This window comes from Schistocerca nitens, chromosome 2 (genome assembly GCF_023898315.1).
Source record: "Schistocerca nitens isolate TAMUIC-IGC-003100 chromosome 2, iqSchNite1.1, whole genome shotgun sequence".
Taxonomy (NCBI): Eukaryota; Metazoa; Arthropoda; class Insecta; order Orthoptera; family Acrididae; genus Schistocerca; species Schistocerca nitens.
Window position 1 is genome coordinate 338633253 of NC_064615.1, and position 144179 is coordinate 338777431.

General features: G+C 43.7%; 1 protein-coding gene across 1 annotated transcript; it reads left to right on the forward strand.

Annotated features, from left to right (window-relative positions):
* The first annotated feature begins 16457 nt into the window (after nucleotides 1-16457).
* LOC126235017 (acyl-CoA Delta-9 desaturase-like) lies at nucleotides 16458-89063 on the forward strand. The gene is made up of 5 exons (XM_049943752.1): nucleotides 16458-16671; nucleotides 25381-25511; nucleotides 64154-64359; nucleotides 71012-71197; nucleotides 88730-89063. The coding sequence occupies exons 1-5, from the start codon at nucleotides 16458-16460 to the stop codon at nucleotides 89061-89063; spliced, it is 1071 nt and encodes a 356-aa protein (XP_049799709.1).
* Nucleotides 89064-144179: the final 55116 nt, after the last annotated feature.

Here is a 144179-nt window from a genome sequence, read left to right on the forward strand (position 1 = left end):
AGAACAAGTAATGGTCTCCCTGCAACGTTCTGTGTCATGTCGCACCGTTGATTGGAGACTGGCAGCAGCCGGACTGGGGAATTATCGTCCTATGCGTGGGCCGTCATTAACAACACAACACAAATGACAGCCTTTGAAGCGGTGCCGTGAGCACTGTGTTCAGGGCTGAACTACAATTCTGTACTACGCAGGTGACCACGATCGCCGAGTATGGCGTCGACCTGGGAGAGGTCCGATTCTTCCAATGTTGTGGAGAGCCACAGAGGTGTTACTCTAGACGTCAGTGTGGGGAGCCTTTGGGTACGACATCAGGTCGATAGTGGTTGAGAGGACTCTGACGGCACAAGGGTACGTCACGGATGTCCAGCACCCTCGTGGGTCATCTTTCTTGCGATATCATCGTGGTGCCATTTCTCAACAGGACAATGCTTGTCCACACATACACTATGTGATCAAAAGTATCCGGACACCCTCAAAAACATACGTTTTTCATATTAGGTGCATTGTGCAGGTACTCCGTATCAGTGACCTCAGTAGTCGTTAGACATCGTGAGAGAGCAGAATGGGGAGCTCCGCAGAACTAACGGACTTCGAACGTGGTCAGGTGACTGGGTGTCACTTCTGTCATACGTCTGTAAGCGAAATTTCCACACTCCTAAACATCCCTATCTCCACTGTTTCCGATGTGATGGTGAAGTGGAAACGTTAAGGGACACGTACAGCACAAAAGCGTCCAGGCCGACCTCGTCTGTTGACTGACAGAGACCGCCGACAGTTGAAGAGGGTCGTAATGTGTAATAGGCAGACATCTATCCAGACTATCACACAGGAATGTCAAATTGCATCAGGATCCACTGCAAGTACTATGCCAGTTAGGTGGGAGGTGATAAAAGATGGATTTGACGGTCGAGCGGCTGCTCATAAGCCACACATCACGCCGGCAAATGCAAAATGACGCCTCGATTAGTGTAAGGAGCGTAAAAATTCGACGATTGAACAGAGAAAAATGTTGTGTGGAGTGGCGAATCGCGGTACACAATGTGGCGACACGATAGTAGGGAGTGGGAACGGCGAATGTCCAGTGAACGTCATCTGCCAGTGTGTGTAGTGCCAACATCAAAATTCGGAGGTTGTGGTGTTTGGCGTGGTCGTGCTTTTCGTGGAGAGGGGTGGCAATTCTTGTTGTTTTGCGTGGCACTATCACAGCACAGATCTACATTGACGTTTCAAGCACCTTTCTGCTTCTCACTGTAGAAAATCAATTCGGGAATGGCGATTGCATCTTTCAACACGATCGACCACCTGGTCATAACACCCGGACTGTGGCTGAATGGTTACACGACAATAACGTCCCTGTAATGAACTGGCCTCCACAGAGTCCTGACCTGAATCCTACACAACACCTTTGGGATGTTTTGGAACGCCGACTTCGTGCCAGGACTCACCGACTGACATCGTTACCTCTCCTTAGTGCAGCACTTCGTGAAGAATGGGCTGCCATTCCTCAAGAAACCTTCCAGCACCAGATTGAACGCATGCCTGCGAGAGTAGAGGCTGTCATCAAGGCTAAGGGTGGGCCAACACCATATTGAATTCCAGCATTACAAATATAGGGCGCCACGAACTTGTAAGTCATATTCAGCCAGGTGTCCGGATACTTTTGACTACGTAGTGTATCACGTGTGATATTGAGATACTCCCGTGGACAGCAAGATCCCCAGAACAGCTGTGGGACCAGCTTGGATGTCAACTCCGACATAGTTCCAGTATTCAAGATATCAATGATGAGTTGCAGCTGTAGGCCTTCTTGTTTCAGGGGAGGATGGATCAGCTTTGTGACAGCTGTCTGTGAGAAACATCTTCTAACATAGCCTCGTAGCAGCAGAAGCTATAAAGCACACTCGAGTTTGCGACCAGTGACAGCGGCATAATCTCGCTGATGTCATTTCTCTCTGTTAGTGGTACTACACCATATAAGTGAGTGTATTGCGCGCTGCTGAATCAAGACCAGACGTGGTGCAACGTCATACACATAAGTGAGCCCACACTGCCAATTCCTTTGTTAATTTGACCAAGACAGCAAGGAATTAATGATGTTTAGCTGCAAGTGAGCATTGGCTTAAATCAACGAGGAAAGTTGAAAAGGTGTGCTGGACAGGGATTCGAACCAGAGTCTCCTGCTCACTAGGCTGATGTTGTGACCACCAAGCCATCTGGACACAGTGATCATCGCAAGTGCACGGACTACCCGAGCAAGCCTCCAGTAAGATCAAAATTCTCAGTTTATCCACTTACTATTAATGTAGTGTGCTGAAAATTATCCACATTACTCGCTGTGACTCGCCGATTCCCGTAAGGGTCCGAGCGAGCGATGATTGGCCAGGCTCACTTAATTATATGTGGCGTCTGTTCTTTCGGACATGTCTGAAAGAAGAGACACAACATATAATATGTCAATTTGAATCGAATTTTTAATCAGTGAAGTAACATCACTACACTTTTAACCCGTGAAGCTTCATTTCGTTTCTCCCTCCCCTTCTGAGTTCTTCAATTTCAAGTATGGCGCAGTAGGTCTCAAGAATGATAGCGCCACGGGCTAATCCCTTGAATAGTAAGTATTGGTCCTTGATGCGTCTCTTGGCTCGCGGTCGACATCGGTAAACCCTTTTCGATGTCTCGTCACTGAAGCAACATACAAACAATAGAAGTATGAACATTTAATATAGGACGTCTTCCTATACTGCATGAGCTGCACTTCGAAAGTGTTTATTTGCCAGACCGGTATTCTGCCTTACAGTCCGTCATCAGCGATATCTACTACAGAGGATGAACCACAAACGTATGCATACGTATGTCGATGACACGAGAACGCTTTGCACACGTGGTGCCAAGGTTGGCACGTTCCTTGGTTGGCACTATCATGTCTTTCGTAAGCGCTATGTTAAGCATGAAAGTGGAGTGAGCTGTTGTTGTGCCTCGAGCCGGTATATAACGGCCGGTCGGAAAGCCGGGAGGAGGTGGTTCTTGGCCGTCCGCCGGGACAGACGGCCGTGTTTTCTGTGGTTGTGGCGTGTGAAGTAGTAGCCGTGACGTGTGCTCAGTTATACTGTATAGGTCTAGTGGTCGTCATCCCACCTGTCTGTGACAAACACCTTCCAACGGAGCGTCGCAACAGCAGAAGCTGTAAGCGTATTGGTGTTTGTGGCCACCCGTAGCTGCATAAGACGGTATGTATCATTCTGTCTCTGTTAGTGATACTATACCAGATGAGAGAGTGTAATGTGTACTGCTAAATACTGTATAGCGTACTGACAGATTACTGTGCTCCGACTGAACAAGGATGGTTGTGATAAGCATACGCTTTCTCGACAGGGGATCTCAAGTTGATTCCGTATTTCTAGATTTCCGGAAAGCTTTTGACACCGTTCCTCACAAGCGACTCCTAAGCAAGCTGCGGGCCTATGGGGTATCGTCTCAGTTGTGCGACTGGATTAGTGATTTCCTGTCAGGAAGGTCGCAGTTCGTAGTAATAGACGGCAAATCATCGAGTAACACTGAAGTGATATCAGGTGTTTCCCAGGGAAGCGTCCTAGGACCTCTGCTGTTCCTGATCTATATAAATGACCTGGGTGACAATCTGAGCAGTTCCCTTAGGTTGTTCGCAGATGATGCTGTAATTTACCGTCTAGTAAGGTCATCCGAAGACCAGTATCAGTTGCAAAGCGATTTAGAAAAGATTGCTGTGTGGTGTGGCAGGTGGCAGTTGACGCTAAATAACGAAAAGTGTGAGGTGATCCACATGAGTTCCAAAAGAAATCCGTTGGAATTCGATTACTCGATAAATAGTACAATTCTCAAGGCTGTCAATTCAACTAAGTACCTGGGTGTTAAAATTACGAACAACTTCAGTTGGAAAGACCACATAGATAATATTGTGGGGAAGGCGAGCCAAAGGTTGCGTTTCATTGGCAGGACACTTAGAAGATGCAACAAGTCCACTAAAGAGACAGCTTACACTACACTCGTTCGTCCTCTGTTGGAATATTGCTGCGCGGTGTGGGATCCTTACCAGGTGGGATTGACGGAGGACATCGAGAGGATGCAAAAAAGGGCAGCTCGTTTTGTATTATCACATAATAGGGGAGAGAGTGTGGCAGATATGATACGCGAGTTGGGATGGAAGTCATTAAAGCAAAGACGTTTTTCGTCGCGGCGAGATCTATTTACGAAATTTCAGTCACCAACTTTCTCTTCCGAATGCGAAAATATTTTGTTGAGCCCAGCCTACATAGGTAGGAATGATCATCAAAATAAAATAAGAGAAATCAGAGCTCGAACAGAAAGGTTTAGGTTTTCGTTTTTCCCGCGCGCTGTTCGGGAGTGGAATGGTAGAGAGATAGTATGATTGTGGTTCGATGAACCCTCTGCCATGCACTTAAATGTGAATTGCAGAGTAGTCATGTAGATGTAGATGTCGAGTTAGATAATCGGCGATCGCCGCCATCGGTACGGATGCAGTGTTTTAAGCCGGTCTCTAACTACGCCCGTTTTTGTTTATGTTTATATTCTTGTTGACCTCAGAGTCCTTTCTTATCCCCCTAGTATGTTTTAGTGATTTTTTTTTTCAATTTTATTGTAACTGAACTATAAATATTGTGATAACTGCCTTTTCCGGTGCCTGATTGTAGCCCACCGATAGCCGTTTAGCTTACTTATGGGGAACATTAAGTTGGTATTATCTGTTAGTTACTAGACATTTTGGAACTGGCAAGTATAGTGCATACAAACTGCGCCAATTTAAATACGTTTAAATTAATTTCGATAGGCGTGTGACCAAGAAAGACGAATTCCCGACTTGACACACAAGGTGAGGCTGCTAAGACAGGCCACCCAACAAACATCCAGAATGTATAAGTAGTGGGTGAGTCAGGAGGAAAGGTGATAGTATCAGTGATTTTGAACAAAAAACGTCAGATGAACGTATTTCCTGTTCTTAACAGTTCCCGAAGAAACTGTTGATAACATTGGGATGCAGGAGAAATGCAGGTGATTCTCAATGTAGCAGTGTGCACTAATGTTTTGTTTGATTGTGTAGATTTCCTAGCAAAAGATGTTCAAAGAGTCCATCAATTGCAGTGCGTTTTGCTGTTCTTGTATACAAGCTGCTGTGCTGCAGATCTGATTTCATTCATACGGTCCTCTACTTGAACACATCCATGTAAAATACGAGCCACAAGTTCCCTCTCTCTGTCCACTCTGCGCTTGTAGACTTCGCTCTTAAAAAAACCCCATAGACAGTAATCTAATGGAATAAGATCGGGTGACCTCGGTGGCCAAGAAATGATTTCCAGTGTTAGTTCCATGAGAACTCATAGAACGAAACGTATCCTGGGCGTTGGATCGAACGCCCAGGATACGTTTCGTTCTATGAGTTCTCATGGAACTAACAACTTTCTGTTATACTGGGGAAATCCTGAAGGCGTGTTTCTGCTAGTCGCTTTCGTTATATTCGATGTGAATGCTGGTGAAGAAGGACGTGCTACTGACATTCATGCTTTTCAAACACCTGTATGTCGAATATGGTTAAGGAGAGACCATACGTTCATTTGAATTTTTTTTTGTTGTTGTTCAGAATCACCAACACTGCCATCCTCAAAGCACACACCTTTCCTCCTGACCCAACGTGTATATCGAGGTGTGGTTTTCACCAAGCTATAGCGGACAATATGGCGAATTACCAGATGTTCGCAAGTATTTTTTATAGTTTACGATTGCCGAATTACGACGTCAAGTTTTTTTTTAATCTAATGGAATCACGTGCTTTCTCTGTGGCATTTGAAAGAAGCTTCTAAGAGAATTTCAGAGACATAACTTGTATGGCGCTTAATCAAATAGTATCAGGATAACAGCTCCGCAAGCCACTGTCTCTCCAACAGGAGAACGGATTACACAAACGCCTGCCATATTACACCAGATGTAAGCAAACACGTAACTCAGATGCGGTAGGATGTTTCTTATCACGGCTGTCGTACCAAGTGCTCAAAATGTTGGCCCTGAGCACGTGCACACGGTGTAAAGTGATTCTCGAGAAAAAACGCTGCACGTTGAATCTAAGCCATATATTGGAAGCAGTTGGGCGTCGGAAGTAGTGAATTGGTTCAATCGCTCATATGCGTTACACAAGGTAAGGAAGCATCAATTATATTTGTGGGGAGATACAAATGTTGGGAAAAATACTTTAATAGATTCTCTGTTAGGGAATGTTGAAGTGTGTAAGCCTTTTCCTAGTGAATTTGGCTTTCAAAGTTATCAGCCTGGTAGAGCGAAAGTAACTTTGTTTGAGGAATTCGAATGGAATCAATGGCGACCTTACTGTTATATATTAAAGATAGTTCTGGAAGGTCGCCGTGTGTTTGTGAATGTTAAGGGAAGGCCTCCTATGGAGATAGAGCATTACCGAGATGGAAGACCATCGTGTTCGACGTATTGCTCTGCTGCATCGTACTGCATCTCAGCAGCAATCTGACCAGCATTTGGCACCGCAGTGACACAACGAACCGTTACAGATCGGTTGCTTCAAGGACAGCCCTGTAGCGTGCATTCCACTGAGACCAAACCACCCTCATTTCCGACTTCAGTGGTGTCAAGCGAGAGCTCATTGGAGGGCAGGGTGGAGGTGTGTTGTGTTTTGTGGTGAAAGCTGGCTCTGCCTCTGTGCCAGTGATGGCCGTGTCCTAGTTAGAAGGCCTGCAATCAACCGGTATTCGTGCTAAACCTACACCTGGAGTTACGGTTTAGGGTGCGAATTCATATGACAGCAGGAACACTCTCATGGTCATCCCACGCACCCTGACTGCAGAACTGTACGTCAGTCTGGTGATTTCGAGCTGTCTTCCTGCCATTCATGAACAGCATTCCATGAAATGTTTATCAACACGATAACGCTCGCTCACAAACCACTGTAGTAGCCCAAAATGCTCTACAGAATGTCGACATGTTGCCTTGCGCTGCTCAATCACCAGATCTGTCTCCAAACGAGCACATATGGGACGTCATCGGACGACAACTCCAGCTTCAGCCATAAACAGCATTAACCGTCCCTGTATTGACCGACCAAGTGCAACAGACATGGAACTCCATTCCAAGTATTTGACATTTGCAATGGCTTATCTCGTACTTACGTTAAACTGTGATCTTACAATATTAATTGCTTAAATATGGAACGTAAACAAATTTATTCCCAAAATTTCATTACTCTATATTATTGTTTTCTTTTTTTGGGTTGCGATTTTTTATCCGTCATTGTATCTGATCAAGTACCATACATGTTATGTCGTTGAAGTTCTCATAGGAGCTTCTTTCAGATGCCACAGAAAAAAGATATAGTCCCATTAGGAAAAAAAAAGTATGGAAATTTGCCATACTGTCCGCTATAACGTAGCGAAAACCGGACCTCGATATACTTATCATTATGGATATATTTCGTGTGGTCTGTCTTAGTTGCCACACCCTGCACGAACAGAAGTTGTTGAAAAGCTGCCCTGACAACGACAACAGCGCCAGAGAAGGAAATTTAAGTTGATTGTTCAAAATTGCTAACGTTTACTTTAGTGTTTTAAGCTGTAGGTCCGCCATATAAAGGTTTTGTAACCGGTGTGTTTGAACTGAGCCCTGAACTGGTACAAGTTAACTAGGAAAATAAATGTTCACATACAATATTTTTTCTGTTGACTGGAGAACCGCTTGAAAAGTTTAAGTGTTGTTTGTTCTAATTGAGCCACGAAGCGTCAGACGTTAAATGTCTAACCAATTGTCAAAACATTTCCTTATCGACGAGCTATGTAATGTAACGATGCTAATTTTACATTTCATTCAAAGTCAAACCATAACTACTTTGTCTTCGAATGGGGGTAGTCAAGTCAGTGCGGTTAGACATGTAGGCATTGTATTTCTGACGAATTACATGATGTAACGATGGTCATTTCATATTCCATGATGGACAACAATTTTATCAACCAGAGAATAGAACCATTCTTAATTTTTGTGCCGTTGCATGAAAGTTTCTTCGCTGAGCTTTCATTTCGTACAACTGCAAGAAAATGATTCACAACCAGTTTGTTCACCCTGAGTCCTATAAGAGTGTGGTGTACAGTTTTTTTGTTGTTGCTGTTAGAACCAAATTTCTTATTCATATTGCTGTCTACACAAATGCATGTCACCGCATAATGATTATTAGTGGTATATACAGCTCATGTTCAACTTGCATTTAATATGTGTATTACCTGAAGATGGTTGTTACTTATGACCGAAACTAGATAGCGGTCATACATTAATTTTCTTAAGTAAATGCGACCTAGTCACTAAACGTTTTTGTAAAAAAAATTAAATTTTAACAAATTACATAGCGATCCCTTTCACCAATCTTGATAATGTCAGACATTTCTACTGTTAAATAAGTCTTTTTATTTTTTTTATTTTAATTTTAATTTTTTTAACTAATGGTCAAGTCACACTAAATTATCTCTTTATGCACGTGTTACTGAAGCAGTAGTAGGTCGCAATAAATGTGTCGAACATACCTCTCCTTCATCAGTAAACACTTCCGGGCTAAGTTGCCGTGGTCGATCTGTAGAACTTCTTCTCCCTGACGTTTCGTTCTCAACTACGGAGAACATCTTCCGAGGTGAGTCGACGACTAGCTGCTAGGAGCTGGGGCTGCCGCTTATATTAATCGTAAAGAAGAAGGATTAAAACTGGATAAGATATGGCGGTCGACGTTGCATCAATCACGTGACAATCGATTGCCTGCAATCGAGAGAACAGACGATAGCCAGAGATAGCTGCACATCGACGCCACGTGACGTGCGGTGGCGCCCCCTACGATATCCATATAAGCGGCGGCCCCAGCTCCTAGAAGAGAGTTGTCGACTCACCTCGGAAGATGTTCTCCCTAGTTGAGAACGAAACGTCAGGGAGAAGAAGTTCTACGACCACGGCAACTTAGCCCCGAAGTGTTTACTGATGTAGACGCCGGCCGTGAAAGCCTACATGGAATGATACCTCTCGTTGTTTTGATGACACCAATTTTTCTTCTTTGTCTCTTTTTCACGTTAAGCGAAGTCGAATCTACCACTTAACAGCTACATCATCATGTGAATTCGTAGGCAGAAAACAATCAAGCAGCAGAAGATATATCAGATACCTTTTTGGTAGCTTTAAAGGACCAATGTTGTTATTTATTCTTTTTCATAGCCCAACACAATGCAGTATACCGAAGACCGAGTTCTTGAAATAATATCCCGATTCGGATATTTTTTTAAAAATTTGGGATTCATAGCCAGAACTACCAGTCATTCGAGTTTCAAAGAATGTGGAAGAAATTCACTATTGATTTATTTATTTATTTATTTATTTATTTATTGTTCCGTGGGACCACATTTAGGAGAAGTCTCCATGGTCATGGAACGAGTCAATACATGAAATTATAACACGATTGTAGAAACAGAATGAAATGAAATATAAGAAACATATTCAGGCGACAAGTTGTTAGTTTAAATAAAGAAAATCAAGAATGTAACACTGGAATTTGCTTAATTTTTTAGCTCTTCCAGGAGCTCCTCGACAGAATAGAAGGAGTGAGCCATGAGGAAACTCTTCAGTTTAGACTTAAAAGTGTTAGGGCTACTGCTAAGGTTTTTGAGTTCTTGTGGTAACTTATTGAAAATGGATGCAGCAGAATACTGCACTCCTTTCTGCACAAGAGTCAAGGAAGTGCATTCCACATGCAGATTTGATTTCTGCCTAGTATTAACTGAGTGAAAGCTGCTAACTCTTGGGAATAAGCTAATATTGCTAACAACAAACGACATTAAAGAAAATACATACTGTGAGGGCAATGTCAAAATTCCCAGACTATTGAATAGGGGTCGACAAGAGGTTTTCGAACTTACACCACACATAGCTCGAACAGCCCGTTTTTGAGCCAAAAATACCCTTTTTGAATCAGAAGAATTACCCCAAAAAATAATACCATATGACATTAGCGTATGAAAATATGCGAAGTAGACTACTTTTCGTGTTGAAATGTCACTTATTTCAGATACTGTTCTAATGGTAAATAAAGCGGCATTTAGTTTCTGAACAAGATCCTGAACATGGGCTTTCCACAACAGCTTACTATCTATCCATACGCCTAGGAACTTGAACTGTTCCGTCTCGCTTATAACATGCCCATTCTGTCTGATTAAAATGTCAGTTCTTGTTGAATTGTGAGTTAGAAACTGTAAAAACTGAGTCTTACTGTGATTTAGCATCAAATTATTTTCCACAAGCCACGAACTTATATCATGAACTACATTATTTGATAATGTTTCAATATTACACACAAGATCCTTCACTACCAAGGTGGTGTCATCAGCAAACAGAAATATTTTTGAATCACCTGTAATACTAGAAGGCATATCATTTATATAAATAAGAAACAGCAGTGGCCCCAGCACCGACCCTTGGGGAACGCCCCATTTAACAGTGCCCCATTGGGACTGAACATCATTACCACTCTCAATATTGCGGAGGATTACCTTCTGCTTTCTGTTCTTAAAGTAGGAGGCGAACCAATTGTAAGCTACTCCCCTTACTCCATAATGTTCCAACTTCTGCAGTAATATTTTGTGGTCAACACAGTCAAAAGCCTTCGTTAAATCAAAGAAAACACCTAACGTTCGCAACCTTTTATTTAATCCTTCCAAAACCTCACAGAGAAAAGAGACTATAGCATTTTCAGTTGTTAAGCCATTTCTAAAACCAAACTGTACATCTGACAGCAAATTATGTGAATTTAAATGCTGCAGTAACCTTGTATATACAACCTTCTCGATAACTTTAGCAAACACCGATGGCATAGAAATAGGTCTATAATTGTCAACATTATCCCTGTCTCCCTTTTTATAAAGTGGCTTCACTACCGAGTACTTTAATCGGTCAGGAAACCGACCACTCCTAAAGGAAAAGTTACAGATATGGCTAAGTACTGAGCTAACATACGTGGAACAATACTTCAGTATTCTGCTAGATACCCCGGCATATCCATGAGAGTTCTTGGTCTTTAGTGATTTAATTATTAACTCAATCTCCCTCTTGTCAGTATCATGGAGGAGCATTTCAGGTAACAGTCTCTGAACACTTTTTTCTAAGAGTGCTATATGATTCCCTGTTGGGGCTAGATTTCTATTTAGTTCACCTGCTATATTCAGAAAGTGATTATTAAGTACTGTACATATATGCGACTTATCAGTAACACGGACATCCCCACTACGCACTGATTCTATATTCTCGACCTGTCTCTGCAGACCAGCCACTTCCTTTACGACTGACCATATGGTTTTAATTTTATCCTGAGACTTAGCTATTCTATCTGCATACCACATACTTTTTGCCTTCCTAATAACATTTTTAAGCACCTTACAATACTGTTTGTAATGGGCTGCTGCATTTAGATTGTGACTGTTTCTAACGTTTTGATATAATTGCCACTTTGTTCTACAAGATATTCTTATCCCTTTAGTCAGCCACCCAGGCTGCCTGTTTGTGCTAGTACCCTGTTTTGAACGTTCTAACGGAAAGCAACTTTCAAAGAGCACGAGAAAAGTCTTGAGGAAAGCATTATATTTATCGTCTACTGTATCAGCACTATAAACATCTTGCCACTCTTGTTCCTTGATAAGGTTTAAAAAAGTCTGTACAGCAACTGGATCAGCTTTCCTAAAAAGTTGGTAACTATATTTAGCATGTGTTGCAGCACAAAAATCTTTTAGACTTAAAATTTGTGCATCATGATCTGAAAGGCCATTCACCTTTTTGGTAACAGAATGCCCTTCTAATAATGACGAATGAACAAAAATATTGTCTATGGTTGTTCTACTGTTCCCTTGCACTCTCGTTGGAAAGAATACGGTTTGCATAAGATTATATGAATTAAGGAGGTCTACCAGCATCCTTTTCCTTGCACAATCACTTATACAATTAATATTGAAGTCACCACATATAACTAACTTTTTGTATTTCCTATAAAGTGAACCAAGAACCTCCTCTAGCTTTAGCAAAAATGTTGTGAAATCGGAGTCTGGGGATCTATAAATAACAACAGTAAGAAGTTTAGCTCCACTAAATTTAACCACACCTGCACAACATTCAAACACCTTTTCAGTGCAGTACTTTGAAACATCAATTGACTCAAATGGGATACCGTTTTTCACATACATGGCTACTCCCCCACACCGCAAAGAGCTCCTAGAAAAGCTGCCAGCCAACCTGTATCCTGGTAAAGGAAGCCTCTGAATTATCTCCTTATTTAAGAAGTGTTCAGATATACCAATAATTTCAGAGTCAACATCTATAAGCAGTTCACTAACTTTATCTCTAATACCTTGTATATTTTGATGAAATATACTAATTCCCTCATTAATCGGATACCCAAGCTTTGTAGAAAGTGGTTTCTTTGTTAGAGAGACTTCCCTTAAGCAGGAATACCTATCAGCTGACTTCAGTCTAAAAAAGGTACAGCTCTAACACCCACAACTACCGGAATTTTCCCATGAGTGATCCCACCACCCCCACCTATGCTGTCACCTATAAGTTTTGCCAACCTCCCCTTCCCATACCTGTTGAGGTGTAGGCCATGTCTAGTGAAACCCGTCCTGCCGATAGACTCCACCGACACCACTGAAATGTGACTCATGCCTTCCGTCATCAGCGCACCCCCAAGTCTCATGTTATTACACCTGATGGCTGTATTAAGATGAGGCCGATCGTGACGCTGAAACAGTTCCACGAAATGCACATTCGTGTTGCCAGTCTGAGTGGCTATCTTTTCCAGGTCACCGTCTATGTCATACTCCCCATCCCTATCAATACTATTACCAGCCCCACCCACAATCACTACCTGATCCTCTTTAGTAAAATCCCTACATAACCCCCCTATGTTAAAAGTCACCTGAGCCAATCCTGCATTAGGCTTCACAATGCTGGTGACCTGGTACTCACTCCCCAAAACTTCCTGCAACTGCTGGCCTACACCTCTACCATGAGAACTACCTAACAGCAGAACCTTCTTCTTTCTCTTAGACTTTGCAACTGTCCTAGCCACCGTAACTGCTGAGGTCTGCTGCATACTTCCTACATCTACAGCTACTAGAGATTCCTCTCCACTAGACTCTGACAGTTGGTCATATCTATTACAAACACCAATAGTAAAACTATCTGAAAATCTCCTTCTCCTAGCAGATCTCTTGCCAACAGCCAGCTCCCATTCCCCAACCCCCTTCTCCCTCCTCATCCTATCTAGCTCCTCCTGTGCGTTTTTCAACTGCACCTGAAGGGCACAGATCTTACGCTCCTGCTCCTCTATCAACTTACTCTTGCTACATAACCTGCAGTTCCAGGAGAGGATCTCACCAGAATGCCCACTGGCTTCCCCACTGCATTCCCCCCAGTGAAAATACTTCGAACAAGTCTCACACCGCAATCCACTGCTCACGAACCTACGGCAAAGCCCACACTTCTCACTCATGGTAAAATTTTACAACTATTGAAACAAGAAAACAACTTTATCTAAGTTCCGCTACTACAATAAGAAGATTTTAAAAACTGACTACAATAATCACAAACTTGCTCTAACAAGGGAAATAACTACTATTATTGACAGTATTAATCAACAACAAATGAGAATATAACAAAATACTAACACAGAAAGAAAATCAAACGTCTAATGACAGTAACGAAACTGAAAGTAGTTCGCAAAAATTTCTTCTGAAGTTATTTCTGCTCATTTGGTCTGGAGATCGTTCACAAATTTTTGCACTTGTTATCTGGAAATAAACGTACGGTATCCCTAGAGGACTGGTTTATTACTATTAAGATCACATCTTAATCCGTTGAACACACTCCGTCAGGGCTAAGTTTTATGCAACACCGTTCCCCTCTCCCATCCCCCAGTAATTATCGACTCTATAAGCCATCACAAAAATTATTCTAGAACTGGGCGGTGGGCGAGGTCCAAATAGTTCAAATGGCTCTGAGCACTATGGGGCTTAACATCTGAGGTCATCAGTCCCCTAGAACTTAGAACTACTTAAACCTAATTAACCTAAGGATTTTTCTGACGTTTCGCCAGCACGAGTGGCTGGCATTGTCAAAGCTTCACCCTCCATTGCCGGTGGTGAACTGGAGGCGAGCTCGCGGCCGCAGACTATATGTACCTGGCGCGCCAACGTCCGAGGGCTTCTCCGCGGTCATTTCCGGTGCGGTTCTCCTCTTGCTACCTGCGACGGTCGTTCGCTGCAGTACGGGAAGCCAGGATCCGTTTACCTTAAGGCTTTCCTCTTTCTTGTTGAAACTGTTCGCGTGTTTTTGGATTTCTACAGCTTCTCTGAACAAGCGTGTGTGATAGTGCTTCTCTACAGCCAGAACTTCCGTGTCGGCGAATTTTATTACGCGGTCGGTCTCATTCAGTGCGTGCTCTGCCACGGCCGATTTCTCCACCTGCCCCAACCTGCAATGTCGCTTATGCTCTTTGATCCTGGTGATAATGGATCGTCCAGTCATTCCGACATAAACTTTTCCGCATGTGCAAGGTATACGGTATATTCCCGACATTGCAAGTGGGTCTCTTTTCTCCTTCGCCGATCTAAGACACTCTTTGATCTTCCTTGTCGGTTTGAAAATCGTCTTTACGCCGTGTTTGCGCAATATATGGCCGATTCTGTCCGTCACTCTGGTAATGTATGGCAGAAAGGCCGTACCCGACATTTCTTTTCCTGGTCCCTTACTTCGCCGAGTGTTTGGCTCTGTTACACTTCTAATGTAATTTGTGGAGTACCCATTGCTCCTCAGAACAGTTTCCAGGTGTTGCATTTCTCGTTTGAGGTGTTGAGGCTCACATATTCGTCCTGCTCTCGTTACGAGCGTACTAATCATGCCTCTTTTCTGGCTCGGGTGGTGGTTTGACAGTTTGTGCAGGTATCGGTCCGTGTGTGTCGGTTTTCGATACACGCTGTGTCCCAGGTTTTCGCCGTCCCTTGTGACCAGCACATCTAGAAAGGGCAGTTTCTTGTCCTTTTCTACTTCCATGGTAAATGTTATGTTGGCATGGAGGCTGTTCAAGTGTCTGCTCGCGTTGGTCGAGATCCAATAACTGTTAGAAGAATATGGAGTGGGTTCATGTGGGTAATACGGAACGCCATGCTGGATCCCAACGGCCTCGTATCACTGTCGAGATGACAGGCATATTATCCGGATCGTGCAGCCACGCCCCGATCCCTGAGTCAACATATGGGGACGTTTGCAAGACAACATCCATCTGCACGAACAGTTAGACGACGTTTGCAGCAGCATGGATTATCAACTCGGAGACCATGGCTGCGGTTACCCTTGACGGTGCATCACAGACAGGAGCGCCTGCTATGGTGTACTCAATGACGAACCTGGATGCACGAATGGCAAAACGTCATTTTTTCGGATGAATCCAGGTTCTGTTTACAGCATCATGATGGTCGCATCCGCGTTTGGCGACATTGCGGTGAACGTACATTGGAAGCGTGTATTCGTCATCGCCATACTGGTGTATCACCCGGCGTGATGGTATGAGATGCCATTGGTTACACGTTTCGGTCAGCTCTTGTTCGCATTGACGGCACTTTGAACAGTGCACGTTACATTCCAGATGTGTTACGACCCGTGGCTCTACCCTTCATTCGATCCCTGCGAAACCCTACATTTCAGCAGGATAACGCACGACCGCATGTTGCAGGTCTTGTACGGGCCTTTCTGGATACAGACAATGTTCGACTGCTGCTCTGGCCAGCACATTCTCCAAATCTCTGACCAATTGACAACGTCTGGTCAATGGTGGCCGAGCAACTGGCTCGTCACATTACGCCAATCACTACTCTTTATGAACTGTGGTATCGTGTTAAAGCTGCGTGGGCAGCTGTACCTGTACACGCCATCCAAGCTCTGTTTGACTCAATGCCCAGGCGTATCAAGACCGTTATTACGGCCAGAGGTGGTTGTTCTGGGTACTGATTTCTCAGGATTTATGCACCCAAATTGCGTGAAAATGTAATCACATGTCAGTTCTAGTATAATATATTTGTCCAATGAATACCCGTTTATCATCTGCATTTCTTCTTGGTGTAGCAATTTTAATGTCCAGTAGTGTATAAACACGCGTACCAACTTTCATTTATAGCGCACAACTCCTTCTTGGTGTTGCGACTTTTTCCGTCAGCGTATGTATGGAAGAAGATATGTTGATAGAAGATAGGATATGAAGTCGCTGTCTCTAATAACAATCTTGGAACGTCCTTTAGCCTTTGCCGGTGGATGCTATATTCTTAGACTCACGCAGATGATAACAGGAACTCTTACGCGTTTTGTTGCAGCACGTTGCTGTCCCGAGTATGCCGCCCAACGTGACGTCTCCGGACAGGTCGCCATGTGACGTCGGCTTTCACGACAGCCCTCCACCGCAGAAGGAGGACGCCGACAAGCAGCCCGCGTACGAGTGGCGGATCGTGTGGCGCAACGTGGTCGTGTTCATCTACCTGCACGTGGCCTCCGTCTACGGCCTCTACCTGGCGCTCACCGCCGCCAAGTGGGCCACCGTCTACTGGAGTGAGTAGCCGCCACACTTCTCACATAATCTAATACTAAGCTTCGCACTGAGCTTCATTTCTTGTAATGACGCGTTGCTAGGAAACGACAGCGTAAAATGTTCGCCAGAAAGCGAGAAAATACACAACTGGCCATTAAAACTGTAACAAACGTCAATCTGGCATGAATTGTACAACGTGCTTGGACATGAAATAGATTACACTGGCCAACAACAAAAATATTTCCTTTTTATTTACAGGGGCAACATATACTGAGGTGACAAAGGTCATGGGATAGCGATATGCACTCATACGGATAGCGGTAGTATCGTGTACGCAACGTATAAAACGACAGCTTATTGGTGGGTCTGTCATTTGTACTCAGCTGATTCATGTAAAAGGTTTTTGACGCAGACTCTCAACGCGGAATGGTAGCTCGAGATAGAGGCGTGGGAGGTTCCATTTCGAAAATCGTTAAGGATCTCAACAATCTGAGATCCACAGTTTTAAGAGAGTGTCGAGAATATTAAATTTCAGGTATTACCTCTCACCACAGACAACTCAGTGGCTGACAGCCTTTACTTAACGACCGAGAGCAGCGGCGTTTGCGCAGAGTTTCCACTGCTAATAGACGAGAAACACTGCCCGAAATAACGGTAGAAAAAAATGTGGAATGTACGATGAATGTATCCGTTAGGACAGTGCGGCGAAATATGGCGTTAACGAGCTATGGTAACAGATAACCGACGCGAGTGCCTGTAGGCATCTCCTGGGCTCGTGGCCATATATATTGGACCCTAGACGACTGGAAACAGTGGCCAGTCCCAATTTCACGTGGTAAGAGCTGCCGGTAAGGTTCGAGCGTGGCGCAGATCCAACGAGGCATTGGATCGAAGTTGTTAATAAGGCACTGTGCAAGCTGTAAGTGGTTCCAAAATGATGAGGTCTGTGTTTACATGAGACAGACTGATTCCTTTGGTCCAACTGAATCGAAAAGTAACTGGAAATGGTTATGTTCGGCTGCTTGTGGATCATCTGCAGCCATTCATGGACTTAATGTACCCAAACAATGATCGAACTGTTATGGATGACAATGCACCGTGTCACTGCGTCACAATTGTTTCAAGAACATTTTGGACAATTTGAGTGAATGATTTGGCCACCCATATCGCCCATTATGGGACGTAATCGACAGCTCAGTACGTGCACAAAATCCTGCACCTCCAACTCTTTCGCAATTATGGACGACTATAGAGGCAGCATGGCTCAGTATTTCTCCAGGGGATTCGAACGAGTTGCGGAGTCCATGCCACATTGAGTTGTTGCACTAAGCCGGGCAAAAGGAGATCCTACACGACGTTAGGAGGTACCCCTTGACTTTTGTCACCTCGCTGTACACTGTTTCTGGAAGATAATTCGCCTATGAAATCAGATATAATTTCAAAATTTCTGTACCGGCCTCAGTTTTCATATACTAGTCCGCCTCCGTAGCTGAGTGGTCAGCGCAGCTCAGAGCCATACCAGGGCACTGGTTCGATTCCCGACAGGTTCGGCGATCTTCTCCGCTTGGGGACTGAGTGTTCCGTTGTCCTTATCACTGTTTCATCACCACTGACATGCAAGTTACCGAAGTGGCGTCGAATAAAAAGAGACTTGCACCGTGCTGCTAAACTCCCAGAAAGGGGACTCCCAGCCAATAGCACATTTAATTTCATAATATAATGCTTATTGTAAACTGCTGCAGGTATTATATGAATGTGGCAAAATGATGCCCTCTCGTAATAAGGCTTAACAAGCGCAAGGAGAAAAAAAAAGTCTATCATAACACAAAGGAAACAAAAATAGTATAACAACAAACAAGGATAAATTATCATACTTAATATTTTCTTCCGGATATGCTGCGATAATTTGCCTCAAGAATATCGTTTCGTAAGGACCAGGAGCAGTCCAGAAACATTGCGATACACCATTTATCTTTATACCACTTTCCCATTTGAGAAATGTTCTAGTGGAACAATTCTCCATCTTCGTCACTAACAGAACCAAGGTTACCCAGGTAGAAGTCCAAATGAATATTCAAGAAATATAATTTAAGTAATATGTGGTATGATCACAGTAATTCCTGTACAACAATTCGGTAGTTCTCTGCGCTAAAATTGCGCCGCTGTGTAAAATTTACTTGCAGACACTTGTGAAAAAAAATAATGTGACTCTTTCAACGAAATGTTCATCGGACATAAATTTCCTAATTTGTGGTCCTACAACTATTCCTTTCTTTACTTTTACCCCAACGATCCTTGGAAACTTCTCTCGCAAGAGCATGAATTAACATGAAATTTTGGCCCTGGCTTTTTGATGTGGCGAAAATTAATATGCAGCGGTAGTTTGGGGTCAACGTTTTTCTGTGTAGGCAGCAGATCATTCCGAGCAAGCCATTATATCCTATAATAGCGGTTGTTCTTCTGTCTATTCTGTGCCACTCACATAGGAAACAACATGGTTTTATGTACCCAACCAGCAGACCGAGAAGAATTGGTATTACCTTGAGATCTCCACATGCACGCCATTTGGATAAGTGTGACTAGCAGTTTAAAGTTCTCATTTGTTTCCTTCAAATTAACTGCATGAGCATATTGAAACAGAAAGTAATTTGCTTCCATTCTGGAGGAGTACTGCTTTCACACTAACTTTATTGAGATCTTTGAATACTTGCCTCCCATTTACACTGTAATCATGGCCACTAATCTCCCTAATGGACTCTACATTATTTCAAAAAGCCATGTCGCCTTCCTTGACGAAATATTCAGAAAAAGACAGCTTGCTGATCACGGTAAACACTTTCGTATCGCTAAGAAGTCTTTATTCGCGAAGCTGTAAGTCGAGCATGTTGCTTCAACAAATGTATATTACGATCAAGATCGTTCAGATCCTCTTGACACAAAAAGTATGGCTTATTTGATTCGCATAGGCCTTGAAATGTTGGGTCGGCACGCTCATCTCCTTCACTGCCCTCTGCACGGTCGTCACTGTGTTGGCCTTCACTCGCTGTCACTCTCGTAGGAGTCACTGCTATCGGCTGTGACATACGAGTACAATGAAGCGCCAAGGAAACAGGTCTAGGTACGCGTATTCAAACACAGAGATACATAAATAGGCAGAATGCGGCGCTGCGGTCGGCAAAGCCTATGTAAGACAACAAGTGTCTGGCGCAGGTCTTGGATCGGTTACTGCAGCTACAATGGCAGGTTATCAAGATTTAAGTGATTCTGAACGTGGTGTTATAATCGGCGAGGAGCGGTGGGACACAGCATCTCCGAGGTAGCGATGAAGTGGGAATTTTCCCCTACGACCATTTCACGAATGTACCGTGAATATCAGAAATCCGGTAAAACATCAAATCCCCAACATCGCTGCGGCCGGAAAAAAATCCTGCAAGAACGGGACCGACGACGACTGAAGAGAATCGTTCAACGTGACAGAAGTACACCCTTCCGCAAATTGCTGCAGATTTCATTGCTGGGCCAGCAACAAGAGACAGCATGCGAACCGTCCAACGGAACATCATCGATATGAGCTTTCGGAGCTGAAGGCAAATTCGTGTACCCTTGAAGACCCACTCGTGTACGTTTGATGACTTTACGCTACAAAGCTTTACGCCTCGCCGGGGCCCGTCGACACCGCCATTGGACTGTTGATGACTGGAAACGTGTTGTCTGGTCGGACGAGTCTCGTTTCAAATTGTATCGAGTGGATGGACGTGTACGGGTATGCAGACAACCTCACGAATCCGTGGACCCCGTTTGTCAGAAGGGGACTGTTCAAGCTGTTGGAGGCTCTGTAATGGAGTGGGGCGTGTGCAGTTGGAGTGATATGGGACTCCTGATACGCCTATATACGACTCTGACAAGTGACACGTATGTAAGCGTCCTGTCTGATCACCTGCATCCATTCATGCCCATTGTCCCTTCCGACGGACTTGGACAATTCCAGCAGGACAATGCGACACCCCACACGTCCAGAATTGCTACAGAGTAGCTCCACGGACACTCTTCTGAGCTTAAACACTTCCACTGTAGACCGAACTCCCCAGACATGAACATTAGTAAACGTATCTGGGATGTCTTGAAACGTGCTGTTCAGAAGACATCCTCTCGTACTCTACGCATTTATGGACAGCCCTGCAGGATTCATGGTGTCAGTTCGCTCCACCACTACTTCAAACATTGGTCGAGTCCGTGCTACGTCATGCTGCGGCATATCTGCGTGTTCGCGGGGGGGGGGGATGGAGGGGTCATATTAGGCAGGTGTATCAGTGTGTTGTTGTATGCATGGAAGAAACCTGGAGATACTGACAGGTTTCAGATAGATTATATAATGGTAAGACAGAGATTAGGAACCAGGTTTTAAAATGTAACGCATTTCCAGGGGCGAATCTGGACTCTGACTACAATCTATTGATTATGAACTGTCGATTAAAACTGAAGAAACTGCAAAAATGTGGGAATTTAAGGAGATGGGACCTGGAGAAACTGACTAAAGGAGAGGTTGTACAGAGTTTCAGGGAGAGCATAAGGGAATAATTGACAAGAATGGGGGAAAGAAATACAGTAGAAGAAGAATAGGTAGCTTTGAGGGATGAAGTAGTGAAGGCAGCAGGGGATCAAGTAGGTAAAAAGACGAGGGCTAGTAGAAATACTTGGGTAACAGAAGAAATATTGAATTTAATTGATGAAAGGAGAAAATAGAAAAATGCAGTAAACGAAGCAGGCAAAAAGGAATACAAACGTCTAAAAAATTAGACCGACGGGAAGTGCAAAATGGTTAAGCAGGGATGACTAGAGGACAAATGTAAGGATGTAGAGGCTTATCTTGCTTGGGGTAAGTTACATACTGCCTACAGGAAAATTAAGGAGACCTTTGGAGATAAGAGAACCACTTGTATGAATATCAAGAGCTCAGATGGAAACCCAATTCTAAGCAAAGAAGGGAAAGAAGAGAAGGAGTATATAGAGGGTCTATACAAGGGCGATATAAAGTAGTAAAGGAGTTTTGCTATTTGGGGAGCAAAATAACTGATGATGGTCGAAGTAGAGAGGATATAAAATGTAGACTGGCAATGGCAAGGAAAGCGTTTCTGAAGAAAGGAAATTTGTTAACATCGAGTATAGATTAAAGTGTCAGGAAGTCGTTTCTGAAAGTATTTGTATGGAGTGTAGCCATGTATGGAAGTGATACATGGACGATAAGTAGTTTAGACAAGAAGAGAATAGAAGCTTTCAAAATGTGATGCTACAGAAGAATGCTGAAGATTAGATGTGTAGATCACATAACTAATGAGGAGGTATTGAATAGAATTGGGGAGTAGAGTAGTTTGTGGCACAACTTGACTAGAAGAAGGGATCGGTTGGTAGGACATGTTCTGAGGCATCAAGGGATCACCAATTTAGTACTGGAGGGCAGCGTGGAGGGTAAAAATCGTAGAGGGAGACCAAGAAATGAATACACTAAGCAGATTCAGAAGGATGTAGGCTACAGTACGTATTGGGAGATGAAGCAGCTTGCACAGGATAGCAGGATAGAGTAGCATGGAGAGCTGCATCAAACCAGTCTCAGGACTGAAGACCACAACAACATCAGTTTGTTTGGCTCTTCACTGTATGTCCTTGTACTATATGATAAATTAGGTTATTGCACACTTTTCATTGTTTTCAATAGAAGTACACCTCTTTTTCCAGACAAAAATTACAGTCCGTTGTCTATCCATTAGTTCCATCGAAATCATGCAAACAGTAAAGAACATGTGACGTGATCTTTTTAATTACCTTGTTGGTAGTGTGGCACATGACGATCACCATATTTGGAGGAGGTCTGTCCTTGTCCTGGTCAACAACACTACACCAAAAGTTAAATTCATAGTCCTTTCTTAAAAGAGGGTTAATTCCGTTTATGCAATTTCCGATCTTGCTCTCCACACATATAACAGAAAGAATTTTCGTTGTTTTCCCTAGTGCGAGGAGTTTCTTCCTATGAATAAAATAAAAGATAAACCACAAACCTTCACGAACTTACAGCGAGTTCCACAAGAAGGTCTACGCCGTTATCTGAATGAAATAAAAGACATTATTATAAACATACGTTTACGTGAAAATACATCTTGTTACTAATTGCACAATCACCGCCATTATCGATTATAGATTGGCACCTTAACCCTCTTTCCGGTAAATCATCCACGTTTCCTACTTCTAAATATCGTTTGACCAACTTCGCAGAGAACGTCTTTAACTTTCTAAGAATTTGGCAGCAGCTCCATATGAAAGCTTTGGTCCCTTTGGATGGTTTACAAGGAATGCTGCCTCGTGACGCTTCAGATATTTCGCACTCATTTTAAACTGCAACCGACAAAACAAAACATTCAACTCTCGCACTGTTTATTTATACACTGTGCAACAGCGCAGTGATTATAGATTCGAGAGCATTACCAGAGTTGTCGCTGCGGACGTTACATTTAAAATTATGGTGTACACTTTCTTATGGAACTGACTGTAGAACAACAAGTAGTCAATTCTAGCAATTGCCCGAAATTCATGTTTTTTGTTTTTTGGTCGTTGTGGACGACGTCACATGATCCTTCCACTAACTCCGAGACGGATGGCTACTCGGTGGGTTTCTCACTCAGAAATCTCATTTTGATGTTGGATGGTTGTGAGAAGTTCGTGTTATGCACCGTGCAAGGAGAGAAAACGCCCTTCAGTATGTGTCGGAATTCGACAGCGGCAGAATCATGGTGTTCGAGACTGTCGTTCCGTGATGTATCTGCTCGTTTTGATAAAGATCCCACGGCAGTTCAGCGAAGCATACTGAATGCGATGCACGTTTTCAACGGTCCCGCGCGAATAGAGCCCAGTGAAGCACCAGTTGCACGTCGCAGCTATGATAATGATGAATCCGAGGCTCTGATTGTCTCGTTGACGACTGCGTTCTGTCGTCTCTCTAGGTCGACCGCTTCCTTCTTGACGCTGTGTTTTGCCATGGTTCACCCATTCCTGATCGTCGCATAGTGGCATCGCTCCAATTCAAAGACAAGCGATTCGCCGATTACTCCAGCTGGCGTCTTTGAAGCCAGCTAACGTCCTCTTTCAAATGCTGACATCTGCGTATTATGTTCACGCACCATCTGAGAGGCATAGTTACTGTCCAACTGAGTATACAAAATGAAATTCTCAAACTATTTATACCCTGGTATCGACATGTCCCCTGTTAACTATCTTTGTCAGCTGTACAGTGAAATTGTCATGCAGCGTTCATCGGCCGCCAATATTAACAGTTTTGCATTTTCCACGATACGAGTATGAATATCAGTTTGTGACCAATTTGCATAAGTCCTTCGTGGTGTATCCCTTTTTTCTAGTAGCTGTATCTGTGTGGCCGCGTGGGATTAGCCGAGTGGTCTCAGGTGCTGCAGTCATGGACTGTGCGGCTGGTCTCGGCGGAGGTTTGAGCCCTCCCTCGGGCATGGGTGTGTGAGTTTGTCCTTAGGATAATTTAGCTTAAGAAGTGTGTAAGCTTAGGGACTGATGACCTTAGCAGTTAAGTCCCATAAGATTTACACACATTCAAATTGTATCTGTGTGTGTAACAGTAAAGGCAATGGCTTACTCACATGAACACTGTACCTACCCGCTGCATCATTGTAGCATCAATGAGTGGGTATGTATGTGGCTCTATGACTTCTCTTCCTTATTGACCATTTCATTCCCCTGAGTGGGCAAGAGCCATATTGCTGCTGTGCAGCCAAATTATGACAAAAATACATACGTATTTGCTCAGTTAAAAGCATTAAAATTGTCGCAATGAAAACACAGTGAACTTTTCTTTTGCTGTATTACTATAAAAAAGACAAATGGTGGTGGAGTGGCTGGTGAAATAATGGTGATGATGATTATCTGGCAAATCCGTCGAACTAAACTCCCAATAAGTAGTGTGTGGCGAGGAAGTTTGAAAGTATGAGTAGGATAATTTATATGTAGCTATGTCTGGGGTGAAGCAGGGGGAGGAGGGGAAGAGGTGATGTTGGGCTCGGAAGACGGACGTGTAAGTGGACGGAGGAGCAGGAAGGAGCGAGGATGCGTGAGGTTGTTTGGCAAATCTTTCAAGCTCATCTCACAATTAGTTGGGTATGGCCAAGGCAGATGGACGGACGAGGGGCAGCAGGACAATTCGTATACATGAGTAGCTATGTATGAAAGGGAGAGGAGGGATGGATTATGTTTAGCTGGGAAGTCGGATGTGTAAGGGGACGGAGAAGCAGGAAGGCGCGATGATGAATGGAATCTGGGAGAGGTATTGAAGCATCGACTTGAGGAAAGGATATGAGATTTTTAATTTGTATATCAGGACGGGTCTCGGTGAGGAAGGGGAATCCTTTTCATGTTTTCTTCCGACAGTATATGAAAGGCTTGGCAAAATGGACGGAGGGAGGAGGATTGTGTTGGTACGGCAGCCGTTCATAATTGGGAAGGAGATCTGCTGCCTGTGGTGGCTATCTTTACAAGCGTTGACATTCGGCTGGAGGTGCTGTTTGACGCAAAGTTCATAGTTACGGCGGAGAGCAATTCCACTGGCAGGGTTCACAGCTTCACCACTTCTGGACGTCGATGACCACGTCGATTTCGGCGCTGCCTGTATCGCACTTGGCCACTACAGACGGTATAAAGATGTCTGTTTGTTGCAGCCGTGCTGGTGGGCTGGATGGCGACCACGGGCGTACAGGCGGGTGCGCACCGCCTCTGGGCGCACAGGTCGTACAAGGCCAAGCTGCCGCTGCGGCTCGTGCTCGCCGTGTGGAACACCATCGCCTTCCAGGTGAGTACACACCCCACCAAGTCTTTCCACTCCACTGTATACACATTATAGCATCACGTCTTTCCAGTCTGCTGTGTACACATTTCTGCTGGCCTGGAACAGTGTTTATAAGGGTCGCTCGACCGTTCAGTTGTTTTCATAGCCATATTTAGGGTGGGACGATATTCGACCGACCAGCCGGTCAGTAGAAGACGGCTGAGTACGGCCGACAAAGATAGGCGATGTTGTTGGTAAGTGCTAACTGCTCACGAACATCACGGCCGAATACGACCGACTGACCGAGAGATCGCAGTGAAATGGAGATGGTCGGACGTAGCGGGTCGATGCAGACACCACTCGCTACTTGCGTCTGATTGTGTTTCACATCTGTTACGTCATTCTACAAGAAGAAGCCGCTTATTTCTCCAGATATTGTTGTTCAAGATAATGGAACGAAAGTTACACTCTAAGACAAGAAAATAGGATGTGCCATGAAGGAGTTATCCGTATTGATCACAAATTGATATTCATACAGGTACCGACGGTAAATGCAGTGTTGCTGGCCGACGGACGAATGCGTGATGCTGCAGCACAATTCCATCCCGCAACCGGCAAGGATAACCAACAGGGGACATGTCGATATCACGGCATAAAGACTAAGAATTTCATCCCGTGACCTGAGCTGGACAGTAACTATGTCTTGCAGACAGGTGCTTGAACAATATATACAGATGTCAGCGTTTGTGAGACGACATTTAGTTGGGCTCAAACAATCCAATTGGAGCAATCAGCATATCGCTCGACATTTGAAGAGGAACGATGCCACTATTCGACGATGTTGGCAGCGGTGAGTGAATCCGGAGCGGACACGATGTGAAGAAGGAAGCGGTCGTCCTAGAGAGACGACAGAACGTGCAAGGGAAGCGATCGTCAGAGAGGCACTCAGAGCTCTGGATTGATCATGATGGTAGATGCGACGTGCAACTGGCATTTCAGAGACCACAAGGATTATTAATAAGCGGCTCATAGAAAGGGGGCTGGGCTCACAGCGCCCCTTGTGCCGACTATCACTGACTTCTGTACACCAACGAGTCCGTTTGCCGTATGTTGGGCACATTCGGCCTGCAATCACGTGGACTGGAGTGGAGTTGTCTTCAGTGATGATTCCTGCTCAGAACTGGGCCCCGATGTCCAGCGAAGACGTCTCTGGATATGCTCCATTCAGCAGTGGCATACCAACCCGATAACTAGGAGTGATAATCTGAACCTGCAATGTCACAGCAGGACCCCTTTGGTTGTCATCTGCGGCACCGTTACACCACAGCACTACGTCGACGACATTCTACGTCCCGTTTTGTTGCCCTTGATGGCAAGCCATCCTGGGCTTACATTTCAAGAAGATAATGCCCGGCCGCCTGCGGTGAGAGTTTTTACTGCTCGTCTTTGTGCTTGCCAAACCCTACCGTGGCCAGCAAGGTCACCGGGTGTCTCCCCAATTGGGAACGTGTGGAGCATTATGGGCAGGGCCCTCCAACCAACTCGGAATTTTGACAATGTAAATCGCCAATTGAACATAATTTGGCCCTATATCCCTCAGGAGGGCATCCAACAACTCTGTCAATCAATGCCAGGCTTGGACAAGGGCCAGAGGTGGATCAACGCGTTTACTGACTTTCTCGATTTGTGAAGCTTTTTCTCTTGAATAAATCATCCAATAATTCTGAAACTGTAATCATTTGTTTGTCTGTACATGCACATCACATCTACCGATTTCTGTCATTCAGGCAATTCCTTCGAGGTGCGCCGTTAGCGTATTTTACAACATACATTCATATCTTAGCTCTTTCACTACATAGTCGCCGTTCATAGCGCCCCAGATGTTTTCCGATTCATTGTATATTCTCAGTTGCCGCCAAGTCGTTGAACCAGTCACTAGCGTCCTCGTAGAATTCTTCATTTTTTCCATAGAACTTTTCTCCAAAAAGTCCATCAGTTTGGGAGAAAATATGGTGATCATTGGGGTACAAGGCGTATCTTCAAAAAATTTCAATTCAAACTGCCGAAGCAAATCCTTCTTTAAGCCAGACGGATGTAGGCTAATGTTTGACACCAATCCACGCAGTTTGTTTTGAACTATACCTTTTTGATCCAGAAACTGTGTTCTTGGATCTACGAGATTACTCTGCTATTCACAATAAAGTGCCTGGCAGAGGGTTCAATGAACTACCTTCAAGCTGTCTCTCTACCGTTCCACTCTGTGCGAGCTCTGATTTCTCTTATTTTATCGTGATGATCATTTCTCCCTATGTAGGTGGGTGCCAACAGAATGTTTTCGCAATCGGAGGAGAAAACTGGTGATTGAAATTTCATGAGAAGATCCCGTCGCAATGAAAAACGCGTTTCTTTTAATGATTGCCACTCCAATTCACGTGTCGTGCCTGTGACACTACCTCCCCTATTTCGCGATAATACAAAACGAGCTGTTTGGGGTCGTTGAGGATCGTGAATAATGCCATTCCATTGACTGCCACTTCGTTTGTGACTTTTATGCTCAACCCCCCGTCACGAGTAACAGTAAAACCTTAAACACTTGACTCGCATTCGGGAGGACGACGGTTCAATCCCGCGTCCGGCCATCCTGATCGCTCCAGGCAAATGCCGGGATGGTTCCTCTGAAAGGGCACGGCCGACTTCCTTCCCCATCCTTCCCCACTCCGATGAGACCGATGACCACGCTGTCTGGTCTCCTTCCCCAAACAACCAACCAACCAACCAGTAAAACTCCTCGGCATCCTTGTCACAAGGTGTGAGAAAAATCGATGCAAATGTTTTTTGTGTTCATCTGTCAACAGCCGAAGAACCATTCTGGCACACACTTTTCTAAGGCCCAGATCAGCGCAAATTATTTTTAATAAAGACCTGATCGTGAAATATCGGGAAAGGCAAAGTTCAATCTATCATTAGTGAAACGTCTATCCTGTTGAATTTTTCTCCTCAATCTCACAACTCTATTTCCAAATGATTGTTGGTCATGATGGATATTCGTTCTTCTGCCATTAAACGGGATGCACGATTTTCGAACTGGAGCTTCATTCGTCACATTTCTATGAACTTCGGCCATCTCTCTTTAAATTTTGACAGGGTACACATTTTGTTTTTGGTTTTGAAACCCTGTTACTATATGAAGCACACACCTGGTGCGATCATTAATTCCTTCACACATTTAAAAGTGCACAACTGAGCAGTGAATGACCATTCCTGTTCACTGTTAGCGTCATACTGGCACCATAGATTAAGAAAGCGTGCGACATGGCAGGGGGTTGCGTTGGTGATGGCGCGACTCGTGAGATCAAAACGTTGTTTACATTTAGAATGATCCTTACAGTTACCTATTATGGAGACTGAAAAGCTTATACACATTTTATGGGCCATTTATGACAGTACAAAAGAAGCTGCCGAGATGCTGCAAAGGAAGGCAGTGATTATTGAGTTTTCAAAGTAATTACTACCTCATCTTGCAGAATGTCATTATCTACAAAAACTAGCACTCAGACGTGAACTGCAACGAGTTCCTATTAATGAAGGATATCTGTTTGTAATTACCAGACTGCTATCTCACGAGCAGTTCTGGCTACAAGCAGCCTGGGAACAGTATGTTTCCTGAAGGTGGAAAATCTTCTCGACAGTTCAGTGATACAGATAAAACAGACGTTCACTCCACTGATTGAAGTGAAACAGATCCTATGCAGAATGCGGTCGTCTACAGCGGGTGGACGAAAATACGGAAACACATTATCGTGCGTAATACGGTGTAGGAATTCCATTGGCATTCAAAAGTTTCCAGTCGTCTCAGAATGGATAAATACAGATAATACACAGTTTTCAAGAGAAACTTGTACAATTCTTCCTGCAAATTAGCGACAAGTTCAGATAACAGTGTTCGACTATATTAAGTGTATTCGCAATTGTGAATATGGACAACCAGCAGCTGTAGAATGGAGCGATGACAATGAAAATTTGTGCCGCAACAGGACTCGAACCCGGATTTCCCGCTTATCGCCAGCGGTCACCTTACCTTTGCCTATCCGTGCACTACTCACAGCTAGCCCCAGACTTCCACATGTCGTCAACCATGTGTCTACAGCCCACACTCGTACATCCATTATTGTCAGGTGGCGTGGTCTTTTGACCTTCATTTCTTACATATTCCGTCCTCACAATCGTATTCTGCACGTCAAGACGCTTCATTCGAACCCAAACTCGATAAGGTAGAGTCAATTTTGTATAAATTCATGTAAACGATATACAGATCTAATAAGTAAATCGCAAGTGTGCACCGAGGTTAAAAAAGTCGAGGCTGGCGTACACAACATGATGGCCACAGGAATTTTTTCGTTCTATAAGAGGCAACCAGCCCACTAGGAGGCTTGTTCCTTCAATGGGTGAGTCAACAAACCTACTTCGAGTGACCGCCCAGAAACAGGACAGCTTTTGCAAGAGCGAAGGGAAGATGACCCCATGTTCGAATTGAAAGCAAATTCCGCTACATTGTGTGGGAGCGCCCAGAAGATGCATTTTTTCATGGACTGACTGCGTAGTTATGTTCTCACAGGAGGACAGTAGATGCCTAATAGAGATCTACACATTTCTGCATTGGTCGACTTAAACGAAAAGTCATTCTCCCATTTAAAAGAGCAATGATGATTGGCGGAATATTTCTGACGCAAAGCGCCAGAGGAGTGAGGAAAGACAGCGAATGATATACCCTTGCAACTTTTCCAGAAAAAGGATCTGTCCCGTTGTCGCTCTTGAAGCGGGAACACGTAATGACAGCAAGTGCGCTCGTACAAGTACGCTAAGAGAGAGGAACAAAGTCTCTCCTCAGTACTTCTCTGGGAGAGCACCTCTGTCGCTAGTGAATCGGAGTTATACTCTATATTGAGTCGCTCGCGATTAAGCATTGTTCACTGTGTTGGCTACCACACTTATTGTGCGGTGTGAACACGGACAGAGTACCAGTAAAACGCCTGCGAGCGAATATTGAGTGGAATGGCGGTGGACTGGTTATCTGACCGGTGTACCACGCCAATAGTTGGACTAGGGGCGGATAGGAGTCCTTGACATCATCAAGGCGTAGAGAGAGTTTGATTGGCGAAGGTCAATCCAGATAGAAAGAGATAGTTGTGTTATTTGTCAGCAGCGAGCGACGCAGGCAGCAGTCGTCGCAGCTCACGTCATTGTGCGCTACAGCCTATGCGAGACCCATCTGTCCTCCATAACAGTACACTCCATTACATTTCTCACACGACAGCCTTGACCGTACCTAGAAAAGTTATTCAAGTTGTGTAGGTGCGGCTCTCAGCCATTCTGCCGAGTAAATAACATTCTTAAAGAAAAGGGAGAAAAGAAGCTTTCCATACTTTGTAAAATAATAGCATTCCTATCCATAAGAGGCAATCTACTGTTCCGAAAAGAACCCTGAAATTTATTAATTTATAAGAAAAAGTTTCACTTGATTTCTCAGAATTTTTTGCAATAAATAATATTTTTCGTTCGTTTAATGTTTTTCTTACACTAACTAGCAATACTCCAGTACCCAAGTATTCCACTAGTTATGTAAGAATATAGAATATTTTTGTGTCTTTTCCTTACAGCGGACGACTCCAGAAGATATTTATTGCTGAATGTTTTTCAAGCAGTTCTCGTTGGTACATTAGGACTGTCTGTCTGACTTCTGTAGTAGTGTGAGGTGGAAATTGTTTCTTGCAGGAACCAAAGGGTACTTGTTGGATCAATCCATTGTGCAACTTGACAAAATAAAACCCACACACTCACATTACGTATGGGGAGACATTTTACTTGAAAGTCGCTTGTTCGGTGTCGGCGGATAAGTACGATATTGGAGTGCCTGTGTTATTCTGAATACGATGCAAAGTTCCTTTGGACACGCACGCACCGTATTCAGAACAACACAGGCACTACAATAGCGCATTTATCAGCCGACACAGGGCAAGTGACTTTCAAGTAAAATGTCGCACCTGTACAGGAACGTACATAATGGATGTACGAGTACAGGTTACAGACGAATGGTTGACGACATATGGAAGTTTGGGTGTGGCCGTGAGTCGTACACGGACAGCCATGGATAAGGCAACCAGTGGCGACGAGCGAGAAATCCGGGGTCGAGTGCCGATCCGTCACAAATTTTCACTGTCGTCATTCCATTCTGCTCTTAATGGTTGTCCATATTCGCAGTTTCGAATACATTTAAAGTATTTCATAACAGCTTCAGTCGCCGCACTACCTGTTCCTTTGGACATGCATGTACGTCCAAAGGAACTTTGCATCGTAACAGCATAACACAGGGACTGCAATATCGTATAACGATGACGGAGACCGAAAGCGGTTACGGAAACTTCTACCTCAAGAAGACCACAAGGGCTCAATAATATTGAGATGTGGTGACTATGGCGGCCAGGAGAGATGCGAGAGTTGCCGGCCGCTGTGTCCGAGCGGTTCTAGGCGCTTCAATCTCGAACCGCGCTGCTGCTCGGTCGCAGGTTCGAATCCTGCCTCGGGCATGGATGTGTGTGATGTCCTTAGGTTAGTTAGGTTTAAGTAGTTCTAAGTCTAGGGGACTGATGACCTCAGATGTTAAGTGCCATAGTGCTTAGAGCCATTTGAATCATTTTTAGAGATGCGACAATTCATCCTCGATCAAAAGCAGTCCTAGATGATGTGACTTTTGCAAACAGGGCACCCGGCGTCTTGGAACACAGACTTACCATTGGGAAAGAAATACGGGCCATAGAATGGACCTGATCAACCAAAACGGTCACATAATACTTAGCAGTATTGTGGTCTTGCAGAGCAACAGAATACCATAGAATCGCTGCCCAAATCATCACTGAACCCCCGCCATGTTTCAGTATTGGGACGTAAACTCGGCAACTAGTTGGAAAAAGTGTGAAACTAGACTCATCCGACTGAGAAACTCTTTTCTATTGCTACATAGTCCAGGTTTCTATGGCTTAGGCACCACGTATTCCTGTTACGAGTATTTGCATCACTGGCGGGTGGTTTTTGAATTCCAGATAACCCTGCAATTGCCAGCTTATGTTGTTGGACTGGTTGAATGAACATATTTTGTTTAGTCAGTTAGTTAGTTACACGTTCCATAGATCATCTGAATGATTCTTTTATTTAAATGATGTGGAATGAATCAGTTTACAGGATATGTATATATGATTAGTGTTTAATGGTTCAAATGGCTCTGAGCACTATGGGACTTAACGTCTGAGGTCATCAGTCCCCTAGAACTTAGAACTACTTAAACCTAACTAACCTGAGGATATCACACACATTCATGCCCGAGGCAGGATTCGAACCTCCGACAGTAGCAGTCGCGCGGTTCCTGGCTGAAGCGCCTAGAACCGCTCGGCCACCGCGGCCGGCCTTAGTGTTTAATGGACACATTATTATTTTATTCCTACTAATGCAACTACAGTTAAAAATCAGGTTTGCTTCCTTTTTTTAGGTGTTTTATAGTTGTTAGTTCAAGCTGTCACTGTTCCTAGTGAGTTGACGTCGCTTATACACCAGAATAAAGTCAGAAACTTTTTGGGCGGGCGGTTTACGTACTCCGGAGGGAGTATGATGGAGGTACATTGCGCCCTACGAGTCATTTCCTTTCCCGTTACACTCTGATATGACGTGAGGGAAAACAACTGCCTATATTGCGCTGTAATAGCCCTTATTTCTCTTATCTTGTCTTCGCGATGCGTAAAAGAGATGTGTGTTGGTGGCAGTAGAATCGTTCTGCAGTCTGTCGCAAATGCCGCTTCTCTAATCTTTCTCATCAGTGTTTCGCGAAACGAACGTCTTATTCCCTCCAGTGATTCCCGTTCGAGTTCACGTAGCGCTTCTCTAACACTCGCAAGTTAATTGATCCTATGATGATAGTCCAGAAACCAATATCTGTCAATGTAGACCAATCTGTCCTCTCATTCCCAACTGTCTGTTGAGTAGAAATGGTAGAGCTACACAGTGCACGTATAAAGAACGTTTTCCGTATCGCCTCGGTCCATCACCCACAATTTTTGTCCGTCTACAACAAAGGGTGCCAGAAACCGTTACGTTCACAAACAAGTGGACGCACACACTAGATCAGGGTTTGTGGATCTTGTGTATGGAAGCATTCATCGCAGATACACCTTGTGCAACGGACATTAGGATCGCCACGAGCAGCAGCTGCTGTAGAGCACACAGGTCAGGGCTCACCTTCTCTGCTGTATGCGTACCTTGATGTGGCAGATTTGAAAGTGATCCGATGTTTAAACTTATTTTAAATACAATCGGTACACTTCTTGACTTGTGTTTATCATCAAAACACTATTTACGAAGTCCCCTCTGCAATCAGTATCACTGTCTACATCTACATGATTACTCTGCAAAAAAAATGGCTCTGAGCACTATGGGAATCAACTGCTGAGGTCATTAGTCCCCTAGAACTTAGAACTAGTTAAACCTAACTAACCTAAGGACATCACAAACATCCATGCCCGAAGCAGGATTCGAACCTGCGACCGTAGCGGTCTTGCGGGATTACTCTGCAACTCACAATTAAGTGACTGTCAGAGGGTTCACCAAATCACCTTTAAGCTACTTCTCCGCGTTCCATTCTCGAACACAGTGCTGGAGAAACGAACACTTAAATCTTTCCGTGAGAGCTCTGATTTCACTTATTTTATTATGATGATCATTTCTCCCTATGCATGTAGGAGGCAACGAATTTTTTCACACTCTGAGGACACAGTTGGTGATTGAGATTTCATGAAAAGGTACTGCCGCAGCGAAAAATGCCGTTGTTATAATGACTGCTACCCCCTAACTGTTTATCGTATCTGTGGCACTCTCTCCCTAATTTCGGGATAATACAAAACGAGATGCATTCTTTTAATTTTTTCGACGTCCTCGTCAATTCTATCTCATGTGGATCCCACACCGCACAGCAGTACTCCAGAAGAGGGCGGACAATCGGAGTGTAAGCAGTCCCTTTAGTAGACCTGCTAAGTTTTCTGCCAATAAATCGCAGTCTTTGGTTTGATTCCCCCACATTATCTATGTGATCGTTCCAGTTTAAATTATTCGTAACTGTATTCCCTAAGTATTTAGTTGAGTTTATAGCTTTCAGATTTGTGTGGTTTATCGTGCCACTGAAATTTAGCGGATTCCTTTTAGTACTCATATGGATGACTTCATACTTTTCATTTTTTGGAGTCAATCGCCACTTTTGGCACCATACAGGTATCTTGTATAATTATTTTGCAATTCTTTTTGGTTATCTGATTACTTTACCTGTCGGTAAATGGCTGCATCATCTGCAAACAATCTGAAAGGTTTGCTGAAATTGTCTCGTAAATCCTTCATGTAGATCAGGAACAGCAGAGGGCCTATATCACTTCCTTGGTTTGTAGCAGAAATTATGAAACACTATGTACACTTCTACTGCCGCGAATTGAAAGATGCACTGCTAACATCCCAATAGGTCGCTATAGCTCAGACGGATATACTTGTGGAACTTCTATGTGAGTCCTTAGTACTAGTAGTAGTTTTACTTATTCATAGATCTCATTTCCAAGGATATCGGACATGTCTCTGTACTACGAGTTAATAACATCAAAAATAAATTAATTCAGGTATACAGACGTTTTCTTTCTTACTGGCAAGGATGGGACAGCTAGTCGGCCGTGCCATTATAGTAGGGACCATCCCAGCATTCGTCTGAAATAATTTAGAAAAAGCCACGGGAAAGCTAAATCGTGATGTCTGTATGAAGATTGGAACCTACCGAACACAAGGCCACTTTGTTTAAAACAATGCTACCTCATTCGCTTTACCCTAGTGTACAATATTGTTGTAAAAGTGAGATTTTTAATAATGATAAAAGACTAATGGTACAATGTTAATTCATTTCGTAGCCTCAGTCACTGCACACATTACACACACACACACACACACACACACACACGTTGTTTCGTAACACTACACACACTATCACCTGATACTACCTTGGAAGTGTCCGCCCCTGGTAGCTGAGTGGTCAACGCGACGGAATGTCATACCTATCGGCCCGGGTTCGATACCCGGCTGGGTCGGAGATTTTCTCCGCTCAGGGTCTTGGTGTTGTGCTGTCCATATCATCATCATTTCATCCCTATCGACACGCAAGTCGACGAAGTGGCGTCAACTCGAAAGACTTGCACCAGACGAACGGTCTACCCGACGGGAGGCCCTAGCCACACGGTATTTCCATTTACCTTGGAAGAAAGCGACTTACTTCTCGTGAAACCCATTCAGATAAATTTAGATAATTTGTATTGGCAGGCGAATGTGGGAGGTTTATGCTGCAGACCATCGCACACCTCCCGAAGGGACCATGGGAATAAGATAAGGGAACTAGTGCTCTTTCAGAAGCATAAAGACAGTCATTTCCCTCGCGTAGTAAGAGAATGCAATAAGAAAGAAAATGGATATTACAGGCACGTTGTATCATTGTCGTGCTCTTCCCAGATGCTTGCGGGGTACAAGTATGTACATATAGATGCATATTTGGTATTTTGTGCAATGTGACATAAGCTATCAGGAATATTAAAATGAAAGTATTTCATCGGGTTTCATAAGAACTTATCACAATATAGAGTCCAAAATTGCAATCTTGCCAGCATCCCCTACTTAGCCTCATTTAGTAAGATTGTCTAAGGACACACATCTCCTGAAAACTGGAAATTTTTTAATGAGGTATAATAATGAATAGACAAACAAAATGGTTCAAATGGCTCTAAGCACTATGGGACTTAACATCTGAGGTCATCAGTCCCCTAGACTTACAACTACTTAAACCTAACTAGCCTAAGGACATCACTCACATCCATGCCTGAGGCAGGATTCGAACCTGCGACCGTAGCGGTCGCGCGGTTCCAGACTGAAGCGCCTAGAACCGCTCGGTCACAGCGGCCAGCAAAAGACAAACATGCAAACAAGTGATCATAAAATGCATGTCCTCTCCTGTTGTGTGTTGCAAATTAGGCAGTGTGTGGTATGGGTTTATTTAAGAAATTAGGAACTAATGACAGGGCCCACACAGAAACAAGCGTTATAGGCGAGGCGAGTGCTCGGCAACCATGCCGAGCTGGTCGGCGCCTGTCGGAAGACCAGAGCGTTCGGCCTCCGCACGCCATGGCGTGGAAGATTCCTAAACGGCTGTTTCGCAACGGACTCGGACGAACCGCTACAACACCCTGGCTCGCTTCAGCACGGGAATGTAGTTGCTGTTGATATTCAGTTTCCACTCTGTCATAATGCGTCTGTCTATGCTAGCTCTCGAGGCGGCTTCTCGACGGTGGAATACATTCCACATTTTTTCTGTTACTTTCTCAAACAGTAGACAACTTTCATTGCTTAATGACAAGACTTAAAAAGCAACTACGAAAGTAGGAGCACGTCGAGTCTGTAATAAATTACACAGTTGAATTATTAAATACATTAGGTGAACAAGCAAGTGGCAACACAAATGGAATTTAATATCTCAAATAAATCTAGGCAGTAAATATTTGTTAATGTACAGTTTTGAAGAAATGTTTAATTATTAAATTGCTAGGTACAAAAATATTTTATATACAACAATAGTCACTAAAAATGCCTTATGCCTCCAGTAATTAAAATCTCCTGCATTTCAGCAGACTGTATCTGTATTATAACAATAAAACTCCTATATGTGAAGTAGAATTTCTACTTTGGCCCATCAACAGGAGAATGAATCCTACAACTTTCCAACAATTCAACAAATAGCTGACAAATACCAAAGATATGGCCGAAGAGCAGCGTGATAAGTCTTCCTAAAGCAGGCAAAGAAAAAAAACCATGTCAAGAACTTTAGAACAGTTAGCGCATTAAGCTATATTTGCAGGCTGCTAGGAAGCATGAGTCTGAATGGAATTCTACCAGTAATTGACCCTCTGCTTACACAAGAGCAAGTACATTTCGACACGGTAAAAGCTGCACAGAGCAGCTCTTGAATTTTTCTCGCCGGCCGGTGTGGCCAAGCGGTTAAAGGCGCTTCAGTCTGGAACCGCGCGACCGCTACGATCGCAGGTTCGAATCCTGCCTCGGGCATGGATGTGTGTGATATCCTTAGGTTAGTTAGGTTTAAGTAGTTCTAAGTTCTAGGGGACTGATGACCTCAGATGTTAAGTCCCATAGTGCTCAGAGCCATTTGAACCATTTGAATTTTTCTCACTAACAGATGACGAGAATGAAACTCGTTACGTTGCTGGTGTAGCTTTCGTGAACCTGACGGTAGTGTATGTTACTCTCAGTCACCGACTACCACGACTACCAGCCAGGTGACCTCCATCTCACCGAATTTAACGGAACTCTGCAAAATCGAAGATTTTTGGATGACTTCCAAGCACAGTGTAGTCGCTGTAGAGCAGAGAAAAACGACCTACCTAAGAGAAGTGTTCTAGTTTCACTTCTGTTCAACATCTACAACACTGACCAAGCACTGATTCCAAATACAAGAAGCTTCGTGTACTGATGAACTAACCTTGTAACACACAGCAAAAACTTTGACTCTGTGGAGAGAAACTGATCACTGCGTTCAGAAATATTAGAGTGCAATAAATCTCTCAGATCTGGTGCTGGTCGCCGCGTACTGGACAGGTATATACAGCAGTCAATGAAACACGCACATTGATTACAGGTGGCCTGAAGCCTACTCCAAGAGCTAAACTTTACTAATTATCAGGAACAGCGCTGGACTATGTACGCATAGAAATGGTTCTGGTAATGGGAAGCTTTAAAGTGACCCGTTGCATCGACATGTCGTTCCTCTGCAAAGGTTGAGAGCAAGGGAGTGGTTCTTACAATCACCTAAACACGGCGTTTCCTTAGGAGCAGGAATTTTATGCCACGTAATGCGTCATGCGCCTGGCGTAGTGCGTTGTTCCCTCGAGAGTGTCAAAATTCGAAGATGTTTTTCAGCAAAGTGCAATATGTAGTGCGCCAGGGCATTACGTCAGGCGTGACAGCCAACTGCTACTGGACGAGTCTAACGCGCTGTACGCAGCGTTCTAGTGAAGCAGCTGCTTCGGATCAGCTAAGTTTTCGTTTGCAAAATCCTGCAAAGAGTGTTAAAAAGTTACAAGTGTTTTTCAGTAAGAAGAAGATGAACTGTTAATTGAGGCAATGGAAGAAACATATGCTGACTGTTTCTCCGAGCTTCGCGTAATTCTGGAGCAAATAATGCTCTTCTTCATTGTCCATTGTATTGAAACCTTCCCGTCGAATAAATAAAAGAAATAAAGATTGAACTTAATGCGTTTAGACGATAGCCTTCCTGTCTAGGATAAAATAATTTAACTTAATTTCCGTCTAATAGAAGAAAGAAAGCCGCGCGGTCTAGGGCGTCTTGCCACGGTCCGAGCGGCTCCCCCCGTCGGAGGTTCGAGTCCTCCCTCGGGCATGGGTGTGTGTGTTTCGGCCTTAGCGTAAGTTAGTTTAAGTCAGATTAAGTAGCGTGTAAGCTTAGGGACCGATGACCTCAGCAGTTTCGTCCCATAAGACCTTAACACAAATTTCCAAAGAAAGAAAGAGTATTGAACATTTTGTGCCTTGCAGCTTTCCTGTCTGGACTTACTTTTGACAACATGTCTGATCTGATAGTCTTTAGCGTACACAGTGCTATACGCCTTGTGCTTTTATTGGTAGCAATATTAATGTGACATCAACAGAAGATTACTTCGACGTGAACACACAAGCTTACGCCGTGGCCCTTAGTACTGGTTGTCTATGCAGTGAACCTGAAAAACATACATATACAGGGCTATTACAAATGATTGAAGCGATTTCATAAATTCACTGTAGCTCCATTCATTGACATATCGTCACGACACACTACAGATACGTAGAAAAACTCATAAAGTTTTGTTCGGCTGAAGCCGCACTTCAGGTTTCTGCCACCAGAGCGCTCGAGAGCGCAGTGAGACAAAATCGCGACAGGAGCCGAGAAAGCGTATGTCGTGCTTGAAATGCACTCACATCAGTCAGTCATAACAGTCCAACGACACTTCAGGACGAAGTTCAACAAAGATCCACCAACTGCTAACTCCATTCGGCGATGGTATGCGCAGTTTAAAGCTTCTGGATGCCTCTGTAAGGGGAAATCAACGGTTCGGCCTGCAGTGAGCGAAGAAACGGTTGAACGCGTGCGGGCAAGTTTCATGCGTAGCCCGCGGAAGTCGACGAATAAAGCAAGCAGGGAGCTAAACGTACCACAGCCGACGGTTTGGAAAACCTTACGGAAAAGGCTAAAGCAGAAGCCTTACCGTTTACAATTGCTACAAGCCCTGACACCCGATGACAAAGTCAAACGCTTTGAATTTTCGTGTTTTCAGTGATGTAGCAACATTTTTTCTTAATGGTGAAGTGAACAGACACAATGTGCGAATCTGGGCGGTAGAGAATCCTCACGCATTCGTGCAGCAAATTCGCAGTTCACCAAAAGTTAACGTGTTTTGTGCAATCTCACGGTTTAAAGTTTACGGCCCCTTTTTCTTCTGCGAGAAAAACGTTACAGGACACGTGTATCTGGACATGCTGGAAAATTGGCTCAGGCCACAACTGGAGACCGACAGCGCCGACTTCATCTTTCAACAGGATGGTGCTCCACCGCACTTCCATCATGATGTTCGGCATTTCTTAAACAGGAGATTGGAAAATCGATGGATCGGTCGTGGTGGAGATCATGATCAACAATTCATGTCATGGCCTCCACGCTCTCCCGACTTAACTCCATGCGATTTCTTTGGCTCTGAGCACTATGGGACTCAACTGCTGTGGTTATCAGTCCCCTAGAACTTAGAACTACTTAAACCTAACTAACCTAAGGACATCACACACATCCATGCCCGAGGCAGGATTCGAACCTGCGACCGTAGCAGCGATTTCTTTCTGTGGGGTTATGTGAAAGATTCAGTGTTTAAACCTCCTCTACCAAGAAACGTGCCAGAACTGCGAGCTCGCATCAACGATGCTTTCGAACTCATTGATGGGGACATGCTGTGCCGAGTGTGGGAGGAACTTGATTATCGGCTTGATGTCTGCCGAATCACTAAAGGGGCACATATCGAACATTTGTGAATGCCTAAAAAAACTTTTAGAGTTTTTGTATGTGTGTGCAAAGCATTGTGAAAATATCTCAAATAATAAAGTTATTGTAGAGCAGTGAAATCGCTTCAATCATTTGTAATAACCCTGTATTTTCTTTATCTTTTATTTTACGGGTCGCCTCTGGAAAACGTCATCTGACTGCATGTCTGAATACACTCACTTTGATCTGTTGTTGATAATTATTTGGGTCGGCATTCATTTACTAGGGTTGCAAATATATGAGCTAAAACTGTACCTACTATTCATTTGCTTTTTTGATTGTTACTGGTGCAAAATTCAATGTCATCATTAAATAAAAAATTTGAGAAAACTCTCAACAAAAGTTAAATCTTGTGGTTACTTGGTTCAGTGAAAAATAATACGATATTGACACGAGATAAACCTATTCTGAAAACGATTGAATATAAATCTTTAACTCTTCATAATGATTCAATTTATAAAACTTTAGTTTGGTGATCGCTTACATAAAACAGATTAAAAATGTGGCAACGAACTTACAATAAGACGTTAGCGCTTAGATACCTTTGATGTCTTCATGACGTCAATTTTTAATAATTCATAGATAATTACAATTATATAATTATAGTATTCTTCAAGTAATATATAGCTGGTGGCGAAGAGGCACACCGCTGTGTCTCCACACACAACTTCACTGCACAAAGGTTGACTCAAGAGTGTCCTATCGACAATGCTGCGCGCTTCTCGCCGCGCTCCCCATGTATCAATGCGCGGGCTCTCCCGCCAACAAAGAGCTTGGTGCTGATACTTCACTGTCACCATCAATATTCAAAGAACTTCAATAAATTTTACAAAATATTTTTCTTAACATTTTTCTTACACACTATAATTGTTATTTACATATTTCTTAGCTTATAAATATTTTTTATCAGTGTATTACTTTGATTTGTTTATGTTTTGGCCTGAATGATTTTCTACTGACATATTTCAGTATATTTAGTTATCAGCAAACCCAGGAATTTCATTTTGTTTCTTCTACTCTAGCCACGAATACGTTGGTTGGTTGGTTTTGGGGAAGGAGACCAGACAGCGTGGTCATCGGTCTCATCGGATTAGGGAAGGATGGGGAAGGAAGTCGGCCGTGCCCTTTCAGAGGAACCATCCCGGCATTTGCCTGGAGTGATTTAGGGAAATCACGGAAAACCTAAATCAGGATGGCCGGACGCGGGACCACGAATACGGAACAGTATATTAGCACTTCGGTTAATGTAACAGCACTTCGTTTGAATACCCTTCACAGACTGCACGTATGGGCTGAACAGTTAAATGCGCTTGCGATTTCATTTTCTGGGAAAACACAAATGGGAAATGCACAATCAATAAGTTTAGCCTCCCTGCCGCTGCAAAACGCCCTGTCCTGTTCGTGCGACGCCAAATTTCTCCTTGTAGCAAAACCCGGCTTAGGAAGCCTACAACGTCCCCCGAAAAGCTGGTCGGTATGGAAGTCGCTAAACAGATTACAGGCCGGAATGAGACGATCCAAAGACAATAATGAAAGATGGTTCTTGATACGTACTGCGAATGCGGACAAGAGCCAACCGAAAGTCATACGCTTCGGTGCCTTCTGTGCCCAAAATCACGTACAGAGGACAATATCATCCATGCCGTCTCGAATGCCTAGAAGGTTGCGAGGCTCGCAGAGTTACAAGTACATGTGTATCGACCGTACATGTTCATCAGAAGTGCAGTATTTTAGCAGTCGACTTTATCTGGAGTGCAAAACCTAAGAACGAAACTAACTTCTACATGATGTGCCACTGCGAAGTAAAATAGCTCGATGAAACTTGGTGCATTCACAGAAAGTTGAGCTACAGTATAGTACAGAAGATAACTGAAATAAATACAGAATGAGAAGGAACAGAACTGATACTTTTGTTCAAAGACAATGATTATACTAAAGTCACCGCGATTTATGATGAACCTCTGGATATGAAAAAAGGTGGGATATAGTTTTAAATAGGGTGTGTGGCCACCACGAGTGGTAATGCGTGCTCCGCAAGGTGATCCGTTGCTGGTGGCAACGTTGGTAACGAGTTATTGTAGTAGGCTGTTCCATTCCTGTAGCTGCGCGATATACAACTGCTGCAGCATCGTTGGTGCACGTGGACTTGCCACAATACGTCTTCCCAACGAATCCCAAACGTGTGCGACGACATTTAAGTAGGAGGAAGGGGCAGGCCGGTCCATTAGTATAATATCCTCTCGTCCAAAAAGCTCTTCCACCTGCGCCGTCCGATGCGGTCGCCCATTGTCATCCATAAAAAAACCTGGCCAGCTATGAGTAGGACTCGCACACTGGGGGTTCCATAGAGACTTAATTATGTACGAAGGTTGCTCAGAAAGTAATGGACCGCACTTTTTTTCCTTCAGCAATTCTTTATTGAACATAATGAGAATTACACACGCGAAAGAATGGTGTTTTATCTACACATCCTTTTTTTTCCACGTAATCTCCTTCCTCCAGCGTGAAACAAGGCCGTGTATGTCCTGTAGGTACCAATTCTTGTCCTGGTGGCGGAGCCACTGCTGCATTGTGTGAATCGCTTCCTCATCGTCTTCAAAATGTCTTCCACGAATGGCACCCTTTAACGGCACAAACAGATCTAAGTCCAAAGGGGCTAGGTCAGGGCTGTAGGGTGGATGGGATAACACTGTCAAACTCTGTTTTGCGATGTGTTCAGCAATCCTCAGACTTGTCTAGGGCCGAGCGTTATCGTGTTGCAGCGGAACATCTCCTGGGTTGCTGTGGCGCCCAAGTCGCCAGAAGCGCGTCTTGAGTTTTGTTAATGTGTTGACATGTGCTTCTCAATTAATGGTACCGTCTCTTGGCATCGCATCAACGGGAATCGCACATTCACAGTCCCAGAACACGGTGATCATGACCGTACCGGCGGAAGCAGTTGCTTTGAATTTTTTCTTCTGTGGGGAGTGGGAATAGCGCCGTTCCATCGACTGTGGTTTTGTTTCGGGTTCAAAACGGTGAATCTAAGTTTCATCACCTGTCACAATCCGGGATAAGAAGGCCTCCCTCTCAGCTTTAAAACTTTACAACAAATCAAGACAAGTGTTTTTTCTGTTCCATTTGTGATCCACCGTTAGACACCGCGGGTCTCATCTTTTGAATATCCAAGAATGCGGATAATTGCATCCACAGTTCCTTTGCTGATTGACAGATGAAGCTCCGACTGCCGAGTCGTAATGCGTCTATCCTCGCGAATGACAAAATCAGCTGGCTGCAATATGTCAAGTGTGACAGCCGTGGATGGTCTTCCCTACCGCTGCAAATCGTGGAGCTCCGCCAAACCGCCTTCTGATGTCCTCACCCTCCTTGCCCAGCGACTAGCTGTACTTCTGTCGACAGCAGATGCTCCATACTCTTTGCACAAGCATTTGTGAATATTCCCCACAGTTTCTTTGTCTGCAGTGAGAAATTCAGTGACGGGGCCCGTTGCTTCTAACGTACATCACCTACAGACGCCATTTTGAAACTGTCCTGCAGCTACGCTGTCTGTCGAAAGTGACGGAAACTTGGCGCGTTCGCTCAGGAGACTTCAAATAATGCATACGTAACGTTTCGCATTCGTAGCATTGTTTTCGACTGAGAAAAAAAAATGCAGTGCATTGCTTTCTGGGTAACCATCGTATATAGACGGTTCATCCATTCCGGGAATCGAGACGATTTTTGCCTGTTATCTATATAGATATTCGCAAGATATCAATTCGGGGGTTCCTGTTCTTTCGAGAATGTTTTAATTTCAAATTTGAAATCTGATAAGAAATATTTTTTCGTGTGATATGATTACATATTAACAATTTCGGAATTTTTTTTTCTTTTACTTGAACTGTGAGACCTTTCTTCTCGTCAATTTCGTTGCTCTAGACCAGCGGGAAGTACCATATAGGTTCTGATTTGTAGCTGTTCCTGATGAAACAGTTTTTAACAGTCGGAAAGACAGGCAGACAAACAGAGAGATGTACAGCAAAGCGCCACTAGAAAAGGTTCCGTTTTCATTGATAGAGGTATGGAACTCTAGAAATGAAGGCAGGGCCGAATTCATGTCTGAAGAGACACACATGTGGTAGAAGTACAGTGTCTGAATGTCGTTGACCGGTGAGTGCACCTGTAAGTACGCTGTTTAGGTTTTTATGTTGGTAACGCCACGTAGCGCTCTGTATGAAAATCACTGACTGCGCTGTGAGCAGTCTGTGGCTGGTTGGCATTGTTGGAATATTCTAGTGTTGGGCAGTTGGATGTCAACAGCGCGTAGCGTTGTGCAGTTGGAGGTGAGCCGCCATCAGTGGTAGATCTGGAGAGAGACATGCCAGTGTTTTGAGCGGATAATGTGGACGTGTGTCCGTCAGAAAAAGGAAATTTGTTTAACTGGATGTTGCCGCTATGAAGGTAAATACATTGATTGTTCTCTATCAAAATCCTTCATTTGCTAACTATGCCTATCAGTAGTTAGTGTCTACAGTACTTAGAAACTTTTATTTAGCTGGTAGTATTGGCGCTCGCTGTATTGCTGTAGTTCGAGTAACGAAGATTTTTGTGAGGTAAGTGATTCATGAAACGTATAGGCAATTGTTACTCAGGGCCATTCTTTTGTAGGGATTATTGAAAGGCAGATTGCGTTGCGCTAAAAATATTGTGTGTCAGTTTAGTGATGATCAGAATAAATAAAGAAAAAACTGTTCGAGTACGTTGAGTTTTACACAGCTGTCTTTGTATCAAATAACGTAATTCATAATTGTTCTAAGGGGACGTTACACACCGTTTTCAAAGGTTGGAGACCAGAACGTCCATGCAACATTACGCCTCCTCACACGATAAGAGCTGGACCGCAAAAACGATCATGTTCGACAATCCTGGACGTACCCGCATATGGCGAAAGGTGGGAACACATAATGCACCCAGGAAATTTTTACACGATACTCTAACAAGCGTTCGGACGGACATACGCTACAGATTACTTTACCTGAGAAACAAAGGAGGACGATTGCTTTAATCGTTGTTAGTGAGTATAGCACGTAGTGCAGGGCTGTCTAATATGTCGCTGCCGAAGTGTTTCCCCACCGTCCTGGCGATAACACGTCAGGGAGTGAACGTGGCGCGGGCGCAGCGAGTTTGGCCTCGAGCCACCGCTCCCTCCGCAAGCGGCCGCCACCCTGTCTGCAGCACTGAGCGCAGGCCGCTTTTCGTGTTGACCTCGGCCGCTCGTGGTTCTTCTGTTCCTCAAGGCTGGAGTCAACTGACGCACCTTAACGTGTCATCGATGTGACGCTAATGGACGAGGAGAAACGCAGCTACCGTAGGATGCTACAGCCATCCTCACCGGGTCGTAAGAGCTGATGTAGACGGCGAGCCGTTATTTCATGTTGCGGAACCATTGCCGCACGTGAAACACGAAACAAATATCGCGATATTTCAGCAACGTGGAACGAAACGTGTACTCAGTAAGTGGCAAGAACGCGCTTTACATCACGAGCAGATCTTGGCAGACGTCATACTGGAATTCATCATTATCATTTGAAGTCATATTTAATGGATTTTTAATTGTAACTTACGCCCTATGAGTATATACTGTTTCGAAGCACCTGCACACTGGCGATTTATCGAAAACGCGACGTTAATTGTATTAAAATGACAGGAAACGTCTTATTGGAGGTGAAGAAATATTCGTACCGAATTATTTATCTGCTACTTCTGTATAATGAAAGCACGCCGGTTCAAGGCAACGGTACATTTGAAATTCATGAAAACGTGTGGTTGTTGGTATGCTTTGTTATAATTAAATATCAGTTAATAACATATCGGTGATAGAAGCCTATAGGAGATCGTAACATAGAAGACACGGTCATATTTTGCACACGTTTAGCATTGTACAGAGATGCAGAGTTGTGAAGTAACGTGTAATTTGTTTGGGTTTCGATATATTCTGAAAGATTTTAATTCATCTTGGAATTTTCTAAAAGGCTCTGGGCTTTGTCATTACTTTCATAGGAGCACGTTCTGTAATATTGGATGTTATGTAAATATAATTTTACGAACATGCCAAGGAACATGGACCAACGAATTGCAACATTGCCCTCGTCATCACTGTCTGATCGATTGCGATTCAGTGTTTATTTATTCATATATTAATCGTTCTGGACTTTGGGATACACAGTCCCTATATAAATACTGTTTATGATTGTGTGCATGGACACACACCCATTCATCCAGACCCACGCGCACACCCCCCACCTACTCACACACACACACACACACACACACACACACACACACACACACACACACGCACACATACACTCACACACACAAAATACAGAAAATGCAACAGTGGCGCTGCAGCAAACAAATGATTCTTCGGATTTGCCTACAAGAGAGATTGCACTACTTGTAATAAGATTTTTTTCAATTTCCTGTTTCGACTTGTGTGTTTCAAATGCTCTAAAAATAATGGTACTGAATAGAAACACTGATAAAGTAAAAATGACTCTCGAGTTTTGCTAATAATTGATAATTATGAAATAATTTACCTCACGTGGGAGATTGTTACAATCTTGTATCACACTACTTGCAATGGACTTTATAAGCCGATATCCTTACTGACTGAACATGGGAAGTTGTTTTTTGCCTTACGACATGTTCATGTATATCGATGCTTTCATTTGTGTGTCTCACAGGCAGAATATGATTAGCTTATGGGCAAGGAGGTAAATGTACATTTTAATACACCTCACGTAGGAAATTTACGTCCGTCCATTCTCGCACCGATGACCTCGCTGTCTGGTCTCTTCCCCCAACCAACCCATTCTCGCAAATAAACTCTGTGATTTGTGATCTAGACACAGGCGATCACTGTCGCTGGAAAGTGCGGAAGGCCACCAGAAATCACGTGTACTGGCTTTGGCGTGAGAATGAGTTAAAAAAAACTAGCTCTCTTTTATTGTATAGCATACTTGAGAACTGTATCCAGCCACACTACATCAATATTTTATATATTTTATTTTTATAAATTACAGAATGCAGCAATCAGTCCTTTTTTAGATTTTATTACACAAATCCAGATTTCGGCTATTGCACTATTTTCTATTGCACTATTGCACTATTTTCTATTCTCAGTGCGTATAGGTCCCTGTTGTTTGGGCGTCAGTCACAGTTCTTTGAATACTACTGTAGTATTCAAAGAACTGTGACTGGCGCCCGAACAACAGGGACCTACATGCATTGAGCCTTATGAAGAGATATCACGAAAGAAATACTTGTTAAGATTTGGACCATTATACTTGCATTAACAACTGTGTTATAGTGGCGCAGGCCTTCTTCCTATTTCATTATTCATTTTTTACTAGTTGTATTTGACTGCGAACTTAGTCCTCGGCCTCTGATGCTTTTGTTAGATAGAGTTTTAGCCGCGCGGAGATGTCGCGTTGTTTAAGGCTCCATGTCACGTATTTCGCGGCCCCTCCCGCCGGAGGTTCGAATTCTCCCTCGGGCATTGGTGTGTGTGTGTGTGTGTGTGTGTGTGTGTGTGTGTGTGTTGTTCTTCATAAGTCAGTTTAAGTTAGTTTACGTAGTGTGTAAGTGACCTGCCAGGTTAGCCGAAACAGTTCGGTGTTAGCGGCCGTGCGAAGCGGAGGTCTGATACTTCCGCCTGTGCGGCGTGTGCGAGTGTTTGTGTACCTGTGGACTTAGTCTGCGCGCGGGCTAGTAACAACGATCATGGCGAACAAGTACAGGAAAACTACACTACGATTCAATTCCTGCGAAGACTACGAACGACCAAAGGCTTTAGCAGTGGAACGATTCATTCGAGAGGAAGTCAAGATACCGCCAAACGATATTGTCGGAATTCACCTGTCCATCGTTAGTCCCACGGTGTATGTTAAGATGGTAAATGACGCGGCGCGTGAGAGAATTCTACAGGCGACAAAAGCAGGTCTCCGATTTTGCCATAGTGACGGGAATGTCGGTACAGTAACTGTAGAACATGCTGGTCTGGGTGTACGGACAATACGTGTTTTTGAGCTTCCATTTGAGCTCCCGGCTGACGAAGTTATCGAGGCTTTTAAGCCATACGGCACGGTATATGGTCACAACTCTGGACACAATTCGCCACGTGCCCCGTTCTTAACGGAGTGCGACAGATCACTATTGATCTTCAGAAGCATGTACCGTCCTATCTTACAATTGGTGGTTGTCGGGCGGTGGTGATTTACGATGGTCAACCACGTACATGTTCTGGCTGCTCAGGTCGAACTGTATGCAACGGCGGATTACGCAACTGCCTTCAGATGTGCGGGAGCCATCGCCGGCGATGACAGTACTACCGATCACCTATGCCAAAGCCCTCACTGCGTCCGCTGATGACCGAAAGGACACAGCCCCGGTGGAAGATCAAGGTGGCACTCTCCGAAACCTTGTCGCAGACGTCGGGATGACAGAGGATGCTGCTCCATCGAGCATACAATCTACAGCGACAACATCAGATGAGACCGAACTCCCGCCAAGCACACCGATAGTCCACGAAGCAGTTCCAGCCACTACGGATGCTGTTCCGTCTGGAACGCACTCTGAGACGACAACATTAGTTTCGACCGAACTCCCGCCAAGTTCAACGATGGGACTCGAAACTCGAAACACTTCCAGTTCCTACGGATGCTTTTCTGTCGGGCAGCCGTGATTCCCTACAATCTGAGGACACGGACGGAAGATCACGCAAACAGCGTTCCCCGAAAAGGAGGAAACGGCGGCGTCGCACGACATATCCTCGGGATAACTCCCCTTGCCCCGACGACGATGTGCCTGTGGACCAAGACGACACAACAGCCTCTACGAAGCAGGATGAGGCACTGGGAACTGTTCGATCAGACCCGCAGCGGTCTGTCACATTGACGGTACCGGGACGTGGTGATGCTGAAGAGAAATCACAGCCAGTTGGCTCTCCAGACGCAGATGCTGTGGCTATGGACACGTATATATCGCAGCCTGAAAAGATGTGGTATGACGATATTGAGGAGGTGCCGGACGTCATACAGAGGCAGCCGGCACTCACGAAGACGGCCTAATAATTGCTGAAGGTGAAGGGAGAGGGGCGAGAGAACTTCTAACTCAGCCCCCAGCGCCGATGCAGGGAGATGTTGTTGCGCCTCGACAGAGTGGGATTCAACGCCATGCGAACCGTATTGCGACATTAAGTATCAATGACGTGCGTTCACCGGCCAAAATACACCTTCTGAAGGAAACGATTTGGGCATTTGATGTGGATATTGCTTTGCTGGAGGAAGTCCACATATCTGCACTCCCATACATCGCAGGCTACCGAGCCTATTCGTCACATGGAGATCACAATGGGAGTGGGGTGGCAGTTTACGTGCAAGATGGCTTCCCAGTGGAAAACGTGTGTTATCTTCCGTCGGCCAGGGGAATGGCTTTCACGACGTTTGGGACACGCATCATCAATTTTTATGCACCGTCGGGAAACAATCGGCGGCGGGAAAGGGCGCGATTTTATGCAGAAGACATTGCTCCACTATTCCATGGACGTTATGAATGTGTAATAATTGGTGGAGATTTCAACTGTGTTCTCAGCCAGGAAGACCAATGGCCGCAAGCAAACATCAGCCAGGAGTTGCGAATTGTTGTCAACGACCTTGTACTTAGTGACACCTGGGAATTACGACATGGAGCTGCACCGGGATACACCTATATGACAAGTCATTCGGCGAGCAGATTAGATCGCATTTATATCTCACGGGCTCATGCAAATGATGTCCAGGACGCGGAACGCTGGCCATTGGCATTTTCCGATCACAGCGCTTACATCTGTACGGTGCTTCTTCCCCGTAGAGAGGTGTGGAACAGTAAGGCCCCGTGGAAACTAAACATTCAACATCTACATGATCCTGAATGCCGTCAACGGATCCTTGAGACATGGACGATGTGCGAGCGAAGGGTTGGAAGGTATGCGACGATGCTTGATTGGTGGCTGACTTGTGCTAAACCGGGGCTTCGCCGTACGTTCATCTCATATAGCAGGGAGATGGCAGAATGGCGCCGCCGTACCACCGACTTGTGTTTTGCAGCACTGCGCGACCTGGATGATGGTCTGCCGGGGCAGGACATTTGGATCGAACGCAAAAGGATAACAGCGAAACTGGTGGCTTTAGCTCGGAAACATCTTCAGGGAACCATGGTGCACGCCAGATGTCACGATACGATAAGGCACGAGATTCCTTCCATGCACCACGTCGTGAATGAACGAAAGCACCGACGACGCGTTTTGGTACGGGAATTAATTACCCGCGAAGACCGAAGAGTGACGCGTCGAGCGGACATTGTCTCTGCATTCGTCGACCATTCCCAACACATCTATCGGGAAAAAGCAGCCTCTGTCGATGACCTCGACCGTATAGGCACGTCCGTCTCCCGTAGACTGACGGTGGAAGCCGCGGGAACCTTACTGGAAGCCATTAGCTGTGAGGAAGTACATGATGCGATCGCACAAGGTGCATTGAATCGGTCCCCAGGCATTGATGGGCTTCCTGCTGAATTCTATCGAGAATTTCGCAACGAAATGGCACCGCGATGGACGGAAATGTACAACGAGATGTTAAATTCCGATGCGTCTATTCCACCGGCTTTTATGGAAGGCCTCCTGGTGCCAGTACATAAACCGAAGCCAGGAATTACGGTCACACATTATCGCCCCATCACCCTGCTTAATGCCGACTATAAGATCTTTGCACGGTTGCTAGCGTCCCGATGTCGTTGTTAATTCGTAGCGTTCTCTCTCCAGAACAGACGACACCGGGTGGATCGGTGAATGTGCAATCAGCTACTGGCGAATGCCGTGATGTGATAGCGCTGGCGGAGGAGTGCCGGCTTAAAGCGGCGATGGTGGCGGTTGATTTTGACAGTGTTTTTGATAAGGTGCGCCACAACTATCTGTATGCTGTACTGGAACAAATGGATTTTCCAGACCGTTTTACTGGTCTCATTAGAAGGTTTTATGGGGGCGCACAATCCTTGGTACAGATTAATGGGCGTCTAGCAGGGCCTATTCAAATTCGACGATCCATTCGCCAGGGCTGCCCTCTTTCGATGCTGCTGTTCGCGATAGCGTTGGAACCATTAATTGGGAGGCTCACCAATTCTCTTTCTGGGATGGAACTACGGGGCTACACCTTCAAGTGTCGTGCCTATGCGGACGACCTCCTGCTGCTCGTTCGTTCTGAGGAAGAGGTGAAGACGGTCCTTGAACTGTTGTTGGACCATAGTGTGACGGCGGGTAGTGCAGTGAACATGAACAAATCGGTGGCAATGCCGGTTGGAAGGGGCCTTACGCCGGAAGAAATCAGTCCGTTTCCTTATGTGCAACGATTCCGCTATCTCGGCATAGACTTTACCTCATCTGTAAAACATACTGCGGCAGTTAACTACCGACGTATTTTACAGACAACACGTACCATGGTCCGACAACATCTGCTACGGCGCCTTGATCCTTTGCAGCGAGTCGAGTACCTGAACACTTATGTGGTTTCTCGAATGGTGCATATTTCGCAGATCCTGCCTCTACCACTCACGCTCGGACGTCGACTTCAATCAGCACTAGGCTATTTTGTGATGATTGGATCGCCCCTCAAGGTGCGATACGAAACGCTCACTCTCCCTGTGGACAAGGGGGGACTCGGACTTACGAATGTTCACTGCCGAGCGACGGCGCTCCTTCTAGCCACGATGTACCAGCAATGGCGTAGCGGACGTGATTCCCTTACATCCCGCGTACTGGATCTCCTGGTTCCAGCGTCCCTCACACCTCCGGTGGCGGTGGGCAACATTACGCCACATTTTGCGCATGTCTCAACATTTATCGTGGAACTTAGTTATATCAGAGACGAGCTTCCGCGCACGAGACCGCCATGCGCGAAGGATTTTTATGTTTGGCTGCTACGACGAATAAGTCGTAATGTCATTGAACTCAAACACCCCAGGTTGCATTGGCCGAAGATTTGGAGACATGTGCACCAAACATTCCTTCCTACCTTCGTTCGGGCACTGTGGTTCTCTGTCACCTGTGGCAAGTTCAACACCAGCCAACGGCTCCATGCAATTGGACTAGTGGACACTCCACCATGCCCGAAATGTCACCAAGTGGATGACGACCATCACCGGTTAACTTGTATCGCGGTAGAGGACGACTGGCTCCTAGGAAGAAAGATGGTGGCTTGCTACCTCCGTGTGACCCCGCAACATATTACCCCTGCTTCCTTCTTACATCCGGAGAGTGACTACTTTCCGGCGACTAAATCACAGTCGATCATCTGGATCAAAGGTTGGACGATCGCGTACCTCTATGGGGATGCTGCCAAGTCGCGACTTGACTTTTGGTATTTCTTGCAGCAAGCCCACAATGAGGTTCATAGATGGTCACACTATCGGAAAACCTTTGCCAATTATCTTCAGGCAGTCTTCCTTGACCCCCCACGCAGTTGGGATGTGCCGGGTGCAGTCGGTGTGCACATTTGACAGCTGATGATGAACCTCACGCTTCTCTCACCACTCAATATGTAATGCACATACTATACGATGAAATGATCTACATGTTTCTTTTAACAGAGTGATCTTCCTATTGAAAAAAAAAGGGCGCTAATGCGCTGCTTCCTGGACTTGGATAGGCGCGGCGGTCCCGGATCGAATCCGCCCAGCGGATTAACGATGAGGACCGGAGTACCGGCCAGCATGGATGTGATTTTTAGGCCGTTTTCCACAGCCCACTAGGTGAATACTGGGCTGGTCCCCACGTTCTGTCTCAGTTACATGACTCGCAGACATTTGAAAAACGTTCGCACTATTTCTTGGCTTACACTAGACGCAGACAGCTGGGGTACACTAATTCCATCCCGGAGGGTGCAGCGTGGTGACAGGAAGGGCACCCTGCCACCCTCTGACACTAACTTCGCCAAATCCATAGTAACAAGGCCGACCCCGTACTGACGTGGGACAAAGGCCCAAAGAAAATAAATGATAAAATGTGTGTCTTGGGACCGATGACCTCAGCAGTTTGATCCCTTAGGAATTTACACACTTGAACAGAGCTCTTACTGCCTCCAACACAGCCATTCAAAACATCATTTTGACGTTGTGCTGGCATCAAGAAAAGATTACTTACTCCATAGACTGCAGATAACGTAAACAGTGAAATGTAGGCGTATTAGTCACCTAAAGTTTAGCCAATGGCATTAATCGATAGGCTCCTATCATGCATGTCTAACGACAACCTCTACACCCCATAACATCTGGAAGGTACAATGCATGACGAAGAAGGTGACGCACCCAGAAGGCGTGGTAGAATGTCAACGTAACTTCGTACACGGATACGTCATCGGCGGGTATATGAATGATTGAAGGTGCAGTTCTCTGTGGTAGGTAGAATGGTCATGAGCACGCACAGCGAGCGTTAGTGTAGTTCGTTTTTAGCGTTGTTACCAGGCCTGATAGAGGGGTGGGAACAGCATCAGACGTTGAGTAACCACTGTGGAGGAGGAGCAGATGCCGCGTTCTCTTGTCAGACAGCGTTATCAGCACCTGATAGAGTATGAAAGCGACTTTATTGTTGGTCTCCATTTGACCGACCGGCGGGGCACTCGGGTGTGACAATGGTACGATGCTGGACGGCATGGAAACGTAAAGGCAGCCGTACTCGTCTGCGAGGTCCCGCTCGACCACGTGCGCCGAGCTGGGAACATAAGTCTGATGTTGTTCCTAGCTAGGCACATGTGCCAAAGGCCGGAACGTGTTTTATTTTATTTTTTGACTTGAGCTTATCTGCTCTTAATTCTGACCATTGCTTTCTTGCAGTGTAATTTTATGGTTCCTCAAAACTTCATTCTGATGAAGATATCCGTAGTGGTGTCGAAATCTAGGTCAGTGAACCAAACAGTTATCTGCAACCGGTTGGCTGTATAATATTATACTGAAACTAATATACAGTTGCTGAGAAACAGCCATGTTTAAAAATGTACATTAAATTTCCTTTTTCTCTAGGTCTGATGTGTCCTGTGTTGCAAGGGATAGAAAAATCGTGGATTATTAAAAACAGCCGGCCGAAGTGGCCGTGCGGTTAAAGGCGCTGCAGTCTGGAACCGCAAGACCGCTACGGTCGCAGGTTCGAATCCTGCCTCGGGCATGGATGTTTGTGATGTCGTTAGGTTAGTTAGGTTTAACTAGTTCTAAGTTCTAGGGGACTAATGACCTCAGCAGTTGAGTCCCATAGTGCTCAGAGCCATTTTTGATTATTAAAAACACTATCTTTTATGGTATAAACTTAATGTTTATTGTTGACTCAAGTGGGTTAAGAACAAATATTAAATTATGTACCACAGCTATAAATTGTTTTCCGTGGGTGTCACGGGCTGGAGGGAGAGATCAGAGTATTTCAAGAAGTTACAGCGACCCTTCCAGAGCGTGCCTTATGAACCACTGGCGAAGCAGTGCACAGTCCCTCCTTGGGAGGGGGGACGGAGTTGTGTTTATTTTCTACAAATTGTGTTAAAACTGCAAAGAATGATGTACCATTTCCTAGAGGGTGAGTCAAATATAAGCCTTAAAAGTGCTATAATAGGTTGAATTGAAACAGTGAACAACATTGAAAATATCACTCTAAATAAATTTAAGGTAGTCTTAGATATATATATATATATATATATATATATATATATATATATATATATATATATATATTTTAAAAATAGGGCATAATACTCAGTTGAAAAATACCTATAAAGGGATTTGAAAGACTTGTCTAATAGGAACCTTTTTGCAGAAAACTGAATGTAGTTTAATTTTGTACTGCGAATAATTACGAGGTATTCATGAAAAACTTTAAAAAGTGACTTTTAAACGCCCACCCATCCACACTTACACATTATCGCTCAGAAAATTTACTATTTTGTTCATGACATTCCCTCCTTCCAGCATACAAAAATTTGCGACTACATGCATTTTTTCACCTATTCGACCTTTTATGGTCTTCGTTGACTGGACCGTCTGTAATGTGAGGCTGGAAGTGTGTGCACTGCATTAATTGATTTGCAGATATTCAATGGAACAGACGATTCATTTATTCATATATAACTGTGTCCATAAGTAATGAGATACGCTGCAGAAAATTAAAGCAATTTTCTAACTGCACCTACAATGGTGATCTACATATACATATACTTACATTTTTTTGGCGTAGTTACACTTAAAAGTTCAGGGGATCGGGGAATCAGGTAGTATGCTCAACGAAATAAAAAATGATAAGCAATTACAATTTTTATTGCTGTTCGTTGAGTAGATATCCTATAACGCGCGAGGCGATAATGGAAATTATCATATGACTTGTGCGTCGTGAAAATACGCTTTACTTGATTTTTGTACAGTACTTTTGGTGTTGCTCATACTCTGCTGCATATTGGACACTGGCGATTTTCGTATCAACCATACGTAATGTATCACTGTGGAGAGTGCTTCTACACAATGAATCTCTATGTTTTTGTAGGTGATGTAGATGAGGAAATGGAGAAGGGAAGAGTTAGGTACCAAGACGTAAACGACACATCTCTCAAATAACTACGGGTACCACTCTTCACCGGCCGACTAACAAATCACCATTAACAGCATCTCATTTCAGAAGACGTCGAAGATAGGTTTGGAATTTAATACAGTCTGGTTACCACAAAGGACTCGCCAATTGTTCCTTAGCCGTCAGGTACCCAGTTTAGTTATAAGACTGGTACCATCGCTACTCCCTTTTCTTTTTTTCTTTACTGTTTTTGTGTTTTCTGTATTAATTCTAAACCAAAAATCGTTTGTTGTGTAGGCTATATTTATTACCTCTATCAACAATCTTTGATAGTATTTCCCATTCAAAAATTTACCTTCATTGCTTTGTGGATATGTCAGGTGATAAGCTACAAAGTTCCAATTCACGCTCTTAAGACAAACTAGCATTTCCCAATTTTTCATTGTATAACTGTCTTTTGTCTTGTAGATAATACATGTTAAACCGTGATGTGTGCCATTAATCCGATAATTTCTCCGGCTTTTTTAACAAAACATGATTTTTCAGTCTCTGAAGAGGTACTTCATGTTTGTAACGATCATCCTCCGATATATAAAGTGATTCTGTAACATTAGGTCAAGGGCTTATTATTTTCAGTTAGTCTCAGGTACAAAGGTTTGCGGCCACTATTTCTGGCTTGCTGAAGAACCTTTTGCCATTTGGACTTCAAAATTCATGAAGTTTCTCAGTGGAAATATGACATTTCCGTCAAGCTCTTTCGTCTATGCCTCTCCGTGGTAGTCTTTTCTACAACTTTGCACTAATTAGTATCATTTGTAGTTATGAGATCATCTCGCAGTCGACAGAACTAAAGACTTTAATGAACTGACTGAATCGTATTCACTAACTTTGTGTCTTGATATGTGAGCTACAGATATTCATATACTGGGTTTCTTAATTGCCCGTCAGTAACGTTGTACTTGCATCGGATCGTGTTCGAAAAGACAGTTAATATTACACACGAAACGATCCCTAGCTTAAAGTAATTATTGTCAGTTATTTTTCGGTTCCAAGGTTCGCATCACTATTTTTCTTTTGCTGAAGAACGTTTTGCAATTTGGACTTCAAAATTCAAACAGTTTCTCAGTGGAAATATGACATTTCCGTCATTTACATGAGGTTTTTTATTTAATTTTATACAACGTTTGAGCTGTGTTTCTACGAATTTTGAGAAAGCGCAATATTCTAAGTTCCCTGCGCCCACCATCTGTTTATGCTCTGTTGGAGTGATAACCGAGAAAAGTCAGATTTTTTGTTTGATCTTGTGTCGATAAATGAAGAAAAGAGCTTATGAACTAGAAATACTACGTTGCCAATCAAGAGGTCACAGTGGTACGAGATGAAGAAATACAATTGCCACCTACTCATTTGTGTATTCAATAGTTCTTATTTACTTTGTCTCGAGAATTAAATATCTTGAAACCTGTCACTTAGCTCCTTTAGTAGAATTCTAACCAGATTCATTAAAAAGTAATATTTCCCCAATTTTAAAGAACACAAAAGAGAATATTAAACGCCTGATACCCTCTCAATCTATCTGTTAATCTAATGCTTCCTTCATGTTCATTGCACTGAAACGTCGAATTAAGTGTTATTTCTCAGAACTAGCTTCATAAAAGAAATGAAATGGCGCAATCCTCAAACTTTTTCAAGCATGGAACCTTTAGTGAATTATTTATGCTTTTTTGCCTTTTGTACACTTTGAAGGTTATTTCAAACGGTTTGGAACAGCTTACTTGCAGTGAATGGCATTGGTCTTTTAAAGATTTTTCTTAACTTTCAGTTGTTGAAATATATTGTTCCCAGTTATTAGTTTATGTGTTTTCAGTATAGCTCTCAGTCATTTTAACGGAATTCTGGATTCCACTTAAGTAATGGAATGAAATGTATCACTCACAACGAGCACGATACAGTATATGAAGTTATTTCATTACTGTAGCTTATCTGAGATATAAGTAGAGCATAATTTTCGGTAAGCATAATTCACAATTATTCCGGAAGCCCCTTGCACCGTCGTCTCATTTATCTTCTCCAGCTGGAATTTTTCTGTTCCTTCCGTTCTGACAACAAATCTGTTCCTAATGGCCATAATGATCGTTAGCTTGTCGCTTGGTAGGCGAAGAGGTCGTTACATTCAATGTACAGCTCTAGACTAGAACTCTTTTCTCTGTAGAGCACGAGCTTTGTGTCACATTAGGTGATTTTCGTGCTGTAGCTAGACGGTTTCAGATAGTTTATGTAATGGTAAGACAGAGATTTACAAACTAGATTTTAAATTGTAAGACATTTCCAGGGGCAGATGTGGACTCTGACCACAATCTATTGGTTATGAACTGTAGATTAAAACTGAAGTAACTGCAAAAAGGTGGGAATTTAAGGAGATGGGACCTGGATAAACTGAAAGAACTAGAGGTTGTACAGAGTTTCAGGGAGAGCATAAGGGAACAATTGACAGGAATGGGGGAAAGAAATACAGTAGAAGTAGAATGGGTAACTTTGAGGAATGAAATAGTGAAGGCAGCAGAGGATCAAGTAGGTAAAAAGACGAGGGCTAGTAGAAATCCTTGGGTAAGAGAAGAGATACTAAATTTAACTGATGAAAGGAGAAAATACAAAAATGCAGTAAGTGAAGGAGGCAGAAAGGAATACAAACGTCTCAAAAATGAGATCGACAGGAAGTGCAAAATGGCTAAGCAGGGGTGGCTAGAGGACAAATGTAAGGATGTAGAGGCTTATTTCACAAGGGTAAGATAGATACTGCCTACAGGAAAATTAAAGAGACCTTTGAAGAAAAGAGAACCACTTGCATGAATATGAAGAGCTCGGATGGAAACCCAGTTCTCAGCAAAGAAGGGAAAGCAGAAAGGTGGAAGGAGTATATAGAGGGTCTATACAGGGGCGATGTTCTTGAGGACAATATTAAGGAAATGGAAGAGGAGGTAGATGAAGGTTAAATGGGAGATATGATACTGCGTGAAGAGTTTGACAGCACTGAAAAACCTAAGTCGAAACAAGGCCCCGGGAGTAGACAACATTCCATTAGAACTATTTACAGCCTTGAGAGAGCCAGTCCTGACAAAACTACCATCTGGTGAGCAAGATGTATGAGACAGTCGAAATACCCTCAGACTTCAAGAAGAATATAATAATTCCAATCCCAAAGAAAGCTGGTGTTGACAGATGTGAAAATTACAGAACTATCAGTTTAATAAGTCACAGCAGCAAAATACCAACGCGAATTCTTTACAGACGAATGGAAAAACTGGTAGAAACCGACCTCGGGGAAGATCAGTTTGGATTCCGTAGAAATGTTGGAATACGTGAGGCAATACTGACCCTACGACTTATCTTAGAAGAAAGATTAAGGAAATGCAAACCTACGTTTCTAACATTTGTGGACTTAGAGAAAGCTTTTGACAATGTTGACTGGAATACTCTCTTTCAAATTCTGAAGCTGGCGGGGGTAAAATACAGTGAGCGAAAGGCTATTTACAATTTGTACAGAAAGCAGATGGCAGTTATAAGAGTCGAGGGACATGAAAGGGATGCAGTGGTTGCGAAGGGAGTGAGACAGGGTTGTAGCCTCTCCCCGATGCTACTAAATCTGTATATTGCGCAAGCAGTACAGGAAACAAGAGAAAAGTTCGGAGTAGGTATTAAAATCCAAGGAGAAGAAATAAAAACTTTGAGGTTCGCCGATGACATTGTAATTCTGTCAGAGACAGCAAAGGACCTTGAAGAGCAGTTGAACGGAATGGATACTGTCGTGAAAGGAGGATATAAGATGAACATCAACAAAAGCAAAACGAGGATAATGGAATGTAGTCGAATTAAGTCGGGTGATGCTGAGGGAATTAGATTAGGAAATGAGACACTTAAAGTAGTAAAGGAGTTTTGCTATTTGGGGAGCAAAATAACTGATGATAGTCGAAGTAGAGAGGATATAAAATGTAGACTGGCAATGGCAAGGAAAGCGTTTCTGAAGAAGAGAAATTTGTTAACATCGAGTATAGATTTAAGTGTCAGGAAGTCGTTTCTGAAAGTATTTGTATGGAGTGTAGCCATGTATGGAAGTGAAACGTGGAAGATAAATGGTTTAGGCAAGAAGAGAATAGAAGCTTTCTAAATGTGGTGCTACAGAAGAATGTTGAAGTTAGATGGGTAGATCACATAACTAATTAGGAGGTATTGAACAGAATTCGGGAGAAGAGGAGTCTGTGGCACAACTTGGCTAGAGGAAGGGATCGGTTGGGAGGACATGTTCTGAGGCATCAAGTGATCACCAATTTAGTACTGGAGGGCAGCGTGGATGGTAAAAATCGTAGACGGAGACCAAGAGATGAATACACTAAGCAGATTCAGAATGATGTAAGATGAAGAAGCTTGCACAGGATAGAGTAACATGGAGAGCTGCATCAAACTAGTCTCAGGACTGAAGACCACAACAACAACAACGACTGTCCGAACGAAGAATATGTCCTATATTTTTTCTTTAGAAAAAAAAACCTTCAACTGCCTCTGCCTTTGCTCGGAATTACGTAACTCCGATAAGTTATCTGCAACTCATTTCTACAGAAATGTTTACTGCTTCCTTTCCGATATTTCCCATGAGGTCAGGTTATCTTTATTCTATGTGATCTATGTTTTTTCAGAGCTAGTCGATGAATGTTGTTTTCCTAGATTCTCATTCATGACGCTAACAAGTTTGATACTAAATTGTGAAAATGTAGCCACATAGCTACGGCGTGCGATGCCAATCAGTTTTTCATGATGTAGTAAGATATTTTATTCCATGCGCCAGCCATCATTTCTTGCACGAATCGACGGCTGCTTACTATGATCATAATTCATCCGCTGAAGACAATATCTGCATAATAATTTAAAATTCGTTCACTGCAAGAATGAAACATATCTTTGAAATTAATCTTTTGAAAGTAATTACAATCAACGAGCCCAAGTCTGGAGTCGGACTATATCGCCATAAAGTAATGTTATTACCAAGATTCCTCCATTGTGTAACATAATGAGATACATATTACACTCACAATGTATAAACAAACCGACAGCTGCTTCATGTTTATCGAGTCAGGAAATCATAATGTGGACATACAAACACTGTATTAATGTTTTTGTTCTTGAAGATGGTGTGAAAGACCGAGACTGGCGTAGATACTTCAGTTTACCTAGATTTTGTCGATGGGTCTAAATTTTACCAGTTTCATGCAGTAACTATCAGCTGCGGAGTAGAAGTTTCAAGGTATGTCCCCTGGGGGTGAGATCTACTTTTTTAAATCCCCTGTACGCTGGTGCAGGTTAGGATGCCAGACCTCCCTGGAGCCATTCATAAAAGTGGGCCTTCCTTTGCGCCTAATCGACAAAAGGAATTTCACGTGATACCCAAGAGCCTTAAGAATAACAGTTTTATAGTGAGTGGCAGTGCTTAAGATACATTCCTGACATGCAGAAGACTGTAGGTTCCGATCCTGTCTGGTGTTTTCAAATATTTATGGAAATGACTCTGATGAAGATTTTTATTCAATTAATTGGTTTAAATGTAATTTGTTTATTTCTTATCCTTTACCGCGGAATTTTGAGCGTGCCGAGGGGGGTAGCCGCGTGGTTTACGGCATCTTGCCACGGTTCGCGCAATCAGTTTTTGAGTCCTACCTCGGGCATGGGTGTGTGTGTTGTCCTTGGCGTAAGTTAGTTTAAGTAGTGTGTAAGCCTAGGGACCAATGACCTCAGCAGTTTGGTCCCATAGAACTTACCACAAATATCCAAGTTTTCAGCATAATATGGAGTTTCTTATTTGCTCTTTTTTATTTCTATCGTTTTTTTTTAACGTGGGTCTTTGTGCATGTGATAACTCTCGTTTTTATTTATATGTCATAAACAGGGTGTCCCATCATCTTGTCCGTTATCACCTCCATGGTCTGGTTATTAGCGTCGCTGGCTATTGTTTGACGTAGTTTAGCTGGCCAAATTGATTTTATGGGATGCGACAGATTGCACTCTCGTAAGCCAAATTTGAAACGTATGGAATAATTAAACAGTAACATGTTGAAGCGACATCAAAGAGAAGCAATATTGGAACCAAACATAAAATGTGTACATTTTATATTTTAAACACATTATTTGTTGTTATTAGAGAAGTTTATTCTCCCAGGTTGCACGTAAATGCACAAAGATTACTAGTTTGAGCGAAATTAAATCGCCATCTTCTGATCATTTGTATAACAATTTTTTTTCGTCGACTGTTGACATTAATTGGACACAGCTTATAGAGATGGCATTACACAGTACCGTTTCTCATCATACAATAAGAGAATAGCTTTGCAGAGATAAAACATGCATAAAATGTTTTCAGGTTGTGTCCTTGTTGAGCCTGTCGTGGTGAACGAGCGGTTCTAAGCGCTTCAGTCTGGAACCGCGCGACTGCTACGGCCGCATGTTCGAATCCTGCCTCGGGCATGGATGTATGTGATGTCCTTAGGTTAGTTAGGTTTAAGTAGTTCTATGTTCTAGGGGACTGATGACCTCAGATGTTAAGTCCCATAGTGCTCAGAGCCATTTGAACCATTTTGAACCATTTGTCCTTGTTGACATCTGATACAGTTTCCAGTCGGATGTCAACAAGGAAACAACATGAAAAGATTGTACACACGTATTACGCATTTTATTTGTAACTACTGTGCACTGTTCGCATGGCCTCTCTATAAGTTGTGTCCAATTAATGTGAAAAGTCGCCGAAATGGATCTGCCCTGTAAAATTTTTTTCTATACGAGTGATCTGTCCGATGGAGCTTAAAACGTGATTCATCTGAAAAAGCCACCTGTCGCCCATCCGTCGACGTCCAATTCCGCTGTTCGCGTACAAATTGCACCTTTCGTCGCCGATTAACAGCAGTCAGCATGGGTACACCAACCAGGCGCCTGCTGTGGAGGCCCATACGCTTCATGGTTCACTGTACGGTCGCTGAGGAACACAGTTGGTGGGCCCTTGGTTCATCTGGACGGTCAGTTGCTCAACAGCTACATGTCTATTCACCCGTACACCTCTCCACAGTCGCCGTTCACCTCTGTCAATTATGGCCCCGTGATGCAACACAGTTACCTCGGCGGCGCCGGTTTTGGATACCGTCAATTTGCCATTTTCAATATACTTCAACCGCCGCGGCACGCTTTATGTACCGTCCACTCCGAGTGCTGCCATCTGCCATCTGTGAGTGGTTATTGCACGCTGATGTCCAACATTGGAGGTACTCACGTTAATGTGAGTAGACCGTGTCAATCGTGAATCACACCTTCAAACTTTCTCTGTTACTACTGAACCGCCTACGGCAATTTCGCTGAAATTAGTATGCATTTGGTATGTTTGTGCGATCAGGACGAATCAACTTCTGTAATAAGAAGAGCAAACGTTTTTAGATTCTGAGATCATCTCCAATACATTTGACAGTATCAGGTAACCATCATTTTATATTTTGACACCATCCTGTAGACGTTGTCCCCCCCGATAGCTGAGTCGTCAGCGTGGCGCTCTGTCACGCCAAGGGGCCCGGGTTTGATTCCCGGCTGGGTCGGACATTTTCTCCGCTCAGGGACTGGGTGTTGTGTTGTCCTCATTATCATTTCATCATCGTCAGTGGAAGGCAACGGGATACCATCATTGGAACCACTTCCCTAGGCGCTCATGCGGTGGACCTCTCTGACGAGGCTTCCCCCATGACAAGACCTGCCGTAAGTTTTTTTGTAGACCTTGTGTGCGGAAATTTCTGGCTACCATTAGTACTTGTGTTTCAGAACCACATCTACGAGTGGGTGCGCGACCACCGGGTGCACCACAAGTTCACGGACACGGACGCGGACCCGCACAACTCGCGGCGCGGCTTCTTCTTCTCGCACATCGGCTGGCTGATGGTGCGGAAGCACCCGCTGGTGCGCGAGAAGGGCCGCCAGTTGGACATGTCCGACCTGCGCCAAGACCCGGTCGTCATGTGGCAGATGAGGTGAGCTGCCGCTTCCGGCACTGCCCGCGTCCCTCTCACACTGGCCTCGTCTCGCTTGTATTCTATCATAGCAAGCAAAAACTTTCACTCTTTCATTTATTTTCTTTTAAAATCTCCAATCTAGAAGTTAATATTGGCCACTTTGCCCATTACGACACAGGATACATGGTCCAGTCGCAGTAATGTGACCACCTGTCAAAAGCCTGAATGACCATGTTTTCTAGCGCGGACGTGCTAGCAGAGAGTGAGCGAGGTTCTGGAAGGTGCCGACACAGATGTGGAGCAATGCCGACCCCAGCACCGTGGCCAGATGCGCTATATTTCTGGTCTAATGATACATGGCGCGAACAGCCCTAGCGAAATGGTCCCACAGACTCTCGATAGCGTTGAAATTCAGAGAGTTTGGTGGCCAGGGGAGTGCGGTAAACTGATCCCGTTGCTCTTCGAACCACTCATGTACACTGCTAGCTATCCGACAATTTACACCGTTCTGCTGGTAGATGCCATAGTGCTGAGGAAAAACAAACTTCATTTAGGAATGCAAATGGTCCCCAAGTATAGATGCACACTTTTGATGATCCATTATGCCTTCCAGAACGAAGAGATCACCCAGGGAGTGTCACGGAAACATTCACCAGACTGTAACGCTCCCTCCTCCTGCGTATATCCTTCCGACAATTATTGTAGGGTCGCACACGCCAACGACCATGTGTCCGAGGAAGCATAGAACATGATTCATCTGAAAAACGCACTGAAAACTGGTAGTCAAGGGATGGCAGGATTCGGCTACGATTGTGGAGGCGGCCGTAATCAGTTACTATTGGTTGCCTTTTACAGCTACACACACTTTATTTTAAACCAATGATTCCAGACTCAACAATAAATAAAAAAACACCACACGTTATTAACGAAGGAATTAACAACTGTGAAAAAATAGTGTTTTCAGTGATTTACAATTTAGCAAATCACCATTAAATACAGATATAGGAGTTGATGTTTTAAAAGCAAGCTACCTTGATCTGGACAGAAGGCCTTACACGCCAGGAATGGCAATAAATTAACAATTGTTTAAAACTCGATGCAACTTACAAAATGGTTCAAATGGCTCTGAGCACTATGGGACTCAACTGCTGTGGTCATAAGTCCCCTAGAACTTAGAACTACTTAAACCTAACTAACCTAAGGACAGCACACAACACCCAGCCATCACGAGGCAGAGAAAATCCCTGACCCCGCCGGGAATCGAATCCGGGAACCCGGGCGTGGGCAGCGAGAACGCTACCGCACGACCACGAGATGCGGGCGATGCAACTTACAAATTACAGGTATTGAAATATTAAAGGCAAGTCGCCACAAACGCAGCAGAAGGCATCAGACGCCAGGAATGGCAGTAAATAAGGTTTGAAGGCTTACTGCGTAAATACAAATACCAAATTAGAATTTTAAGGCAAGCGACCAAAATCACGGCTGAAGGCCTTACAAGCCAAGAATGGCAAGAAATTAAGAATTGTTTAAGAACTCGCTGCAATTTACAACTTACAGGTATTGAAATATTAAAGGTAAGTCGCCTCAAACGGTGCTCCAGGAATCGACCTCTGAGAAGGTCCGGAAACAAACACTTTCGGGAGCTATGAGATAGGTAGCCAAGAGTTGCATTCACTTCACAAGATGGGAACTCAGACTAGTGGCAGTCTAACTAATGACTAATGATAATCTTGCTGAAGCTACCTGAAGTCCGATAAACCAAACGCAATGATGGAACAATACGCCAAAGCCGGAACCGGCGGTCTGCACTACGTCTAGAACACTGTGTTTAGATTGCCTGGAACGAGAAAGGAATCATTACCACCAGAGTAGAAGAATCACCAACCGGCCTACAATCAAGAAAGATGTCAAAATTACACGTCTTACCGGACAACAGCGGCAAGGCGAGGAAATGTACACTGCCATTACATACACTAACCCCCAGAACAGGCAACTGGGGCGTTAGCGGCCACCAGCAAGAAAAATTACTGCTGGTTGAACTTAACAAATTGTAACAAGTTGAACTCAGTAAATAGTAATAAGAAGTCGATGAAAGCTAATCATGTCCACTTTCCGCAAGCACTCCACTCGCTGCTCTTCGCCTCAGCGACACTACGAGCAGCATCACGAACCCACCTCACTGGAGAATCTCGAGGTATCACAATGGTGGAGGTTCCTCTACCTCAGGGCTTAACAACTGGCCGGTTTTGAGCGCGAGTACTCGCGTCTGCTCAGGCACGTGCTCGCGAGCAGGTGCAAGGTCGCGGAGTAGGGAGGGAGGGGAGGGAGGGGAAATGCGCGCGCATGTTTGAATGTGATCTCGCGTTCTTAGCAGATTTAACTAGCCATCTGAATGCTTTGAACATTTTACTACAAGGCAAAGATCTGCTAATTACTCGTTTCATAGATCGAATACGAGCTTTTAAAATGAAATTGACACTTCGGGTGAATCAGCTGGAAACAGGAAACCTAGCTCATTTTCCTAAATTATCATCCATGCAAGATGTCCACAAAGACTGTGAACATTACTCACATAGTTTAGTTGTATCAGCGCTTTCAAGATCTGACAGCACTAGACAGTGATTTTGATCTGTTCTCTCCATATTCAGCGAATAGATTCGTCCTGAGCTGCAGCAAGAAATTATTGACCTGCAGTGTGACAGAGAATACAGAGACAAATTTCAGAACAAGAAAAACATTTAGGAATTCTACAGACACTTCCCTCAGGATAGATTTCCTCGTTTGCACAAACTGGCGGCTACAATAATATCAATGTTCGGTTCCACGTATGTTTGTGAAAAACTGTTCTCTGCAATGAAATGTAACAAGACGCGCCTGAGAAACGCATTGTCTGATCGAAATTTAAACTGCACGCTGCGCCTAAAATGCACAAGAACAATTACTCCGAACATAGACGCAATTGTAAAGGGCAAAAAGTACAAGATAACCGAGAATCCCACACTTCAGTGACACCTTTTATTGTGTAACAGTTCACAAATTAATGCGAATGTAGAGGCATACACTAAGCTAATAAAATTATGTGGCGTGTGTACATTCTCCTTTATTTGTTTCATTTGTCGCAGTAATAATTCTTGAGCGATATCCCTGCAGGTGGCCGCGGATTTAAATTTACTGGCGGCAGCTTTTGTGTGCCCCACGTGACTCTCCCCACTCTCCGCTCTGGTCCGGTAGTGGGGGTAGCGTGCTCGCGCTGCTCCGTGCTCGCGCCTTGCTGCTCACAGCTTGCTCCGCGAGCACGTATGTTGTGAAGCCCTGCTCTACCTGGACTGAAATGCTCTCATCTTAAAGCTTGCTGGATCCGGTTTACGTCGAAGTTGCGCACTTGCGAAACCGAATAGCCAGTCAATACGAGAAGAAGACAAACAACCGCCACCATGCCAACTAAACGATACCGGCTGGCCTCAAACGGAGGGCGGAAACCTACAAACAGGACCAACGCGAGTCGCAGCACAGCTCAGCCACTTGTGGCGGGTCAGTGGACGCCCAATTGCAGAATTCGCGTGAAAATACTAGCCGTCGTTGCCGACATACAATAGTCAACATGGGTGCATGAACCAGGCGGCACCTTTGGAGACCCATACACATCAACATTCGCTAAGTGGTCGTTGAGAACACACTGTTGGCAGCCCCTTGGTTCACCTTGGCGGTCAGTTGCTTAACCGTTGCACGTCTGTTCACCAATACACGTCTCCACAGCCGTCGTTCACCCCTGCATCTATGGTCCGTGGTGAACCACAGTTGCCCCGGCGTCGGTTTTGGGTAGCGTCATTTTGCCATTCACGATATACCCTGGAGCGCCAAAGAAATTGGTATAGGCATGCATATTCAAATACAGAATATTTAAACAGGCAGAATACGGCGCTGCGATCGGCAATGCCTTTAAATAAGACAAGCGTCTGGCGCAGTTGTTAAATCGGTAACTGCTGCTACGTTGGTAGGTTATCAAGATTTAAGTGAGTTTGAATACGGCGCACGAGCGGTGGGTCACAGCATATCCGAGGTAGCAATGAAGTGGGCATTTTACCGTACGACGATTTCACGTGTGTACCGCGAATGTCAGGAATCCGATTAAACATCAAATCTCCGACATCGCTGCGGTCGGAAAAAGATCGTACAAGAACGGGACCAACGGCGACTGAAGAAAATCGTTCAACGATCGTTCAACGTGGCAGAAGTGCAACCCTTCTGCAAATTACAGCAGATTTCAATACTGGGCCATCAACAAGTGTCAGTGTGCGAACCATTCAACGAAACATCATCGGTATGACTTTACGCTACAAAGCTTTTCGCCTCGCCTGGGCCCGTCAATAGCGACATTGAACTGTTGACTGTTGCCTGGTCGGACGAGACCAGCGGATGGACGGGTACGGGTATGGAGACAACCTCACGAATCCATGGACCCTGCATGTCAGCACGGGACTCTTCAAGCTGGTCGAGGATCCGTGATGGTGTGGGGCAAGTGCAGTTAGATATGGGACCGCTGATATGTGAAGATACGACTCTGGCAGGTGACACGTACATGAGCGCCCTGTCTGATGACGTGCATCCATTCATGCCAATTGTGCTTTCCGACAGACTTGGGCATTTCCAGCAGAACAATGCGACACCCCAAACGTCCAGAATTGCTACAGAGTGGCTCCAGGAACGCTCTTCTGCGACATGAACATTATTGAGCATTCTGGGATGTCTTGCAATGGGCTGTTCAGAAGAGATCTCCACCCTGTTGTACTCTTACGAATTTATGGACAGCTCTGCAGGATTCACGGTGTCAGTTCCCTCCAGCACTACTTCACAACGCTGCTATGAGAACCATAACTGGATGCATAAGGACTACCCCACTATATTGGCTTGCAACACTTAGTCATATAGATCCACCCTCCCTGCGAAGACAGAAAGCTCTGATGAAGGAATACACAAAAATAATGAATAACGCCCTACTTCCTATCCATGAAGATGTCCCAACCTTGGAAAGAACACGACTCCGCTCCAGAAACCCCCCTTTAAGACTGGCCCAACAACTGTCAGCTGCCAACTTCAGCATGGATACTAAATGGCACTAGACCTGGAGTGATAGTGCCTCCCATGACAACCGTGAACTTATCTGTCCATCAGAGAAACCTAAGGGCTTTGAACTTCCACGACAGCTATGGAAAAGCCTAAACAGAATCCGAACAGGACATGGACTATATGCATACAATCTACACAAGTGGGGAAAACTTCCCAGCCCTAGCTGTGACTGTGGGGCACCTAATCAAACAATACAGCACATCGCCCACGACTGTGAATTAAGAGCCTACCAGGGTAGTCGGGCTGACTTCTTCAACGCCACACCGCCCTGCCTCTAATGGATCGCCAATTTGGACGTCAGAATTTGAAGACTTGTGTGACACAAAATATCTGCTGTGATGTTACTTTTTGTTTTGTTTATGTACCGGGTGATCAAAAAGTCAGTATAAATTTGAAAACTTAATAAACCGCGGAATAATGTAGATAGTGAGGTAAAAATTGACACACATGTTTGGAATGACATGGGGTTTTATTAGAACAAAAAAAAAAACAAAGTTCACAAAAGTCCGACAGATGGCGCTGGACAGCAAAACGTCAGCGACTGCGCTGACAATCGTCATGCTTGGCCTCCCAGCTCCCCAGACCTCGGTCCGTGCGATTATTGGCTTTGCGGTTACCTGAAGCTGCAAGTGTATCGTGATCGACCGACATCGCTAGGGATGCTGAAAGACAATATCCGACGCCAATGCCGCACCATAACTCCGGACATGCTTTACAGTGCTGTTCACAACATTATTCCTCGACTACAGCTATTGTTGAGGAATGATGGTGGACATATTGAGCATTTCCTGTAAAGAACATCATCTTTGCTTTGTCTTACTTTGTTATGCTATTTATTTCTATTCTGTGAAGCGCCATCTGTCGGACATTTTTTGAACTTTTGTATTATTTTGGTTCTAATGAAACCCCATGTCATTCCAAGCATGTGTGTCAATTTGTACCTCTCTATATACATTATTCCGTGATTTATTCAGTTTTCAAATTCATACTGACTTTTTGATCACCCTGTATTATATTTTATCTGAATATGTATCCTTCACTTATGTATTTTATAGTGTATTTTATCATATAATTTCACAATGTAATGAGTGTAAACCATGTATGTAGCGCCATACGCTAAATAAATAGCACTACTTCAGACATTGGTCGAGTCCATGGCACGTCGTGTTGCGGCACTTCTGCATGCTCGCGTGGACCCTACACGATATTAGGCAGGTGTACCTGTTTCTTTGGATCTTCAGCGTACTTTAACCAAGGCGGCACGATTTTTACACCGTCCACTCCTAGTGCTGCCAGCTGCCGTCTGTGAGTGTTTAATGCACGCTGATGTCTAACCTATGTTCGGAGATCACGTTAATGCGATTGGACTGTGTAAATGTTGCTGTAGCTATGTGAACCACTCCTTCAAACGACTTTCTCTGTTACTGCTGAAACGCCTACGTGTTCTTCTACAGTAAGAAGGGGAGGACAGGAACATAGTGTGCCAGATGCCGCCGTATGCGCTACTCCTAGACTTGACGTCGCTGTGCTTATGCCGCAGGCTGTACCCAGTAATCATGCCGCTGTTCTGCTTCGTGCTGCCCGCCTGGATTCCGGTGGCTCTGTGGGGAGAGAGCGGCTGGGTGTCGTGGCACCTGGCGTCCGTCCTCCGCTACACCGTCTCCCTCAACATCACCTGGTGCATCAACAGCGTGGCACACGTCTTCGGACATCGACCTTTCGACAAGTGAGTAGCATGTACACTATCTGATCAAACGTTTCTGGACGCATATTAGTGGACGTTAATATGAGGTTTCCACCCTTCGTCTTTATGACGTCATGAACTCTGCTGGGAACATCTTTTACGAAGTGTCTGATTGTCTGTCGAGGAACAGCGGCCCATTCTTTAGAAGATAGTGATTTTGAACTGTGAGTTCTCGAGCGAAGTCGACATTTTAACTCATCCTAAAGGTCTTCCACTCGTTGCAAATCGGGACTCTGGGCAGGTCAGTCCATTTCAGGAATGTTCTTGTCCACAAGCAGGATGCACTGTCATGCGGATACAGACTATCATCGTCTCCGATGATTAGTCTGTCGCACGCAGTACACTGTGATGTAAAATATATTCGTCCCCTACTGCATTTAGAATTTTCTTAAGAGCATTAGGGAGCCCACACCATAATCACAAAAACAGCTCTTTACTGCGATCCCACCTCACCTCTACTTCACTGTTGGCACTATACACGATATCAGGCAACGTTCAACAGGTATTCGCCAAACCCAAACCACTTCATCGGATTACCAAACCGTACAGCATTATTCATCACTCCAAATCACTCATTTCCAGTCATCCACTGTTCAGCGGCGTTGCTCTTTACTCCAGCTCAAGCGTCGTTTATCACTGGCTACAGAAGTACACACATCAAAAAAAAGTTTTGCATCACCCCACTTCTCAGATCTCCTGAAGATAGCCGTTGATTGTGGATATTGTATCATAGACACAGTCCCTACGACTGTTCAGAGGTGCCACTAAACCCGCCCAAAGATGTAGACAACCATGCATGAGCAGTTCCAATTAGACAGAGGGGAAGCCGATGACTTCCAGTCATTCCACTGGGAAGGAGGTACACGGCTCATGTTGCCTGTAGTGTTCAACCAAGCCTAGGCGGTCAGTACCGTGGTTTGCATTGTTACTTTGTGCCAGGAAGGGCTCTCAACAAGGAAAGTGTCCAGGCGTCTCGGAGTGAACCAAAGCGATGTTATTCGGACATGGAGGAGATACAGAGAGACAGGAACTGTCAATGATACGCCTCGCTCAGGTCGCCCAAGGGCTACTACTGCAGTGGATGACTGCTACCTACGGATTATGCCTCGGAGGAACCCTGACAGCAACGCCACAATGTTGAATAATGCTTTTCGTGCAGCCACATGATGTCGTGTTACGACTCAAACTGTGCGCAATAGGCTGCATGATGCGCTACTTCACTCCCGACATCGATGGCGAGGTCCATCTTTGCAACTACGACATCATGCAGCGCTGTACGGATGGGCCCAAAAACGTGCTGAATGGACCGCTCAGGATTGGCATCACGTTCTCTTCATCGATGAGTGTCGCATATGTCTTCAAACAGTCCCTCGTCGGAGACGTGTTTAAAGGCAACCTGGTCAGGCTGAACGCCTTTGACACACTGTCCAGCGAGTGCAGCAAGGTGGAGGTTTCCCACTGTTTTGGGGTGGCATTATGTGAGGCCGATGTATGCAGCTGGTGGTAATGGAAGGCGCCGTAACGGCTATACGATAGGTGAATGACACCCTCCGACCGATACTGCAACCATATCGGCAGCATATTGGCGAAGCATTCGTCTTCATGGACGAAAATACGCGCCCCCATCGTGCACATCTTGTGAATGACTTCCCTCACGATAACTACATCGTTCGACTAGAGTGGCCAGCATGTTCTCCAGACATAAACCCTATCGAACATGCCTGGGATGATTGAAAAGGGCTGTTTATGGACGACGTGACCCACCAACCACTCTGACGGATCTACGCCGAATCGCCGTTGAGGAGTGGGACACTCTGGACCCACACTGCCTTGATGAACTTGTGGATAGTATCCCACGACGACGAATAGAGGCATTCATCAGTGCAAGATGACGTGCTACTGGGTATTAGAGGTACCGGTATGTACAGCAATCTGGACCACCACCTCTGAAGGTCTCGCTGTATGGTGGTACAACAGCAATTGTGTGGTTTTCATGAGCAATAAAAAGAGCGGAAATGATGTTTATGTTGATCTGTATTCTAGTTTTCTGTATAAGTTCCGGAACTCTCGGAACCGAGGTGATGGAAAACTTTTTTTGATGTTTGTATGCCGGCCGTAGTGGCCGAGCGGTTCTAGGCGCTACAGTCTGGAACCGTGTGACCGCTACGGTCGCAGGTTCGAATCCTGCCTCGGGCAGGGATGTGTGTGATGTCCTTAGGTTAGTTAGGTTTAAGTAGTTCTAAGTTCGAGGGGACTGATGACCTCAGAAGTTAAGTTCCATAGTGCTCAGAGCCATTTGAACCATTTGATGTTTGTATGTGGCTTATCACTAACTGCTCCACCTTTTCACCCCATTCTTTTTAACTCCTTATGCATGGTCATTAAGCTAGCCGGACTGCTGGTATGCACTTTTGAATTCACCAATGGTTCCTTCCACTGATTTCATGCGATTTCGTACCGCCAGTCTCTGTAACGTTCGACTGTCCCTGCCCATCATTGCATGCGGTCTGCCTGGTCATGATTCAGCTGTGTTATTCCTCTGCGCTTCCACTTCACAATCACGTTACTAACAGACGAGTTACGCAGCTGTAGAAGGGATGAAAGTCTCTGATGGATGTGTTACTCAGATGACGTCCTACGACAAGTCCACGTTCGGAATCACTGAACTGTTACTGCTTCTCTACTGACAATACCGTAGTCCTCGCCCCCTCTTACGCTGGCAAGTCAACCTGTCGTGACATTTAGTGGTCAATACTGCATACTGGATATTTTTGGTCCGATAATATAGATGGACAAACCTCAACTAGAGCAGAATATCCCAAACTGCATCAAACGTAATTATGTTGCTACTCAAATCTTGCTCCTATGGGTGTTTAAAAAAAGGGTCGTACAAACGGGAAGGAGCGGCAATAGTAAACAGTAATCTTGAACTTGAACGTTCATACCCACTGTGTATCATTATTTATTCCTACAGTCATTCCAGAATCACTTTAATAGGCTTCCTTTTTACGTGTCTTACACGTGCCCTCATCTCTACACAAATCTTAGCGATAGAACTCCTCATCCCTTTCTTCTCTGCTCACCACTACCACGAATACGAGCGGCAGCTAGCCGTTTCTTTTTCTCTCACTCGTTTTTACCTTAACTTCTCCTACGTCTCTCTTTCTATCTGTACGCTTAACTGACTTCAGAGAGGGAATTGCTTAACGTAAAAGTTCCTAGTATCTGCGTGTTATCATTAAGTTTTCTCTGTCCTGTAATTGCGTAGTCTTGCGCCGCCAGTCGTTTGACATTAAGTTTTCTGAGTATCACACAGCGTCAGAGTGCAAAAAAGCTTACTGGAGAAAACAGCGTTTTGCCCACTTTTACAGTGGCCTTTTTCTGGGTCTGCTGAAGACCGCCGGCCGGTGTGGTCGAGCGGTTCTAGACGCTTCAGTCTGGAACCGAATGACCACTACGGTCGCAGGTTCGAATCCTACCTCTGGCATGGATGTGTGTGATGTCCTTAGGTTAGTTAGGTTTAAGTAGTAGTTCTAGGGGACTGAGGGCCTCAGATGTTAAGTCTCATAGTGCGCAGAGCCATTTGAACCATTTGCTGAAGCCCAGAAGAAGGCCACTGCAACCGTGACCGAAACGTTGGTTTCTCCAACAAATTTTTTACATACAACGCGGTGCGATAGTCAGAGAAAGTTTATGTCTAATTTTCTCTATCAGTTTGGTAACATTATGATGTACTGAAAAGGTTAACTGAGAAGGACAGTCGTTGCTCAGATGTGGGTATCACAGCGCATCCATACCGCGTCGGGATTTTTATAGTAGTATTCTTCATTGTGATAGTAACGATAAGGCCTCAGACCAGCAATGAGTAGAATCAGTATCAGGACTCATCGTACTATTAACTAACGATGATTTTGAAGTGTAAATTTTGTAGACAGAATGTTAGCGCAAGTGTCTGAACTTTGCGGGCATTCGCACGGGATGACGTATCGTATGTAATTATCACTAATCAGCTTACGTTCTTCGTTTGTTTGCTTGTCGCAGCCGTAGCCCAACCTACATTATTTGTTTATTTTTCATGATTAGCCCTGCCGCCTTGAGCAAGGGAAAAGGCACTATTTGTTTTTACGGTTCAATAAGGAAGACTCCGACCTTCTTTTTTTTGTTTTTGTTAAATGCTACGTCCAACTGTACCATTAAATCGCTCAGTAATGTTGTACGATGCGACGAGTGAAGTTCAAACTAGGAGGGAGGTTGCGAAACCTTTGATGTTGCACACAGCCCGGATAGCTGTGCAAGAGATAGTAAAATATGACAAAATTACGGACTCGAGAGATACACAGGGCTACTGTAAATGAGTAATTTGTTTTGAGGGCTCTATATTTACTGATGTATCACGTGTACAAATATATGATGTGTATAGATGATTGGATAGAACCGTAAAGTCACAAAGTTTGCATTTTGTTCTCTACGAATGTTCATCGACAGCCCCTCTTGTCACACGTCACACGTCCAAATGTTAATCCTTACCTTATGCAGCGACATTCTGTCTGTGATCATGAAAGCAACACTGTTGCGGTCTTGTGGCTGTTCCGTTGTTCGTGGCAGTGGGGTAGGTAAACACGGTTCTTAAAGTGCTCCAAAGGAAAAAGTCACAACGCATTATGTCAGGCAATCTGAGAGGCCAAGGGAATAGAGCCACTTCTTCTTCACCACTATGTCCAATCTAGCGTCCATTTGTAGTTATCCACCGAAGGACATCGATGGTCCAAGGAAGGGATTCCCCTTCTTGTTGGAATATGAAATTCTCGGAATCAGCAGTCTCTTAAAGAAACAATCACAACTGCTACATTTCGAGGTAGGAGGTGCCCATTACAGTTTTCTCACAGAAGAAAAACGGACCATACAGCTTCGTCTGTGATACTGCGCACAAAACATTAAGCGTCGTTGAATCTCGTTCATGAGTCGTAGTTTCATGAGGATTTTAAGTGAACCACACTCTCACAGTGTGTCATTTAAGCTTTCCAGATATGTGGAAGTTTGCTTGGCGCTGAATATCAGCGTGAAGGTGAAATGTTCATTCTCAAGTGCTTCCCGCATTGTGCTGCTAAACTGAAGGCGCCGACCATAATTTTTCAGTTTTAATTATTGCATGAGCTGCAGACGGTACGGTTTAAAATGAAACCGCCGTCGCAAAAACTCCCACACACTTTGCTGTGTTGTCCCATGTTCGTTGCTTCTGCGGGCCGTTGATTTTTTTGTAATGGGTACAAAACTTCGCTTCCCCCTCCTCACGATTGCCTCCGGCACACTTGATCGATTGGTACTTTTCTCTTAACTGAGTCAACCAAAACACAATGCTCTGTTTGCATAGCGGTTCTTTTCCATAACATCTCCTGAATAAATGCTGCATTGTTGTAACAGATAAATATCTCACACATTCCAACACATAAAAATTCTCTACTCCTTCGTCGCCATTTTGTCAAGGCACTGCACACGGAACGTCAATTCGCGGACACAATGCAAACTCGTTGAGTTAACGGTTCTATTCATGAATCAATCTCGTACAAATTTTGAAAACGAATGAATCATTTATAGAAGCCCTTTACCGCACGCAGACATGTATCGCCAACTCTAACATATCCCTCTGGGACTCCCAGCCAGCAATACCCTACGACTTTGATCATGAAAGACAAAGTACTGAAAGAGGTCAGCGATAGTGACGCACTTAAATACAAATCACAAACAAAAGTTCTTAGTTATTCTGTGCAAGGGGGTATGGCATTGAAAAGTAATGCATCTTCCAGTTTCTTGACAACAAATCACTCCCACTCTAATAAACAAAAATCATTTTCTTGATGTGAGCCCATTGTGCAGCAGCCTCATTCATTGTAGAGAGTAACATGCCACCACTGCTTGAATATAAGCCTACGCTCTACGCGTCATGCGCATACGGGTAAGTTAACCACCGCTGGTCTAATGTAGCTTATTCTTCAGTGACAATCCTGATCAGCTCTCCTAGGTTTTCGTGATGCGACAGGCCGTGTTCACACGTCTCTTTTCAATCGAACCCAAATATGTTCCATGGGCTTTATATCGGGAGTGCACGGAGGCCAATCCACGTACAATAACTACACGACTGATGAAATCGTTGGCGATGAATGCAAGATAGACTGGCGAGTTGTCATCGATAAACTTGAATTCTTATGCCACATTCTGATGAAATAGTCCAACGGTGGGGTGGGAGATGTTATCCCTGTATTCTTGGAGGTGGTGGGTTTCCCCTGGAGACACAACAATGGCGTCTGACCCCCTCACATGTCGTCACCGCGCAACCTCACTGATTCTCCACCTTGCTCTTTCAACTGACAGGGCGGGGCTGCAGCATTACCAGGTTCCCTCACAAACGTCGACTACGGTCAACTGGTATCAGATTTATTCGGCATACATCTATGAAGCTATCTTTACGCCATGTTTCCAAAGTTTATCCTTGATAATTTTGTGACAGTTTGTACCGTTCAGCATGATGTCTGTGTTCCAGAGCCAAATCTCTCCATGGTCATCTAGAATACCGCCGGCCGCTGTGGCCGAGCGGCTCTAGGCGCTTCAGTCTGGGACCGCGCGATCGCTACGGTCGCAGGTTCGAATCCTGCCTCGGGCATAGATGTGTGTGATGTACTTAGGTTAGTTAGGTTTAAGTAGTTCTAAGTTCTAGGGGACTGATGACCTCAGGTGTTGAGTTCCATAGTGCTCAGAGCTATCTCGAATACCAAGAGGCGCTGTGGAGCGTGTTTCGCACAGTTTATATGTACACGTCCTTCCGAGTGATTGTTTATCGTAGTGGCAGTCTGGTCGGAGTTCTTTTGGGCTAGAAGTCTCAGATACCGGCTATCTGCCGCAGCTGTTACCCTAGGGCGATCAGTGAAACAAGCCACGAACGATATGAGTGTTTAGGAAACTTAAGCGTATCACATCACTCTGTGTCACCACTATTCGCTTCGCACATTCTCTTATTGACAATCGTTGCTGACATAAAGCAACAACACGAGTGCGATCAAACTCTGGTACCTGGCTTCTTAGCATCGTAGAACGTCCATATACTGCCTACAAAAGTGACTATACTGTTTTCTGAACGAAGGTACGTGTAATTGCTTCACGGATGTTCAATTAAATGAAAATGGTTGCCATATATGCGGCTATAGGCAAGGTTGTTTACATGTTTAGTCGGTTTAAATAAGATGATGTTTGGAATCGCCTCACCGTAGTTCGAGGAGGAATGTGTTTGCGATATATACATGTGAAGCAAGACTTCTTTTGAGCCGATGCAGAATTTATTTATGTTTGTACACTGAAATAACTGTTTAGGTATCTTTTTATTAAATCCACATCAGCTGTAAATTACGGGTTTCGACATATTTTCGTTATCCCTTTGTGGCTCAACTAGCCACAGCTCTCACGAACTCATTTTTTCTTTTTTTGTAGCAGTGTTTGGTATGCATTGCAATGCCTCTTTTTTGTCTAAGTAGGTACACATATACAAAGCAGACACATCTACATGTGCAAAATAAATGAAATCACGTGATCTTTTGTACTTTAAATTAAATTTGAAAATGTCTAGTCGAGTGGTTTTTGTCCTTCAGTTTTCTGCAATAACAAATATTTCGGCTGTCCCACTTCCCACACGTCGCGTCGCCCGCGTAATATATGTTTCTTGTATACTGTATCCGTACCTACTATACTTTTAAGAATTTCACACTTATCTATACTTATACACACATCAAAAAAAATTTGCGTCACCTCGGTTCCGAGAGTTCCAGAACCTGTACAGAAAATTGGAATAGAGATCAATATAAACATCATTTCCTCCCTTTTTATTGCTCATGGAAACCACACACTGCATGTTGCACCACCATACACCGAGATCTTAAGAGGTGGTGGTGGTCCAGATTGTTGTACACACCGGTACCTCTAATACCCAGTAGCACGTCCTTTTGCATTGATGCATGCCTGTATTCGTCGTGGCATACTATCCACGAGTTCATCAAGGCACTGTTGGTCCAGATTGTCCCACTCCTCAACGGCGATTCGGCGTAGATCCGTCAGAGTGGTTGGTGGGTCACGTCGTCCATAAACAGCCCTTTTCAATCTATCCCAGGCATGTTCGATAGGGTTCATGTCTGGAGAACATGCTGGCTGCTCTAGTCGAGCGATGTCGTTATCCCGAAGAAAGTCACTCACAAGATGTGCACGACGCGGGCGCGAATTGTAGTCCATGTAGCTGTATGCTTCACCAATATGCTGCTGATATGGTTGCACTGTCGGTCGGAGGGTATAATTCACGTATCGTACAGCCGTTACGGCGGCTTCCATTACTACCAGCTGCATACATCGGCCTCACATAATGCCACCCCAAAACAGTGGGAAACCTCCACCTTGCTGCACTCGCTGGACAGTGTGTCTAAGGCGTTCAGCCTGACCTGGTTGCCTCCAAACACGTCTCCGACGGTTGTCTGGTTGAAGACATATGCGACACTCATCGGTGCAGAGAACGTGATGCCAATCCTGAGCGGTCCATTCGGCATGTTGTTGGGCCCATCTGTACTGCGACTGCATGGTGACGTGGTTGCAAAGATGGACCTCGCCATGGACGTCGGGAGTGAAGTTGCGCATCATGCAGCTTACTGCGCACAGTTTGAGTCGTAACACGACGTTCTGTGGCTGCACGAAAAGCATTATTCAACATGGTGGCATTGCTGTCAGGGTTCCTCCGACCTATAATCCGTAGGTAGCAGTCATCCACTACAGTAGTAGCCTTGGGCGACCTGAGCGAGGCATATCATCGACAGTTCCTGTCTCCCCGTATCTCCTCCATGTCCAAACAACATCGCTTTGTTTGACGCCGAGACGCCTGGACACTTCCCTTGTTGAGAGCCCTTCCTGGCACAAAGTAACAATGCGGACGCGATCGAACCGCGGTATTGACCGTCTAGGCATGGACAGGCAACACCAGCCGTGTACCCCCTTCCTGGTGGAATGATTGGAACTGATCAACTGTCGGACCCCCTCCGTCTAATAGGCGCTGTTCATGCATGGTTGTTTATATCTTTGGGAGTATTTAGTGACTTCTCTGAACAGTCAAAGTGACCGTGTCTGTGATACAATATCCACAGTCAACGTCTATCTTCAGGAGTTCTGGGTACCGGGGTGATACAAAACTTTTTTTGAGGTGTGTATTTCATCCGTATCTCTAGCGAATGTCGCCCCCCAACTTCATCTGGATTCCTAGGGAATCTGTACTTCTGCCAGTAAATGATGATCGTTTCGAGAAAAAGCACTGAAGTGGGAACTGTCGGTTTCTACGCTGCTTTACACCATGCAACACAACACAGGACATTAAATGTGAGTGAGGCACTAAACAACATAAATGAGACGGAGACTGCGATTCATACTTTTAGAGTATTCTACGTGAAGTAATTACAGGAAACAGATACCAACAGATCGCTTTCAGTAGTTTCTATGTGACAAACTTTCTCATTGTCGCCCCCAACCCTTGTGATAGTAAGGGTATCTTACTCCCACAGTATTTTCATACAAATGATGAGCCATGTAAATACAAAATATGCCTGAAATTGCTACAGGCGTTACTGAGTTATGCTTTTATGTCAAACCTTTGCGCACCGAACCATCACCCATAGTTGAGCTAGGGGTGTGTTATCGTCACAGTACATTTTCCCCATATAACAATATGTGTGCCATGACGAAATAAATCTCGGGTGAACAGCCTGGTATGAGTGTGCATGGGACACAATATTTCGGCAATCGACCACGTTGCCATCATCAGGTGAGCGGGAGGGGTATTGTCCTATATATACACGGGCCGGCCCACCGCCGGTCAGTACATCAGCACACCTGATGATGGCAACGTGGTCAATTGCCGAAATATTGTGTCCTATGCGCACTCATACCAGGCTGTTCACCCGAGATATATTTCGTCATAAAATACGCCTGGAGAAATTGAAGAATCACAATATGTGTGCCAGTTTTGGTGGAAATTTCTTCTGGGGTTTCGGAGATATGCTATTTTGTGACTATCTTTGCCCCCGCCCAACCTGAAGTCTAGGGGTGAAACGTCATGGTGAATGTCACCGAAAACTATGCATTCAATACTAATATCGGTCGTTATCGAACATTTTTACGTATCACATCTTATCACCCCACTTCCATCCCTAGGGGTAGTTGTGATATGTACCCCCATAATAATATTTTTATACAAATAATGAGTCACACTACACTAAATTTGACTGAAATTGCTGCAGACATTCCTTAGTTAAGCTAGTGTGCTACCCCTTTTCACTCCCACCCCTATGGGTGATATGTGGATCTTATCACCACAGAAACCTTCGCGGGCGTGAGCACAACGACTCACCAAAATTTCATGGTAATTGGATGAATGGTATAGGAATGGATCGACGATAAACAAAGAAGTGTTCATTTTTACACGTTGGATTTTTACCAGTAAACCTCCGTTTCTTTAAAGAATTTAAATTCCATGTATAAAGCAGCTTCAGACGTCTGGTTACTTTAGAAAGAGTTAATGAGTTAAATATTTGCCTTTAAACATGTAAGCGAGAAAAATCTAGGAAAGGTTTGAAATTACACTTAAAGTTTTTTGGGAGTCTCTCATTATGAAACAGTGGATGAGGGTAAAGTAAATGATTTGGGCTCCATTTTAAGCAAAAGCTAGTTTTTCACGTGTCTGAATGCTTATGGCGTCATATCTCCTGAGCTATGTGTGTCGCAACGATACAATGTTGCAGATACATTAAGTGATCCATGTCTGCAAACTGTGTTGCGAATACCGTTACTAGTACCGAAGTGGTCTGAAATTATGTGCAAAATTTGTTGGAATTTGTGAAGTGCTCTCGTTCGTAAATACTGTTTGAATTAAGTCCAAGCATTTGCGCGATGTGAGTTTCGTGTTGCGTCGAGACAAACACACAATTTCTAGCTGTAATACTCGCGTTATTCTGTTAAACTTTCAACATTAAATTATACTTTTAATGAATAGATTGATTGTACAGAATATATTCGACAAAAAACTTTATTTCTACGTTACTCGTAGCTTTATATGTCAGCTTCATAATGAAATGACCACCATTTCGTAAACAGTCATAGTTATTGTGATATTTGGAATATAAAAAACAAATTCGAAATAGTTGCAATGAGTAATAGGATCACTGCAATTTTGCTTCTGCATGTTACACCACGTATTGCCGCAAATGAAATTTAGCTAACATATTTAATTTTTCTTTAGACTTATGAGGAGGTGTCCATCTGTCTCCAGTTTCGAATACATAGATCTTAAATAGCATGTTCACACTTCCGGTCGCACGAGAGCGGGAATGAAGTATTCATAACATCCCTTATATGTCGTAAACCGTTCGAGATATAGAAACGAGATTTTGGCCAATGACAGCACGCAAACGAGATTTTTTGCCATATGGTTAGCAACAGCTAGTGAAAATTTGCTAGTGTGAAAAACGTGAAATTTCTTCTGTTATGTCTCTGCAAACCGGCACAATGAGATCTTCCATAAGCTACTGACATCTCTGGTCGTCAACTGCTTATTTAATAAGATTCTGTTTCCGGATTCTATCGCAACACCTACTGCAACGTGATTTTGTGCAAATTATACCGTTCTTTTGCCAAAAGAAGCAAAATTAAATCTGTCAACCAAATAAATGTAGCTGTTACTCATAACAAATAAGGAAAGACCAACATTTCACGCAAAAATAAAACGCCAATTATGTGCTTAGTTTAGCGGAATCGTGTAATTTTTAATAGTGAATTGTTGCGACTGAAACTTTCCAAAGGTTTTCTCCCTTTTCTTCATCTGAGAAATATGAAAATAATTCCCAGCAAATAGTGTACCATCTTTTCGTTCCTATAACCATTCAGAGTGAAGTGGTGAACGTCTTCACCATAATTATCTTTTTATGCGTTAAAGATAAATTATATGTGTTTATAAGCTGTTTTAACCTTAACGAATTGCATCAAGCAGTTCATAAAGTAATGACTATCTTCCAGAATGAGATTTTCACTCTGCAGCGGAGTGTGCGCTGATATGAAACTTCCTGGCAGATTAAAACTGTGTGCCCGACCGAGACTCGAACTCTGGACCTTTGCCTTTCGCGGGCAAGTGCTCTACCAACTGAGCTACCAAAGCACGACTCACGCCCGGTACTCACAGCTGTACTTCTGCCAGTACCTCGTCTCCTACCTTTCAAACTTTACAGAAGCTCTCCTGCGAACCTTGCAGAACTAGCACTCCTGAAAGAAAGGATATTGCGGAGACATGGCTTAGCCACAGCCTGGGGGATGTTTCCAGAATGAGATTTTCACTCTGCAGCGGAGTGTGCGCTGATATGAAACTTCCTGGCAGATTAAAACTGCGAAAGGCAAAGGTCCCGAGTTCGAGTCTCGGTCGGGCACACAGTTTTAATCTGCCAGGAAGTTTCAATCACTATCTTGTTTTTCAACCTTATTAACCACAGATAAAGTGGCATCAAATACGTTTTTTCTAATAGAACAGTTCTGCATTTTTGCTGCAGACTAGAACTGACCCAGTTCTATATCGTAACTCTGAACCTGTGACGAAACTGACGACTTACAAAACCTTGCCTTCTATTCGTTAAAGTCATTTCCACTGATGAATTAAGAAATATTTGTAGCAATTCTACACAGGGATAAAAGCGGAAAGATGGTACGCTATCTGTAGTAATTTTTCATATATCAAAGATAACTGAAGTGTAGAAAGAAACTTCTTTGGGAGATTTAATTCTATCGCTTTATAGTAACATAAGAGAAGAAATTTCATGTTTTTCATTCTAGCATATCTTCTTTTCATTAGCTGTCGATAACTTTTCGAAAATTACAGCACTGGTTTAAAAAATTAAATAAAAACTGTAGCTTTTTCTGTATCGCAGTAAATAAAATTCCTTATGTTACCATGTGGCTAAACTCTCTCTTCTTTGTGTGCTATCATTGACCAAAATCTCGTTTTCATATTTCGAACCGTTTATGAGATATGAGAGGAATGTTATGAACGTTTCGTTCCTGCTCTCGTGCAATCGGAAGTGAACACGCTACTTAAAATCCATTTTTTTGAGATTGGAGACAGATAGACCTCACACGTCTAAAGAAAAATGCAATACCTTAGCTAAATTTCATTCGCAGCAGCATATGATGTAATATGCCCCAAAAGCAAGGTTATAGCGACTCCTATTTTTCACTGCAACGTTATCCAATTTGTTATTTATATAGCAAATATTGCAATATGTATGACCATTGATGAAGTGATGGTCATTTCACCATGAAGCTGACATATGAAGCTACAAGTAATGTAGAACTCAAGTTTCTTTACGAACAGATTCTGTAAAATCGTCTGAGAAGGACTGAAGTGCGTGCTCCTGTATTCTGCCAGTGCAGTGACTAGCTAAGCCCGTCTCGCTCCGAGGCCTTCGAGAAAGACAGGCCGCGGCGCGTACGTCACGAAGGTAGTTCTGCACTCGCTGTCCGCTCAAATTGAGAGGCACCCACGTGCCTTGCTCATACTGTGGCATCAAGCAGTCAGGCCTGCAAGATGAGTGGTCTGCCAAGCGAGTGTATTCATTCTTATTTATCGAGTAACATGAACTCTAGTACTCACAATTAAGTTACAAATTATTCTTCTGTATGAATATTACGCAACGGAAACGCACATCTGACTATCAGTAATTTACAGAACTCTGACTGTTCACTACGCACTGGCAATACCACATTTTCTTTCTTTTTTATTTAACGGCTTTTATCAACACGTGGCCATCGCACTGAATATGAGTGGCGCACACATTATAATTTCTGGATATCATGACAACATACAATTCGAAGGAAAAGGCCACCAATCTTTTTCTTCTCACCATCTTATTTATTCCGATAAATTCTATAACCTAAACACACAAATTCTATAACCTACAACAATAACACATGAGAAACTCCGCCCAGTGGGCATGGCTTTACATTGGTGATTCTCTATCTTATGGTCTCGTAATTATTTAACGCTACCGTACACTTTCTGGATAGGATGGTGGATCTTTTGCTATATCTCACACTTCGACTCTCACAACCATCATCACGAAACTTTCCTCCAGACCGAGCGGTACAGAAGGAACAAGCATAACCCACTACCTCTGAAACTACCTTGCTACTCTCCCATGCAAACCACACATACTTAAATTACATGACATACACCACACTACAACATGAAATACTACACAGGGAATAGTCACAACATTATCACTTTCAGCTTTCCCACTTCAATTAATATTTATCCCAGTTTCACACGACACTGCCCAACTTCGTAATTCTACTTTCGTACAATGAACTCTGGAGATATATGCACATCTTCCTGTGCAATGCAAGCCAAGTGGCGTTGCTGGATAGACGGCTGACTCACCTTGTTTCTCTCTCACAGTGTTATAGTTTGAATCAAGCGTCACACAGAAACATATCTCGCAAAGTAATATTAAGAACATATTCATCACACACACGAGCCTTCAACTGATACCATGGACGAGTACTTCTCTTTATCCTTTGTCTCATACACAGATTGAGACTCACACAGTACTCACCACGTGGAAGTACTCGCCTCTAATTTCAAGTCCTGCACACGCTATTTCTTAAATATTTCAACTTATAGTACACACGCTAGTAATTCAGCTTAACTTAAGCACACGGAAGTATTTCAACTTATTGCTACACATGGTTTCATTGTGACCGTTGGTCACTTCCGAAGATTACTACAATCCCATTAATATTACCTGCCTGACATTTAATTCTCCCCACAATAGTTCCTGAAATAGAGAAATTATTATTTCAAACTACTCTTAAATATTCCACATGCATACCATGTCTCCACTCTTTTGTCTTTACGGAGCACAACTAAGACAGGTCTTAACAGCAAAAGATCCAGCGGCAGAGTGCTGAAACATGGCCGTTCTTCAGGTCCTCTCGCACCTCTGCCGAAGTGGGGGAGCACCTTGCTACCGTATTGGTCAGCCACATTTCAGGCGCTCAAAGCTCAGGTAAATTTCATCTCTTTGGTCCCACCAAAGGTGGCCAAAGGATCGTCTCAAAGATGATCATATATTCACATTCACTATCTGTGGTTAGCAGACGACCATACATTCATTCATTTCACAGATCTCACCAAACTGGATGTAGGGATTTATTTTGTGGGAGTGTACCCCAAATGTCTGTGTCTTGTGTAAACCGTGAAATAGTGCGAACGTGTTTTCAAATGTCAGCTACGCGTGTAACTGAGGCGGAACGTGGGGACCAGCCCGGTATTCACCTAGCGAGATGTAGAAACCGCCTAAAAACCACACCCTGGCTGGCCGGCACACTGGCCCTCGTCGTTAATCCGCCGGGCGCATTCGACCCGGGGCCGGCGCGCTAACCCGAGTCCAGGAAGCAGCGCGTTAGCGCGCTCGGCTACCGTGGCGGGTGATACCATTTATATCGAGTACTGATCTTAAATTAAATTTTGCTGTAGTGCTGCTAATCAGTAAGACTTCACAACAGCAGATTCCAGTGGAAGATGCAATTCTCGTTGGTACTTACACGCCCAGCTACGAGTTAACAGGTTTAGAAACGCATTTTGTCTGCTGAGCTGAGCGAGCGAGCGAGCGAGTTCAGGACTACCTTAGTGACGTACGAGCCGCGGCCTGTCTTTCTCGTGGGCCTCGGGCCCGCTCTCGGTGACGTCACACCAAGCGCACCGCGACCTTCTCTTTAGGTGACGGTGGTACCGTGCTCCGGGTTGCAGGATATACGTCCGCAGCTCGTGGTCTTGCGGTAGCGTTCTCGCTTCCCGCGCACGGGGTCCCGGGTTCGATTCCCGGCAGGGCCAGAGATTTTCTCTGCCTCGTTATGACTGGGTGTTGTGTGTCTTTCATCATCATTTCATCCCCATCGACACGCAAGTCGCCGAAGTGGCGTCAACTCGAAAGACTTGCACCAGGCGAACGGTCTACCCGACGAGAGGCCCTAGACACACGGCATTTCCATTTCCAGGATATACGAGGGTCACTCCAAAAGAAATGCACTCCATTTTTTTTTCAATCCATGTTTTATTCTACATGTTTGAAAGTTTTACAGTGTGTAGATACATCCTTTAGGAACAATATTTTCATTTCTCCACATCATTTCCATCCCTCTCAACTGCCTTACGCCATCTTGGAACCAGCGCCTGTATACCCACACGGTAAAATTCTGGACCAACCTGTTGCAGCCACTGTTTGGCGGCGTGCACAAGGGAGTCATCTTCTTCAAACTTTGTTTCACGAAGAGAGTCTTTCAGTTTCGCAAAGATATGATAGTCACATGGAGCCAGGTCAGGGTTGTAAGGCGGGTGTTTCAGTGTTGTCCATCCGAGTTTTGTGATCGCTTCCACGGTTTTTTGACTGACATGTGGCCGTGCATTGTCGTGCAACAGCAAAACATCGATCATTTGCCGATGTGGTCGAACACGACTCAGTCGAGCCTGGAGTTTGTTCAGTGTCGTCACATATGCATCAGAATTTATGGTGGTTCCACGTGGGATGATGTCCACAAGGAAGAGGCCTTCGGAATCGGAAACCACCGTAGCAATAACTTTTGCAGCAGGTGTTGTTTTGAATTTTTTTTTTTTCCTTGGGTGAATTTGCATGATACCACTCCATTGATTGCCTCTTCGTCTCTGGTGAAAAATGATGAAGTCATGTTTCATCACCTGCCACAATTCTTCCAAGAAATTCATCTCCACCATTATCGTACTGTTCCAAAAGTTCACTGCATACCGTTTTTCTTGTTTCTTTGTGAGCGACTGTCAACATCCTGGGAACCCACATGGCACAAACCTTTTTTAACGCCAACACTTTCAGTATTCTGCAAACACTTCCTTCCCCTATCCCAACGTGGCGCGACAATTCGTTCACTGTGATGCGTCTGTCAGTAGTCACCAATTCGTTAACTCTCTGCACATTGTCTGGAGCGTGTGCAGTACGAGACCTGCCACTGCGAGGACAATCCTCAATATTGCCGCGTCCACTTTCATCGCGTATCCTGCTTACCCACCAACTAACTGTACTGCGATCGACAGCAGCATCTACATACACCTTTTTCATCTTGTGGATGTTTTCACAGCACAGGAATTCTATGACAGCACGTTGCTTCTGACGAACTTCAAGTGTAGCAGCCATCTTGAAGACAAGCTGTGACGGCGCCTTTCACGGGAACAGGTTGAACTAAGTTTGAAAACAAGCGGGAAGGATGTATCTTCACACTGTAAAACTTTCACACATGCAGAATGAAAACTGTATTTTTACAAAAATAGTGTGCATTTCTTTTGGATGACCCGCGTACGTTTAACTGTTCAGATTTGTTTATTTTGTAAGGTTGTGGAGTTTTCGGATATGACGAGTCGGGCGTTTGCCGCAGGTCGATCAGCGCGACGGACAGCCTGGCGATGGGCGCGTTCGGGCTGGGCGAGGGCTGGCACAACTTCCACCACACGTTCCCCGGCGACTACAAGGCGGCCGAGCTGGGCGGCGGCGCCGTCAACGCGACGGCCGCCTTCATCCGGCTGATGGCGGCCCTGGGCCAGGCGTACGACCTGCAGACGGTGCCGGCAGAGGCGCTGCGCGCCAGGGCGGCCCGCACCGGCGACGGCTCGCACCCCTCTGTGGCCGCCGGCAGGCCGGCGCTGAGCGCGGGCGGCGCCGACCCGCGCTACAGGGCGGGCATCCGCCGCGCAGCCGGAGCCTGCAGCTAGCCGGCCGCACCTCCGGGCATCTGGCCCACAGTTAACGTCTCCTGTCCTCCGAAAACGGAGCTGAAAGACGACTTGCCTCTCTGCTGTACACGAAGTATTTTTAATTGGTCTACACTTGTAAATACTTTGACATGTCCTATATCCTGGTGAAAAGAGATGTAGGTACGAATAAAGCTACTACTGCTACTACTACCACTACCGTGGGTCCTCGGTGTCTTTCGCGACGGCATACATGAATAAAACGTTCTCGGTTTTCAAGCCGCGTCAATTCCAAAAAAACCCTCGAGCTTTCGATGACCATTTCCTACATCGTCGTCAGGAGTTCACTGACTGCCGGGGCTGCTACAGAGAACGTTTTATTCCTTAATACTACTACTACTACTGTGTCAGCTGTACCTTGCTCTTTGCCCCTCTTGCAGAGCGTACAAACATTCTTCTCACGGGCGGTAATTTCTCTTTCCGTTTGTTCGTTTCGTGTTGTTCATTACGCCCAGGTAGGAACCAATTACAGTTCTTCACCGTTTTGGTTCCTATTTCATCCAATATTATTTAATATTTTCACTGTGGCCCCTTTTTCTTTTCTCAGACCACCTAACAACACTCCTGTCACCAGGCATTCCTTACAAGGGAACCTCCCCATCGCACCCCCGTCTGATTTAGTTATAAGTTGGCTCAGTGGATAGGCCTTGAAAAACTGAACACAGATCAATCGAGAAAACAGCAAGAAGTTGTGTGGAGCTATGAAAAAAATAAGCAAAATATACAAACTGAGTAGTCCGTGCGCAAGATAGGCAACATCAGGGATAATGTACGCTCAGAAGCGCCGTGGTCCCGTGGTTAGCGCGATCAGCCGCGGAACGACGGATGCTTGGTCCAAGTCATCCCTCAAGTGAAAATTTTATTTTCTTTATTTTCGCAAAGTTATGATCTGTCCGTTCGTTCCTTGAGGTCTGTGTTCACTGTAATAAGTTTAGTGTGTGTGTTTTGCGACCGCACCGCAAAACCGTGCGATTAGTAGACGAAAGGACGTGCCTCTCCAATGGGAACCGAAAACATTTGATCGCAAGGTCATAGGTCAACCGATTCCTCCACAGAAAAAACACGTCTGATATATTCTATACGACACTGGTGACGGCATGTGCGTCACATGACAGGAACATGTTGTCGACCCACCTAACTTCTACACTTGGCAAATGGGTAAAAAGATTCTTCTACCTTGCCCGATTTAGGTTTTCTTGTGGATGTGATAATCACTCCCAAAAAAGTGATGACGGACAGATAATAAATGTCTGAAAATAAAAAATTAAACTTTTCATTCGTGGGAAGACTTGAACCAACGAACTCTCAGTCCGCAGCTAGTCACGCTAACCACGGAACCACGGCGCTCCTGTGCTCTAACTCCCTTATATGTTGCCTATCTTGCGCATGGACTACTCAGTTTGTATATTTTGCTTTTTTTCGTAGTTCCACACAACTTCTTCCTGTTTTCTCGATTGATCTATGTTCAGTTTTGCAAAGCCTATCCACTGTGCCACTTTATAACTAAATCTGAGGGGGGGGGGGGGCGGGGGCGAGATGGGGAGGTTCCCTTGTTAGAATCTTTCTAATTTTGATACATTCCCTCCAAAAGCATTTATTTGTGCTGTTCCTTCTTCTTTTATTACATGAGGTAGGAAGACTTGGCCACCAGTAAGTTGTAGTTATACATTCCTTTTTGAAATACTTTTTTTATTTATTTTATTGACATTTAGACCATAACACCTTAGAGCCATTCAGTTTGGTTATTCGTAGCTCCACCTTACAGTTTCTGTTCTTGTATTCATAATGAGTTACTTTTTTTAATCTAGTCTTCAAATAATTATCATTCAGTCAACCAGCTGGAATAGTCAATCGACATTAATAAATATTAATCCTAGCAATGTACACTTCTGAAGTCACACGAACTGTACACGATGGCCACTGTGTTCTTCAATTATTTCCTGGAGAAATCCGCTGCATATAGAGTATTTTATACTTCAACTTGACTCTCATATAGCAAACGCTTTTCATTTCACCTGTCATGTACTTTTTCAGTCACTATTAGTATTAATGCGTCAAAAATTCGAGACTAAGTAAGAACTGTCGTGAAAGCTTTTCAGTCATGAAACTTGAGAGTGATACGGACCTAATGACTTTATTTGCATTTTAATTAGATGAAGATGCTATTCATTTAATTAAATGTACGTATTGAGCAAATATTTTGAGGCGTTCGCAATTATTCATAAATCCATTCATTCATTATTTCCCCACTCTTGTAATATAGACTATAATATTATCAGCAGCTGGACGACCTCTTCTATTAGGAACAGCTGTGTTCCAACAACGACCATTCTTACCGTGTGCGACTGTGTTTTCTTCACCGCTGTCTGAAATTTCGGCGGACTGATCAGCTGCTGGAGCAGCAGCTTCGTAATCACATTTCACCAAGACCGTGACTTACGTCACTTTCACAATTGAGTTGTTCTGACAATGCTTCCCATACCTCATCTTCAGCCAGTAAAGTGTCATTTCTACGTCCCATTTTCGCATACATATACTTCACATTCACCGACAGAACAGTTACGCGATGTGTGCTCCAGCGTTACAGTGACCCCTCAAACAACATTTCTGTTAAATTAATTAAACAACGATGTTTCACAGATTCTAATATCCTCTACAAGGCCTTACTCAATGCTGAATTAAAATTGGTGGTAGCGGACTGTGTACGTGCAGTGGTGCAGACACAGCAACGAACAAAAAACGTCAGGGTCAGACTTGTGGTGTAGACTTCTATGGTTAATACACAGAACACATCAAACATATTTTAAAGAATACAGAATATCATATCCCAAAGTGCTATAGCTAACTCTCAAATTCAAATAGTACAAGTGCACTTCGAAATCAATTTTCAGTGGTTGCTGCAAGAACTCGCACACTGTTTCCATTGAAAGTGAAATAATGTTCTGTGTGAAACGGAGACATGATGAACGTAACATGGTTCACAACTCTGACCACCTCATCCTCACAATCACATAATACCGCAGCATTGATGTCAGTTCTGTTCTGGTGATACACAAAACTTTCATGTCCAAATCTCACGCTACAAACCGTTGCGATGCTTCGTGTTGACGAACTACAACCATTAAGCCAGACCTTGGTAGAAATGGTACGATACCTCTCCACACAGTGCCTTCCCCGTACAAGTTTTTGATGTCTTCCATTGTTCTCGCCACTTCCATATCAGGCGGATAATTTTTTTTCTATGGAAACGTAATACAAAGATTTAATCCATTAATTATTGCCTCCTTTACCGGCAGATCAGTCTTCTCATTATCAGTTACACCATTACCTCCATTGTTTAACTGCGATTGCTGCAGTCTATACCGTAACCACGGTATTATTTTAACTTAGAATCTGTGAAACAAAGCCTGCAAAAATGTATCCATTACTCTTTTGCTGTATATTTCTAAAATCGTAACGTCTTGTATCTAACCAGTTAATTTCTTTAATTGGGTCTGTTAGACTGTTCTCATTCATTCTTTATAAATGTGCCAACAGTACCGACCTTCATTGCCTTATTGTTGCTGTTACTTCTCTATGTTTTCATACATTTCTTTATTACTGCTTAATTTTCCTCATTCGTTTTCTCTGAAATACTTCTTGCTCCTCCAATGTATTATTCACGGCTAGGATTCATTTGTGTAGTGACATTTTGACCTTACCCATGCGTATCTCGATATGCACTCTTCATTCTAAACATTTTAGTTATTCCACATTATCTCTCCGTTTCGTCAGTTATCTCAGTTATCTTATCTAACGCAGTTTCTTCTAACTGTTCCTCTCGAATTATATCTTCTAGCTAACCCGATTTACTTTCTATTTGAGCACTGTTCATTATTAAAAATCTTGGTGCATTTTTATGTTAGTGGAAGCGAAACGACAGTGGGCATACCTTAAATTATTAAATTGATCTCAGTAGACCTTCTCCTGCAAAAGCCAAAAACACATATCCAAGTCCCAGTCCAGAATGTGCTGATAAACAGCAAACACTCGGTGAAGAATGAATGTTTCGCTCTAGAGCCTGGGTAAGAAATTCACCGTCGCCTTCGAGTGACTTAGGAAGTGCGTGTTTTCCTTGATTTTCATAACTTTTAAGACTTTCTTCGTAATCTCAGTCGTTTCCTGCCATCACGCTCTTTGTTAGTTAATCACACTGGACTACAGAGAAGACAGATATAATAACCGAATCCTAATTAGCTTCCGCACGTTCTCTGGTATTAAATAATGCTCCTGTAAAAAATCATCTGCGAAAAGATGAAAACGCTAACACACTAAGGCAGTCGTACAACTGTTCGCTTCTACATTCGTAACAATCTGTATACTAAAATTAAAAAATTTTAAAAGCTCATGTAACGAGCGTAATTAGTTAACTACGAGAATTCGCTGACAAAGTGAACAAAAATAGTACAGACGATCGTTTGTCAACGTCAATAGACACATTAGAGAATACAAAAATATTTTATGAGGGTAGTTTCACGGGACAGTATTATCCCCAAATATTGATTCCCTTGCGTCTCATAATATGAATAATCGAGTTCCACAATACAAGAAAGTTACGAAAAAAAGATAAATTCCGGAAAGATAAGAATGGCTCGCATGGTGCTACTAATACTAAAGGCTGTGAAAATATCAGCTGTCTTTTCGATCCCGACAGCATGAATCTGATGTTCATCAAGATCGCCATGTGTCAAAAACAGTTGAATCAACAATAATTGTTTGCAACAGCGTCTTTCTCTTTATGCTTGCAGAGTCATATGAACAACGGATCGCGTAAAAACAGTTGTTCGTAGCAAAGAGATTACGACTATCATTAAATATTACTGCGTTGTGTGATCGCGATAGCCTCAAAACTTTCGAGTTCTGAGTAGTACAACAACATATTACCGGGAATAAAAATAGCGTCAGCTGCCGCTGATGTCGGAAATAACAGAATCTGATACAGGAGTCGATAAATGCTTTCAAGTCAATAAGCTACGGCAGCAAATATTTGACACTGACAGCGTCTGCATTGTATTCTAGATACGAGCCAACCGAACTACTGGAAATGTTCAATCAATGTACTCCTGCAACATCATGTGAATGGAGCAACAATACACACCACGAAGAGCAACACGTATGTTTTATTTGGCTTCTGTTATGTTTTTCGCCTCCCTGTCCACATATGAGCCAATCAATGATAAGACTAATAACGATATGAAGCATGATCTGATTCTTGCTAATGTTGAATAATGTTTCAGTGAAGCAACCTCCTATACAGACATTCAGTTTACAAAAGAGTTCCGCTAAAGAAACTTTCTTGACAAAGAACATACCGCCTTCTGTGCTGCCTTATAAATAAGATTGCGTACAAGAATTTTAATTATATCAGCATTCAAAACAGGCTAAACTTTAGAAGACTCTCCGAAGGTATGGATGCATGGCATCATGGGTGACAACTATGGCAAAAAGTCTGTAGAAAATCATCAGGAATGATACTTGAACTACTTATGACTTACTGTGGCTACAAATAGAAAATTTAAATACGAAAATCTAAAGGAATGAAGTTTGGATGTAAACATGGAATAAAAAGGCACCTGACACCCCTCTTAACAGGAGGCAGAATACTTATGCTGTTCTTCTGCCATAGATGTCATAGATATCTGTTGGCAGCAAAGAATTACATCATTTATTAGTGTTTGTACCAATAGATAAGTAGTGTGAAAAATGTATATAGTTTAGTTCATGTTTTACCAAAGACTATGTTGTTTTATTTCGTAAATATCTTCAATATCAAATTTACACCTCTATACGAAGATTTTGGGATTTAGTAATGTTTTACACATCTGTATTTTTTTTAAGAGCTTGGTAACATGCAAGATTCTTTAAGTCATAATTTGTCAATAATTTCTAATTTGGATCCGTTCCAAAAATTACAAGTGTTTCGTCATTTTATATGAAACAATCAGTTTTACTTGTTAATAATAAACTAACTGAATAAAAAATTGAGACCTCAAGATCAAAACCAGTGAATATTTGAAGTAAATAATTGTTATGGTATAATGATGTGTACCTATGATATGTGTGTAACTATGTAAATATAGAATATCACAATAAAACTAAAAATATGTGTAAAATGTTTCTGATGTTTTCAAGAAAGGAAGGAAGAAAGAGAGAGAGAGAGAGAGAGAGAGAGGGGGGGGGGGGGAGAGAAGAAATGAACGAGAGGTGGATGGTGGATTGAGGAAGAAGTTATTAGAATTTTCTACTTTTTATATGTATATAAATCTACTTGTAAACACCATAACAGCATCCCTGTTAATAACTAACAGAGGATTGTAGCATTGGAATGCTCGTTTATACTGGGTGAGATTTACTTCACAAAAGTCGCACAATTCATGTTGCCACCATTCGTCGCTAAGAGACCCATAGATCTTGAAGCTATTTCGTATCCTCTCGCTTTTCGAGGGCTAAGTCGTCCGTTTGTTAACTTTACCACTCTTAGTGATACTTGTTAACTCTTCGATATTCTTGTAAAATAATGCAACGCTATAGCTTTCGCTGACAGTTCTTATCGGGAATCAGTGAAGATTCCCAGCTGGTTCTATTTTTAACCAATTTCTTTATTCATTCATTCCCTACTTTTCAAATTTAATTCGAATGGTGATTTATGTGGTTTTAGATCTTCACGCTTTTTTCTACTTTTACTCACCAACCCACCAGCTTCTAAGGACCTCGTTGTCGACGGTACGTGTGGCTGTAACTCAGTCGAACCCGTCCACAACAGAACCATCTGGTTCTGGTCGACTTATTGTATGTCTTAACGATCTATATTTTTCCTTCTTATTTCTAAGCTGATTGGTATTCATTCAGTAGCCTTCAACAATGCATCACTTGAAATCATATATGACCAAGTGGCGTTAATAATGTGCTGTGCACAGTGCTTTATGAACCCTTAGAGTTAATGTTCATTGATGGCCAATGCTCAATGTTACTTGGAAATGTTCTGACTGAATCGACTGTAACGCCTAATTTCTTAGCCTTGATTTAAAGTCCCACAGCCTTAGCTATGCACTCTAATTTTGATCTTTATGTACCTGAGGTTAAGTGTGCGTAGAACGCGTCTTCATCAAAGTCTAAATCCCCACGATAACATTAATGGACTGTATATCTCAGATGTTATGTTTTGACTATGACTCCCACCATTTATGACATGAATGTATGTAATGCAATGTTACCGCATGATTGTGCTTGAGAATGATATAAAAGTGGACCATGAACTAGGTACACTAAAACTAAATAGCACAATGTAACATTTTGTGCAGCATTCAGCACCAGCTATGGTTCCACTAGGTCACAGATTATCCACCATCGGTCTTGACGTTTAAAGTAAATTCAAAGAGTGACATCTTGTAATACGACCATAAGTTTCTGTTACTACAAGACGTTACTGGGAGATCGAAGGCACTCTACTGAACATTAGATAGGGGTACACTACAAATGCCATCATATACAAGAAGCTTGGTTAGGATAAAACCAATAATAAAAATAACAGTGCAAAACATACAACATACAAGAAATATTCATTTTTTATGTTCAATAGTGTATCTTACATACGCAAAACAATGACGTCATGAAAGGCTACACACCACACATAAGTGGGGCAGAAGTCTAGCACAGAAGTAAATCTAACGAAACTTATCTGCAATCGTATACTGTTTTCTACAAATATGCTGAATGAGCACTAATAATTGTTTGGTAATCTAACTTGTTCTGCATCTTGCTATGCAATATGAAGTCCAACATGTTCACCGCAAGTCAAATACACCAGACGCAGCAAATGCAAGTGGCATCCGCAATAGCGTAATGATGTGCTATGTCATTCTTACTCGGTATACTGGCAGAAACGAAGCCACGTGTCGGAGCCCGTCCTTTAAGCTAGATGGTAATGCTAAAACACACCAAACCAAGCTTCAACAATTCACCATTCTATCGACAAAGATAATAATAATCTAGAGTCAACTAAAAACATGCTTCAGTAAATGTGATGTTGCTGGATATCAACTGCACAAAAAAGAAGTCGTCTCAACAAACTGTGCTACTATCGCACCTGCCATGGCTGTGCTCGTAAGAAGTAGCGACCAGTCACAGTGTCTCTTCAGATAGAAACATTCCAAACAAATCTAACGATGTTTGTATCGCAGTTGCAGAATGTTCGTTAGACTGCCACCAGTTGCTCGATAAAGTATAATTTTAACGTCAGAATTTAGTGGTATTTGTAATATGTAACTCCTTAAGTTTGTTAAAGGCGAAGTACACATGCAGCAAAAAATCTTTTACTATCAGTCACCTAAATTGTATATCAATATCACAGAGGAATGAAGCGTGGGTTTGGGTGGTTTGATTACTGGTACGTCAATCTTAGAATCATACTCATTTGTTTTCGTGAACATGGCTGGAGCATTTCTGTATGTGCAGTATAATTAGAAGTTACTGTTGACAACCTTATAATGCCAGTGTATAGTGGATTCCAGACGGTCAATATACAATGGCAGATTAAGAGAGGAAAAACGAAAGATCAGGTTTTAACGTCCCGTCGACGACTAAACATTAGAGGAAGAACAAGCACGGACTGGACAAGGAAATCAGTTTTGTCCTTTTAAAGGGAGCCGTTCCAGCATTCACCTTGTACATTTTCGGGAAATCGCGGAAAACCAGAATCTGTATATCTGGTCGGGCATTGAATCCAATTCCTCGAGATTGCGAGTTCACTGTCTTACCACTGAGCCACCTATTTCAGCATGTTAGAGATGGACAGAGGGGAAAATCGGAGTAGGCCTATTCAGAGGAACCATCCCATCATAGGCCCGTGGTGATTTTTATAAGTACATGTTTTTTTACATAACTCTCAAACAGGAAGTAATTTAAAAAAAAACTAGAAGTTAAATCATAATGACAATGCCACAGCATTACTCACTTTTTTGAAGATTAAATTCCCTTATAAGGCCTTCCGGTGACAGAGGAAATCATTAACATATGCAGTACATATTAAAAGTTGAAAGAATTCGGGAATGAAGTATACACAACGGGCAATTTTCTAACGCTGAGGAATGGCTTTGGCCATCTCGGCTGTCTTCAGACAACAAATATTATCACTTTGCTCTTGGGCCTCTATGCTGACAGTTATTTGGGAAAGTAAATACACTGAAGAACCAAAGAAACTGGTATACCTTCCTGATATCGTACAGGGCCTCAGCGAACACGCAAAAGTGCCGCAACACGACGTGGCATATACTCCACTAGTGGTTGAAGCAGTGCTGGAGGCAACTGACACCATGAATCCTGCGGGCTGTTCTTAAATCCGCAAGAGTATGAGGGGTTGGAGATCTCTTCTGAACAGCACCTTACAAGGCATCACAGATATGCTCAATAGTGTTCATGTCTGGTGAGTTTGGTGTCCAGAGGAAGTGTTTAAACTCAGAGAAGTGTTCCTGGAGTCACTCTGTAGCAATTCTGGACGTGTGGCGTGTCACATTGTCTTGAGTCCGTCGGAATGCGCAACGGACATGAATGGATGCGGGTGATCAGACAGGATGCTTACGTACGTGTCACCTGTGAGAGTCGTATCTAGACGTAGCAAGGATCCCATATCACTCCAATTGCACACGCCCCACACCATTACAGAGCCTCCACCACCTTGAACAGCCCATGCTGACATACAGTGTCATGAGGTTGTCTCCATACCCGTTCACGTTCATTCGCGCGATACAATTTGAAACGAGGCTCGTCAGACGAGGCAACATGTTTCCAGTCATCTACAGTCCAATGTCTGTGCTGACGGGCCCAGGCGTCGTGCAGTCATCACGGGTACGTGAGTGGGTCTTCGGCTCCGAAGGCCCATATCGATGATGTTTCGTCGAATGGTACGCACGCTGATGCTTGTTGATGGCCCAGGATTGAAATCTGCAGCATTTTGCAGAAGGGTCGCATTTTTGTCACCTTGAACTATTCTCTTCAGTCGTCGTTGACCTTTTTCTTTCAGGATCGTTTTCCGGCCGGAGCGAAGTCGGAGATCTGATGTGTCACTGGGTTCACGGTATACCCGTGAAATGATCATACGGGAAAATCCCCACCTCTCTGCTGCCTCGGAGATGGTGTGCCCCATCGCTCGTGCGCCGACTGTAACACTACGTTCAAATTCACTTGAATCTTGATAACCTGCCATTGTAGCAGCACTAACCGATCTAACAACTCCGCCGGATACTTATTGTCTTATATAGGCGTTGCCGACCGCAGCGCCGTATTCTACCTGTTTACATAACTCCGTATTTGAATACACATGCCTATACTAATTTCTTTGGTGCTTCAGTGTATATTCCAGCAGAACAAGCAAAAGTTATTTTTCATTTTCAAATACCGAATTGTTCTCCCAGGAGCGACCTAAGATGGAGATTTGTATAAAGCATTTACTGCGGCATATTCTCCTGGCGTAACTAGAAATGTTCCAAAATTGTACTTAGCAAAAATTAATATACACTGCTGGCCACCGTAAATGCAACACCAAGAAAGACAAGAGGTAGCACAACAAAATTTATTTTGTAGATAACATGTTGACCAAGTATCAAATGATTACGTTTACAGGCGTCTGTGACATGTGGTTCTTGCCAGAATCAGTAGCCAGAGTAGCCGCCATTGTTGGAGATCACCGCTGCCACACGTCTCGGCATTGAGTCAAAGAGACGTTGGATGTGTTCCTGGGGTACAGCAGCCCAAGCAGCTTCCACGCGTTGCCAAAGATTATCTGGTGTGGCAGCTGGGGATGTAATCTGGGTCACTCGTTGAGCAACCATGGACCACATGTTTTCTATCGGCGAAAGATCCGGAGAGCGAGCCGGCCAGGGAAGCAATTCAATCTGGTTATTGACGAAGAACCTTTGGACAATGCGTGTCACGTGTGGTCGCGCATTATCCTGTTGAAATATGGCTGTGGCCGAGCCCTGAAGGTAAGGAAGGACAACTGGCTCCAGCACCTAGGATATGTAGCACCGGCTATTTAAAGTACCGGCAATGCGTACTAGAGGCGTGCGAGAGTAATATCCAATATCGCCCCATACCATAATACCCGGTGCAAGACCAGTGTGGCGGTGCATAATGCAGCTGTCCAGCATCCTCTCTCCACGGTGTCTCCACACTCGAATCCGATCATCGTGGTGCTGCAGACAGAAGCGTGCCTCGTCAGTAAAGACAACGTCATTCCATTCTGCCATCCACATCCGTCTGTCATCACACCATTGGTGACGGAGACGTCTGTGGTTCTGCGTCAATGGTAGACGAAGCAATGGACGTCTTGCGGACAGACCACTCTGCTGTAAACGGCGTCGAATGGTACGCGCAGACACTGGATGATGCGGTACAGACGCAATGTGCTGTGCTATGGTTCGGGATGTCACTGAGCGATCCGTCACTGCCATGCGCACAATTTGCCTATCAGCACGTGCAGTGGTGCATCGAGGTGAATGCGATCGACCACGTCGGTCCGTCGTACCCTCCTGCATCCAACGGTCACATATCCGCATTACAGTTGTTTGGTTTCGTCCAACACGACTAGCGATTTCTCTGTATGATAATCCACAATCTCAGTAAGCCACTATCCTTCCTCTGTCGAACTCGGATACTTGATCAAAAGATGTTCGCTGTTGTCTACGAGGCATAACTGATCGTCTTGTGAAACAACCACAAGGTAAACACACGTGCCGAATGTACACTCGTCGAAATCGCCAAGCCTTAAATGGCGCTATGAGGTGGCGCCACAGGCGCGCGTGATGTGCGTCTGCGCTGAAATTCTAATCAGTTGCATATCTCATCGCTGTAAACTCATGGTGTAAATTTCACTTGATTCGGATGCTTCCTTCAGGATGTTGCATTTACGGTGGCCAGCAGTGTATGAATAAAATAATTCAGTACCAGAAAAAAGAAGTGTAGCAGGGAGAAGGAAAGGAATAAACGAGCTGAAACTTCACGGGTTGAGAGGGTACGTGATGTTATTTCATTGCTTACAAAATCGAGGCAGTATGAGCCCAGTTATCAGTATGACGTTGCACCCACTTTGGTCTGGATGTATCCACCCATACCATTGGGAAGGGTGTTATAAGCTGTTTTATCCACTCTGAGGCAAGCTGGCCCATAACTATACTAACAGCAGGAGTACATCAGCATGACAGAGACAGTCCATAGAGACACGTTCTATGTGTGGACGAGCATTCTCCACTTGTTGGTTGGGAATGCGTGTCACACATCCATTGTATCCTCTTCTGACGCAAGATGGCTCACAGCTGTCGTAACTTGTCCTTGATATCCTGGATACTGGGCACTGGGACGGAGCTCTAGTACATACAGTCAAGTAAATCCTCATATCTGTCTTGTAATAAAGTGAACTAATGTTTTACGTGTTCCAGTTTCCAATCGTTCTCCTTTCGGAGCAAGTAAAGGACCCATAGTTGCACTGAGCATCGCATATTCGTCAGGTACAACACTTTGCCCTCTTGAAAAATGGCACCACAATAAAGCTGCATGAGAGGTAATGCATGAGGAAGCAGGACGTCCGAGACGTATTATTGTGTCTTCAGAGTTCCCTCACTCACAAGTAGCCCTGGCCTGCAGTCATACCCAATGGCTCTCCACATAACGGCACCAGGAGAAACACCGTTGTGCCTCTCCATAACGTAGGAAGAATGGGACCTCTCCCCACGTCGCCGCCACACTCGCAGATGCTATTCATCAGCAGTCAGTGCTTCCTGGTCATTAGATCACTTTACACGCAGCTGTTTGTGTTGTGGCGTTAACGGCAGCCTACGCGTAGGAATGGTAATTCCGTAATGCGACCGCTGCTAGTCTCCCACCAATGGTGTGGGATGGCACAAAATCTTATATGGAGTCCATAGAACTACAGGTAGCCGGATCTCTGTGCAGTAGTCTTCGCGAGGTTGTAAAAAGGATTACCAAAGAACGTCCACAAGGCTCTATCTGCAGACCCATCTTCTGGGATATCAGGATTGAACCACTTTTGAATTTAATCGAGGGAGATGAATGTTCAGACGGGATCGTTGCGTATGTTGGCTACCTGTTAGTTGTGTCAGCAGCCTACACAAGAGCAGTGTTGGAAAACAAGGCCAGTGGTATGCTACGCACAATACAACAACGGAGCAACCGAAGCAGATTACCCACAGCAGCACAAAAACAGCGTAAATAACGCTTAATTATTCACTACAAAGACACCCGGCATTTAAAATAAACAACACACACTTAAAACGCAAAGTAGTAAGTAGATATCTTGAAGTACACAATGACGAACGACATGTTGTTGTTGTGGTCTTCAGTCCTGAGACTGGTTTGATGCAGCTCTCCATGCTACTCTATCCTGTACAAGCCTCTTCATCTTCCAGTACCTATCGCAACCTACATCCTTCTGAATCTCCTTAGTGTATTCATCTCTTGGTCTCCCTCTACGATTTTTACCCTCCACGCTGCCCTCCAATACTAAATTGGTGATCCCTTGATGCCTCAAAACATGTCCTACCAACAGATCCCTTCTTCCAGTCAAGTTGTGCCACAAACTTCTCTTCTCCCCAATCCTATTCAATACTTCCTCATTAGTTACGTGATCTACCCATCTAATCTTCAGCATTCTTCTGTAGCACCACATTTCAAAAGCTTCTATTCTCTTCTTGTCCAAATTATTTATCGTCCATGTTTCACTTCCATACATGGCTACACTCCATACAAATACTTTCAGAAATGACTTCCTGACACTTAAATCTATACTCGATGTTAACAAATTTCTCTTCTTCACAAACGCTTTCCTTGCCATTGCCAGTCTACATTTTATATCCTCTCTACTTCGACTATCATCAGTTATTTTGCTCCCCAAATAGCAAAACTCCTTTACTACTTTAAGTGTCTCATTTCCTAATCTAATTCCTTCAGCATCACCCGACTTAATTCGACTACATTCCATTATCCTCGTTTTGCTTTTGTTGATGTTCATCTTATATCCTCCTTTCACGACAGTATCCATTCCGTTCAACTGCTCTTCCAAGTCCTTTGCTGTCTCTGACAGAATTACAATGTCATCGGCGAACCTCAAAGTTTTTATTTCTTCTCCATGGATTTTAATACCTACTCCGAATTTTTCTTTTGTTTCCTTCACTGCTTGCTCACTATACAGATTGAATAACATCGGGGATAGGCTACAGCCCTGTCTCACTCCCTTCCCAACAATTGCTTCCCTTTCATGCCCCTCGTTTCTTATAACTGCCATCTGGTTTCTGTACAAATTGCAAATAGCCTTTCGCTCCCTGTATTTTACCCCTGCCACCTTCAGAATTTGAAAGAGAGTATTCCAGTCAACATTGTCAAAAGCTTTCTCTAAGTCTACAAATGCTAGAAACGTAGGTTTGCCCTTCCTTAATCTAGCTTCTAAGATGAGTGGTAGGGACAGTATTGCCACCTGTGTTCCAACGTTTCTACGGAATCCAAACTGATCTTCCCCGAGGTCGGCTTCTACTAGTTTTTCCATTCTTCTGTAAAGAATTCGTGTTAGTATTTTGCAGCCGTCACTTATTAAACTGATAGTTCGGTAATTTTCACATCTGTCAACACCTGCTTTCTTTGGGATTGGAATTATTATATTCTTCTTGATGTCTGGGGGTATTTCGCCTGTTTCATACATCTTACTCACCAGATGGTAGAGTTTTGTCAGGACTGGCTCTCCCAAGGCCGTCAGTAGTTCCAATGGAATGTTGTCTACTCCGGGGGCCTTGTTTCGACTCAGGTCTTTCAGTGCTCTGTCAAACTCTTCACGCAGTATCGTATCTCCCATTTCATCTTCATCTACATCCTCTTCCATTTCCATAATATTGTTCTCACTCCTTCCACCTTTTTGCTTTTCCTTCTTTGCTTAGAACTGGGTTTCCATCTGAGCTCTTGATGTTCATGCAAGTGGTTTCTCTTATCTCCAAACGTCTCTTCAATTTCCTTGTAGACAGTATCTATCTTACCCCTAGTGAGATAAGCCTCTACATCCTTACATTTGTCCTCTAGCCATCCCTGCTTAGCCATTTTGCACTTCCTGTCGATCTCATTTTTGAGACGTTTGTATTCCTTTTTGCCTGCTTCATTTACTGCATTTTTATATTTTCTCCTTTCATCAATTAAATTCAATGTATCTTCTGTTACCCAAGGATTTCTACTAGCCCTCGTCTTTTTACCTACTTGATCCTCTGCTGCCTTCACTACTTCATCCCTCAAAGCTACCCATTCTTCTTCTACTGTATTTCTTTCTCCCATTCCTGTCAATTGTTCCCTTATGCTCTCCCTGAAACTCTGTACAACATCTGGTTCTTTCAGTTTATCCAGGTCCCATCTCCTTAAATTCCCACCTTTTTGCAGTTTCTTCAGTTTTAATCTACAGGTCATAACCAATAGATTGTGGTCAGAGTCCACATCTGCCCCTGGAAATGTCTTACAATTTAAAACCTGGTTCCTAAATCTCTGTCTTACCATTAGATAATGTATCTAATCAGTATCTCCCGGCTTCTTCCATGTATACAATCTTCTTTTATGATTCTTGAACCAAGTGTTAGCTATAATTAAGTTGTGCTCTGTGCAAAATTCTACCAGGCGGCTTCCTCTTTCATTTATTAGCCCCAATCCATATTCACCTACTACGTTTCCTTCTCTCCCTTTTCCTACTACCGAATTCCAGTCACCAATGACTAATAAATTTTCGTCTCCCTTCACTATCTGAATAATTTCTTTTATTTCATCATACATTTCTTCAATTTCTTCGTCATCTGCAGAGCTAGTTGGCATATGAACTTGTACTACTGTAGTAGGCGTGGGCTTCGTATCTATCTTGGCCACAATAATGCGTTCACTATGCTGTTTGTAGTATCTTACCCGCATTCCTATTTTCCTATTCATTATTAAACCTACTCCTGCATTACCCCTATATGATTTTGTGTTTATAACCCTGTATTCGCCTGACCAAAAGTCTTGTTCCTCCCGCCACCGAACTTCACTAATTCTATCCATTTCCCTTTTTAAATTTTCTAACCTACGTGCCCGATTAAGGGATCTGACATTCCACTCTCCGATCCGTAGAACGCCACTTTTCTTTCTCCTGATAACGACGTCCTCTTGAGTAGTCACCGCCCGGTGATCCGAATGGGGGACTATTTCACCTCCGGAATATTTTACCCAAGAGGACGCCATCATGATTTAACCATACAGTAAAGCTGCATGCCATCGGGAAAAATTACGACCGTAGTTTCCCCTTGCTTTCAGCCGTTCGCAGTACTAGCACAGCAAGGCCGTTTTGGTTAGTGTTACAAGGCCAGATCAGTCAATCATCCAGACTGTTGCCCTTTCAACTACTGAAAAGGCTGCTGCCCCTCTTCAGGAACCACATGTTTGTCTGGCCTCTCAACAGATACCCCTCCGTTGTGGTTGCACCTACGGTACGGCAATCTGTATCGCTGAGGCACGCAAGCCTCCCCACCAACGGCAAGATCCATGGTTCATGGGGGGGGACGAACGATGTAGCTTCAACGAAAACACACGACTAATCACAAACAATGCGGAAAGCATATTTCACAAATTAGCGACGTTAAATTCGACACGATACAGGCTACCACTCACACACATAACAATGTACCACAGGGCACTTTACGAATCGGTATTGAGCTTTGCAGCTAGTATATGGGCACACAGACTCACTCTCGTCATGAACAGGGTCACTGTTAGGCAGTGACAGAGGAGTGTACTACTGGGGCGTTCGGCACCACATATTCGATTCGCTGTATGTGGTGCTCGAAATATACCCGATAGATATAAGCATCAGATATCGAGCTACAACATGCTGGGTGAAGATCGGTAGACCTGAGACAGTGTTGCAGATATATTAATGGATCCACTACTTAAAAAAGTTCTGGATTTATTTTACAAAAGTGTTTTTAAAAGATTAATAATGAATTAGTGGCGCCTTTTATTTGTCCTATAGCTATGTAGGGACAGTAACTTAATTAGATTATATTGAGGCAGGATATTGTTCCAAATGCATGCAGAATTATTTTAATAAATAACCTAGTAGTCGTAGTTGTTATGTAACTTAACAAACATCAGCTCACAAAGCACTCTAACAAACAACACCGAAAGGGGTTAGATGCGCATGGACTCAACAAATAGTAGAGAATGAGATTTTCACTCTGCAGCGGAGTGTGCGCTGATATGAATCTTCCTGGCAGAGTAAAACTGTGTGCCGGACCGAGACTCCAACTCGGGACCTTTGCCTTTCGCGGGCAAGTGCTCTACCAACTCAGCTACCCAAGCACGACTCACGCCCCGTCCTCACAGCTTTACTACAGCCAGTACCTCGTCGCCTACCTTCCAATCTTTACAGAAGCTCTCCTGCGAACCTTGCAGAACTAGCACTCCTGAAAGAAAGGATTTTGCGGAGACATGGCTCAGCCACAGCCTGGGGGATGTTTCCAGAATGAGATTTTCACTCTGCAGCGGAGTTTTAATCTGCCAGGAAGTTGCAACAAATAGTGTTTTCCCGACGGTCGATGTTTGTGTGGATAGTTACTAAAATAGATAGTATCAGACCAGGGCGCTGGGCCTGAAGTTCAATACCAAGTCCCCTTCCCCAGGTGGTATCGGTGAAGGTATATCTATATCTACTCTTTCTTGTTTTCTTTTATTCTCTTCTTTAATTGTACCATAAGTTTATAATTTCGTACTTCCAAATGCCTGTATTTTTCTTTGAAGAGTAAATGTAATTGCTGAAAAAAAGAGAAAGAAGTAGTCCATTAGTTGTCCTCGTATGGCAGGTGCAGACGTGAAGAGGTTACAATATGCTTGGTGCCCAGTACTGTGATCAGTCCTTGTCGTGGTCGGAAGTAGTCGACCAGAACACTGAGGATGAGTGTGCCTGCCCTCGCATTTCCATGTAGTCCAACGTAGGGTCGCTGTCATGCCCGGATGACCCACAAATCTGGATAGCGCACAATTCGACCAGTTGGCCAAGCAGAGATCCACACTGAGCCTCCTTTCAAACTCTGTCTCGTATCTCGCACGAGTGTGCAACATCTCTGTTTCCTTCAAAGTGATCAGTCAAAATCTGACGCTGTTGATGCGTCTGACGTCTCTTATACACCCTACAAAGCCTCGTAAGACCACTAAAAACGAACAACACTAAAGCACTGTGGTGACCGTTCTGCCTGTCACACAGAACACTAGTCAAATAGATACACACCAATGCTGCCTACGTGTACGAAGTTAAATTGATGTCCAACCATGGCTAAGGGCTCCTTCATTTTTTTGACAGGCAATTTATAAAAATACGTCTTGACTATTACTACCTCCCACATTCACACTTTGAAATTATTAAAGTAGAAAGAAGCTACATTTATGTGCTAACCAGACCGTGGCGCGTTCGGCTCGTTGCTTTTTTTTTTTTTTTTTTTTTTTGTACTTTCTGAAACGCATCATTGGCATCAGCTACAAATTTTATATTATAGGATATGTCGCATTCATATCCTGTACAATTATCATTAAATGTAAGGCTACTTTATCCTTACATCCTCACTGTATCGTGAGAAAGACCGCCTAAATTGTGGTCCTTCTCCGCGATTGGCTGCTGCATTCGGAAGTTGCGCACCAAAATGATAATTTTCTGTTATTAATATTAGACAAACTAAACAGCGTATTCACTTGCAGTTGAGATTAAAGCGTCTCTCAGTAGCTTGTTATCATTCCATTTTCACAAGTATTGATAACCAGCACAATAATAAACAACTGGTAAACGAAAAGGCAGACGAAGCACTTTGGTAATCTTCGGATGGCGCCTAACTTACATGGCGGGCGAAGTGGTTCAGCTGTAAGATCATAGCTAGTTTGGCAGTCTCGGAGGACGGACACGTTGCGCCGGCCGCGGTGGTCTCGCGGTTCTAGGCGCGCAGTCCGAAACCGTGCGACTGCTACGGTCGCAGGTTCGAATCCGGCCTCGGGCATGGATGTGTGTGATGTCCTTAGGTTAGTTAGGTTTAGGTAGTTCTAAGTTCTAGGGGACTAATGACCACAGCAGTTGAGTCCCATAGTGCTCAGAGCCATTTTTGAACGGACACGTTGTCTGCCGCGGTCGACATCAAGTTGAGGCTTTATTAGCATTGTATGGTTTGTAAATCAGAGCTGATTCGGCAGTGTCGGAGGACAGACATGTTGTCTGCCGCGTTATCAGTCAAGACTTACCAGAATGAGATTTTCAATCTGCAGCGGAGTGTGCGCTGATATGAAACTTCCTGGCAGATTAAAACTGTGTGCCCGACCGAGACTCGAACTCGGGACCTTTGCCTTTCGCGGGCAAGTGCTCTACCATCTGAGCTACCGAAGCACGACTCACGCCCGGTACTCACAGCTTTACTTCTGCCAGTATCTCGTCTCCTACCTTCCAAACTTTACAGAAGCTCTCCTGCGAACCTTGCAGAACTAGCACTCCTGAAAGAAAGGATATAGCGGAGGCATGGCTTAGCCACAGCCTGGGGGATGTTTCCAGAAAGAGATTTTCACTCTGCAGCGGAGTGTGCGCTGATATGAAACTTCCTGGCAGATTAAAACTGTATGCCAGACCGAGACTCGAACTCAGGACCTTTGCCTTTCGCGGGGAAGTGCTCTACCATCTGAGCTACCGAAGCACGACTCACGCCCGGTCTCACAGGTTTACTTCTGCCAGTATCTCGTCTCGTACCTTCCAAACTTTACAGAAGCTCTCCTGCGAACCTTGCAGAACTAGCACTCCTGAAAGAAAGGATATAGCGGAGGCATGGCTTAACCACAGCCTGGGGGATGTTTCCAGAAAGAGATTTTCACTCTGCAGCGGAGTGTGCGCTGATATGAAACTACCTGGCAGATTAAAACTGTGTGCCCGACCGAGACTCGAACTCGGGACCTTTGCCTTTCGCGGGCAAGTGCTCTACCATCTTCTTTTTTTTTAACTAATTTAGTTTCCCTACCTCTTTTTTTTTGGGCATGTTCTCTACCAACTTCTTTTTTTTTTGCTTTTTTTATAAGTGCTCTACAAATGTTTTTTTTAAGAAAACAAATAAAAACCTCTTGGGTATGAAAATAAAAGACGACGTTCTTCATAAAATAACACAATATCCTTTGAAAACGTAAAACATAAAAGGTAGCTATATTTCCGCAACGGCCTTCTTTTGTATTTTTATGTTTTTTGTTAACATAAATGAGTATACAGTCTCACCATCAGCAGCATTTTTTTTTGGGAGCACAAGAGAAAGAAAACAAATAGACTGCAGATAGAGAGCTATGTGTGAAAAGGATAAACATGTGTAAGGAGAAAAAAACTTAGAAGAGAAGGAGAAAAGAGAAGTGAAATAAAATAGGAATACTGTCCACGCCATGCTCCACTTTGGCGCGCCAGCAGAACAAAATGCATTCTATCATTGACCATTGAAGGGGAACGTGGGATCGTCCAGTCTTGGCTGGCACGGTTCGTTGAGATTCCAGCTTTGAGGCGGGTTGGTGAAAATGCTCTGTAAATAGTTCGCGAAAGTGGCCCGATAGTGTTGATGCCGGCGAAGGGTGTGGTGATGTACTTGGAGGCGTGTCCAAAAGTCCGCCGGATCGACGATGTCGTCCCGGAAGAGGTAGTTGACAGCCATGCCACTGATCCATGTGATGGCGTGCCACTTAGCCGATGGAAAGTAGGTCGTGTCGGGATATATCATCATGGTAGGAGAAACGTGATGTGGTGGTACTCGGAGGTAGAAAGCCACAATCTTCTGTACGAGGGTCCAGACAGCTGCTGCTGGCCCACACTCAAAACGATGTAAATCTGTATCTTCGACATTGCACTTGAGGCACAGGAGTGAGCCCACCAGTGCGATGCGATGCAGTTTCTGTCTTGTAGTATACTTGCCGTTGACGAGAAGGTACCACATAGAGGTGGTGTCAGTGGTGTGATATGGTTGGTGGATCGTTTTCCAAACTGTAGGCCATGAAACCTGGGGGTGACGTGTTTCGAAAGGGTTGCGGGGTGGAGACTTTCGGAGAAGGCGGTAGATGTCGCGGGTGGTCGTTTTCCTGGTCCTGGGGAGCTCGGTGCATATGTAGCTGTACTCCAAAAAGAAACGGCCGATATGTGACATCGGAGGTGGGATGTGTGCCAAAGACGTCGGTGGGCGTCTCGAAACAGGTGCGAGCTCGGTGGTCAACATTCCAGTAAAACTAGCATTTTGGCTTTTCCATAACCGGAGCATAGTATTGGTGTAAAGTGCCGTAGTCCTGGCTCTCACATTAACCAGATCGAGGCCACCATCCCGCTTCGGTAAGGTGAGAGCTTCATACTGGACTTTGAAGATGTGTCCAGAACAAATGAAATAGCCGAATGCCGCCTGTAACCTGGCCGCCATTGTCGCAGTGATGGGCAGAATCTGCGCTATATGGGGTATCCGAGCTGCCAGATGGGTATTGACGAAGGTGACTCTCTGGCACATATTCAGCGGGCGTAGTATGTGATTTTGTATGTTGGCCCGGATGCGTTGAAGCAGCGCCCGAAAATTGATCGCCGAGGTGCGGCGAATGTCTCGCGTGTACACCAATCCGAGACAGCGAAGGGTATCCACCAGTTGAAATGGAACTACGCTGTCTGCGGGAAGGCCGCGGCCGATCTTCATGGCGCATGATTTTGCCACGTTCGTAGCGTTCCCTGCCCCTGCACTGTAACGGGTAATCCACCGCATCGCGGCTTGTACGTCAGCCGCTGAACGTACGACGAGGGCCAAGTCGTCCGCGTAAGCTCGGCAGCGGAACATATGATCCCGGAGTGGTTCAAAAAATGGTTCAAATGGCTCTGAGCACTATGGGACTCAACTGCTGAGGTCATTAGTCCCCTAGAACTTAGAACTAGTTAAACCTAACTAACCTAAGAACATCACAAACATCCATGCCCGAGGCAGGATTCGAACCTGCGACCGTAGCGGTCTTGCGGTTCCAGACTGCAGCGCCCTTAACCGCACGGCCACTTCGGCCGGCTCCCGGAGTGGAATACCTGTCAAACGTCGCCGTAATCCGCAAATGAGTGGTTCCATCGCAATGGCATAAAGCACCGTCGACAAAGGGCAACCCTGCCGTACTGAGCGTTCAATCCGTATAAGTTCTGTAAGTCTGCCGTTGACGAGAAGTCTGGACGTTGCTCCACGATGGCCGCATAATCACTTGCGTGAACGTCGGGGGAATTGCCATTCGGTCCATCACTGCGTTGAGGAATGCATGATTGACGCGGTCAAACGCTTGTTTGAAGTCGATGGAGATTAAAGCGCCTGGCAGTCGCGAGTGTGTTGCCACAGCGATCACATCTCGATATTCACCGAGGGCCGTCTGTATATTACGATCGCCGCCTAAGGATGTTTGTTCGTGGGAAACAATGTCCCGTAAGACACGTTTGAGTCGCACTGCTAGAAGGCGTGTGAAAATCTTGAAGTCCGAATTGAGTAACGTGATCGGCCGATAACTGTCGAGTCGTGTTCCTCCTGCGGGTTTCTGGACTGGTACAAGTAAGCCTTCCATGAACATCGGTGGCGGGTTCGCCGCACCGGACAAAAGTTCCCAGTACATGTCCCTCTATCGTGGCATCATCAAATCTTGGAAGGTTCTGTAAAATTCGAGAGGTAAACCATCCGGGCCGGGAGATCGATTCAGAGACCCCTTGGCCACAGCGCCTTGGACGTCGTCGGTGGTCACTTCAGCAGTCAGGAGGGTTGCAGCTGCTGCGTTTAGAGTACCAAGTGTCTCATGGGCAACCTCAGCAATGGCCTCTGCAGCGGCAGGTATTTCTTGATAGAAAAGTCTATAGCGCGTTGTGAATGCATCCGCAATGGTAGCTTGCGAAGTCAGCCGTCGTCCATCAGGTAAGTCTAAAGTTGTCATTAAAGCCTGTCGGCGTCGACGAACATTTTGAACAATATGATGCATAGAAGGTTCTTCACCATTAATCCTGTCTTGGCTGCGGGCTCGTGCAATGGCTCCCTCTAGACGGCATCTGGTCAAGGATAAAATCTTTGCCTTGATGTGTTGAGGTTCTTTGAGGCGATCCGGGGATGGAGGATGATCCATGAGTTCACGTAGAGCGCTATAGTAGAAATCAGTTGTATGGTGATTCCACCTGGCTTTGGCTCTGCCATAGTGTGTCAATGTGCGTCGGATGGCCGGTCTGGCGCACAGCAATCACCACTGCAGTGTGGTCTCGTAACGCATAATGCGTTGAACACAGGTGTGCCACGTGTCAGTGACCTGTTGTCGACATTCAGGGTCCCGCAGTAGCGTGACGTTGAGTTTCCAAGGTCCTGCACTGCGCCATATAGATTGTCGACGTAGGTTCATGGTACAGATATAGATGTCATGATCCGAAAAGGCAGACGGCCAACGTTCCGCGTCGAGGAGAACTGATTTTAGAGCGTTAGAGATGTATATTCTATCAAGTCGGCTGGCGGAGTGGCTCGTGATGTGTGTATACCCCGGGCGGTCGCCGTGTACCACTCGCCAAGTGTCGAGGAGACGAAGGCGGCGGACGAGGAAGCGAAGTTCGGGACATGTGGTGAAATGGGGGTATTGGTCTGTGCGCTCGAGAACACAGTTGAAATCTCCACCTACGATGAGATGATCGTATCGACCGAGGAATAGAGGCGTCATATCTTCTGCGTAGAACTGGAAGCGATCCCTCCGTTTATCAGTGCCCGATGGGGCGTAGAGATTTATGATTTTGAGTCCTTCAACTGTTATGGCCACCCCTCGCGCTGTTGGGAGGTATGCGACATCGGAAACTGCAATTCCTTCTCGGAGGAGGATAGCTGCGCCTGTGTGTTCCATAGCTGCAGGGGCGGCGTACGTCTCATATCCATAACACCCAGTCCAAGTCGCTGTCCTCAGTTCTTGTAACAGGGCGATGTCGATGTCCGCTGCTCTTAGCGTGTCACGGAGCAGTTGAAGTTTAGCGTGGGAGCCGATATTATTAGTATTGATAGTAGCTATGCGGTACGCCTGATGGGAGATCTGTGCTGCCGACAGGTTCGTAGCTGGCGAAGATTGTTGTGGTGGATGCTGGAAGTCCATAGAAGTCGCAGGATTCGCTGTAGAAACTTCCCCCATTTTACTTTTGGTCTAACGGAGAAACAGATCTCATTTCCGCATCAGATGGAGGTGGGAAATCCGTGTCATCCTCCCATGAAAGGTGTCCGACAGGTTTGACATCGGCGAGAGGTGGCAGCGCTGGCCGAGTCGGCTCAATGGCGTCGGTGACAACAGGCGTACTATGTTCCATGGCTTCTGGGCGCGGGGCTTGCGCACGATCTCTGTTGGACGGTTCACCGTCTTGTGGATGACGCGTCTCCGTGGCAGAGGAGAAAGTGTTATCGTGTTCTCCGTCGGAGTGATGTGGCATCTCTTCGTCCTGCGGACGGGGCTCAGTGGTCGACTCTGATGTCTTGCGGCATTTTTTTCGTCGTTTGGGCGACTTCTGCTTTCGGCAATGAGTTTCGGTGTCTGAGGAAGGAAGAGATTCACGTCGTTCCGGTACAAAAGCCGCGGGTGCTATGATGCGGTCTTCATTCTCCAGAACACTCTCATTGGTATCCTTGTGATCTTCTAGCGTGGGTGTGTCCGGCTGTTGGACATGTTCACGGGCGGCATCGCCGGTGTCAAGGTGCTGGGACGCCTCCGAGTGTATCGGACCAGAGAGACGCTCATGAACGGCGCCTTGTGAGGGCTGGACGTGCAGTGTCGCCGCATAGGTGACTGGAAGGGTGGTCGTGGTTCTGTCGGTGTTCGTATCGTCGGGCCTTAGTTGTGTGATGCGGCGTTGCAGGCATTCATTACGGACGTGGCCTTCTTTGCCACAACCGGATCATGTTCGAGGTTGTCCGTCGTAAATGACCACCGCACGGCAGCCGCCGATAGAAATGTAAGATGGAACGTGCCGTTTGAGATCGATTCGTACTTGTCTCACACCATTAAGCACCGGATACGTCGTAAATTGTGCCCATGTCTCGGCTACGTGGCTCTGGACTTTTACGAACGGGCTTAGCGCCGCGATGACTTCATCTTCATTCACCTCGAAAGGCAGTTCGAATACACGGATCGTCCGAAGTCCAAGTCCTGCATGGTCGACATCCACAGGCCCGACGTTTCCGTCGGAGTGCCAAAATTTTAGTCCATGTCGCGTCCTTTGAATGATCTCGTTGCAGGCAGCGTCGGAAGTCATCTTAACATAAACGACGCTGCTAATGATCGATAGGTGTATGCCGATGAGTTCGTCACGCGGGATCTTCACGTCTTCGCGTAGGAAGCGTTCGACGGCCAGTGCTTTGGGTCGTGCGTATTCGTTTGAGAAGGTGAACTTAAGAGTGTTCTTCCTGTAAGAGTTGGCCATTACAGCTTGTTCGACTGAGAAGCGCTGTGACGAGGAAGTAAACAAAACACTCCGCGCGCGCAGCGGCGTGGACGGCCGAGCGCGGTGCGCACTGCTGCCCTGCCGAACGCAGACTATCAACTGTCCATCTGAGCTACCGAAGCACGACTCACGCCCGGTACTCACAGCTTTACTTCTGCCAGTAACTCGTCTCCTACCTTCCAAACTTTACAGAAGCTCTCCTGCGAACCTTGCAGAACTAGCACTCCTGAAAGAAAGGATATAGCGGAGACACGGCTTAGCCACAGCCTGGGGGATGTTTCCAGAATGAGATTTTCACTCTGCGGCGGAGTGTGCGCTGATATGAAACTTCCTGGCAGATTAAAACTGTGTGCCCGACCGAGACTCGAACTCGGGACCTTTGCCTTTCGTGGGCAAGTGCTCTACCATCTGAGCTGTAAAGTTTGGAAGGTAGGAGACGAGATACTGGCAGAAGTAAAGCTGTGAGTACCGGGCGTGAGTCGTGCTTCGGTAGCTCTGATGGTAGAGCACTTGCCCGCGAAAGGCAAAGGTCCCGAGTTCGAGTCTCGGTCGGGCACACAGTTTTAATCTGCCAGGAAGTTTCAGTCAAGACTTAGTTTGCAATATCTAGTTTGTAAATGGGAAAGGCGTAATTACGGAGATATGCAGTTTATAAATTTGTCGAAGAATAGAAATTATTTGTGACTCTAAAGTGGAATGTAATGTGCAGTTTTCGTGTTCTGCCAATAAAAAGCGAGTGGCATCGTGTATAAACAAACTTATCGGAAATGTTATTTTTTCTAAAATAACAGTTCCTCGTGCGAGCTAACGTCCCAAAAATGTTCGGGCTCACATGTGGTTCCTCTTCGTCGAAATAAACTGCGCAAAAACTCAGTGGCATCAGATACGTTACAGAAGCTGCAACTGTTAACCATATTTATCAGTCTCTTCTTCAACCAAAGATATGAAGATGGGAAAAAGTGGCTTTTCTAGTACGAAATAAACAAGAAGTCAACAATTGTTGACAAGAAATAGACTTATATTACAATAGCTCAACCTGGAGGAAGTGCGCAATTGATTTCACGTACTAGTTACCGGTGAAAATCCAAAGTCTACACAGTTCTCGTTCAGAAATTACATTTCCCCTTTCGAGTTGCATGGCAGGGAGTCCTACACTGGAATGAAACGATGTGATGTGAAGGCGGAGCCCAGCAGAAATTCGAATATCACAGATTTTATTACATACGTGGGGCAGTGAAAGTAAAATAGCTAATGAAATGACGAAAATACTGATTCTATAGATGTTATTCAACACTAATCAAATTAAAAGAATGGAAGCGTATCATATCTCTGTCACGATGGAAATAATATGTCTTAATATTCACTTTTTTACAATTGCTTTAGTACGGTCTATGAAGTTTGGTAAATAATTGCCATGTAATTGTTCTTCACTCTACTATCTCCTTACGAAAATCCGTCAGTGAATTACATACCAGTATTTCCAAACACTTAATAAATACTCAGAGCTTAGAGGGAGAAGTTCGTTGCCGACCATAAACATGACTAATTGTACTATTCTTTAACACGGTTCATTAAAAAGTATTTATATGTTGTGTTTTCAGATGAAGTAACAAAAATAAGGGAATAAAAGGACAAACTGATTCTTTACCTAACAAGCCACCATCTCAAATATCTAGAGATATGGGTAAGGAACCACCTAAGAGGAGTGAGAAAAGGGCACAAAGTAAGGAAGTATAAATCGCCAAGAAATGTAGTCGCTTACAAATTATTCGTCGGTCTGGAGCACTTACTGATGCCAACTGATGGAACGAGTGGACAACATTAAGTGACCTAAGCGACTTGTCGTGGAACTTGTGATGTAACAAAATAAAATGATGTTGTTATTCAATGGAAAAGTTGGAATTTGAGATTTCGCTTACTGTTTTATCAATCAAAATTGGCATAAGAATCATGGATTGACCATTGTCATAAAATATTGCATTATGAAATGTGAATAGTCTTTACTTGCAGTTTCGCGTGGCTTAAAGCAGTCACAGCTAGCGTGCTATTGATTAAGAAATTGCATTATCGTCTTTTTAATTACTTCATGATCGTAGATACGATCATACCCGGTAGTGAAGTTATTGTTATGACAAAACAATTTCCTAAGCGACCAGAAAGTTCTTAAGGGCGCAAAAACAACTGTAACATCACGCAAAAGGGAAATTCAATATTAAAGCTAATGCAACAAGACGATAAAACAGTTTTCTTTTTGTCAATGTAACACGCACATTGGACTGCTGATCTTGGTGTCTGTAATATTAGCAAAATGCATAATTAAAATGAAAATAATACTGAGGAGATGATAGGAATGAGCACTGCTAAATGATTCAATATTCCTATAACAAATATTTATTATAATTAAAACATATATCGTACCTTAAGCTTAGTACTACAATGACGGTAGATTTTTATGTCCGTTTCATGTCCATTGTGCGCTCTTTTATATAGCCACGGTCCTCTTGAGTCGCTCGTGCGTCGTCACTATAAGTTATAACAGTTCTTCGTTTTACACTTCACTCAAACGTAGACGGAACACGTTTTTATTTATTTAGTAAAAACTTAGATCAGACCGCCACAAATCTGCGTCCGTCTTACTTAAGAAAAACGGTACAAGTCTTTTAGCGCTTAAGGATTCATTTGTTCTCCAGCGAACAAAATAGTAAAGGATCGCATATCTATCCGTATTTTTCTGTATATATTTCCGCCCAAAGACGACGGATTACATTATTTAGGAAATTCCGCCGTCGCTATGCGACGCCTTATTATACATCAATCATTCTTTATAAAGAAGTATTTGCCTTCTGGCTGAAAGAACTATTTGCTGTTTAGTGAAGCCAAAAATAGCGAATATCACATCGCCTCCCATGAGGAGAGAGGGAATGCCGAAAGATTACCTCGACCCTCATGTCATCATGAGATATTCGTGATTTTTGGTATGACACTTACACTTACATAATGTTACTGGCGTACTAAGTACATAAATTGATATTACATTTATAAACATATATCAGGTATTTATCATTTTTCAAAATAAAGTTTTTCACTCTTTGTTCATCAGTCACTTCATTCCTTAATACCAAGATTCACATTTATGTGCATGTTTAAGTTTGGTCCACATTTGCTTATAAGAACAAGTGAACGTTCATTTCACACTTCAGGGGATAGAATTCAGAATTTACATTCTCTTGAGCTCAACAACTAATACATGAGTACAGTGAGTGTTTATTTTTAATAAACTAGAGTGGACAATGTTCGAGCCTCTGTTGACTCATTGTGGTTCAATTACAGTTTAATAACGTAGCGCTACACTTCGTGATGCTTTCACTTTATGTGTTAGCTGTCTACGGCGTTCATCATGCAGTACATCTGTCCTTTCCACTGTGGTGCCAGGAATTCAAGTGGCTTCCCGGGTTTTTATTTACAATATGAAACAGAAGAAGTGGAAAATTATTAGTATAACTTACAATCTATTGGATACATTGGTTAAGATCGGGACTGGTCTGGAGTTCAGAGTCTTCCTATAGTGCACATTCATTTTCTTTGTCCATCAAGAGACAGGATTATAATTAATTTTAGCAGTGTTCAGGAGTGCCGGTATTAATGGCTTTAAGGTCTGAGTAATCTGACAATCTACTTCTCACCCATCTTAACTTCAACTCAAGAAAATTGCTTAATTTACGTATGAAAACGTAGTCACACAAGTGTGCAAATGTCTTTCCTCCAGTATGTACGATTGAAGTCATGGCGGTTAGCAGTTTAAAGTTTGGATTGTTTCGTCACCCACACGTCGGCCACTCACAGCGGCCGCACAGTGTTGCGTGAGCTCCAATACTCAGTATCCGTTCGCGCTCAGGTTGTAACAGAGCTGCCGGTCGTCGATCGCTCTTTTTTTTTGTGAACTTCGTATCACGCGAGTGCATCGATACACACACCTCGCGCGCGTTTTCCATCAGAGGCCCCGGACACTGAAGCTGCCTCCATACTTCCCTGTCAATTGCCTCCCATGAGGCTCACAGGTAAGTGACGACGAATATTTTAGTTGTCGCTGCACTTATAACAACACGGAACTTTGCGTTGCACCTATTGTCGTATCCTTGACTTCTTTTTAAACTTGCAGTACAACACTACCACTATTACACATTGAACAGTTATTTTTATTATGCACGTCGCAGTTTAATGTGCATCTTCACACAGCATTCGTGCTCAGTTCCTTCGTCGATAGCGTTCATTTACAAAACAATAAATTTTGCGGATTTCCTCCATTAGTACAGAAAAACTTATATTCTACTATTTACAGAAGATTACTTACGAGTTAATATTTACAATTTATGGTCACTCCTTTCGTTAAGTCGAGTGAACAACTGCTTTATGAATGGACTCTTTATATGTCAAGGTTTACTTTCACTAGTGAATCTAAAAATGTTCTTTCAAACTTTCTTTTAAGGGCTCATCTCCTCATTATGAAAACTGCAGATTTCGCAACACTCGTTGCATTTATTCTTTAGTGCACCCAAGATCATTTTCTACTGCCAAGTAGCATATCTACTACTTAACGAATACGCATTTAACACTGAACCTTTTCTTTTGTGCTTTCCTTTGCGCTTGCCAAAATTTTTATATTAGAGGCCAGACTGGATAACAATAGGTCTCCTTCTTCGCTTCATGTACTCAACAATCGTTCTCTGTAAAAAAAAAATATAGGGTTACGCGTGTCTACTATTTTTCGCATGAATGGAATTACCCACATTTCACTGGGTTTACGCAACCTGTCCATAAAAAACATTACCAAAGCTGCCGAAGTTTATCGCCCTACGGGTCTCATTTCTCATAAGCACAGCTTTGCCTCCAAGCACACGTGCCTTTTACAAGTCTACCCTTGGTCTGGGTTAATGAACCAGGATCAAAAGGAACGGGCACAAGCAAAATGGATTTCTCAAGAGGAGTGTCTTAGGAGAAATTTTACAATAAAATCTGCATGTAAATAAAATTATCATTATAAACATAGCCACATATATAAATTTTTTACCTCTTTCAGTACAGCATGCATTGCTACTTCTACGTCTTACTCTGGTTATAGTCAGTATTAAGTTTAAATATCACTGCATTGCTTGTTCTTTAGATTAGCCATCAATTAGGGTATTGAGTGGTCGCTAGGTTACACTAAAAAACTTCTGAAGATCTTTACTTGGGCTTATTTATGATACAGGGGGCTTGCTGTGTGGTTGTTTAGTACTTGATTCTACTGAAATCAATTCGTCAGCTAACATTCCTCATATACTCTTTAGATTGGGCTCAGATCACAGGGAAACAGTTTACTTTCATAGCAATTAATGGCCTCGTGGAGTACTTACGCTACATTATTCAAGCTTCATGGTTTGCCTCTCTTTTTGTACTGTACTTCAACTAACTTAGTTTACTACAGCTTATCGTCCCCTTGCGTGAAAACATGTAGGTTACCACTTGTTTTCTCATTTAACAGCACGCTTTAACTGAACTTTAAGCTAAGATATTTCCTCCACTCCTGTTCACTGTCTTGACGTTTTGAACACGTATTTTTTTTTAAGCAGGTAGTTTGGGCTTTTACAACAGAACTTCAAGTACTTACATTACTAAAAATAAATCTATAAATCTTCTTCAACCTTGAGAGGAAAGCTTATTTACTCATCCTCCTCCATTTCACACCTTTAGATATTTATACAGCTCCGGGAAATCACCTCGCAAGCACTTTTTTTTAATACTAATTTAAAGTTAAATTGAAATTCTTTCTGCAACCTCAATTTCCTGCTTCAGCTTGTTGAAGAAATATCAGTTCATGTCCATCACTATAAACAATTTTTCCACACTTAACATTTAATAGTTAAATTTTCCATGTAGCAACCGTTACCATATAGTCCGGACGCTGTTCAACGCAATCCCTATCAACAGTTCACACAAGGAAATTTCCAGTACTCAGGAGGCAAGAAAGCAAAACAGATTCTATCTGCAGTTGAAGCTGCGTCTGTAAACTAACTCTTTGTTTCAATAGACCGAACGCTCCCGATATGGAGCAACCCTGAATCGGCAATGATAAAACTTTTGAAACAGAAGGCACCTGTCTGAAGAGACATGATGACATGACATTGATGTTTGCTCCTGTATCAACAATGGCTGTGACAGGAATGTTGGCAATAGAAATCTTAATCGAAGCCTGCACCTGTTCATCATAAATGTCATTAATGTCTTGAGCTTCTTTGTCAGGTGCGAGGTCATCTCGTAAGTCGGTCTCATGGTCGTACCGAATCACATTAACATACTCGGAACCACAGAATTCGTTAGTGCCCCAACTCAAAATCCGCAGCGACCTCTAGGAGGCTGAAAGGCGCTGCCTCTAATTTTCCGCAGGATGTTTAGTCTGTTTGTCATTCATGGCGTTAAGTGTTTGTTTCGTTTCATATTGTGCTGTTTATGTGGTACAAATGCCGGTGTAAAGGGGTAAAATCCACTGCGTGCATTCATTAGTGAATAGAATACTTGAGACGTCTGCTGTCGCCCCATCTTTTGGCTGCCGGCAAAACCATTTCCTTGTGAAGGAAAGTTCGCATTTGGTGCCGTTTGAAAATTGTTCCGCGGTCCTCTATCCTGTGAAAAGTTGTTCTGATGTTGTTCAGGGTGGCCTCCGCCTTGCCCATGCCACTTGCTATTTTTCCACCTATAACTTTGATTGTACACTTGCCCATTTGAAAAATTACCACTCGTTTGTGGAGAATTTCCATACTGCTCAGGCGCAGAATTAAATGGCCGGTTTCCATACTGCTGTTGTACCTGGTGGTTATAAATTGGGTGGTATCTCTGCTGATTACTGTAATTGGTTTTCTGCCTCCGTTGAAAGTTATTGCCGTTTGCGTTTTCATAACGGCTGGCAGGTTGGTCTCAGCGATCGCAATAGCGCTCTCTCTCCTTCGGCGCATTGTTGTCCGCGTGCGATGCATTCCGCTGACTGCCAGGGAAGAATTTGCCGCTGCCAACCTTGGAACGCACATCCTCGCTAATTAAATCTAAGGAATCCAGCACAGAAAGGAATGCATACGTGTCTTCTTCGGACACATTTACTAGTTTCTCTCTGATAGACACAGGGAGTTTGCTTTTGAGAATCATAATTATGTCCTTGGAGAATCACAGAATTTAATTTTTGCCAGATACTTCTCGAAGTATCGCCGAAGACTTCCATGCTCCTCATTGAAAATTTCCGCACAATACACCTCCTTTCTTAATCTCTGCTGTACCCCATTACTCCAAAGTTTTGCCAAGAACATTTTCTCAAATTCTTTGTAATTCCTACACGTGTCTACCATTTCCGTTCCCCATAATGCTGCATCACCGGAAATAAATCCAGTGATGAACTGAATACGCTGTCTGTCTGTCCAGCGCCTGGGAAATATGCCGGAAAAATTCTTTAGGACTACTATGGGGTGTATTTCTCGCTTCTGCGGATGAAAATCACGAAAAGTGCGATGCTTAATCACACTTTCCTCTTGCATTAAACTCACAATTGTGGGCGGATCATTTATTTTCCCCACTCGGGGCTCAGCAGGACTGTTGGTTTGCATGTAATCAGGTGGTGAACTATAAGGAGTTGACTGACATTCGTCACCGTCTATAGAGTTGTTCCCTAAAATTTGGGTATGAGCGTGCGGATTTTCTACCTAGTTGCTCAGCATTCTGACTTCGTCCACTACTTGCTGCTTCCACTCGGAAAGATCCCGTGTAAGCGTCCTTCGAATCTGCCCCAATTCAGACACCACTGTGTCTCCCGACATACCAGGAACAGCTAAGATTTCATATGTCATCCTTGACAGTCTCCGTAAGCTCCTCCCTGACCTTCTTTTCGATAAAAATGTCTTTACCCTTTATCCATTCACCGTAGTGTTCCGACAATGCCTCCGCGTGTGCTTTCACGGTGCTCTTAACCTGCTCTTCGATATTGATTGAGTCTATCTGCCTCGACAGATCCTCTACTACACCTTCAATGTCAGATACCGTATTTCTGAGTTTCTTTCTTTGGTAGCTGCCTGAATTTTTGTGTTTAATGTTCCAGATACTTCAGCTATTTCACTTTTCACCTGTTTCTGCATTTTCTGAATTTGATCGCTGATCTTAGTTTGCACCTCACCCAACTGGGTATTTAATTCAGCCATAATTTCTTTATGCAGATCTGTTTTGATTGTGCCTAGCTTTTTACTGATTCGGTTACAGCATCTAATAGGGCGTTAGCAGTCTCATTTTGTGTTTTTACTGACTCGCTTACAGCATCCAATCGGGCGTTAACAATCTCATTCTGTGTTTTTATAGTCTCATTTACTGCGTCAAACTGTTGTTTCAGCATTTCCACTAACGCACCAAGGTCATTTGTAGCTGCAGCGGGAAGAGTTTGGACTTTAGGGTCACTTTCCCCTGTTACAGACGTAGTTAGTTCAGTTTCCACACGGGAACCTACCGTTCGCGATCGTAAAGGGTATGGAATACTGTTAACGTCTTCACTCGCGTCTCCTGTTGTCACCTGTCTCTGTTTACTATCTGCCATTTTCGTCAGTAAATCACGTGCTACGCAAGGCTTTCGTCGTTTGTCAGTGGCGTGGTGAGTCCGCTAAGAGCACCGCACTCGCGTGAGCAACAAATGAAATTCTATCTGGCGAGAAGACAAGATGGAACCTAAACGTTTCAGACAAATGAATGAAGATGCTCTTAACTGCAAATTGCACACAATATCTACCATGTTGAAAAGGTAATACAGCTATTCTAACAATGGAAAAAAATTTCTATTATCAGACTACGAAGAATTTTACTTTGAAAGATAAAATAAAGCAGATTTTCTATAGCGGGAAGGAGATAGAAAGGATGTGGATCGACTTGGAAAAGCAAAGTTGCTACTGAAGCACTACACTGCGTATGTAAAATTCTGACTTACTTTTTGATGGCTTTATTACCGCAATGTTGTCTCAGCAAATTCGCGTCTCTTTTCTTTTCCTTTCTCTCGGTAACTAAACTGCGTTATCGACTGGCATATTTTCCGTCTTTCTCACAGAGAGATGATGTGTACATGAAACGACAGAACATTTATTAACACTAGCACATAGGAACTTTTCCAAGAATTTGAACTAATTTTTGGTCAGGCCCCACGTTCTGGCGCCAAGTGTGATGTAACAAAATAAAAGTGATGTTGTTATTCAATGGAAAAGTTGGAATTTGAGATTTCGCTTACTGTTTTATCAATCACAATTGGCGTAAGAATCATGGATTGACCATTGTCATAAAATATTGCATTCTGAAATGTGAATAGTCTTTACTTGCAGTTTCGCGTGGCTTAAAGCAGTCACAGCTAGCGTGCTATTGATTAAGAAATTGCATTATCGTCTTTCTAATTACTTCATGATCGTAGATACGATCATACCCGGTAGTGAAGTTATTGTTATGACAAAACAATTTCCTAAGGGACCAGAAAGTTCTTAAGGGCGCAAAAACAACTGTAACGTCACACAAAAGGGAAATTCAATATTAAAGCTCATGCAACAAGACGATAAAACAGTTTTCTTTTTGTCAATGTAACACGCACATTGGACTGCTGATCTTGGTGTCTGTAATCTTAGCAAAATGCATAATTGAAATGAAAATAATACTGAGGAGATGATAGGAATGAGCACTGCTAAATGATTCAATATTCCCAGAACAAATGTTTATTATAACTGAAACATATATCGTACCTTAAGCTTAGTACTACAATGACAGTAGATTTTTATGTCCGTTTCATGTCCATTGAGCTCTCTTTTATGTAGCCATTGTCCTCTTGAGTTGCTCGTGCGTCGTCAAACTTAGACGGAACTCGTTTTTATTTATTTAGTAAAAACTTAGATCAGTCCGCCACAAATCTGCGTCCGTCTTACTTAAGAAAGTATTTTTAGCGCTCAAGGATTCATTTGTTCTCCAGCGAACAAAATAGTGAAGGATCGCATATCGATCCGTTTTTTTCTGTTTATATTTCCGCCCAAAGACGACGAATTACATTATTTAGGAAATTCCACCGTCGCTATGCGACGCCTTATTATACATTAATCATTCTTTATAAACAATTATTTGCCTTCTGGCTGAAAGTATAAACTATTTGCCGTTTTAATGAAGCAAAAAATAGCGAATATCACAAACTTTTTGGCGGACAGAAGGTTCAAATGGTTCTAAGCACTATGGGACTTAACATCTGAGGTCATCAGTTCCCTAGACTTAGGACTACTTAAACCTAACTAACATAAGGACATCACACACATCCATGCCCGAGGCAGGATTCGAACCTGCGACCGTTGCAGCTGCGCGGTTCCGGACTGAAGCATCTAGAACCGCTCGGCTTCTTGGGCCGGCTCGGACGGAAGGCGTCACAGGTATTCTCACGTAACTAAAGTACGGGGATGTTAGAAAAAAAGGCGTTGGGAACCACTGAAAGAAGTGCCCGCGAGCTTCGCAATAAAGGAAAAGACTGATGGTCAAGATAATCTTGTTGTACCTTCAGAATTTTTCTCTGTGAAGATAGTGCGAGAAAAAGACGGTTAATTGTTCGTACAGTTACCAGGCCTGAAAAGACATAAGTTCGCAAGTCAATGTTGAGGACATTGACCACATATGTATAATTCATTATTGCATTGTGGGAAACTCTCTGGATAGAAAATACGTGTGGGCTGCGTTGGAGGGTGTGGCATTATGTCCACATGCGCCAATGACCATCCAGCCGTTGTGGAAGGCGCTGATAGAGGAATGAAACGCTGTACCACAAGAACTTCTTACGAACCTTGTAATCAGCATAGGAGCATGCAGTGTGGTCTGAAGTCACCACACACCCTATGAAGTACATTGTTATGCCTTTTCCAATATACAGGGGGTCATCAATAATCGCGGTGACTTCAGCATAATTATGGTCTTGGAGAAAAGTGTAATTTCTGTTCGTCTCATTGTGTATTTCTATCAGTTAATCTGTACTGTACTGTAGGAGTCCTTTTTAGGTGTGATATAAATTTAATCTAGCTGTGGTACTTGGCAGTGACACGTGATACATCATCCGGAAGTTTTGCATACCAATGTATTGTTAGTTATATCGAACGATTGTGAAATCTGTAAGCGAGAACTTTTAATTTGAATTCGAGCATCCGTTTCAGGCACAGCATTAAAAGCACAAGAAGCGCTCGTGCATAAAATATCCGTCTTCCGATTTACGATTTCATGCCACAACGCCAACAAGATTATTTGTATCTCTCTATCACGATAACTGAAATCAGTCAATCGCGGCGGAGAAGAACAGTATAGGAGGGACTGGATGTTCGATCATCAATCCACCAGGGATTATGAAGTAACATTCATCGCACCACTCCATCTGTGTAACTCCCGAAGTGGTTTGGATTTACATGTAAACTGTCCGGACACGAAGTTGACGCGTATGTCCACTATCAGTTTGCAGTCGAGCGTAGTAGTGGTTGTAGGAGTTGCAGGAGTTAGTACATCTCATTACACATATTGTGTGTCTTTAATGGATTTTGCTCTGACTCAAACATTTAATTATATTGATTTACAGAAATAGTATACAATTATTCTGACGTACAGAAATGGGGGCAAACTGTTTTCAAGAACTTCGAGAGATGATAGGGTACATAAAGAACTACTTTTTACAAGTAATCACAGTCAAGAACAACTTAATTATTTCCCTAGAAGTTACAATTCGTGAAACGTGCAGCATGAGCAAATCAAATAGACATATCTAATGTATAGCGAGTAGTTTTTTTTTTTTTTGTCCTGGTGAAGGCGGCGATTATTATTTTATATTTTCAAGTCTCTTCACATTTAGGGGTACAGAGACAGTGCCATCTGTTTACGACACCTAATTCCCAATCTAAATTGGTTTATTTACACGCACTTGAGAACCTTGCGATGTGTCTAAACGTAGTTTCTCCATCCCCTGTCTAGTTTCTCGCATTTGCCATCCGATAAATAGTAGTAAGTAAGAAATACGTACTTCTATTCCTGTTTTTCTACAGAGAATTTTCGAATTTTATCGACGTGACAAACGGTCACACAACACATACACCTGAAGAGAATGTGCCGAATGTAGGGTCAGTCTGTAGAACAGCACTGTCATTGGTTACAGCCTGGGAGCCATTTACTCGTGTATTTAGTGCCTCAGTAATATGGAGCAGCTTTTCGAGGTCATCCGTCAACCTCGTGCGTCAACAAGGTCGCTCATCAGATAGTGTCTTCTGGCGCGAGTCATGGCGACCATTCGTTGTGTGCCTCCCCAAGCATGAAACTGCGTACAGGAACCACAGTTAAATCCCCTCAATACCATCTCCATTTCTGGTTAAAGAAGTTCATTTATTTTTCTGATTACAATGTGCTCCCCGATTAGAGATGGGACCTCTTAGCTATTTACATCGCGCGCAATTACCGCCAACCTTTGGAGTTAGTTTAGTTGATACATATTTTATGAGTATGTAACTGCTACTCATTCTGGAGATTTTCTCGGTTTTATCGTGGGAATTTGACAGCCAGGGGAGCGTATATTGCCTAAAGCTGTTGGCCGTCAAACCATTTGGTAGTGTTGTAGAGTGAAAGCCACGCACCTCCGGTCACGATGCAGGAATATCAAATTCGCTAGTTCCATTTTCAATGTAGAAAATAGCACCATCTATGCTGACGCCGGGTTCCACTCCCCGTTTTCACCAGTGGGTCATTGACAACCACAATCAGTCACTGGAGTCTATCCGCAACCATGACGATATCGAACGAAATAGCGGAACCAAATGGGTTTCGAGTTTCTAGGCTATCGATATGCTTTCGTTTCAATACTACACCCACTCATACAAAAAAAAAAAAAATCAATCTCACAAGACATGCAGCAAGAGTTACCCGTGGACTGACATTACAGACATGCAGCCGGCTGGAGCGGCAGGTCAGTTCTAGGTGCTACAGTCTGGAACCGCGCGACCGCTACAGTCGCAGGTTCGAATCCTGCCTTGGGCATAGATGTGTGTGATGTCTTTAGGTTAGTTAGGTTTAAGTAGTTCTACGTTCTAGGGGACTGGTGATCTCATTAGTTAAGTCCCATAGTGCTCAGAGCCATTTAAACCATTTATGAACAGACATGCAGAACGCGACACGCCAATATCGTTAGAGAATAATGTTCACTCACTCAGAAATGACTTGAGTGATAGCCCAGTTAGTATGTCCCAAATGCTTTAGGAACAAACTTATACAGACACTAGAAGGTGTAAACAGAGCGGGCAGCTGATGATCACTTGAAGAAATGCAACGAATACAGGACCGAGCCAGGTGGCGCAGTGGCTAGCACACTGGACTCGCATTCGGCAGGGCTACGGTTGAAACCCGTTTCCGGCCATCCTGATCTAGTTTTCCGTGATTTTCCTAAATCGCTTTAGGAAAATTCCGGGATTGTTCCTTCGAAAAGGCACAGCCGACTTCCTTCCCATCCTTCTCTAATCCGATGGAACCGCTGACCTCGCTGTTAGGTCTCTTCTCCCCCCGCACCCCCATCAGCCAATACAGGATGGTTATAATTAAAGCGCAGCTATTCACAGAGGTCCAGTGTGGGCTGTAATTATCGCATGGCAGCGAAATTTCGTAGATGTCCTACTGAGCTAACGCTGAACCATTTACGCTGGAAAAAAGTTCCAATTTTGACCATCAGGTGCAAACCTGGCACTGTCAATGCAAGAAAGACGTGTCGAAGTGTTTCCATATTCAATGGATTAGGAATGGGGCGTGGGCAGAAAAGGTCAAACAACCGAGAAAGGCGTTATGTCAAATGGTTCAAATGGCTCTGAGCACTATGGGACTTAACATCAGAGGTCATCAGTCCCCTAGAACTTAGAACTACTTAAACCTAACTAACCTAAGGACATCACACACATCCATGCCCGAGGCAGGATTCGAACCTGCAACCGCAGCGGTCGCGCGGTTCCAGACTGAAGCGCCTAGAACCGCTCGGCCACACCGGCCGGCGGCGTTATGTCGATTTTATTATGAACCACCACTTGCACAGTTTGTACAGTACGAGCACCAGAGACGTCGACGAGATGCTGCATTCGTAAAATGACGGGATCTACAGTTGCTCGCAGAAGTTACGGTGGAGTGTGAGTAACGTGTTTCTGTATACTGGCCTGCAGATCAGGTAGAGATCGAACGGGTCCCTGATAAATGCTTTTTTTTCGGTAGATATTCCAAGAGCCAAAAGTCACACCGATTCAAATCACGTGATCCTGCAGGCCATGCACTTGAAAAACCTCTGGAGACAACACGTACGTGAAAGATTGTATCAAGATGATCTTCCACTGGGCGAGCGACATGAGGTGTTGCCCCATCCGCTCAGTTGCGCTCTTCCAGAGCAGGACTCATATGCTGTGAAAAGAAAACTCGATACCGTGTAGGCGTCACGGTACACTTGAGAGGCACTCTTGGTGTATTCTCTTCAAAGATTAAAGGTTCTTGTGAATCCACCGCACACAGTCATATACGGAGAGTGCGATAGCTCTTCGTGCACAACACGTGGTTGTTACGTAAAGGGCGAGTTGTGGCGCCCTGAAAATATTCCGCGTGGCTGGGAATTCCACTGTGACGAGGACGGTGCTTTGTGTCGACGAAGGAGATGTCTATTGCCGGGAGTGTCAAAGATGGCGGACTTTGTGAAACCTTAATGGCAGACATTTCACAGTTCGTATAGAAATTAATAGTAGCCAGATGAATCACGATACCTCAAAAAGAAATATGTACATTACTATTATTCGCACGACGATTCTGATGGTGTAATCATATTTTCAATATCTTTATTACTTTAAAGTTTAGTATCTGACTGTAAATTATACAAGTAACATCCAGCCACGAATTTCCAAAATTTAAACGCTTCATCCGATTTCGTCGATGACGTGTCTTTAGAAAGCTATTACTGTAAACCTAAATTGGTATAAATTACAGGAATGTAACTTGAATAGTACATGAGTTATTGGAGGTCAAAGTGGTCGGTTACTATCGATCGCGTCAGGCCATAAGTACTCCACAGTGACACGAAAAAACGGTAGCAGCATGCTTGTAAACATATTTATTCGTCTATGTTTTTGTTTATATCCGATATATACTATTCATGAAGAAACTGGTTAAATATTTACTGTGTGTTAGAAAGCACAGAGACATTAGGCTCCTGGCCTACCTTTTGCTGGTTTTCTATTGATATATGTTTATTTAATTGTTTATGTATTTAATAATGTGTGTTGGAGCGTGTTTATGGTCCAGCCGTAGGAATATTTATTTAATTTCAAGTATTTAAATGTAAATCCAGTACTTCGAATATGTTTCATTATGTTTGTGTGACTGTGCGTTGGCATGAAGACATGGCGCGAGCGCTCTAGCCAATCACAGCGCTCGTGAATGGGGAGACTGGATGGAAGCGAGTTTCCGGAGAGGACACGAGGGGAGTTCGGGGGCAGTTCTGGGCAGTACGGCACAGGACACGGGAAGTGCCTGGACGGTACGGCGCGAGCGACGCATAGTCGGCAGAAAGACTTGGACAGTGGAGCAGTTTGCGCGTGGTCGCGGAGGATAGAAATATTTCGGAGTGCTGACCTGTGCTCTTGTGTGATTTCCGTGGCGTCTGTAGTGAAGACGTAGTGTGCGTTTAGAAGTGAATGTCTCGCGAGCTATGTTGTTGTTCATAACTAATTAAGTGCTGTAGGAATCTATTGTTTCCCTGTTATTCAACTTATATTTTATTTAATTGCCGGACCATCGACACCAATAAGTGTTTTGCAGAAATATACCGCATTCTCAAAAGTACTTCTACTATCGTACTCATCATTTAAGGTCGTTAAGATAGTACCTGCAGAATTTAGTTAATTGCAATCTTTCATTTATAAATTTATATGTTACATTCATAATTCGCAATTGCCGAGTGATAGAAACCTTCGACCATTCGATTCATGTGTGTATTCTTATTGTACACTGTAGACTCAGCAGTATTTGGCCTGTAATGCGGCAACTACGTATCTCAGCCCCTAGACAACGAAACCAGCCAAAACTTTAATATTACAACTCTGAGTCGGACAGTGCGTAGTTATTATTTGAAATCCCGCATTGTTTAACAGTACCCTGTGGTGCAAAATTTGCCTCGTCACCCATAGAATATTGCCTGGCCACAAGTCATAAACTTTTGATCCACGCCAGAAACCGAAGAGCAAGTTCAGAACGTGGCTGCGGATCATGAGCTTCCAGTTGCTGCACCGTCTGGATCTTGTACGCGTACCAGTGTAAACTGACTACAAAATTTTCCGTACTTTTGGCCATGGGATGGACAAGTCCCGTGACATAACTCGAGCACTAGCACTACCCGCGACACGTGTTGCATGGCCATTTACGCAACACCAACCTCCTCATAACTTCCACCAAGATAGGACGTCTTCCTCTTTACGGTGCCACACCAAACTTACCTGTTTTTTCGATTTTCAGTATCTCATTCCTTAAACTATTTAATGATACCAGGCGTCTCCTCTGACGTTTCAGTCGGCGATATTCCCTTTATACAGCACTGTAATTGCTGACGTTCACATAAAACAGTTCCACTAAAGGCACAAGGTCTCTCTTCTCGATAGTCATACTGTTAACTCACGTAATGGCTTGTCAAATGACAACGGAGGTATCATACCGTCACTTAAAGAGTTTGCAGCGCCATATTTGAACTTGGTGACCAAAACTGCAACTAGATTTCTTCCAGCGCAAATCGGTTCCACACTAACGCATTAGCGTATCTATCAAGTTTCGCTGCCATACGATAATTACAGCCCACACTGGATCTCCCTGAGTAGATGAGTAGCAGCACCTTAACAATAACCAACTGGTATATCACCTAGACTTACTTAGAAATTTCTGAAAAACAATACCCAGGAATGAATATATAGGTACTCACTAGCTCCCTCAGTATTGTTTCCGTAGAGACTGTGAAGATTACATTATAGCAGCTGGCGCAAAGTTCTGTAATCCGTCGTTCTTCTATCGCTTCATCTGTGGAAGGAACTGAAAAATCCGTAATGTATGTTAGGATGGAAGATACCTTCTACCAACCAGAGTTTTATAGAGTAGAAATGTAGATTGGGTTGTCTATGGATTCATTGGGGGGGGGGGGATACAGACAGAAAGTCATGCTAAATGCTTTTAAACACGTTTTCTGAAAACTATCTTGAGAACCTATCTCGGCAGCCCTCACGCAATGGAAATATCTTAGACCCTGTAGCTACAAATAGGCCGCACCTTATTGACAATGTCAATATAGAAATGGGAATTAGCGATCATGATGTCACTATAGCAACTATGTTTACGAAAGTTAATAAATCAGTCAAGAAGTCTAGGAGAGGGTCTCTGCTAGATAGAGTAGATAAGCAGTTATTAGCATCTACTTGTACAGTGAATTGGCAGCACTTACTTTCAGTAAGATGGGTGTAGAAGAATCATGGGCTAAGTTTAAGCAGATTGTAAATCGTGGGAGAGTTATGTGCCTAGTAAGTGGATAAAGGATGGAAAAGATCCACCATGGCTTAATAACGAAATTCGGAGGATACTGAGGAAGCAAGAGGCTGTTGCACTCTCGGTTCAAAAGGGAACGCACTAATAGCAACAAGAGATGGTTAGTAGAGATTCGGGCGTCTGTGGAAAGCATACAGCAACTACCGCCGTCACACCTTAGTAAAAGACCTGGCAGAGAAGCCGAGAAAATTCTGGTCTTATGAAAAATCGCTAAGCGGGTCTTAGGCTACCATTCAGTCCCTTGTTGGCCAGTGTCGCGTGGCAGTTGAAGATAGCAAAACGAAAGCCGAAATCGTTCACCCAGGAGAATCGTTCAAACATACCGTCAGTTGACTATCGGACAGACTCCCGTATGGACGACATAGTAGTAAGCATCCCTGGCGTAGAGAAACGACTGAAAGATTTGAAAGTAGATAAATCATCAGGTCCGGGTGGACTCCCAGATCGATTTTACAAAGAGTACTCCATGGCATTATTGGCTCCTTACTCCTTACCTTGCTTGCATTTACCGTGAATCTCTCACCCAGCACAAAGACCCAAGGGACTGGAAAAAGGCGCAGGTGACTAGTATATAAGAAGGGTAAAAGAACGGACCCGCAGAATTATAGACCAATATCCCTAACTTCCGTTTCCTACAGAATCCTTGAACATTTTCTCAGTTCGAATATAATAAACTTTCTTAAGACTGAGAAGTTTATGTCCAGCAGCATGGTTTTAGAAAGCATCACTCCATCATATTCGGCTACAAGAAGCTCTTCTTAGAGCAGTTGAGAAGCGGCAAGATTACGTAATGTGGTGTGAGGTGCCGATGTCAGATGGTTTGTTCAGATGGATATCATGAGAAAGGCCGCCTAAATTGTGGTCCTTCTCCGCGGTTGGCTGCTGCGTTCGGAAGTTGCGCGCCAAAATGATAATCTGCTGTTATTAATATTAGACTAACTAAACAGCGTATTTACTGGCATTTCAAATTGAAGTATCTCTCACTAGCGTGCTATCATTCCATTATTTCACAAGTATTAATAACCAGCACAGTAATAAACAACTGCTAAACGAAAAGGCAGACGAAGCACTTCGTAGATCTTCGGATCGCGCCCAAACTGGATGGCGGGCGAAGTGGTTCGGCTGTAAACCAGAGGTGTTTCGGGAGCGTCGGAGGACAGACATGTTGTCTGCCGCGGTCGGCATCAGGTTAGGATTTTATTAGCAATATACGGTTATTTGGACATATAGTTGAGGTCAGTGTGACAATAATTTCGGAAATACATGTTCATTATTTTGTTGAAGAATGGAAATTATTTGTGACTCTAAAGTGGAATGTAATTGTGCAGTTCCTCTTCTTCTGCTAATAAAAAGCTAGTAGCATCCACTATAAACAAACTGATTGGAAATTTAATTATATCTAAAATAACGGTTCCTCGCTAAGAGTTTCTTACAGCCTCAAGATAACGGATTCACGTCCTATGCGCCGTTTTCTGCGCAGGGGACAACAACTATAGAAGACTGCAAGTTGGTGAACATTTATTAGAACTTACGCATTCCACTCAGGGCGGTGGAAGCAAACAGGCACCTCGCATTATACTGAAACCATAGTACAAATGAGATCAGTGCCACATCATCTGTGGTAACACAGAGGAGGTACGAAGGAGAGAAACATTTTTGAGGGAAGGGTGTTATCATACGCACGTATATATCACCGTCTGTGTCTCTCTCTAACTCTCTTTTTCAGCTTGCCGTAACTCGTGCGAAACTCAACTTTCTCTTTTGTCACATGATATACTGCGAACTGAGGACGTTGGGTGACAGTCAGATTCCATATTTCTAAATTTCTGGAAAGCATTTGACACGGTGCTCCAAGCAAATGGTTCAAATGGCGCTGAGCACTATGGGACTTAACTTCTGAGGTCATCAGTCCCCTAGAAATTAGAACTACTTAAACCTAACTAACCTAAGGATATCATACACATCCATGCCCGAGGCAGGATTCGAACCTGCGACCGTAGCGATCGCGCAGTTCCAGACTGTAGCGCCTAGAACCGCTCGGCCACCCCGGCCGGCTCCCCAAGCAGACTGTTAACGAAGGTACGAGGGTATGGAATAAGTTCACAGATATGTGAGTGACTTGAAGATTTCTTAAATAACAGATCACAGTATGTTGTCCTCGACGGCGAGTGTTCATCAGAAACAAGGCTATCGTCAGAAGTGCTCCAGGGAAGTGTGATAGAACCGCTGTCGTTCTCTGTGTATATAAATAATTTGGCACACAGGGTGGGCAGCAGTCTACGGTTGTCGGTTGTTGGCTGATGACGCCGTGGTGTATGGTTAGGTATCGAAGTTGAGTGACTGTAGGAAGATGCAAGATGACTTATATAAAATTTCCAGTTGGTGTGATGAATAGCAGCTACATCCAAATGTGGGAAATGTAAGTCAGTGCGGATGAGTAGGAAGAACAAACCTGTAACGTTCCGTTCGGATACAGTACTACTAGTGTCCTGCTTGACACAGTCAATCGTTTAAACATCTGGGCGAAACGTTGAACAGTGGTATGAAATGAAACGAGCATCGGAGAACTTTGGTCGACTTCGGTTTATTGGGAGAGTTTTAGGAAAGAATGGTTCACCTGGAAAGGAGAACGCATATAGGACGCTGTTGCGACCTATTCTTGAATACTGCTCGAGTGTTTGGGATCTGTACCAGGTCAGACTGAAGGAAGACATCGAAGCAATTCAGAGGCGGGCTCCTAGATATATTGCCGGAATGTTCGAACAACACGTAAGTGTTACAGAGTTGCTTCGGGAAATCAAATGGAAATCCCTGGAGGGAAGGCGACGTTCTTTTCGAGAAACACTATTGAGAAAATTTAGAGAAGCGCCATTTGAAGCTGACTGTCGAATGATTCTACTGTCGTCAACATGTAAGGGGCTTTCAAAAAGAAACGAGCCGGAGTCTGGAATGTGCAAACCGGTGATAAGAGGGTAATATCGTGGCATGTGTAACAAGGTGTGGTTCCGACCAGAGCGTGGAAGTTCACAGCCCGTTGCTAGAGGGCACATGTGCACGTCATGTGACTGTACAAAGCTAGCAGCAGCATGCATCAATCATCAAACGATGCCAGTCGCATTGCAAACAGGACATGGAGGCGTCAACAGAAGAGCAAAGAGGTGTTGTTCGTTTTCTGACAGCGGAAGGAGTAGGAGGTACGGACATTTATCGACGAATGTCACAAGTGCACGGCGAACACTGCATGTCCCTTGCAAGGGTCAAGGAGTGACAAAAGCGCTTCAGGGAAGGACGGGTATCGTTAGCCAATGGTGCACGGTCTGGAGCACCACACTGCATTACCGATGACATCGTCCAGCTGGTGGATGCACTCAATTCCCAGGACCACCGAGTGACTGTGAAAGCCATAGCCGCCGTGGTCGGATTGAGTGTCGGAAGCGTTCACACCATCATGAAGGAACGACTGCACAGGCGCAAAGTGTATGCCCAATGGGTGCCCCACAGTCTTCAAGCACACCAGGAAGCATGTCGAATGGCCCACTGTCTTGCTCATCTGCAGCGCTATGCTCGGAAAGGGAATGCGTTCCTGGCACGAGTGGTGGCTGGAGATGAGTCATGGTGTCATCAGTTCGAACCAGAATCAAAACGACAAGACTCCAGTGGAAGCATCCAGGGTCACCACCACCAAAATAAGCCAAGGCCCTCCACACGAGTGCAGGAAAGGTTTGCTGACGTTCTTCTTTGACCAAGATGGCCCCTTCTGATTCACTTTCTGCTGCACGGGACAACAGTGAATGCCAGCGTTACTCTAAAATTTTGACCACCCTTCGCCAAGCGATCAAATCAAAACAACCAGGCATTCCACCCGTGGGGTCATTCCGCTCCACGTCAATGCAAAGCGTCATACGGCCGACACAGTCGCGGCACTCCTTCTGAAATTGAAATGCGAGATTCTCGGCCACACTCCATACAGTCCGGACCTCTCTCCCTGTGATTACGCCATTTCTGGTCCCCTTAAAAAGGCTCTGAGGGACAAACGATTCACCTCGGATGGCGACATCCAGCTGTACATGGTACTGGTTAACATCGCTGCTCCTGGAATTTTATGAGACAGCCATTCACCGCCTTGTGTCACAGTGGGACAAGTGTCTCAACAGCCAGGGTCAGTACTTCTAACACACAGGTACTGGCTTCTGTAATTATGCCTCCGGCTCGTTTCTTTTTGAACGCCCCTTATACATTGTGCGTAAGGACCACGAAGACAAGTTACGAGAAATTAGAGCTCATACGGAGGCATGTAGGCAGTCTTTTCGCCTCGCTCTGTTTGCGAGTGGAACAGGGTACCTTACGCCAAGCACTGTACGGTGGCTCGCGGTGTATCTATGTAGATATAGATGTAGATATAGTGTTTACACGTCGTTGAGCGTTGGTGCACTGGGGCAACCTCATAGAGTAACTAATATTCTTATCTCAACTACGCAACCACGTTGTTACTGTACGACTTTCAGTGCCATTTGTCCACTAACCGTTCGGTCATCGTCTCTCTTATCGCCTAGAATCCAACAAAATATCTATCATCCATTCACCTAACTACATGTTCCATCCACATGCATTTCATTTCCTTTCCGATTTGATTTCAGTTTGTCCTCTGATCAATTTGATGAATTCACTTTTCCAGAAAAATTAATGTCGCATTAAGATGTATTCTGTCTTCGTTTTTCCAATTTAAGTGCGACAACTTTCTTTAGGGATACTGAAAACAATTCAGTGATGTGAAAACTCGTTGTCTGACTCCATTTTTAATTTTGAATTTTGCATTTCCCAACGAAATATAATGGAAGCTGTAGCACTGTCTTACATATCCATTACTACACTAATATAGGTTGTGCGATGGCTGTCTTTTATTATGGGGTACTGGTACAGATCTTACTCAAACCGAATCAAAAGCTTTCTCAAGATGTATGAATCCCATGTATATTGGTAACTCATATTGAATACTACGTTCTGCAATCTCATTCTCCATTTGTAAATAGCTACTTTTGGTCTGAGTAAAACATGTTTTTTTTTTCTTTTTTAAGCAAATGGTGATAATTACAGTAAATATTTTGTACTTAATGGAATGCAGCCCAATGGTTCTTTAATTTCTCGTGTATTATCTTTCTCCTTTCTTACGAAGGAGAATAATTACGACATTGTTCTACTTTTTGGGAAAAGTTTCCTTTCGCAAACATAATCTAAATAATTTTTCTAGTTCTTTTTCTACACTTTAGCTCCATGTTTAACCATTTGTATTGAAACACTATCATCTACAGTCGATTTTCCTATCTTTGTACCTCAAATGGCTGCATACAGTGGTACGTTCGAAATTTTATTATTTTTTATTTTTAGCTAGCAGCGTTTATGATTCATTTGTTTAACTGTGCAAATGTTTCAACAAATCTCGGAAAGCATGAAAATTTTCTCTGTTGCTAAGTTCTTGTTCTGTCTTCCATGTTTATTATTTTGGAGAGCCTTCACACAGTTCACATTCGTCGACAAAACTCACGTCTCTGCGCACAAATATAGCAGTAAAATACTTTGAAACGACTGAAACGACAAGTGGGTTTCAGAAAACCGCTAAGCGTGGAAACCCGAAATCGTATTCCTTACACATGACATCCAAGGAGCCTTCGATATGAACAACTATTAAAATATGTATTTCTTGACTTTCGACAAGGTTTTACCCCACCAACAGCCACTAAAGAAAGTACTTTTGTAAGAAGTATCAAGCCAGAATTCGACTGAGTTCAAAATTTATTGTCTAAAAATTGGACTGTGTTATAGTGGACCGAAAGACAGGTACAGTTTTAAGTTAGGACATGCCACAAGAACACACGATTTGAGAACTATTTGTGTTATACATTGATAACTTAAAGCATGCCATTTCTTGCAGTATCAGACGTTCCCAAGGTGGCTCAAAAAAATAGCTCTGAGCACTATGGGACTTAACATTTGAGGTCATCAGTTCAAAAATGGTTCAAATGGCTCTGAGCACTATGGGACTTAACATCTATGGTCATCAGTCCCCTAGAACTTAGAACTACTTAAACCTAACTAACCTAAGGACAGCACACAACACCCAGCCATCACGAGGCAGAGAAAATCCCTGACCCCGCCGGGAATCGAACCCGGGAACCCGGGCGTGGGAAGCGAGAACGCTACCGCACGACCACGAGATGCGGGCAGGTCATCAGTCCCCTAGAACTTAGATACTCGTATACTGAAACCTAACTAACCTAAGGACATCACACACATCCATGCCCGAGGCAGGATTCGAACATGCGACCATAGCGGTCGCGCGGTTCCAGACTGAAGGTGGCTCAGTTATCTGTGTAAAATCATGATCTGACAATAATTTTAGCAATATCCATTCAGGCATCGAAGACACATGTACGAGGTGTATGGTCTGACAAAAAGTTATAAGTGTGAAGCCTGGCAGCATTTTACTATTACGGTTAACGAGTCGTCGGAATACCTAGATCAATGTTTGCCATTACGAAGCGGAATGGTCAGTTACACGCTAAACAAATGACAATTTTTTATTTCGATTGAAGGCTGTCTGTCTACTCGTACTTAGTTGTGTGAGAACCTTGTCAAACTGGATAAAAAGCGTACATAGAGTTTGTATACAAAAAGGGAAAAGGAGGATGGTTACAGGCAGAAAAGTTGCGTGGAACTGCTGAACAATCTGAATTAACTCAGACTTGAGAAACATGGCTAATATCTCGAGGAAGATGACTTGTTATATCATAAGAACCGGTTTTACAGAATAAATTTACGAATATTCTTCTTCACCATGTGTAACACTCTCGTAAAAACGGTGAAGATAAAAATTAGGCAAATAATAGCTCCAGACAAGTATATAAGTATCCTTCTCAAGCCAGCACCCGGAGTATGAATTATTATTTCGCGTGGACTGATGAAGTTTGAGGAATCACTTGTCTAAGATTCAACTAAAATCTGGGTTTACAACTTTGGAAAAACAAGGCCTAGATCGAACGTACATCAGTAAGTATGTCAAACCATGCATACATCCATTAGACGTCTGAGATGTTATTATTCTCATTATTAGCTTCCTGTGTTTCTGAGTGATGGAAATAGTATTTAAAAGAAAAAGAAAGAACTCAGGCAAGAAGATTCCATGTATGAAAATCTATTCTTGGTGGCTCTAGAGAGAGTTTTTCGGGTCCTTAAACTGGAGAAACGAAGAAGGAATGCAGGTTATTAATACATATCTGAACCACATTCTTTTTCCTCAGAGGATTTTATTCTTTACTTATAAACTTCACAATTGAAGATAACAACTGGATGGATAAACAGGAGAGTAAACATGTTTTGGAGTGCTTTTAGTGAACTAATTGTAAGTATAATTTTCAAAAATAGTTCTCGATGTGTCCGAAAAGCAATGTTACGAACCTTAATGTGAAAATAATTAAAGAATTGAGCGTGGTTCAGCGAACAAGTAAGATATGCATGATGGGCGCCACTAGGAAAGAAAACAAGCAGGTCATCGTACAGATTAGTATGGAAAACGTAATTATGACTGATTAAAACTGAGCTAGACGAGGCATGTAATCAGGCGAACTGACAGGCAAGGAAGTCCTCTGATGGCTCCCATGAGATGAGGAAAGACTGAGACGACGACCTGATGGAGTGGTTGGGGGGTGGGGGTTAATGACTGTAGGAAACTTACAGGAGCAACATGATCAGAAAGTGTGTTAAAATGTTCAGAGGAGAACCTTATCCAACAGAGAAAATCAGTCTAGTGATGACGATGTTGAAATTTGCTGCTTGTTAGTACAGGTTCCTCATGAATGAAAATGTTTTATCACATCACGATACTCATCTTCGCACATTTCTTCGAAACATATGGCACTGATCATTAAAGCCAGCTACCAACAACAGTTGAGGTTATGTCTGTTTGAATGTTTGCAAATACTCTTACATGGTTCGCAAATACCAACTGCCACAGGCTTAATAAATGAACATGATTTTAGTATAAATTTACCAGACTCATCAATATATTTTCGTGTTGCTCTTAACATTTCTTACAAGGAAACCTCCCCATCGCACCCCCCTCAGATTTAGTTATAAGTTGGCACAGTGGATAGGCCTTGAAAAACTGAACACAGATCAATCGAGAAAACAGGAAGAAGTTTTGTCGAACTATGAAAAAAATAAGCAAAATATACAAATTGAGTAGTCGATGTGTAACATAAGCCACATCATGGACAATGTGATCTAAGGAGCGCCGTGGTCTCGTGGTTAGCGCGAGCAACTGCGGGACGAGAGGAAGATGGTTAAAGTCTTCCCTCGAGTAAAAATTTTAACTTTTTTATTTTCTAGCAATTGACGTGTGTCAATTATCAAAGCTCAGGCACTCACACAATCAACTTCGCTCTCGAAAATTCCAGGACATGTTCAGATTTGCTTGGACATATGCAGGATTTGACGGTCTACACACGGAAAAAATTGGAAAACGTTAAAAACATACGTTTTGACAGAGCACAGGGAAAACTGTGTGACTGTGAAACTGTTGCATTCATTTGTTGCAGTTTATGTGACAAACTCTTATGTTTTCATCACTTTTTTGGGAGTATTTATCACATCCACAAGAAAACCTAAATCGGGCAAGGTAGAAGAATCTTTTTACCCATTCGCCAAGTGTACAAGTTAGGTGGGTCGACAACATATTCCTGTCATGTGACGCACATGCCGTCACCAGTGTCGTATAGAATATATCAGACGTGTTTTCCTGTGGAGGAATCGGTTGACCTATGACCTTGCGATCAAATGTTTTCGGTTCCCATTGGAGAGGCACGTCCTTTCGTCTACTAATCGCACGGTTTTGCGGTGCGGTCGCAAAACACAGACACTAAACTTATTACAGTGAACAGAGACGTCAAGGAACGAACGGACAGATCATAACTTTGCGAAAATAAATAAAGTAAAATTTTCACCCGAGGGAAAACTTGAACCAAGGACCTCTCATTCCGCAGTTGTTTACGCTAACCACGGGACCACCGCGCTCCTGAACAGACACTATGTTTGATGTTGCATATCTTGCACATGGACTACTCAGTTTGTATATTTTACTTATTTTTTCCATAGTTCCACACAACTTCTTCCTGTTTTCTCGATTGATCTGTGTTCAGTTTTTCAAGGCCTGTCCACTGTGCCAACTTATAACTAAATCTGAGGGGGGTGCGATGGGGAGGTTCCTTTGTTGGTGACATTTCAATGGATAACTTCGATGTAAACTTAGGTAACTAAATTTGAATACCTAGTAGTTTGCAGGGAGTAATATCTCATTTCAACAACGAGTTTGTACTACTTTTCATCAACAGAAAAACATACGCTTGGAGGGCAGTGAAGCCAGCCATCATTCCGACAAAAAAAATTGATCAAAATTTCATACTTTCAGGAACAACTAAACTTTTACAGAATTATTCGTTTCAAAGTTATAGAGTTTATTTTGTTATTCATTGCTCTATTTATTAAACCTGTAGACTTGTTTACTAAAGCGTGTTGCAATCTACTTCACATCTTTGAAAAATTCATGTTATACAAGTTGATTCATTTTTTAAATAAATTTAGAGTTAAAAGTACGTAAAAGATGGGAACTGAACCTTATTACATTAAGGAGTAACAAAAATAATCATAAAACTGAAACTGATAATCCAAAAAGGACTACCAAGCGAATGAAAAACGTTATACCAGCAGTCCTTTTTTTTTAACTACGTCTACTGACGCCGGTGTATTCCGTCTAATAGTTTGACTTACCTAATGCTTTCTAAGGCAAACTACGATTCTAAATACCATATACGCTAAGCTGCATATATTTCCTAAAAAATTGAAAAATAACACATTAAAATACCACCACATTAAAAACACTACTGTTTAACCACTTATTAACATTTAGGAAAACGTTGAGGTACCGCCACTACACTGACTGTTACTGTTCAAAGTCATCGAGTTACTAAAATCTGTGATCTGCCGCAGTACTTCTAGAATGGATGTAGAGAGGCAATTGTAGATGTAAACACTCACACTTGGGCCGCGTTCAGGCAGCTAGACTGAATTAGCAGAGAGCTCCGTGAGAACCGCAAAAGTCCCATTTTCCACTTAGGAATGTTAACTCTTACCTATCTGTTTCCACTATTTGGTTTACTGAAGCACCAATCAAACAATACATTATCTGGATTCCCTCACACGTGCATAAAGTATGCACGCAGCTTAAAGCTATTGTCAGGAACTTATATTATCTTTCACATAAACGTTTTTTCTTTCCTCTATTTATACTATTTACGTCAATTATATGCAGGCTGATGATTATTTATGCAAACAAATACAACCTTTTGCCATGCGTGGTTACATTGTTGACAATCAATCACCGGAACAGTCAGAATTGTACAAGATCTTGGAGATTGAGTCTGAACCGATTTAACATAGTAGCAGGCGCGTTGGAGTATGAAGTACCAACACCATTTGTTTTCCAGACGATGTAATACTTACGTACAAATCACGACTATCTTGCTCCAGCTGTTTGGTTAAAGTCGTCTTTAACGTTGAATGGAGCAAAAGTTTGTTCTGATAATTGTAAATTTATTTATTTTTTTTGCTGTGTTATTGTGAATATGGCGCTGCTGATGAATATCAAACGTCGCGCTCTTGGTCACGTAATAGTTTAACGTTGAAGTGTTACATTGTTGCAGCAAGTGTTATTCGCTGGTTTTAGTGAATCCGTTGGAAAGTTACGATGATTTAACTTAAACAGAAGACTACATCCTGATGAAATAATGGAAATATCTAATGAACTATTCTTTGAAGTAGAAGCTGTAGACAGAAGACACGCCCGCATCTCGTGGTCGTGCGGTAGCGTTCTCGCTTCCCACGCCCGGGTTCCCAGGTTCGATTCCCGGCGGGGTCAGGGATTTTCTCTGCCTCGTGATGGCTGGGTGTTGTGTGCTGTCCTTAGGTTAGTTAGGTTTAAGCAGTTCTAAGTTCTAGGGGACTGATGACCATAGCTGTTAAGTCCCATAGTGCTCAGAGCCATTTGAACCATTTTTGAACAGAAGACACGCTAATCTAGAATGAAATTTTCACTCTGCACAGGAGTGTGCGCTGATATGAAACTTCCTGCTAGGTTAAAACTGTGAGCCGGTCAGAGAATCGAACTAAGGCAATTTCATTCCGCAGAAATCCGCCTGGCTGTGTCTAAACCATGTCAGCGCGATGTCCTTTCTTCCGGGAATATTAGTCCCGCAAGTGTCGCAGGAGAACTTCTGTGAAGTTTGCAAAGTAGAAAACGAGGTAGTGTCGGAACTGTGAGAACGGGTCATGAGTAGTGGTAGGGCAGCTCCGTTGGTAAAGCACGTGCCCACGCAAGCAAAGGTCTTCAGTTCGAGTCTTAGTCCGCTACACAGTTTTAATCTGCCAGGGAGTTTCGGAAGATAATCTGTTGGACAGGGACATATGATGGAGGAAAATCAAGGGTAGTAGATCCTGTTACCAATAAATGTCAAGTAGAAACGGATTACGATTCTTTGACTCTCTTCATTTCTAGAGGATGTAGGTAAATGACGAAAAACAGAATATTCAAAAAATGGCACGATTTCAAACAAAGGGGTGAGAAAGCCTCTGTTAGAGATGTCAGTAATAAAATCTCTGACTTTCAAACAGTAGCAGATACAGCCTTAGTAGGACGACACCGTTGCACATACAAGCATTTGTACTCAAAATGACTGTGATACTGTGCAGTATTCCCGAGTCAGTGTTGCCAAAGAAACAGTTAGAATTAAAATGACTGTGCAATATTCCCGAGTCGGGGATTCCAAAGAAACAGTAAGAACTGATATGGCCTTATTTGA

Excerpts from the sequence above, each read along its gene's own strand:
- LOC126235017 (XM_049943752.1), top strand. The coding sequence starts at position 16,458 with ATGCCGCCCAACGTGACGTCTCCGGACAGGTCGCCATGTGACGTCGGC. Across the intron at positions 16,672-25,380 it reads GTGGGCCACCGTCTACTGGA|CCGTGCTGGTGGGCTGGATG; the intron begins GTGAGTAGCCGC and ends TGTTTGTTGCAG. Across the intron at positions 25,512-64,153 it reads GGAACACCATCGCCTTCCAG|AACCACATCTACGAGTGGGT; the intron begins GTGAGTACACAC and ends CTTGTGTTTCAG.